Raw genomic sequence first — 144,179 nt, 5'->3', positions numbered from 1 at the left:
CCCTGCAGGCAGACCCGTCCAAAGAGAAGACAGAACCTTCGACCTGTCAGCCAGGTTATTCTGCCAACCTTGACCACAGGGAAGGAGCAAAGGGATAAGGCACACACACACACACACACACAAAATCTCCTTTTTAGGGAAATCAGAGTTGAGAAGACTCTTTCTCCTAGTGCAACACGATATCAAAGACTATTGATTTTATGTCCAAAATATCTCCAACAACATTGCCTTCTCTCCTTTCTATTACCACCTCCCGGACCCAGGCTCCACTCTCACCATCCTTTGGCAATCACCTTCTCACCATTTTAACTACTGGAAAAATCTATTTCCGCCTCCTCCCAGTCTCCCTCTAGGTATCTCCTCCTAAGTGGTATTTCCACAGTTAAATCAGATCCTATCTTTTCTCCCACCTCTTGCTCTTCTCTGCTTGGCTTTTAGCATTAAAGAGCTTTGCAGACCTCTCAAAGCCTTACCTACTGCTGTAGCCTTACTCCATAGGTGTCCTCCTCCTCCTCCTCAGCTCCCTTTACATCTGCCCTGTTCTTTTTATCTTTCTTTTTTTGGCTTTTCAAGGTAGCATCTCACTCGAGCTCAGACTGACTATGTAGTTTCAAGGTGACCTTGAATTTATGGCAATCCTCCTACCTCTGCCTCCCAAGTGCTGGGATTGAAGGAGTGCACCACCACGCCCAGCTTCCTTTTTATTTTTTTCTGGGGAGAGGGGAGAATTCAAGGTAGGGTCTCACTCTAGCCCAGGCTGGCCTTGAACTCACAGTGATCCTCCTACCTCCCAGCCCTCGAGTTCTCTTTGAAGGGTTTAAGCAAGGCATTAATTGACATGGTCAGACTGTTTTTTTCTGGTTACTAGGAGAGGGGGCTAAATATGGGGGGGTGTTGCAGTCCGGTTCGCATTGCTGGTAGAAATCACCCAACCAAGAGCAGCTTCTGGGAAAAAGAGGTTTATTTTGATTTACAGGCTTGAGGGGAAGCTCCACGATGGCAGGGGAAAACGATGGCATGAGCAGAGGGTGAACATCACCCCCTGGCCAACAGAAGATGGATCATAGCAACAGGAGAGTGTGCCAAACACTGGCATGGGGAAACTGGCTATAAAGCCCATAAGCCCGCCCCCAACAATACACTCCCTCCAGGAGGCATTAATTCCCAAATCTCCATCAGCTGGGGAGCTAGCATTCAGAACACCTAAGTTTATGGGGGACACCTGAATCAAACCACCACAGGGGGCATTTAGATAGTTGGGAAGGAGCTGAAGAGATGGCTCAGTGGATAAAGCTCTTGCTATACAAGCGTAAAAACCCACATAAAGCCAGATAGAGCAGGTGTCTAATCCCAGCTGTCCTATGGCAAAACAGGAAGCAGAGGCAGGAGAATCCCTTGCACGCTCACGGACTCACTAGCCGGGCCCACGCAGCCGTGAACAACAACAAACCCTGCTTCAAAGCAAGGCGGAAGGTGAAGACCAATGCCCAGTGTTGTCCTCTGATGTCACACATGTTCTGTGATTTGTGTGCACTTGCTCTCGCTTGTGTGAATGCACACACACATGTCCTCTGACTTCACACATGTTCTGTGATTTGTGTGCACTTGCTCTCGCTTGTGTGAATGCACACACACATGCCCTCTGACTTCACACATGTTCTTGATTTGTGTGCACTTGCTCTTGCATGTATGAATGCACACACATCTCCTCTGACTTCACACATGGTCTGTGATTTGTGTCCACTTGCTCTTACATGCATGAAGGCACACACATATGCCCTCTGACTTCACACATGTTCTTGATTTGTGTGTTCTTGCTCTCACATGCATGAATACACACATGTCCTCTGACTTCACACATGTTCTTGATTTGTGTGCACTTACTCTCACATGCATGAATGCACACCCATGTCCTTTGACTTCACACATGTTCTGTGATTTGTGTGCACTTTCTCTCACACGTATGAATGCACACCCATGTCCTTTGACTTCACACATGTTCTTGGTTTGTGTGCACTTGATCTCACATGCATGAAAGCACACACATACACACACATGTCCTCTGACCTCACACATGTTCTGTGATTTGTGTGCACTTGCTCTCACATGCATGAATACACACCCACACCCACTCAGTTTGAGTAGAGTATGTTGGCAACTTCAAGGATAGAGAAATAAACAGACTTGTGTCACAAGGACCCTTCCTTGCAGGGGAATTTCTCTTCTCTTTCCACAAAATCCTCCTCCTCTGCTTCACCTGCTCTCTCTTTTGCTTTCTTGTTTTGGGTATGTGCCCCCTCCCCCTTTACTCTCTCATCTCTATCCCTCCTTTGTGTGGTACATGCACCCCCTTTCTCTCTCTCCCCCTCCTTTCTCTTTTCTCCCCCTTCTCCTCCATTACGATAAAGTCTTTAATCCAAGAAATTGTCTGAGTACTGTCTAACCCTCCCTTTTGTTCAGACCTTAACTAAGACCCTGAATCCAAGAAACTATCTCAGTCTCTTATTGAGAACTCCAAACCTAACAGTGATAACAGTTTGTGATATATCATGGAAATGGTGGCTAGCACCCTTAGAAAACTATTAATCATGGGTGAGATGCTGAAGGGGAGCGTATGGAAGAAGGAAAGCCCCTCAAGATGGTCCTGAGGGATCCCAGGGTACACTGACAGACAAGAGGAGCTGCTGAAGGAGACTAAGAAGAATTTACTAGAGTGTGTTTAGGAAGGAGGATCTTCTCATACTGGCAGTCCAATCTCTACCACTTCAGTTTAAGGAAGAGACCGACATAAAACATTTTTTCATACATTGAGGTCTTTGTTCCAACATTCTGACATGTCCTCCCTTTTTTCTTTGCTTTAGGAAAAAATAAATAAATAAATATCTTTCACCTCTTTTAGCACCTTTCATCTTTTACTAGAGTATTTGCTTCCATACCCATTTTCCTTGTGACATCCTGACATCCTAGTATGGTATCTGTCACATGGTGGGAATCCAAAGAATATTAGTCAACACATTCACTATTAAGATATTAAGACTTTCGGGCTGGAGAGATGGCTTAGCAGTTAAGCACTTGCCTGTGAAGCCTAAGGACCCCGGTTCGAGGCTCAATTCCCCAGGACCCACGTTAGCCAGATGCACAAGGGGGCGCACGCGTCTGGAGTTCGTTTGCAGTGGCTGGAGGCCCTGGCGCACCCATTCTCAATCTCTCTCTATCTGTCTCTTTCTCTCTCTGTCATTCTCATATAAATAAATAAAAATGAACCAAAAAAATTTTAAGATATTAAGACTTTCATATATTGGGGGCTGGGGAGATGGCTTAGTGGTCCAAGGTGCTTGCTTGCAAAGCTTGTGGTCCCAGGTTCAATTCCCTAGTCACCTACATAAAGCTGGACAAGCAAGTGGCAAGTGACCCTGGTGCATGCACACACACACACACACACACACACACACACACACTGAGAGAGAGACCTAACAATTAATTATTAATTTAAATAAAAACTTGGGAAGGACACGAATATTCCTATCTTATACATGAGGAAACTGAGGCCCACAGAGCAAAATAACCTCTTCAGTCACATAGTAAATTGCAGGGAAGCAATTCACAAACAAGTCTGCCTAATTCCAAAGTCCACGTTTTCAACTACCACCTTTCCCAAAGAAGCAAACGTTCACATTTTTCCAGGCATCTGTGGAGGAGAATTTTTTGAACTGGCAGCTTTCCCAACTCATCTCAAATTATAGTACATAAGTAAGAGCCTCCTCTCATTCCACAAATGCTTTGCAAGGGGTCTGACCCCAGCTCCCGTGGATGGAGTTGCCTTCCTTCTCTGCAAGACAATAACTTTTCCCTTTAAACTCTCACCTCAGCTGGCTTGCCTCAGCCAATTTTGGCTCCTTAATCAAGATGCCTTTCTTGATATCAACACCCCAATACCAATTTGCCCATCCTAACATTGCGTTTATTTTTTGCCTCCCTTGATTCTGAGAATTTACTCAAGTTTTCTTTGCTGAAAGTGCTGGTAATGGGTTAACACCACCAAGCGTGGAGTGACAACCCCAGACTGGGATGTAAGTTTCAAGGGTAAGGACTTGCTTGTCTTCATTCAAGCCTAGGTTGCTGAACTGAAGGGCCTATAGGACACCAAACAAAGAGAGGGACACTGAGTAAAAGTGGGGCATGTCCCCAAATGTGGCTGACCACACAACCATGCTGTACACTGAGCAAAATCCTAACATATGGATACCAGGTCCATACCAAAACCGAACACAGAAATCCCTTTTCCTTGAAGGTTTGCCTGAAGTCTTTGCAGGCTCAGTCCTAAGAGATCAACCAGCCAAGGAGTGGGGAGAGGCAGCACGTGTACCTTTGGGAGAAGGGGAAATTCTTCACAAGTTAACAGAGGCAATTCACAAAACAAATGGTCTTAAGGGATTTAGATCTTCATGTAAGTATTCTCTGCTTATCTGAACAAAAGGCATTGAAAGCACACTTAGAATACAGGCATGCATTTCCTATCTGACTAGTTAAGGTCCCAGCTGGGTGTGGGGTGGCCTGCCTCCCTTCTGAAAATGAAATGGGGAGTTGGAGGCCAGCCTGAGCTGACAAAGTAAGACTTTGCCTTTTGTTTGCTTTGTTTTTTTTGTGTGTGCTGGAAACTGAATCCAGTGCTCTGACTGCACACTACGTCTCCAGCCATAACTCATCCCTTAAATTAAAAACAAAACAAAGCCAAGGTTCCAAAAATCTGAGGAAAAAGTATGAATTTCACTACCAACCTTATTTTTAAAGAGCTGACTCATGGGTCCTCTCTGTTTCCTGTCACTGTTTCAGCTATTTCTCCCGGCAAGTCTCCTTCGAGCAAATCACTGACACTTGGCTTGGCAACACTTGAAGAGTTACTTACACTGACTGAGTTATGGATGGCGAGTATCCTGGAATTTGTAGCTAGATTACTGAGCTCTGGAATCTGCACGCTCACCTGCTTTAGGGAGTTATCTGGCTTGTCCTATGAAAAGAAACCATCACTGGGGCTGAAGAGATGGTTCATTGGTTAAAGGCACAGACCAATCTCCCTCGTGAACATAGATGCAAAAAGTCTCAGCAAAATATTGCCAAACAGAATACAAGAATATATCAGAAAGATCATCCACCCTGACCAAGTAGGCTTTATCCCAGAGATGCAGGGATGTCTCAACATATGAAAATCGAAAAGTGTAATATACTATATAAATGGACTGAAGGATAAAAATCACATGATCATCTCCATAGATACCAAAAAGGCATTTGACAAAGCCCAACATCCCTTCATAATAAAAGTCATACAGAAACTGAGAATAGAAGGGACATATCTCAACATAATAGTGGTTCTGGAAGCTTTTCCACCAAAATCAGGAACAAGACAAGGGTGTCCACTGTCCCCACTTTTATTTAATATAGTACTGGAAGTCTTAGCAATAGCAATTAGGCAAGAGACACACACAAAAGGGATATAAATTGGAAAGGAAGAGATAAAATTATCATTATTTGCATATGATATGATTCTATACATAAAGGACCTTAAAGACCCTACCAGCAAGCTGTTAGAGCTGATAAACACTTTAGCAACATAACAGGATACAAAGTAAACACACAGAAATCAGTAGCCTTCCTATATACTAACAACAAACATGCTGAGGATGAAGTCAGGGAATCACTCCCATTCACAATTTCCTCAAAAAACTAAATAAGTAAAGTGCCTTGGAATAACTGAACCAAGAAAGTGAAGGAAATCAACATGAAAACTTCAAAACACTCAAGAGAGATATTGCAGAAGACATTAGGAGATGGAAAGACATCCCATGTTCGTGGATTGGAAGAGCCAATATTGGAAAAATGTCAATTTTACCAAAAGCAATCTACACTTTTAATACAATCCTCATCAAAATTCCAATGGCATTCTTCACAGAAGTAGAAAAAAGCAATCCTAAAATTCATTTGGAAGCACAACAAACTTCAAATATTCAAAACAATTTTGAGCAACAAAAATAAGGTTGGTGGTATCACCGTACATGATTTTAGCCTATATTACAGAGCCATAGTAATAAAACCATCATGGTACAGGCACAAAGATCAACAGAACAGAATAGAGGACCCAGATGTAGGTCCAGGCAACTATAGCCAGCTGATCTTGGACAAAAATGCTAAAATACTCATTCAAAAAAAAAAAAAAAAACAAACAGGGCTGGAGGGATGGCTTAGCGGTTAAGGCATTTGGGTGCAAAGCCAAAGGACCCAGGTTCAATTTCCCAGGACCCACATTAGCCAGACGCATAAGGGGGCGCACGTGTCTGGACTTCGTTTTCAGTGGCTGGAGGCCCTGGTGCACCCATTTTCTCTCCCTCTCTCTCTCTCTCTCCCTCTTTCTCTGTCAAACAAATAAATAAATAAATAAAAGAAAACCAAAACAAAAAGAAAAAAAAAAACGACCTCTTGAACAAATGGTGCGGGGGTGAGGGGACTGGATATCTATACATAGAAGGATGAAAATAAATCCTCATCTCTCTCCATGCACAAGAATTAAGTCCAAATGGACCAATAGGCCCAAAGCTCTGAAACTGCTAGAGGAAAAAGTAGGGGAAACCCTTCAACATATTGGTTGGTATAGGCAATGACTTTCTGAATATTATACCAGTTGTTCAGAAAACAAAACCACTAATCAACCAGTGGGACCTCATGAGATTACAAGGTTTTTGTACAGCAAAGGACACTGTGAATAGAGCAAAGAGACAACATAGAGAATGGGAGAAAATCTTTGCCAACTATACACCTAACAGAGGATTAATAACCAGGATATATAAAGAACTCAAAAAATAAATAAGAGATCAAACAATACAATTAAAAATGGGCTATGGAATTAAATAGAGAGTTCTCAGTAGAAGAAATACAGATAGCATATAAACATCTAAAAAATGTTCTACATCCTTAGCCAACAGAGAAATGCAAAGTAAAACTACTTTGAGATTCTATCTCACTCCTTTAAGAATGGCTATCATCAAGAAAACAAATGACAATAAATGTTGGTGAGGATGCAGAAAAATAGGAACTCTTGGACACTGTTAGTAGAAGTGTAATCTGGTCCAGCCATTGTGGAAATCAATGTGGAGGTTCCTGAGACAGCTAAAAATAGATTTACCATATGACCCATATATACCACTCCTAGGCATATATCCTAAGGACTTCTTTTACTACCTTAGAGATATTTGCACAACCATGTTTTTTGCTGCTCTATTCACACTAGGTAGGAAATGGAACCAGCCTAGATGCCCCTCAACTGATGAATGTATAATGAAGATAAGGCACATGTATAAAATGGAGTTCTAGGGGGCTGGAGAGATGGCTTAGCAGTTAAGCGCTTGCCTGTGAAGCCTAAGGACCCCGGTTCGAGGCTCGGTTCCCCAGGTCCCACGTTAGCCAGATGCACAAGGGGGCGCACGCGTCTGGAGTTCGTTTGCAGAGGCTGGAAGCCCTGGCGTGCCCATTCTCTCTCTCTCTCCCTCTATCTGTCTTTCTGTGTCTGTCGCTCTCAAATAAATAAACAAAGAAAAAAAATATTTAAAATGGAGTTCTATTCAGTGGTAAATAAAAATTAAATTATGAAATTTGCAGGGAAATACATAGCCCTGGAAAGGATTATACTTAGTGAGGTAACTCAGGCCCAGAAAACTAAGCACCACATGTTCTCTCTTATATGTGTATTTTAGCTACAAATGCTTGGATTTGTATGTAAGTTGGGATAAAACTCAGTATCAGAGGCCAGTAAGCTAGAAAGAAGCTATAAAGGAGGGAGGCAAGAGGAGGACCTAAGGGGATGGTATTGTATAATTGTAAGTATAAGAACAGATTACTGGGGGTAAAACAGCCTAAGTGAGGTTAGGGGAAGAGATTGAGTAAAAGAAAGGTGGGAGAGGGTTAATCACAGTCTAAGAGGATATGAATAGGTCATATGGAAACCTACTTTTTTGGACAGTGGTGCATCCAGAAACCATAGATTATTACTAAAAAATTTTTAGTACCAGGGATGGGATACCTCCCAGTGAGTTGTTGGCCAGGGAGGTCCCTGATGCCTCCAAAACATTACAGGCCATTACTGAGGCTCTTGGTTTCCCACCAGGAATAGTCAGACCCTACTGCTAAAGACTCCACATACTTAGGTTGCAAGGTCACTGAGAAATTGAGCTGGAGCTGAGCTGAAAACCTCCTCTGTGTAGGCCAGCATACAGAAAGCTAGAAAAGCAATGTTGCATGCAGCTCCAAGGAAGAGAGAGAAATCATCAGTGGATATAAACAACAGTGGGCACTGCAAGCCTTAAATTGGGCCAGCCAGGTCAAATGAGCCAATAGTGGCATGTCTTTTATGTGGGAAACCAACCACTCTCTAATTGGACTGGAGGCCCTCTCCATAGGAGGGAATACATGCCTGATACTGAAAACTTATGACAGAGGAAGTCATGAACCCTAGGGGTGTAATGCCTGCTGGCGTCTGGCTAAATACATATATTATGCTCATCAAACTGCGACGTATGCAAGATCGAGGAGCTTTAATTCGGGCTTAAGCTCGGTATCTGGACTTTAGGTAGGGTTTTATAGGGATTTGAACACAGAAGAAGGGGATGGTACATGATTGGTTGATTTAAACAGTAACTGCACGTGTATTCTTCTGGTTGGCTTAGGATTTTGGCGGGCAAAGTTGGTGGGTGGGAGCTAGGTAACTAAGCAACCTCTGTGGTGATTGGCTCAACAAGCAGCAATAACATTTGTATGTATTTCTATTGGCCGAGACAGGGAGGTAGGCGGGATAAATCTCTTAATTGGCCGGGGCAGGGAGGTAGGAAGGACAAGTCTCAGGTGTCCTGGACAGGAGTTGGGGCAGGTAACCCGTTGTTTTTTTGTTTAAACTGAAACTTGTAAATTAGGCCTAAGCAGGGCAGCACTCTACTAAAGACTGTCGTGGCATCATTCAGTTTCTGGGTCCTTCAGTGAGCACTTTTTAAAAATTATTCGTACCCATAATATTAATATTCCTCTCACTTTTGGCTAGAGAACCTGCTCTTTTCAGAATGCAATGACCTCTATGATGACTCAGAAGTCACCATGGTGCTGAGGAGAAGTGACAGAGGAGTGCTCAGCACTGAAACATCTCTACCACACCCTCCAAGGCTCAGGGCCCATTGTGGAAGAGGTGGTGGGAAGAATGTAAGAGCCCAAGGAAGGATAGAACTCCTTACAATGAACTCTTCCAGACATAAAATGGCCTGGATATCCCATGACCTTGTGGTGTCTGGAACTACCTAGACAAGATCAGTATAATAGGAGGAAAAAATGATGACATCAAAATAAAAGAGACTGATTAAGAGAGGGAGGGGGTATGATGGAAGGTGGAGTTGTGAAGGGGAAAGTGGAGGAGTGAGGGAATTATCATGCTTCATTTTCTATAATTATGGAACTTGTCAATAATTAAAAAAAAATTAAAAGAAAGCAGAGCCATCAGGATTTCCCTATGGGTAGCATAAATATCACCCACCCACCCCCAAAATCACTATTATCCAGAGGCATAGAGAGACTGATGTTTTGTCTCCTTGGGGATATTGCAGGCAAAAGTTCTCTTTTCCTATTTTGTTCCTTCATAGCAACATCTCATTGTCAACAGAATTTATACCAGGAGCTATTACAAGACCATTTCATTTTTATGTGAAATTCAAAAATATGTTGCTTTTTTGGTTCTAGTGTATCAACAAGAATTTTTTCCTATTAGTCAGATTGGCTATCACAGCTCCTTTCCAGAGCTAACTGCCAAACTCATCAATTCTGTTCTCAACCCATAGGGATATGTTGTTTTATTATTTAAATTTTTTCTTTAGTAAAAGAAACATCTTTTTTTTTGCATCTGTGCATAAATTATTTTGGGGGAAAACAACAGAAAAGGAAGGAATAGGGTCCAAGTGCCTATGTACCTGAGGAAGACCATGAACTTCTGATCTTACTTTCTCCTAGGATTACAGGTATAAACCACCATTCCTGACCAAACCTAGGACTTGCTGCACTCTACCAACGGAGGCATATCCCCTGTCTTATTTAACTCTTTTTTTCTTTTTTTTTTTTAATATTTTTGTTCATTTTTTATTTATTTATTTGAGAGTGACAGACAGAGAGAAAGACAGATAGAGGGAGAGAGAGAGAATGGGCGAGCCAGGGCTTCCAGCCACTCAACGAACTCCAGATGCGTGCGCCCCCTTGTGCATCTGGCTAACGTGGGACCTGGGGAACCGAGCCTCGAACCGGGGTCCTTAGGCTTCACAGGCAAGCGCTTAACCGCTAAGCCATCTCTCCAGCCCAACTCTTTTTTTTTCTTTGAGGCAGGGTCTCACATTAGCTTCAGGCTGGCCGCAAACTCACAGTGATCCTCCTACTTCTGCCTCCCAAAGGCTAGCATTAAAGGCTCATGTCACCATGCCCAACCTCTATTTAACTTAAAATTTCTTTTAATTTCTTTATTTATAAGCAGAGAGAAAGAGAGAGAATGAGAGGGAGGAAAATGGACATGCCAGGGCCTCTAGCCACTGCAAACAAACTTCAGATATATGTGCCTCTTGGTGCATCTGGCTTTACATGGGTACTGGGGAATGAAACCTGGGCCACTAGGCTTTGCAAGCAAGTGCCTTTAACTGCTCAGCCATCTTCCCAGGCTGCAAAAAGTTATTAATTTGATGTAGTTCATTTTATCAATGCCTCTGTGATGAACTTTACTTTATAAAACTATCATACCTTTTCTTTTTTGTGAGGTTTTTGTTTTTTCCTGTGCTTCACACATACCAGGCAAATGCTTCACTATCTTGCACCCAAGCCCTTGGCATCACATCTTAAAAACCTTTGTCTAGGGCTGGAGAGGTGGCTTAGCGGTTAAACGCTTGCCTGTGAAGCCTAAGGACCCCGGTTCGAGGCTCGGTTCCCCAGGTCCCACGTTAGCCAGATGCACAAGGGGGCGCACGCGTCTGGAGTTTGTTTGCAGAGGCTGGAAGCCCTGGCGCGCCCATTCTGTCTCTCTCCCTCTATCTGTCCTTCTCTCTGTGTCTGTCACTCTCAAATAAATAAATAAAGTTAAAAAAAAAAAAAAAAACCTTTGTCTAACCTGAGTTCAAAAGTACTTTCTCCTGCAGGCGTGGTGGCGCACGCCTTTAATCCCAGCATTCAGGAGGCAGAGGTAGGAGGATCACTGTGAGTTCGAGGCCACCCTGAGAGTACATAGTGAATTCCAGGTCAGCCTGGGCTAATGTGAAACTCTACCTCAAAAAAACAAAAACAGGGAAAAACAAACAAACAAACAAACTTTCTCCTAAAACTTTTTCAGTTTAGATCTTAGGTTAGACTTGTGATTCCTTTCAAGGCAATTTATACACCTGAATCAAGTATTCTTATAGCTGGAGAGATGGCTTAGCAGTTAAGGTGCTTGCCTGCAAAGCCTAAGGACCCAGGTTCAAGTCCTTACTATCCAAGTAAGCCAGATGTACAAGGTGGTGTATGTGTCTGGAGTTTGTTTGCAGTGGCTGGAGGCCCTGGCACTCCCATTTTCTCCCTCTCTCTCTGTTATAAATAAATAAAAAGTATTCTTTTCTGCATAGAGTTATTCACTTTCTCTGGTGTCATTTGTGGATAGGACCCTGATTCCATCACTGGGTTTTCCTTGCAGCCTTCCTGAAAATTAATAGCACATATATTTGTGCATCTATTTCTCAGCCTCTACTCTTTTGCATTGATCTATTTGTCACGTATGCGTGTTGCTAAGGACTGAAACCAGGGCCTCATGCATGCTAGTGACCATGACATTCAGCTCACTCACCACATTGTCCAACCTAGCCTAAAGTTTGTGATCCTCCTGCCTCAGCACTGGAATTACAGATGTTTACCACCATTCTCAGCCTCTTTGTCTATCTTCATGCTGGATTGCATTGCTGTTTTCCATGCCAGACCGCTGCCAGTCTGTACTTCTGTTTTGTTTATATCAGGTTTATATCAGATGGATATCCACTGTCCATTCAGCTGCAGCTGAAGATTGGAAGAAGCAGCCTCGCAGAGGACAACTCAGGCTACCAAGGTCTACCTCTCTATGGGCAGAAGGCAGGTGTGTGTGCACGTGCTTGCGTGTGTGTGTGTGTGTGTGTGTGTGTGTGTTTAAGCCATGAGGTCCATGGGGTATCAGTCCTCTCCTTCCACCTTCTTTTGAGACAGGCTCTCTTTTGTCACTAGATAGGCCAAAGAGACTGTGAGATTCTGGGTTCTCCTATTGCAATATGTGAGTGCTCAGGAATTGTACTCTGGTCAGCAGGTCTTTAACCACCAAGTGGAGATCTTCCCAGCCCCCAAGGAAGTTTCTTTTAACAGATTATGAACACACTGCCTCTTTGTGTTTTGTTTTAAGCTCCTTCAATAAACTATCTTTCTAAAATGCAAACATGATTGTATAATTTCTTTTTTAAATCCGTCAATGTGTCCTTAGGATAAAGTCCACGTTTCTTGTTGTTTGAAGTATGCTTTCTATTCCTCCTTCCAGTTTCATTTCTTACCACTCTCCAGGCATCTGGTAAAGGCTTTACTCTGAGTTACTTGCTGTTCCCCAAACATACCACACACTTCTATTTCTTTCTTGCCTCGCCCTCTGCAAAGAATAGTCCTCTCCCTTGCTAACTTCTGAAAGACTTTTAGGTCTTGGTTTAGATATAATCTCAGCTCAGTTCAACAAATATTTTTTTTAATTTTTTTTTTGTTATTTTTATTTATTTATTTGAGAGCGACAAAGAGGCAGAGAGAGGGAGAGAGAGAGAGAGAGAGAGAGAGAGAGAGAGAAATAGAGAGAGAGAGAGAGAGAGAGAGAGAGAATGGGCGCACCAGGGCCTCCAGCCACTGCAAACGAACTCCAGACGCGTGCGCCCCCTTGTGCATCTGGCTAACGTGGGTCCTGGGGAGTCGAGCCTCGAACCGGGGTGCTTAGGCTTCACAGGCAAGCGCTTAACCACTAAGCCATCTCTCTAGCCCCATCAACAAATATTTTTAAAAATACTTTTTTCTTAAGCACAAACTATTTTATTTCCTATCCAAAGCATGATCCTACTTCAACCAACACTTTGAAATGATTGCGTGTAAAATGTTTGTGATACCTACACAAGACCATCATACTAGGAAGAAAAGATCATGACATCAAAATAAAAGAGAGACTGAGAGGGGGAGGGGATACAACGGAGAGTGGAGTTTCAAAGGGGAAAGTGGGGGGAGAGAGGGAATTACCATGGGATATTGTTTACAATTATGGAAGTTGTCAATAAAAAAAAAAATGTTTGGGGCTGGAGAGATGGCTTAGCGGTTAAGCGCTTGCCTGAGAAGCCTAAGAACCCCGGTTCGAGGCTCGGTTCCCCAGGTCCCACGTTAGCCAGATGCACAAGGGGGCGCACGCGTCTGGAGTTCGTTTGCAGAGGCTGGAAGCCCTGGCGCGCCCATTCTCTCTCTCTCTCCCTCTGTCTTTCTCTCTGTGTCTGTCGCTCTCAAATAAATAAATAAATAATTTAAAAAAAAAAAATGTTTGTAGCCGGGCCTGGTGGCACACGCCTTTAATCCCAGCACTCGGGAGGCAGAGGTAGGAGGATCGCCAAGAGTTTGAAGCCACCCTGAGAATACATAGTGAATAACAGGTCAGCCTGAGCCAGAGTGAGACCCTACCTTAGGAAAAAAAAAAAAAAAAAAGTTTGTGATAAAGATTACTGGCTGGGCGTGGTGGCGCACGCCTTTAATCCCAGCATTTGGGAGGCAGAGGAAGGTGATCACCGTGAGTTCGAGGCCATCCTGAGATTACATATAGTGAATTCCAGGTCAGTCTGGGTTAGAGTGAGACTCTACCTGGGGAAAAAAAAAAAAAAATGACCGAACACAGAGATGAAAAACAAAATGGAAGCAAAGCAGCAACGTGGAGATCTGCTCTCTCCGCTTGTTGACCTGAGCTCATTCATTCTCAGATGCTAACTCCTGTCCAGGGTGGTGATGGCATCCTTATTCGACTTCTTCATAGACTGGAGGGCAGGAGGGCAGGTGACACAGTTCCCGACCCACTCTTGGTGCAGACTGTCCCAGCCTTCCTGCCATCAGCTGTAGTGGCTTCAGATTTCTCCTCGGGGTGCAATTCAACTGCGTGGTGTTCAGAGGGCCCTTAGTCTTGAAGGAGAGGTTGTTGCCTTCACAGGTTATGATGCAGTCTGATGTGACCATCGCACACATTTTCCGCAGAGCTGGGCCCACCTGCAGCTCCTTCATGTGCTTTTCAAAGCCTTCCTCGCCTCCAGCCACGGTGGGAGTGCAGGCGAGCAGTGAAGACGCGGCAGCGGGGCGCGTTGAACGGCTCAAAACTATTATTTATTTATTTGAGAAAGAGAGAGAAAAAGAGGCAGATTAGAGAGTAGTATGGGTGCATCAGGTCTAGACGAATGCGCCACTTTGTGCATCTGGCTTTAGTGGGTACTGGAGAATCGAACCCAGGCCATCAGACTTTGTAAGCAAGTGATTTTTATTTTATTTTATTTTATTTATTTATTTATTTATTTATTTATTTATTTATTTATTTTGTTAATTAGTTTTGTACTCAGTGAATACAGTCAAGTTGGTACAATTGCTGGGCTCCTCCATGTCCTACCCACTCGCCCTGGCCCCTCCTTGTTGAGGTATGTGAGTCATGCATTGTGAAGTTAGTCCACAGTTATGGCTAGAAATGTCTCTGCCTATCATGACCCAACTGTGGCTCTGACATTCTTTCCACCCCCTCTTCTGCAAAATTTCCCTGAGCTATGTTGGGTACATTTTTGGTCTGCTTCAGTGATGAGGTGATGGGAGCCTCTGGATCTCTAGATATCTGATTTGGTAGGAGTTGATTGTTCTCTGTGTCAATCTCCTTCACCCTTGTGCTGGTACCCGGTTCACCAAGAAAACAAGCACCCTTGCTTGTTTTGCCAATTATTCTTAGTTTCAACTGGGGTCCTTTTGAGGTATGATGGGGTAGTTCTCTTCTTAGAATCTGCATCTATCTGAAAAAGAGAAGCAGTTTCCCCAATGAAGAGTAAAGTCAGCACAGAATGGGAAAAAGCAAGTGCTTTTAAATGCTTAGCCATCTCTCTAGCCCTTGCTTGTTTTTCGAGATAGGGTCTCGCTCTAGTTCAGGCTGACCTAAAATTCACTATGTAGTCTCAGAATGGCCTGAAAATCACAGAAGTCCTCCTACCTCTGCCTCTCGAGTGCTGGGATCAAAGGTGTACAACCACCATGCCTGGCTAACAAATATTTTTAAAGCAACTCCTAATAGGACTGGGGAGATGGCTCTGTGGTTAAAGAGGCTTGGTCTCCTTCTTCTTTCCCGCCCGTTCTTTCAGGTTGCAGCCCTCCTCGACCATCCCGCGTAACATTGGCCCCGCAGGTCAGGGGCAAGTGGCGCCCAATGTGGGGCTCGACTGGATGACTAACCGCGCTGGAGATCTCCTCGGGACGCCGAGAGAAATTTTGAAGAGTGCCCCGCCATTTCGTCGCTCGCAATTTCAGCTACGGGACACGGTAAGTCAGGGCCCTTATTTTTCATACTCGTCCGATTTTCAGAATGGGCCAAAAGCTTAGTAAAGAGGCTCTTTTTCTTAAGGATTTAAAGAGCTCACTCAGGGAAAGAGGAATTAGAGTTAAGAAAAAGGACCTCGTTAATTTTTTTTGTTTTCATTGACAAAGTGTGTCCCTGGTTCATTATTTCTGGTCCTGATAGTCATCCTGAAAAATGGCAAAAGGTTGGTAAAGACCTAAATCGCCATATTCTAGAGGAGGGACCTGATTCCGTTCCCTCCACGATTTTCTCCTACTGGGGACTCATAAGAGACATAGTGGAGGAAGCGCATTCAGATCCAGATAAACAACAACTCCTTTCTGACGCTGAATACTGCCTCTGCCCTTTCTCGCGTGGCATTTCTTTAGTTTCGCTTTCTTCTCCTCCTGAGAAATCCCCTTGCCCGTCAGTCATTATCAATATGGGTTGTAGCTCCAATAACTCTGGTGCCCCCCGAACAATAGAAAAGTTATATCCGCCCTTACACGAGCCTATTCCCCCTGAAACTGCTTCTCGATGTACGCCCTTCATTAACCCAGTTTTTTCAAAAAACTGCGATCTGGAGCCACTCGATCCGGGTGATGCTGCTTCTCTTGAAGATGAGGCTGCTAAATACCATAATCCCGACTGGCCTCCCGCTGCATCGGCCCCCCCCCTTTCAGACCGCCCCCTTACCCCTCCCAGCTTTGTGCACCCACTTTATTACCCACTCTGCTACCTCCAGGGGTTCACCCCTCTACCCTTACTGGTGCCAAAGAACATCTCACTAAACAGATAGTTGAGTTACGGGATGTGCTTAAGCTTCAAAAAGAGTTTGCTCAATTATCTACAGATTTAAGCTCTTTACAGGCTTCAATTAACGAGACCATACTTAACCCCCCCCCCCCCAAAGTCTTATACTGTCTCTGATCCAAAACTGCTAAATTTGGAATGCGGACATGATTCTTCTAGAAAAGGGTGGTGTAATCCACTCAATATCAGCTTCACGCCAGAAGGCAAAGGACAGGATTGGACCAACAGAGGCTTTGAGTGGGGCCTTAGGTTATATGCCTACGGGACAGACCCAGGCCTCACTTTTAAAATTAAACTTCTTAAAAAACCCCCTCAATTCTCTAAAGTTGCTATAGGACCAAATCCCATTCTTCATCAGCCCCCTCCCAGCCAGGCTAAAAACATACACCCCTCCCCGTCTCAACACCACAAGCTGTTACTGATGTCACTCTATTTTGACCTACCCTACTGGTAGGATTGCCTTCATCGGCAGACCTTATTCTGACCATGGTTAATGCCTCTATAGAGGCCATACATCAGACCAATGTATCTGAATTTCAGGAATGCTGGGTATGTTATTCACCTCGACCCCCTTTTTATGAAGGGATAGCCTTATATGCAGAATTAACGGTGACCAATGACACCATGGCTTTACGGTGGCAATGGCAAGATGGGGTTGGCCTCACGGTCGCCCAGGTATCTGGGTGCGGGATGTGCCTCCTGGCTCCGTCCATGCTTCCCCCTATAGAGCTTCAAACAACCTGCAATCTCACTCATGTTGTTAACTCTAGCTTTCTCTATATTGTTGCCCCTGCTGGCACTTACTTCACATGCTCTACTGGTCTCACTCCTTACGTTGTAACTTCCACCTTCTTAGCTCACAAAGATTATTGTGTCCTTGTACAACTCTTCCCCAAGCTAACAATACATTCCAAAGCTGAGTTCCTCCATTTTTGGGAGGGAGGAACATCTCCGTGACGTGCCAAACGGGAGCCTATCACTGCCATCACTCTTGCTGTTATCCTGGGGTTGGGTGCCGCCGGAGCGGGCACAGGCATCGCTTCATTAGTCACCTCCCAACAACAATTTAATCAACTCTCTTTGGCAGTAGATAAGGACTTACAGGAATTACGAAAGGGTCTTCAAGGCTTAAAGGACTCTGTGGTATCTTTGTCTGAAGTAGTCCTCCAAAACAGACATGGGCTAGACCTAGTCTTTCTACAAGAGGGGGGACTCTGTGCTGCACTTAAGGAAGAATGTTGTTTTTATACGGACAAAACTGGCCTAGTTCAAAATAGTATTGACAAGGTCCGTTCCAGCTTGGAGGAATGAAAGCGTAACCAGGAAAAGCAGGAGTCATGGTACCAAAACTGGTTCTCCTCTTCTCCTCTGTTTTCCACATTACTCCCCTCTATTCTTGGTCCCTTCCTAGGACTCCTCCTTCTTCCTTCTTTTGGACCTTGGGCATTTAAACGACTAGCTTCTTTTGTCAAAGAACAGGTTGATTCTGCCACCAGAAATTCGGTGTCTGTCCATTACCACAGATTGCAGCTATGAGAAGAAGAGGGCCAAACACATGAGGCACCCCTTGGCTCTCCTTTGGCCCGACTTGATTTTTCTCCCTTGGCTAACAATAGGTCATGTTTCGATTCCCTAAATGGCTGCAAGGCTCCCAATGACGGGATTATTATATTACCAAGCCCAGGGGCACACCGCTAAGCTATGGCCACAGCCAGAGATGAGAATATTGTAGGGCCCATTCCCTGGAGGCCATCCACATAGCCTAAGACAGGCGGATCACCTTCCATGATCTGTGATCGTGGCCAATGACGGGATTATTGTGGATCCAGGGGTGGAGGCAATCCCTCATAGCTTAAGACAGGTGGGCCATCTTCAGTAACTGGTGCTGGGACTGGAAGCATACCATATAGCCTAAGACAGGGTACCTTGCCCATTTCAATTATATAAAGAGGGAGGAAATGTCAGAGACCATGACCTGACCTCCCTAGGACAAAAGAAGAACTAACAGCCTTCATATGGCCCCTCACCGCCCTGAGGACAAAAGAGAGCTAGCAGCCCTCATGCAGCCCCTCCCCCGAGAACAAACAGCTGCTCTGGGAGACATCACAAGAGAGATTCCGAGAAGATGTTCCACAAGATTATGGCCAGGTGGCCCTACTTCCTCCTTCCTTGTACCCCCTCCCCCTTTTCCCCCTCCTTATTGCCCTACCTGCTGGTTGATTATAAAAGAGCTAAAAAATCCAACATTAAAGGAGACCTTGACAAAACCTCCGCTTGGTCTCCTTCTTCTTTCCTGCCCGTTCTTTCAGGTGGCAGCCCTCCTCGACCACCCCGCGTAACATTGGCCCCGCAGGTCGGGGGCAATCTCTCAAATAAATAAAAAAGAAATAAGAAAGAATAACTTATAAATAAGACTAACACAGCCTTTGTTCTCATGTGGTATATAATTTAGAGGAGGAGATGAACATTAAGCAAACGATTATAATAAATTAACATGTACAATCATGTACAGTATGAAAATGTAGTGTAACTACTTTCCTTAATAATGAATATCTGTTCTAACGTAGTGAACTGAAGTTCATCTTTGGGAGGGAGGCGGGCAAGGAGGAAGTAGGACTTTGTAGTCTTCTCCCAACACAATTTTCCTGGATGAGGCAGATGGAATGGGTACCAAGAAGCCTAGAGATTCCTGGAACCAGTGCTATGACCCTGGAATTTCCAGGTAGCCAAAGGCCACGAAATTATGCCCAGCATATTAGGTTGGAGAAGTCAAGTACCAACAGACTGCTACAAGCTCTGGATTTTGATCACACAGATGCCTAAAACGCTCATTAGCCAACCAGGCAGGCTACTGCAATCACTACATTAATCTCATATTAATATGACTTTGTGATTTCTAAAATTGGAGTTTGGGAGTTCATTTGCTCAGGTGTAATGGGATTGAATGTCACATGAAATGAGCATGGAAGAGGAAGCATGGGGGTTATGGTAATGTGAAGCTGGGGCTAAGGAAAACCTCACGAGAGAGATATTTAGTTGAATCCTGAAGAGTGAGTAGAAGTGGGCTCTGGGTAGAGGGTCTGCCTCCAGGGCCTTCTCTGCTCCCTTTCACTGGGTTAGCTCCTTCTCCTGGGTGCTCTGAAAGTCCTCTTGGGGACTCAGTTCTGCTTGATACTTATCACATGGATCACAATGGTCTTTTTCTTTGCTTATCTCTCTCCATTAGACTGTTAAGCTCCTTGAGGGTAGAAATGGAGTATCTAGGGCTCAGTACCCATCAAGTCCCTCTGCATGAAATAGGGAAGAGGAATCAGAGAAAGAACCTCAGTGAGTAGAGGGTTTGACAGGGGCATCCACTGTGAAAAATTAGAAGTAGACTTATGCCTTACAGTGGCTGATATGCCTCACAAAGGAGGGGAAATGATGACCTCAAAAATTGAAGAGAGTAGTTGGAAAGAAGAAGGAATTCAGTGGAGGAGGATTAGGAAAAGGGGAAAAGCGTGGGTGGTGGGAGGGGATTATGATCATGGCATAGTGTCTATATTTATGGAGATGTCAATACACAGATAAAAAATATGACTAATGCAAACTCATGAGTACAAGGATTGCTTTACAAACTGGGCGTGGTGGCACATTCCTGTAATCCTAGCACTTGGGAAGTTCAGGCAAGAGAATAAGAAGTTCAAGATCATTCTCACATGGAGGACAGTCTGAGGTACATGAGATCCTGTCTGAAAAACAAACAAAATAAGGGCTGGAGCGATCCCTCAGTGGTTAAAGACACTTGCTTGCAAAGCCTGACAGCCTGGCTTCGATTCCCCAGTACCTATGTAAAGCCAGATGCACAGAGTGGTAGCACACACCTTTAATCCCAGCACTTGCGAGGCAGAGGTAGGAGGATTGCTGTGAATTTGAGGCCACCCTGAGACTACACAGTAGGGAATTTCAGATCAGCCCAAGCTAGAGTGAGACCCTACCTCAAACAAAAAGGAATGAAAGGTAACTCTATCAGCACTTGCGTGACATGAATGAGGCCCTGAGCTAATCCCCAGCACTCCTCAAAAAATTAAGGAAGGAAGGGAGGAAGGGCACACCAAGACTACAACAAAGTTCGGGCACGGGCACCTTTCTGTGTGAGTCTCTCAGTGGGTAATTAAGCTGCTTTTCCCTTTAGTTCCAAGAATTTCAAAACCTGTTATTTGAGAAGCAGACAGGCTGTCCTTAGCACATTTCACCAATCATACTTGAGATGGCAGAGCTGGCTGGTAAAATCATTGGTGCTGATACCAACAGACAGCAACCAACAAGTACCTGAGAGGAGGTGAGGCATGTTTTAAAATGTACAAAGCAAAGAAAAAAAAAAATATATATATATATACACATGTATGTATGTATGTATGTATGTATGTATGTATGTATGTATGTATATATATTGCAAGAGTTGATCCTGATAGCCCTTTCTTCCTCCCAAATTGAGATATCTGGCCACTTTTGTCTATTGTTGGGACATTGGTTTAGAACTAATCCTATGTAGCCTTTTTTAAAATTTTATTTATTTGCAAGCAGAGAGAGAGAAGAGAAGAAGGAAAAGAGAGAATATGGGTGTACTAGAACTTCTTGCCACTGCAAATGAACTGCAGAAGTGTGAGCCATTTTGTACATTTGGCTTGATATGGGTATTGGGGATTTGAGCCCTGGCCATTAAGCTTTGCTAGCAAGTACCTTTTAACAATCGAGCCATCTCTCCAGCTCTTCTTCTAGGCAGTTTTTACAGGACAAGTAACTTGTCTCTTCCTCACATTCCTCCCCACTCCATGTTCGGTACCCATCTTCCTTTTCCTCTGCAGTCATGCTTAGGCTCCCTAAGCCCGAGTGACTTTCAGGTCTTAGAGACCCTGATGGTTCTCGACTACTCACCTGGATTTCCTACTCTGATTCTCCTTTGCCCCATCGAAAAAGATCTGAGCAGGGCATGGTGGTGCACACCTTTCATCCCAGCATTTGGGAGGCAGAGGTAGGAGGATCCATGTGAATTTGAGCCAGCCTGAGATTATGGAGTGACTTTCAGGTCAGTTTGAGCTAAAGCAAAAGTCCTTAACTCCAAAAAAGAAAAAAAAAAAAGGATCTGAAATGAATCATATCCCGTTCCTCTAGTCTTCTTTTTCTTCTTCTTTTTTGCTTTTGTGTGTTTTATTTTTAAGTTAGGGTCTCGCACTAGCCCAGACTAACCTGAAAGTCACTCTGTAGTCTCAGGCTGGCCTCAAACTCACAGGGATCCTCCTACTTCTGCCTCCCGAGTGCTGGGATTAAAGCCATGCACCACCACACCCAGATTGTTTTCACTTCACTCTAGAAGGAAACACCTTCACCCCAAATTGTCAGTTCTCACCACTTCAAGTTGCCTTCATGAATATTTATAGAAAAGTCTTAAGACTAAATGTCTTAAGAGAAATGAGCTTTCACTACAGGAATCCCCATTTGGAGTTTATATCATCTGTGAAACTATGGGGAGATGTTCTCAATTAATATGAATCTTAATTTATTAGTTTGACAAGCAGAAGAATGACTCATTTATTTCACAGGGTAAAGATTAAAATGCCAATATAGCTACATTAAAATCCACTCATAAACTATTCAGCGTTGAAAACACACCCAGGGAAGTCTGTAGGTCACTATAGAAACAGAATACACTTGCGGATGAATTACACTTCAATATCTTATTATCCCTTGGATACTCAGTTCAGTTAGGACAGCCTGGTCGCTGTATGCACTGAGGAGAGTGAAGCGTGACATAATTCTTGGTTTAGATGGTCTAAGTAATAATAGAGTGGGGCAGCTACAAAGTTGATGAAAGTCAATTTACCAAAAATGACAGGGGATTTTCTAAAAATATCAAGTAGTTATTGTATTTGATGGATTCTAAGATATCACTGATTGAAAGGTATATCATTATTTTCTAAACCCTTAGGCAAAGAAAAAGAATGCCAATGACAAGCTATTATCTTTAAGGCAATTTTTAAGGAGATGTCACAACATTTTTAAGTGTTACAGAACTGATGAAATATGGATTATAAAATACATCATGTTGGCATCTATATTGTTATGTACCTTCTTTTTCAAAAGTAGCTGATAGGAGGAAGTTTTATTTTATTTATTTGAGTGAGAGAGAGGCAGAGAAAGAGATGGAGAGAGAGAAAGAGAGAGTATGAGAAAGAATGGGCACATCAAAGCCTCCAGCTACTACAAACAAACTCCAAATGTATGTGCCACCTTGGTATCTGACTTATGTGGGTTCTGGAGAATTGAACCTGGGTCCTTTGGCAGCAAATGCCATAACTGCCAAGCCATTTCTTCAGACTGAGACAAAAATATTTTATTTATGTATTTTATTTTATTTATTAGAGTCAGAGATGGAGGGAGAGAGAGTAAGAATGGGCACACCAGGGCCTCTAGCCACTGCAAACGAACTCCAGATGCATGCGCCACCATGTGCATCTGGCTTACATGGGACCTTAACCATTAAGCCATCTCTCCAGCCCTTGAGACCAGTTTTTTGGAGGCAACAAATTGAAAGATCCTGCTTTTTACTCACACTGAAGACCATTCATTTGTAGCTGGGGTCCACATGAGAGAGAGAACATGTGACATTTGGCTTTCTGGGTCTTGGTTATCTCACTTAGCATAATCCTTTCCAGATCCATCCATTTTACTGCACAAATTTCATAACTTCATTTTTCTTTACCGCTGAGTAGAATTCCATTGTATAAATGTGCCACATCTTCATTATCCACTCATCAGTTGAGGGACATCCAGGGTGGTTCCATTTCCTAGCTATTGTGAATTGAGGGGCAAAAAACATGGTTGAGCAAGTGTCTCTAAGGTACTGAGATGAGTCCTTAGGATATATGCTTAGGAATGGTATAGCTGGGTCATATGGTAGATCTACTTTTATTTTATTTATTTATTTTATTTTTCAAGGTAGGGTCTCACTCTAGCCCAGGCTGACCTGGAATTCACTATGGAGTCTCAGGGTAGCCTCGAACTCATGGCAATCCTCCTACCTCTGCCTCCCGAGTGCTGGGATTGAAGGCATGTGCCACCACACCCGGCTTCTTCTTCTTCTTCTTTTTTTTTTTTTTAAGAGCAGTAGCTTTATTAGGAAAATAAATGACCATTGTATCTTAGTTTCAGGATCTCAAAATTCCTACTTTTGTTTGCTAGGATGATTTGACTCCTTATTTTGGTTGATCATCAAGTAGCAGTATGGGACCATCTACATGCATATTGTTCTTGCCTCAGATCTTTCAGCTGCAATGGTATAGCTGGGTATATGGTAGATTTATTTTTAGCTGCCTCAGGAATCTCCACACTGATTTCCACAATGGCTGGACCAGATTGTATTCCCACCATCAATGTAGAAGGGTTCATCTTTTTCTGCATTCTCACCAGCATTTATGATCATTTGTTTTCATGATGGTGGCCAATCTGACAGGAATGAGATGGGATCTCAACATAGTTTTAATCCACATTTCCCTGATGACTAGGGATGTAGAAGATTTTTTTTTTTTTTTAGATGTTTATATGCCATCTGTGTTTCTTCTTTTGAGAACTCTCTATTTAGATCCATAGCCCATTTTTTAAATTGGGTTGTTTGATTTCTTATTATTTAATTTTTTGAGTTCTTTGTATATCCTAGAGATTAATCCTCTATCAGATGCATAGCTGGCAAAGATTTTCTCCCATTCTGTAGGTTGCCTCTTTGCTCTACTCACAGTGTCCTTTGCTGGACAAATGTTTTGTAATTTCATAAGGTCCCAGAGGTTAATCTGTGGTTTTATCTCCTGAGTAATTGAGATTATATTCAGAAAATCCTTGCCAAGATCAATATGTTGAAGGGTTTCCCTACTTTTTCCTTTAGCAGTTTCTGAGTTTCAGGTCTGATATTAAGATCTTTGATCCATTTGGACTTAATTCTTGTGCATGGAGAGAGAGAAGAATCTATTTTCATCCTTCTGCAGATACATATCCAATTTTCCCAACACCATTTGCTGAAGAAGCTGTCATTTCTCCAATAAGTACTTTCGGCATTTTTGTCGAAGATCAGGTGGCTATAGCCACCTGGACTTCCTTCTGGGCCCTCTGTTCTGTTCCACTGATTTACATATGTGCTTTTGTGCCAGTACCATGCTGTTTTTGTTACTATGGCTCTGTAGTATAGGTTAAAATCAGGTACGGTGATACCACCAGCCTTATTTTTGTTGCTCATAATTATTTTAGATATTTGAGGGTTTTTTGTGCTTCCAAATGAATTTTTGGATTTTTTTTTCTATTTTCATAAAGAATGTTGTTGGAATTTTGATGGTGATTGTGTTAAATGTGTACATTGCTTTTGGTGACATTGTGATTTTCACAAAATTGATTCCTCCAATCCAAGAACAAGGGATGGCTTTCCATTTCCTCCTGTCTTCTGCAATTTGTCCCTTGAGTGTTTTAAAGTTTTCATTGAAGAGATCCTTCATTTCCCTGGTTAGGCTTATTCTGTAGTACTTTATTTTATTTTATTTTTGAGGCAATTGTGAATGGTAATGTTTGTCTGATTTCATCTTCTGGTGTTTGTTGTTAGCCTATAGGAAGGCTACTGATTTCTGTGTGTTTATTTTGTACCCTGCTACATGGCTATAAGTGTTTATCAGCTCTAACAGTTTGCTGGTAGAGTCTTTAGGGTCCTTTATGTATAGAATCATGTCATCTGCAAATAATGATAACTTGATCTCTTTCTTTACAATTTGTATCCATTTTATGTGTGCCTTTTGCCTTATTGCTATGGCTAAGACTTCCAGTACTATATTAAATAAAAGTGGGGACAGTGGACAACCTTGTCTTGTTCCTAATTTTAGTGGAAAAGCTTCAAGTTTTTCTGCATTTAGTACTATGTTGGTTGTAGGCTTGTCATAAACAGCCTTTATTATGTTGAGATATGTTCCTTCTATTCCAAGTCTCTGTATGACTTTTATTATGAAGAGATGTTGGATTTTGTCAAATGTTTTTCTGCATCTAATGAGATGATCATGTGGCTTTTGTCCTTCAGTCCATTTATATAATATAAATTTATCGATTTGTATATGTTGAACCATCCCTGCATCTCTGGGATAAAGCCTACTTGGTCAGGGTGAATGATCTTTCTGATATATTCTTGTATTCTGTTTGCCAATATTTCGTTCAGAATTTTTGCATCTATGTTCATGAGGGAGATCGGTCTATAAGTTTCTTCTTCTTTTTTGTTTTTACTATGTTTGCTTGGTTTTGGCATAAGAGTGATGCTGGCTTTGTAGAAGGAGTTTGGTAGGATTCCTTCTTTTTCTATTTCCTGGAAAAGCTTACAAAGCATTGGTGTTCTTCCCTGAAGGTCTGGTAAAATTCACCAGTGAATCCATCTGGGGCCTGGACTTGTTTTAGTTGGGAAATTTTTGATGACCACTTGGATCTCCATACTTGTTATAGGTCTATTTAGGTGGTTACTCTCATCTTGATTGAATTTAGGTAGGTCATACAAATCAAGGAAATCATCCATTTCTTTCAGATTTTCAAATTTAGTGGAGTATATGTTCTTATAGTAAGTCCCTATGATTTTTTTAATTTCTTTGGTATCTGTTGTGATAGTGCCTTTTTCACTTCTAATTTTATTAATTTGTGTCTCTTCTCTCTTTCTTTTGGTCAGATTTGCTAAAGGTTTATCAATCTTGTTTATCCTTTCAAAGAACCCACTCTTTGTTTCATTGATTCTTTGGACTGATTTCTGGTTTCTATTTCATTAATTTCTGCCTTAATCTTTATTATTTCTTCCTGTCTACTGATTTTTGGTTTGCCTTTTTCTTCTTTTTCCAAAGCTTTAAGGTGAAGCATTAGGTCATTTACTTGTGACCCTTATAATTTCTTCTTCTTTTATTTTTTTTAAATAAGTATTTTATTTATTTATTTATTTGAGAGCGATAGACACAGAGAGAAAGAGGCAGATAGAGAGAGAGAGAATGGGCACGCCAGGGCTTCCAGCCACAGCAAATGAACTCCAGACACGTGCACCCCCTTGTGCTTCTGGCTAACGTGGGACCTGGGGAACCAAGCCTCGAACCGGGGTCCTTAGGCTTCACTGGCAAGCGCTTAACCACTAAACCATCTCTCCAGCCCTATAATTTCTTAATATAGACACTTAACGCCATAAATTTCCCTCATAGGACTGCCTTCATTGTGTCCTAAAGGTTTTGGTATGTTGTGTTTTCATTATCATTTGACTCTATGAATTTTTTGATCTCCTTCTTGATTTCTTCATTGACCCATTCATCATTTAGTAGTGTGTTGTTTAATTTCCATGATTTTATGTCTGCTCTATAGCTTTTCTTGCTATTGATTTATAGTTTGATCCCATTGTTATCAGATAGAGTGCAAAGAATTATTTCAATCTTCCTGTATTTGTTAAGATTTGTTTTATGTCCTAATATTTGGTCTATTTTAGAGAATGTTCCATGTGCTGCTGAAAAGAAAGAGTATTCTGCAGCATTTGGATGAAATATCCTGTATATATCTGCTAGGTCCATTTGTTCTATGATCTCATTTAATCCAGATGAATCTCTGTTTATTTTTTTGCAGGGATGACCTGTCAAATGATGAGAGTGGGGTATTGAATTCACCCACTAGAACTGTGTTTGGTGTTATCTGTGACCTTAGTTCTAATAGCATTTATTTGATAAAGTTGGCAAGCCCCATGTTAGGTACATATATGTTTAGGATTGTAATGTCCTTCTGTTGGAGTGTGCCTTTAATCAATATAAAGTGACCTTCGTTATCTTTCCTAACTAATGTTGGACTGCAGTCTACCTTGTCAGATATTAGGATAGCAACCCCTGCTTGTTTTCTAGACACATTTGATTGAAATACCATTTTCCAACCTTTCACCCTACAATAGTGTCCATCCTTTTTAGAAAGGTGAGTTTCTTGGAGGCAACAAATTGAAGGATCCTGCTTCTTACTCACATAGAAGTCCAGTCATTTGTAGCTAGGATCCACATATGAGAGAGAACATGCTGAAAGCATTTTTTTTTGAAATGGGAACTCCTTTGGCCCATGCTGGCTTTGAACTTGCTATATAGCTGAGGCTGGCCATGAACACATTGATCCTCTTGCCTCTGCTTCCTATGTGCCAGGATTATAGGCAGCTACCACCATACCCAACTAAGACTGTGATTTTTATTTTTGTTTTGTTTTGATTTTTGAGGTAGGTGGTTTTGAACTCACAGTAATCCTCCTACCTTTGCCTCCCAAGTGCTGGGATTAAAGGCGTGTGCCACTACACCTGGCTAGGATGTTACATTTTTTTTTGTTGTTGTTGTTAGTTTTTTTTTTGTTGTTGTTATTTTTCTTTCTTTTTTTGGATGTTACATTTTTAGACCTAATGTTTGTATATCATGTTTCCTAAATCCATTTTCAAGGGTTATAACTACCATTGTTTCTCTTCTTTTGAAATAGTTACAAAAGCTAGGTAACTAATACTTGATAGCAACTTAAGGTTTCTTGTTTTCTTTTTTCTTTATCCCCTGAGGTAGGGTTTTATTCTAGCCCAGGATGACCTGTAACTCACTCTGTAGTCCCAGGCTAGCCTTGAGCTCACAGTGATGATCTTCCTAGCCTCCCAAGGGCTGGGATTACAGGTGTGCGCCACCACACCTGGCCTTAATGTTCTTTTTTGAAGAGAATTTCATGTACAATTAAACTACAAAGATCTTTACTAACTATTCCCATGTAGTCAAAGGAACACATTTGTACAATTTAACTGTCTTCTTCCTTTTTTTTTTTTTTTTTTTGGTGGAAGTTTGATGAAGTAGTGAGTAGGTTTTTGCCAGGAGAAGGCTGGCAGGTGTGTCATCAGGGATTCCTGGGCAATGATATTTACCTATATCTTTGTGTTAATCTCTCAGTCATGTGAGTCCAATTGCTTGATCTTAACATCTTTCCATAATTGAGTACACACAGGTCACTTCCTTTTTATTTATTATTGAAACTGTTGCACTCCAATGAGCCAATCCATTGACCTTGCCCTCTGCAGTCTCCATTGATCATACATCTTATATGCCCAATGTACATCCCTGTCATTCACGATCTCTTAGCTACATTTACTTGGGGACTCTGTGCTCATAGCCCCATTCCATCCTCAGGGTATAAAGTACTTTTCCTAGCCTAATGTTGCAGTAGGCAAAGTCACATGACTAATGAAAAATCAGAAATGTCTTGCCAATGTACGATGGAAAGGCTTTAGTTCTCCAAGGCCTCCCTCCCCTTCCAAACTGACTGCAGTGGAGCATAAGGTGAATGAGAAATGGAGCTCACTGTGTTACTCTATTATTTGTGGCTGTTATAGCAGTAAGCTATTACCAGTACTTCCTTGGCTCCCGTGTTACTCTTGCCTGAATGTCTGCCTTATCCCTCTTTACTTGTTTTCTTTGTTATCATCTGAAATGTTTCCTAGTGTTTTAAAGGCTTGGTTGCCAGCTAATGGGCTTTGGGGATGTGGTTGGATCAGTAGGACCTTAAGCTCAACTATGGATCCACCCACTGTTGGAATCATATTTGATGGCATTATTGGGAGGAGGTGGAAGCCAGATGGCGGGGTCCCCTGGCGGAAGTAGTCCTGGACGTGTACATCTTGTTTCTGACCTCTTCTCTTTGGCGCTTCCCGGCTGTCTGCTTCCTGTGTGAGTATCTGGTTTCTCTCATGTTCTTCCATCAGGATGTTTTTGCCTTTCCTCCAAGCCGGCAAAACAACCATGGGCTGAAGCTTTTGAAATTTTGAGCCAAAATAAATATTTTATTTATTTATTTTCAAGCAGAGAATGACATGGAGAGAGACATACAGAGAGAAAGATTGGACATACTATGGCCTTTAACTGCTGCAATGAATTCCAGATACATGTGCCACTTTGTGCATCTGGATTTAATGTGGGTACTGGGGAATCAATCAAACTTGGGTTGTTAGGCTTTGCAGGCAAGTGCCTTAACTGCTGAACCATCTTCCCAGCCCCGGTCTTGATTTATTTATTGGTTTTTGGTGGTTTGATATTTTGAGGTAGAGTCTCTAGCTCAGGCTAACCTGGAATTGACTGTGTAGTCTCAGGGTAACCTTGAACTCATGGTGATCCTCTTACCTCTGCTTCCCAAGTGCTGGAATTAAAGGCATGTGCCAACATGCCTGGCTTATTTATTTTTAAATTTTTATTGACAACTTCCATAATTAAATACACCATATTTTCATGCCCTGTCCTCCCCCCTCCCGCTTTCCCATTCACAACTCACTCTCCATCATATCCCCTCTGCTTTTCAATCAGTTTTTTAATTTTATCTTCTATTTTTTTTTTTTTCCCAAGGTAGTGGCTTACTCTTGCTCAAGCTGACTTGGAACTCACTCTATAGTCCCAGGCTGGCTTCAAACTCACAGGGATCCTCCTACCTCTGCCTCCTGAGTGCTGGGATTAAAGGTTTGTACTGCCATGTCTGCCTTATAAAATCTTTCTTTTATATTATTTCTCAGAAATGTTGTCACAGTGATAAAAAACAAAACAAAACAACCACAACAAAAACTAATACAGGCCAGACATGGTACCATGTTTTATGAGGTTTTGTTTAATGGTGATTTTTATTTTTTTCTATCCCATTTCCTGTAAAACCTTTGAATAAGTTTTTTTGGTTTTTGTTTTTGTTTTTAATGAGTGAGAGTGAGAGAGAATTGGCATGCCTGGGTCTCCAGTCACTGATTTTGAACTCCAGATACTTGGGCCACCTTGTGCGCATACATGGCTTTGCATTTGTGTCACCTTGTGCATCTGGCTTGTGTGGGATCTGGGGAGTTGAACGTGGGTCCTTAGGCTTCATAGGCAAGTGCCTTAACCACTAAGCCATCTCTCCAGCCTGAATAAAGTCTTTTAAAAAATATTTTAGCAGCATATGGTGGCACGTGCGTATAATCTCGGTACTTGGGAGGCAGAGATAGGAGGTTTGCCTTGAGGCCACCCTGAGACTACATAGTGAATTCCAGGTCAGCCTGAGCTAGACTGAGAACCTACCAGGAAAAACAAAATCAAAAAACAAACAAACAAACAAAATTTATTTATTTATTTCTATGCAAGGGGGGGGGGTAGGGAGAGAATGGGAACAACAGGGCAAATACACTCCAGATGCATGCAGCACTGTGCATAAGCTTTATGTGAGAGTTGGAGGAACCAATTTTTCCAGTTCTTGAAACCCCTCCCCATTTTGTATTTTTAATACCATTTACTTTTTTGGTAAGTGCTTTTGTAGTGATTTAACTTGAGACTTTCCATTGTATATATTTTTATTTGTTCTAAGACCAACAGTAAACACTGTTCACTTTTAATGGATTCTGAACATGTAAACTTCATCTCTGCCAATCAGCTCGCTGAAAATACATATACATTTATATTGTGTTGTTTGTCCATTCTATGTTTTGCATTTGAAACATCCTAGTTCCGAACCTGTCTTTGCCACACCAGGTTGAATGAAATTGAACAAGTTAGGATGTCTGCTGCAGGGCAGTGCTGGGGTGACAGCTATCAGTAACTAGTGAGGCAATTAGTGCATTTAGTAAAACATCTGTTATACAGAATTGACGTTTGTTGATGAAGGCTCCATCCTATTGGACAGACACTCTCATTCTTATCAAATATATGCAGTTATGGTGTCTTTTGAATGTCAATAGCATTGTAGGCTCAGGGTAGCACTGTTCTTGATAGCTGCTCAACTAATAAAAAACACAATTTTTTTAAACGAGGTTAAGAGAAGCTACCGGCTTTTAATAAGGCAGGATTCCAATAGATTCCTCAAGAGCATTTACTTTATCTTCAACAGGTTAGGGATTTGTTTGACCAGTTCAAATGCAAAGAGAATGCCTCTCTAATCAGTGTTCCAACTTCCCTCGGAATTCTGCGGTGAATGCTTAAAACGGGAAGAATCAGAGGACCCTCTGGGGATTCTATTGTTTGAAGAGCTGATCAGCATCTTAGTTGTTTACGTAAAGCTAAATTGGACAACTCAGGCAATAATCTTTAACAGCAAAACATCCTTAGGGCAAGTAGCCCTAAGCCTGGGGCATTTTAGGGTAGGCTGTGGTGGAAGTGGAGACACCACGCAAGCCTGGTGGCCTGGCATCTGCCCATCAGGCTCCTTAACATCTTAAACCCTTCTTTCGCCATGACTGCACAGCTATCACCTGCGTTGTGTCGCGCTCCTTTTGCCATTGCCAAAGAAAAGGGATTTTTTTTTTGTCAAGTTAGTTGACCGCAGGAACCCAACGTGGGCCTGCTCCACCTTAAAGGGCCTAGCTAAGGCATGCCTGGTGCTTGGGTCTCCCAGAGTTTGGTCACCACCATATTTGGAGCGTGCCTACTTTGGGGCGGGAACCTCCTTGGGATTGATTAGGTCACCGCTGGGGGGAGGTGACCTTGTTTGGTTTCTGGCACCCGAGAACAGTGGTGCAGTGTTTCCGCTGCCCCCGTTTGTCTTAATTGGGCCCCCAGACTCCGTCTCCCTCGCCCTCTCCGCGGGAGCGCAGCGGCCCCGGGGCCCGGGGAGCTCCTCGCTCGGGCCACCCCCGCGGCCCGCGGCCAGGCAGAGGCGGGAAAGCCGCGCGCGTGCGCCGTGGGAACCGGGGCCGGAGGCGAAAAGCGGGGAGCGGAGGGGGGCCGTTGGAGCCGAGTAGCGTACAGAGCGGCGTGTGACGCGGGGACGCCGCCGCGCGCTCCCAACGTCGCCCCGGTTTGACGCACACGGCACCAAACTGTGAGTTTCGAGGGTGTGTGGTGTGTGTGTGTGTGTGCGTGTGTGTGTGCGTGCGTGTGTGTGTGTGTGGGTTTTTTTTTTTTTTCTCCCCTTTTTTGGAATCCGATCGGAATTCACCGCAGGCCGAGTGGGTTTCGGGGCGTCTGGGCTGTAGCGGCGGCGGCGGCGGCGGCGGCGGCGGCGGCGGGCCGGAGGGTGGCGGAAGGAGTTGCACGGGGGGAAGCCCGGGCCGCGGACGCTCGGGGCCCCGGAGAGCGACGCCCTAGGCTGGGTCCCCAGCGCATCCGAAAGGACGCATTTTGCCGCACAGGCTAAGATGGCGGCGGCGGCGGCCGAGGAGGCGGAGTTGGTGCTGCACAAGGAGCCCGGGCGGGCCCCGGGTTCGGGGAGGCGGCGGCCGCGGGGGGCTGCGGAACCTTAGGTGAGCGGCCGCGGCCGCCGCGGGGCGGGACTCGGCGGGGGGCGGACGGCGGGGGAGGGCGAGGGCCTTTCCGCCCGGGGGCGGCCGGGGCGGGGGGGGGGGGGGAGGAGGGGGGGGGAGGCGTCGCAGGAGCCGGCGACGGACGGACACAAAGGGGCCGAGCTGGGCTGCAGACCTGGGGGGTTTTGTTTAGTCACATGCAGCGGAGCAGCCAGTGAGCGGTAGGGGGAAGGGGCCCGAGCTCAGGCGTCTCGGGGAGCCCGGGCGGTCGCCATTGTAAAGCACGGAGTTAACGGGGCGGTCCGAGCGAGCGGGCGAGAGCGCGCAGCGCCTCCCTGGAAGCCCCCGTCCTCCGCAGGCTGCTAGGTCCCGGGCCCCGAAGCGCCGGCCGGCCGGCCGGGGCTTTAACTGTACACACCCCTCCCCTGGCTCGGGACAGCTCCGCATAAGCCTCCCCTCCCCCTGTTCTGCAACATCTTGTGCCGCTAGGTGCCTGGGAAGTAACTGCAAGAGGTAAAAAAAAAGAGAGAGAGAGAGAGAGAGAGAAAGAGAGAACGAACAAAAAGAAGAATCGTTCGAGGTGTTTGGGTTGCCAGGGGCATGGTGGGTGTCCAGCTAAAGCTTTTTGCCTCTCCAGGTCTGATTCCCTGGCCTTTGTGTCCCTGGGACCTTAATCTCTGCCAGAGGAAAGCAGGTGTGCTACTTCTCCCGAGAACCTGAAGATGAGTTGTCCCAGACCCTTCCCCGTGATTGGAAACTTAGGTGGTGGAGCTAAAGGTTTCTTGTTGCGAGACTTCCACAGACGACCCTCGTGTTGGGATCCAGCCATGGTTTAGCACCATTAGTTGGAAAAAAAAAAAAAAAAGTTTTCTTCGACTGTTTCAGTAATACTGACTTAAATAGAGTTGGTGTAAAACTTTCTGTGTTTAGACTTCAGAGTTGGTGTGATCATTAAAAGTCAACGAGGGGATAACACACAATTGGGGGCCTGGAATGATGGTCCTGTTTTGTGTACGAGTTGATAATTTCCACCGAAATATCCAACACCATCATCTGTTCTGGCCAGTCCTGACTGATGCCAAGCTTCCTGCAGCAGGGTGATGTGTTTAGATTTGCCTTAATCGGGTCCACCCTCTCTGCAGTAGTTTATCATTGTTTGGCTCTACAATGAAGGAAAACATTTCAAAAAATAGACATCTAAAGTTCCTCAAAAAAAAGGAAACCTGCTTTTTGCCTTCAGTGCCATGTGTAAGTATCTAAGGAACTTGGTGTCAGCAATTTTTGTATTTTGGTAGCTTTGAAAGTACTAGTTTTCAATAATGAGATTATACTTTGACATGACATTTAAATTAGTGAAACATGAATGCCTGGTTGATGTTAATGCGGTATGTGTATTGCTCTTACTGGCCATAAGTTTTAAGAATTTTTGACATTAAAGTTATTTTTTTATTTCTGAATTTTATTTTACTTTATTTCTTTATCTCTTTTGGTTTTTTGAAGTAGGGTTTCACTCTATCCCAGGCTGACCTGGAATTCACTATGGAGTCTCAGGGTGGCCTTGAACTCATGGTGATCCTCCTACCTCTGTCTCCCAGAGTGCTGGGATTAAAGGCCTGTGCTACCACACCTGGCTGACATTAAAGTTACATTGCACTCACATCATACTTTTATGTTGGAAGTTACTAATATCAAAGGAATTCCAAAACAGGTGTCATTAAGATAATTATTTGAAGGGATACACATATTTAGACCACTAACATTTGATTTTCTTTGTTAAGATTGAAACTTGTACCTTTCAACATTATTTAAAACTTTGATTTTCCTTGTTTCTTTTCAGGTTTATATTTTCTCTTTTATAGCTTTCCTTCTAGTAGAGAACAATTTTGTATTAGCGAGTAGGAGATACAGTAACAGCAAAATGTATTCCTGCACCATACAGTTTTACAGTGGAAGAATTCTCAACCAGCCACTTCTTTCTCTGTGCGTTGAGTGTGATAGGTTAGTGTTGTAATGGAAGACTTGTCTTTCAACTTCTACCCCTCATTCCTGCTTCCCATTGTCATTGCTGGGATGAGAAAGTGAATATCAGCAACTAATAATGGTTAACAAAGGGAGAGTTAGTGAGAGCACTTGTTAATTAGTGTTATTAATGAGAAACTTGTGTGACAATGAATTTACTGTTGTGTGGTTACTTTTCAAAGTGAAACATTTGGATACAAAAATACAGAAAACTTGAGAGCAGTGTTGCTTGTGTATGAATTTTGAGGTTTTCCAAAAGCAGACTTGACTCAGAAAGATAAAAATTAAAAAAAAAAAAAAAAGCCACCACCACCATGTGCTTGATAATCTTTTTGGAAAGTTTGAGCAACTGCCATTTTTGTTGGTTACTGTCAAAGACATGAAATGGATGCTGAAAAGGGTGATGCTGGAGCCTTTCATTTTGTAGTGATGCTTTGGTTAGGTAGACAGTTGTGCCACTTGGACAACTTTTTAAGACCAACTTATAATATTGCAGGTCTTTAGGAAGTTCAACAAGTAGTAAGTCATCTATGGTGGGATCCCACAGTTAGACTTAACTGTTTTGGATGTTAAATAGCTGTAGTTTAAATAGTATTTAAGGTTCCTGTGGGTCATTTAAGGTGCTTTTAAATTACTAAGAAGGTTGGTAGGTTGTTTTCATAATTTTCAACACTAGTAAGTGAGTGGACTTAATTACAAGCAGTCTTGTGATAATTAGGGTTACTTTGAGGTTATTTGTAATTATAAAGTGCATCTGTCACCTGTAAACTTAAATGCTTTCCACGTTTAGTTTGCCATTCAACTTATAGGAGGTAGAATTCTGGTGAAAGTGAGTCTGTGATGGGTAGCAGAAGGGGAAAAGAAGAACTCATGGGAAGTCACAAAACAAAATGGTGGAGAATGTGTGTCATCTTGAAAACATATAAGGTTATTTAGGGTTAATTATTTGGACTCTTAGGATGTGATTTCTATAGAGAAAATGTGGATCTTATGTGTGTGGGAGCATTTATTTAGGTCTGCTTTTCCATCAGATAGTTAGGTTATTATGGCTTTTAGCAAATACAAAAATTGCCTTGTTGAATTGTCTGGTCTAAATTTGTAGCACACAAGTTTTTAGCAACCCCTTTAAAATAATTAAAAAGAAAACTTTAAAATTGGTAGCTCAGGAAAATAAAACATGAGAATGAATGGTGGGTGCTGTAATTTGGATAGATATTCAAATGAGGTCTTAATGCTTCTCATTTTTCCATTTACTCTGGTGTAGAGATATGTGTATTGTACATGGAGCATCAATAGAGAACTGGTTTATGAGGTGTCGTTTCTGGCTGAAGTAGTCCTAAAAGTAGTGTTTGTGATTAAAGCTTCTTAGAGGGACATCTCTGCTTTTAATATGCAGGCCATCTGATTCATGACTTTTGAAGGGTTTGGAAATAATCAAATGGACTCTAGCACTAGCTCACCCTGCTGGTTGGCTCAAGTATTTCTCCTCTTTCCTCCCTTAAAAAAGAGACAAATGCCACATGAGATCTAGTGGTAATGGAGCACGGATTCAGTTCAGTCTTTCTTCAGGGACACGGAAACCACATAAGACATGGCATTTTCTCGTTTCTTAAGGCCTCAGCCTCTTTCTCAGGTCTGTCAAAGTTGTATTGTGGAGTTACTTTTTGAATTTAACTGGGAACTTAATGATTTTGGGATTAGTGTGCTTTGTATTTTTATGTTAGGAATGGTGATCCACACTTGGAAATCCATCACCTTGGCTGTGGCAAGAGGGTTGTGTTTGAAATCAGCTTGGATTACATAGTTAGAACCTGTCTCATCCCACTGTCCCTTTCCCCCCAAAATTCTTTGACAGTTGAGAGGTATTAGCAAGAAAAACAATTATGTCTTGTGAGGTAACTTTCTGGTTTTCCAGGAGAAAAAAAGCAGTGTGCGGCTCCCTTTGATGCCACCACATTAGCTTTAGAGATTTCTTGGCTGGGCATGGTTTTGTGTCCCTTTAATTCCAGCAGTAGTGGGACGGTTGCTGTGAGACCAGCCTGGAGCTACAGTGAGTTTCAGGTCAGCCTTGGCTAACGTGAGACCCCACCTCCTGCGGGGAGGGGATTTCATTTCCGTTCTCCTCTGGTACCCACTCTTCTGTCTGTACCTACTGCTGTTTCCGTTCACGCAGGATTCTTAGGTCTATGATTTTGTAAGTGAAAGTTCAGATAAGTGATTTGTTCCCATGAAATTTAATTCTTTTTGCTGTGGTAGAGTGAGGTTGGTCAGAGTGATGACACAAATCTAATGTATTAAAGTACTTCTACTGTTTATATCATTTGTTTAAGTTGAAAATGAAAGTTGAGCCCAGAGCTGGGAATATGCTAAGCACCATTGTAACGAACTGCTTAGCTCCATCCCAGCCCTTGGACTTTGTGATAGCTGAGAGCTATCAGATAAATAAAAAGCTAATGAAGTACTGGGATTAAAATATATTAAAAAGTAGATTCTAGCAATCATTTATTTAACTTTTAAAAATGATTAATATTTTGTTATATCAAAATATTTTTATTTATTTGGGAGAGCACCAAAATATATTTTTATTTATTTGAGAGAGAGAGTTTTGTGTCTAGCTTTATGTGGGACTGGGGAATCAAACCCAGACTGACGGGGTTTGCAAGCAAGCAACTTTAACTGCTGAGCCGTCTCTCCAGCCCAAGATTAATATTTTAATCCTCTCTTCCATGGGTGTTTATTTACAAGCATAATGGGCATAGCCATACACATTTTATCAGTTTCTTGAGGAAGATGTTAAGATACACTTAGTACTTTCAGAGTACCCTTTATTGGAGCGGGCGATGAATCACCTGTGAAGGTAAGACAACCTTACCAGAGCTGGAGCCCGTTGCCTTTGCTTTTTTTTTTTTTGGCTCACCAAGTGTTTTAACTGCAGATACTAATAGTGCATATGTAAGCATACCTGTGGAACTCAGCTGCATTTGTACGAAGAAGCAGGAAGGAATAAGGTTTAAAAGTGTAAGCCTGGAAATAAAATTGTCAGGTGTTCAAATTTAGAAGTGTAAGACTAGGAAAGTAGATTTACTGGTAATACCATCTTCTTAGAAGTCCAGGGTTCACATTACAGTTTATGTAAAGTCAGTTTTCTGACCCACAGTGCTGAGTCAATGTTAACTGTTAAAGTTATTGTTAATAATTATGTTCTTGTCTATTTCTGCAATAACTTGGAATTTTCACCTGTGGTGATTTGGAATGGTGTGATGCTGCGAATGCCCCACTTGAGAGGCCATGCCTACATAGAGGAGGTTGCTAATGGGAAGTCAGGCAAGCATGAAAGTCCCTCCTACGATTGTGGAAGACCTGTAACCAGGCTAACATTTTCAGGAATGCATTCTATTCCTGATTGTGGTTCATGAGTAGATACACTTGGGAGTGTTTCAGTCATCAGGGGCTGATTTATCTTTGACATTCTGAATTTCTTTTTTAAAAAATTTTTTATTGACAACTATACTTACAGACAGTAAACAATATTTCCCTCCCCTTCCCCACTTTCCCCTTCACAACTTGCTCTCCATTATATCCCCTCCCTCTCTGTTAGTCTCTCTTATTTTGATGCCATCATCTTTTTCTCCTGTTATGAGGGTCTTGTGAAGGTATTGCTAGGCACTGCGAGGTCATGGATAGCGAGGCCCATTTTTTTCCCTCAATTTTTTTTTTTTTTTTTTTTTCGAGGTAGGGTCTCACTCTAGCCCAGATTGACCTGGAATTCACTATGGAGTCTCAGGGTGGCCTTGAACTCACAGCAATCCTCCTACCTCTGCCTCCCGAGTGCTGGGATTAAAGGCGTGCGCCACCACGCCCGGCTCTTTTTCCCTCAATTTTTATTAACATTTTCCACAATTATAAAAAATATCCTATGGCTTCTTCCCCCCACTTTCCCCTTTGAAATCCTATTCTCCGTCATATCCCTTCCCCATCTCAGTCAGTGTCATGGTCTTTTCCTCCTCTCATGATGGTCTTGTGTAGGTGGTGTCAGTGCTGTGAGGTCAGGGATGTCCAGGCCATTTTGTGTCGGGAGGGAGCACGTTGTAAGGAGTCCTACCCTTCCTTTGGCTCTTACATTCTTTCTGCCACCTCTTCCGCATTAGACCCTGAGCCTTGGAAGGTGTGATTGAGATGTTACTCAGTACTCCAGTCACTTCTTTCCAGCATTATGATACCTTCTGAGTCGTCTCAAGGTCATTGCCACCTGAAAAGAGAAGATTCTCTACCCAAAGTGAGAGTAGCATTAATATAAGGGTATGAATATTAAGAGAAGTGCTTACTGGGCAGTTTGATAAACATAATATATACATTTATCCAGACATCAGCAGATGTTACATGCCTAGGGCTCATGACTACCCCTGTTTTAAGTTTTTAGTATCAGGGATGTATTCCCTTCCATGGAGTGGGCCTCCAGTCCAATTAGAGAGCAGTTGGTTTCCACCCTAATAACGAGGCCCATTTTTAAGACATTCTGAATTTTTTTGGCTGTTAAAGTTTTGACCCTGAGGGTGGTGTGATTATTAGTGAGAAAAGGGTGAGTTGGCTTTCTGTATTTGAATGTAATACACAGTGTAAACCCCTAGATGAGAGTGAGGAGGGGAAGGCAGTCTTTTCATTGGACAGTCTTGAATGAATTTTCAAATTACCCCAAATAAAGCCTTTCCTTTTTCTGCTTTCGTGTGTGTGTGTGTGTGTGTCTCGTGTATTCGTGCTGGTGGAGTGTTATCTGTTCTATTTTAGTTTTCTACCATGCCCCTACCACAAGCACAAGTCAGCTTGTAAAACTAATTTCATTAAAGGTGAGGAGTATGAAATATTTCATTTATGATTAAAAAGTATTTTCAGCAAGTTGAAAAATAAGAAAGCCATCCGCAGGTTAATCTTTTTACCTTTTTGAGCTCCTGTAACCCAGGTCGGCCTCCAGCTCTTTATGTGGTAGAGGATAGCATGGAACTCCTGATCATGCATGGAATTACAGGTGTACACCACCACACCTGGCTTGAAGTCACCCATAATCTTATCACTGTTATCTAATCTTGAGCATTAAAGGGAGGGTGATAAAACTAAACATTACTATAGAAATTGAAAAGGGGTTCAAGAGATGGCTAAATGGTTAAAGGCACTTGCTTTCAAAACTTGGTGGTTTGGGTTCAGTTCCCCAGTATCAGAATAAGGTCAGATGTGCAAAGTGGCACATTCATCTAGAGATCATTTGCAGCTGCAGGAGGTACTGCTTTGCCCATTTTCTTTTCTGTTTCAAATGTTAAAAAAATTAAAATGTCTGTTCCTGTTATAATGTTGTGAAGCATGTTTCTATTTTACATACAAGGAAATAACTTCAGATTCATGTCATCTACATAGTTAATAGGAGATTAGTCAAGTTTGAGCCTATGTATATCATAAATATATGTGTGTGTGTACATACATATGTATATATTTATATGTATGTATTTTGGTGTTTCCAGGTAGAGTCTCACTGTAGCCCAGGCTGATAGGGTATTCAGTATGTACACTCAGGATGGCCTCTGACTCATGGTGATCCTCCTTCCTCTGCCTCCCAAGTGCTAGGGTTAAAGGCATGCACCACCACACCTGGCTAAAAATATTTTTATGTATTTGTAAGCATCAAGAAAGGAGAGAATGAATGAATGAATGGGTTCATCAGGGCTTTTAGCCACTACAAACAAACTCCAGATAAGTGAATCACTTTGTGCATCTAGCTTTTTTATGTGGAGGGTACTGGGGAATCAAATCTGGGTCATTAGGCTTTGCAAGCAGGCATCCGTTGCGACATCTCTCTAGCCTCTGCCTTTTTTTTTTTTTTTTTGGTGTGTGTATGTTCATGTGGGAATGGGGTTACCCACATGCCATGGAGGTCAAAGGACAACTTCAGACTTCACCTTTCACCTTCTTTTGAGGCAGAATTTCTCATTGTTCACTATGTTGCATTTGCCAGGCAAACTGGCCTGCTAACTTTGGGATCAGTTCTCTTGTCCTGCCTTCCTGCTTGCCTGTGGCACATGCTGAGATCACACGTGCTGGCATTACAGTGTCTGCTTCTTTACTTGCCAGATACTCAACCACTAAGCCTTTACTGTAGAGATGAGACCTTTTTCTTGGCCTTGTGTGCATATCATTTTACTTGATTGCTAAACAGTTTTTAAGGTTTTATCTCCTGGATTTAAAACTTGCCACTATGAAATCATTTTTCTGCCTATCCTTTCTTCAAGTACTATCTTATTGCCCACATTGTTAATTGATAGCACATTATAAAGGCTCTTTGTCTTAGCTGCTGGACATTGGTGCAGAGATACTAGCCAAAATAGAAGCTTGAGTTATTTTTTTAAATTTGTGTGACTAAAATGAAAGAAAAACAACAACAACAACAAATGAGTTAGAATGAGAACAAAATCCCAATGGACAAGAATTGGTTTTAGTTATGAGGCCTATGCTTTCTGACAGGACATTTTAACTCAAGATTAGACATTAGTAAAACTAGTAAGAGCAGTAAAATGTGGATGATTTATAGCCATCTGAAAATAATCTTTTTATTTTTAAAAAATATTTCTGTCTTATTTGCAAGCAGAGACAGCAAGTGTACATGTGGTACATGTGTATGTGTAGGGCCTCCTGCAACTGTAAATGAACTTGAGACACATGCATGATTTTGTGCAGCTGCTTTATGGGGTACTTGCTTGCAAAGCCTAATGACTTGGGTTTGATTCCCCAGTACCCAGGCTGTCTGGCTTTGCAAGCAATTGCTTTTATCTACTAAGCCACCTCTCTTGCCCCAATTTTTCTCATATTTTAATACTTTGAAATACCTTACATTTGTTAAAAGTCATAAGTTTACATAAAAATAAGGTAAGTGGGACACATAACCTGTACCCCAGCACTCTGTAGTTTTAAGGAAGATAGCAAGTCCAAGGCAAAAGTGTTCCAGGGTAGCCTGAGTTATATAGTGAAACATTACCTCAAAAACAAAATCCATACAAAATAAATGTATTTGGGGCTGGAGAGAGATGGCTTAGCAGTTAAGGCACTTGCCTGCAAAGCCTAATGACCCAGTTCAATTCCCCAGTACCCATGTAAAACCAGATTCACAGAGTGGCACATGTATTGGATTCATTTGCAGTGGCTAGATACCTTAGCATGCCCATTCTGTCTCCTCTGTCTCTCTCTGCTTGCAGTTAATTAAATAAACATATTTATAGGTTTTAAGAATAAATGGGCATTTAAATCTTACTGACTTATTGCTACTCCTCAAATATATTTACTTGATAAAAGAACAGCTTTATGTTGACTTCTTACTCTCTCATTGGGAGAGATGACATTTATATATTCAAAGATAATTTGGGGCTGGAAAGATTGCTAAGTGGTTAAGTCACTTGCCTGCAAACCCTAATGATCAGGGCTAGATTCCCCAGTACCCATGTAAAGCCAGACACACAAAGGCACATGTGTCTGGATTTCATTTGTAGGCCTAGAGGCCCTGGCATGCCCATTTGGCCTGCCCCACTCTTCTTCCAAATAAAAAATAGATATACTTTAATAAAGATGATCTGGGGGCTGGAGAGATGGCTTAGCAGTTAATGTGCTTGTCTGCGAGGCCCAAGGACCCAGGCTCGATTCTTAGGTTCCACATAGCCCATTGTACAAGGTGGTGCATGTGTCTGGAGTTCCTTTGTAGTAGCTAGAGGCCCTGGTGCACCCATTCTCTCTTTCTCACAATCTTTCCCTCAATATCTCTCTCCCTCTCTCTGTCTCTAATAAAAAAAAAATAATTAAAAAGATTATCTGGGCTGAAGAGATGTGTTAGTGGTTAAGGCGCTTGCCTGCAAAGCCAAAGAATTAAAGTTCAATTCCCCAGGAGCCATAATCCAAATGCACAGACTGGTGCATGCATCTGGAGTTTGATTGCAGAAATGGATGTCCTGGTGTGCCCATTCTCTTATCTGCTTCTCTCTCTCTCAAATAAATACAAATAAAAAAATAATTTGTGTGGTATAGTGATTATAGTTCATATTACATACTTGAAAATGATGGAGTATATTTTAAATATTCTTACCAAAGTAAAAATGTGAAGTAGTGCTATCTCCCCCACCTTCCCTGAGGTAGGGTCTCACTCTGGCTTAAGCTGACCTGTAATTAACTATGTAGTCTCAGGGTGACTTCCAACTCGGGGCAATCCTCCTACCTCTGCCTCCCGAGTGCTGGGATTAAAGGTATACACCACCATGCCCAGCTGAGTAGTACTATCTTAATTGGCTGAATTTAGTTTTGCCCTGTATCTATATTTCAAAACTTGTTCCAGGAGTGTACACAAATGTGTTAATTCAAAAACAGAACTAAGAAAATAAAAGGGCTGGGGAGATGGCTCAGTGGTTTAAAGTGCTTGCTATGGAATTGTGAGGACCCAAGCTCCGATCCCCAGCACCTCATGTAAAGCCAGATGTGGTAGTGTGCCACAAACTGAGCACTCAGGGCGAAATGGGAGGCAGGGACGAGAGTGTCCGTGGAAACCTGTGTGCTGCTGGCCTGGCCGTATAGCAGAGCAACAGAGAAGACCCTGTCCCCAGGTGGAAGGTAAGGCCTGGTAGCAGAAGTTGTTCTCTGCCCTCCGCACATGCCATTGCATGAGAGTACCCACACTCGCTTGACTCACATGTGTGGACACACAGAGTGTATGAGAAAAAGATAATTTGTGAGTCACGGTGAGGTCAGCCCTGTCCAATAGAAGTTTCAATTGAATCACAATTTAAAATTTCTATAGCCATATTAAAGAAGAAACATGAAATTTTATTATTAATGTATTTCAACCCAGCATATCCAAAATTGTTTTAACATACAAACATAGTTGCAATGTTTTATTCTTTTGAAAAGTATACCAAGTCTTCAAAATCCGACTCCAGTCTAAGCACATTTCAGTTCAGACTGGACATATTACTCTTGGAGAGCACCAGGTGTAGAAGGTCTTTTAGGCATTTGGAGAAAATTTTTTTTTTCCAAGTTTTAAAAAATATTTTATCGGTGGGGGGAAGAGGCAGATAGAGAATGGGCATGTCAGGGCCTCTAGCTGCTGCAAACAAACCCCAGATGCATGTGCTACCTTGTGCATCTGGCTTCCGTGGGTCCTAAGGAGTTGAATCTTTGGCTTTGCAGGCAAGCACCTTTTAAGTAGAATTCTTTTAAGTAGAATTTCTTAAAGGACAACTGTAGAAAGGGCATACTTGAGAAGAGTGTTACTTTAAAGAGCTGATGGAAATTCGGGGTTGGTGTGATGGTTCAGTGGTTACAGTCTTGCCACCACAAGCCAAGAGGTCTTGAGTTCAGATGTCATCCCAGTGCTGGGGAGGCAGAGATGGGGAAATTGCTAGGGTGTGCTGGCTAACTAGCCAAATCATGAGTTCTAGGTTCAGCGGGAGTCCTTGACTAAACTCGTTTTAGTTGGAGAACACCTTAGGAAAACATTTGACATCCTCCTATCTGCATACTTGAATACTCACGTACATACATGTGTCCACATACAAATACCTATACATACAAGAATCTTTATGGAAATTAAAGTAGGGATTCATACACTAGAACCAGGCTTGAATTCATTTTAGGGAGTTTTGCTTTGGCTTGTGAGACATAAATAGATGGATATTATATATTGGAATGTACCTAATCCTTGAGCATTTTATGAATATTGAATATTTTGGAAAATGAGTGTGCAGAGTAAGAAAAATGTTGGAAAAAGTACCAAAGCTTTGTGGATCTCCAGAGTTTTGTCCTGTGATTAGCAATTTGAGATTGGACAAAAAGGATGAAACTTGAGGAAAGGATTTTAGATTTGGCTATTACTGGTGATGGTTTTTGTAAGATTTGTATACTTTCATAAATAGACGTAACTTATTCACATGGAAGTATATGAATCTTTTTTCGAGGACAACTCTGAATTTTTACATATAAATACACATAGGTAACTTACCCAGAACATTTTTTGCACTGAAAAAGATGCCTTGTGCTTCCTCCTAGTAATTTCCCTCATTCTTGTAACCTGTTCAGTGTGTGTGTACACACCAGGGCTTCTTGCTGCTGAAAACCAGTGCCACTTTTTGTGTTCAGCGTACAAGAGTGGCTTGGGAATTGAGCCCTGGGCCATTAGGTTTTGCAAGCAAGCATCTTCAACCACGGGACCATCTTCCCAGCTCCCTAAGCCATCGTTTTGACCTTATCACCTTGTATTAGTTTTACTTGTTTTTAAACTTGGGTGTGATGTCCTTTCCAAGGGTAGGGAAGAGTTGGTGCTGGATTCTATTTTCTGTCCTTGTTTGGCATTGTGCAAATTTGGAGGTAAATCAGATGATAGTTGTACTATGGCTTTTCTGACTCTCCCCTTCCCCCACCCCAGTATTGTTTATGCCAAGATTGGAGAGGTGTCCTCAATTTTCATTAATGGTAATCCTGTAGAGGTTAGTTTTATGATGTGAGCATTTGTTTAGAATGCAGGGATTTGAATTACTCCACAGATAAAATAGTTGTCTGGCTGGCCTTCATTACATTATTCTCTAGGCACACAGCCAAGAAGAATGTGGAGGAGGTCTTGGATTGACTCCTTATATAGATGCTTCTTGGATTCTTTCTAATAGTTTCTAGGCATTATGTGAATTAGCTTTCAGGTTGCTTAACAAGGTATTTGAGCATTTCTTACTCTGATTTTACAGTTAGGATCTGCCTCTCAAGTAGAAAGATTTTGATTTTTTTTTTCTTTTTACATGTAAATAACTAGAATTCTACTGTAAAGGCCTTTGCTTGAATTTTCAGTCTTGTTCTTAATTGAAGCAAATAGTTGCATTAGTGTTGGTAAATATATGTGGAGGCCTTATTTTGGTGTAGCATTGGTGGTTTTAAGTGAAAGATTTTTTTTTTTTTCGTGAACTATGAATGATTTAAAGTTGTGAGAAGTACATAATTAAGTATTTGTCTTCACATTCCATTTGGTTTATTTTTAAAAATAATTTTAAAAAATTTGTCTTGTTTGAGAAAGAAAAAGAAGCAGAGAGAGAATGGGCATGCCAGGGCCTTCAGCTGCTACAGACAAACTGGCTTACATGGGTCCTAGGGAATTGAACCTAGGTCCTTTGGCTTTGCAGGCAAGTGCCTTAACTGCTAAACCCTCTCTCCAGCCTGGATAATGATTTTTTTTTAAATTTTTTAATTTTATTTATTTATTTATTTGAGAGCGACAGACACAGAGAGAAAGACAGATAGAGGGAGAGAGAGAGAATGGGCGTGCCAGGGCTTCCAGCCTCTGCAAACGAACTCCAGACGCGTGCGCCCCCTTGTGCATCTGGCTAACGTGGGACCTGGGGAACCGAGCCTCGAACCGGGATCCTTAGGCTTCACAGGCAAGCGCTTAACCGCTAAGCCATCTCTCCAGCCCTCTATTTGGTTTTAACAGTAGACATGTTTTGTGCATTCTGTAGAAATTGCCTTGGAAAAACTTTTTAATACTTAGATTATAAATGCTTTTGAGCTTATGACTGAAAATTTGTACCTTGTATAAGAATTCTTTTCTTTTGGATTCAGTTTATTTAATATACTGATGCTTTAAGAATTTTACTAGGGGCTGGGGAGGAGGCTCAGAGGTTAAAGGTATTTGCTTTTGAAGTCTGACAGCCTGGGTTCATTTTCCCAGTATCCACTTCAAGGCAGATGCACAAAGTGGTACATGCATCTAGAATTAGTTTGCAGTGGCAAGAGGCCCTAGTGTTTGCTCTTGCTCCCTTTCTCTCCCCATACTTGCAAATAATAACAAGCAACACAACATCATCAGCTAATCTTTCTTACTGTACGTCTTGTCTTAAAGGCATGGGAAAGCTGTTAGCTTATTTGTACATTTTACAATTGCTTTATAGGAGGAAGATTAGACACTGGGAAAGTATATATTTTATCTGTAAATGTTAAGATTTTACACATAGCTTTTTGAGGTTGAATTCACCAAAATCAAGAAATAACTAGAATGCTATTAATGTTAGCTTTAAGAACTGATTTCTATGTGTGGAAATTTCATTCAAGAAAAATATTTAAAAATTTTATTAGAAAAGAGAGAGGCAGAGTCAGATAGAATGGGCGTGCCAGGGCCTTGAGTTGCTGCACATGGACTCTAGATACATGTGCCACCTTGTGTATCTGGCTTAGGTGGGTCTTGGGCAATCTAACCTGGATCCTTGGCTTTGCAGGCAAGTGCCTTAACTGCCAAGCCATCTCTCCAGCCCAAGAGTTCGGGTTTGTGAGTTCTGGGAAATTCGACTCTCTAGTCAGAAGCGTTTTGTTTGTGTAAGTACACTACTAGTCGTGCTTTGTTGTGGCTGGGTTCGTTACACACACTTGAGTTGCTACCTGTTAATGCACAACCAGAAGAGGTGTGGCGCCTGTTCCAAAGAGCTGATGGCACATGAGATATCCTGGAGAATACTTAATTTTAGTGCTTTTGAGTTATTGAGCCGTCATAAAATATGATGTTAATGGTGAGAGTAGATTAAGTAATAAAGCTGGGCAAAAATAATTTTTTTACCTAAAGTCGTTTAGATTGGTGGAAAGGGAATTGACTATCAGTTACAGAGAAAGGGTTGCTCAAATCATGGATTGGAATTATGGAATGTAAGTCAGCATTATCCTCCAGTATAGTCTATTTAAATGAATATAATAAAAATAAATTTAAAAAGAAAATAAAAAAACACAGTAGTAGCCAGGTGTGGTGACACACTTGGGAGGCTGAGGAAGGAGCATTGCTGTGAGTTCAAGACTACATAGTGAATTCCAGGTCAGCCTTGTCTAGAGGGAGACTGTTGAAAATCCACCCCCCCAAAAAAAAAAATTGACAAGATTGTGGTATGAGCAGGAGGAATTAAGAAAGATTAACAGTCAGATAAAATGTGATTAGTAAGAAAGGCCAATTACATTTATTTATTATATTGGAGGTTGGAGGGAGGGTATATTAAGAGTAAGAATGAGTTCATTTCAGTTTTTTTATTGACAACTTCCATAATTGTAAACAATATCCCATGGTAATTCCCTCCCTTCCCCCACTTGCCCCTTTGAAACTCCATTCTCCCCCTCTCAATCAGTCTCTTATTTTGATGTCATCATCTTTTCTTCTATTGTGATGGTCTTGTGTAGGTAGTGTCAGGCACTGTGAGGTCATGGATACCCAGACCATTTTGTGTCTGGAGGAGCATGTTGTAAGGAGTCCTACCCTTCCTTTGGCTCTTAGATTCTTTCCACCACCTCTTCCGCAATGGACCCTGAGCCTTGGAACGTGTGATAGAGACATTTCAGTGCTGAGCACTCCTCTGTCACTTCTCAGCACCATGGTGCCTTCTCAGTCATCCCAAGGTTACTGCCATCTGAAAAGAAGGTTCTCTAGCCAAAGGGAGAATAACATTAATATATGGGTATGAACGTTAAGAGAAGTGCTTAGTGGGGCAGTTTAGTGAGCATAGTATATACATTTAGCCAGACACCAGCAGACATTACACCCCTAGGGCTCATGACTACCCCTTTTGTAGGTTTTTACTATCAAGGATGTATTCCCTCCCTCGGAGTGGGCTTCTAGTCTAATTAGAAGGTAGTTGGTTTCTCCCATAACGGACCTGCCACTGTTGTATCCTTTGGCTCATTTGGTCTGGCTGGTCAAATTGAAGGCTTGCAGTGTCCACTGTAGAGTATCTCCATTGGTGATTTCTCTTTCCTCCATTGAACTGCATGGAGCATAGCCTTTTCCAGCTTTCTGTCAGCTGATCTACATGGATGGGGTTTTCAGCTCAGTTCCAGCAGGATTTCTCAGTGGCCTTGCAGCCCAAGTATGTGGAATCTTAAGCAATAGGGTCTTACCATCTCTTCCTGGTGAGAAACCAAGGGCCTTGGCAATGGCCTGTAATGTTTTGGGGGTATCAGTGACCTTCCTGGCCAACAATTCACTGGATGGTATCCCATCTCTGGTACTGAAAATTATCTAGTAAAAATCTATGGCTTCTGATTGTTCCATTGTCCAAAAAAGTAAGTTTCCATATGACCATTTATATTCTCTTAGATTTTGACTAGCCCTCCCTCCACCTTTCCTTTGTTCAATCTCTTCCCTTGATCTCACTTAGGCCTTTTAACCCCCATTAATCTGTTCTTCTACTTACATATATACAATACCAAACGATGAGTATTTCTTTCAAATTTTATTTGAGAAAAGAGCTAGAAAGTAGTGGAGAGAGAGAGAGAATGAGAATGGTGGTGCCTGGGCCTCTAGCCACTGTATAGTAACTCCAGAGGTATATGCTGCTTATGCATCTGGCTTACGTGGGTCCTGGGGAATCAAACCTGGATTCTTTGGCTTTGCAGGCATGTCTGGAGTTTTAGTACAGTGGTTGGGGGCCCTGGTGCACCGATCCTCTCTCCCTCCCTCTTTATCTCTCACTTTCTGGCATTAACCAAAAAAAAAAAAAAAAAAAGCCAGTCTTTTGGGTTTGCCTCAAAAATACACACACACACACACACACGTATATGGTCTAGAGTTCATTTGTAGTGGTGGAAGGCCCTGTTGCACCCATACTCACTCTCTCTCTCTCTCAAAATATTTTAAAATAAAAAAAAATATTTGCATGTGTGTGCATTGTTAAACTCCGCTGTGATTCTACAGATCCCTAATGTGGGGCTTGCAAATTTATGTATGTATATGTGTGTGTGTGTGTGTGTGTGTGTGTGTGTGTGTGTGTGTGTGTGTGGCTGGAGATGACTCAACAGTTAAAGGCACTTGTTTACAAAGCCTAACAGCTTGGGTTTGATTCCCCAGTACCCACGTAAAGCCAGGTACAAAAAGTGGTGCATGCATCTGAATTTGTTTTCAGTGGCAGGAGGTCCTGGTGCACCCATTCTTTCTCCCCGTCTGCCCCCTCTCTCCCTTTAATAAAATCTAAGCCGGGCATGGTGGCTCACGCCTTTAATCCCAGCACTCAGGAGGCAAAGGTAGGAGGATCACTGTGAGTATGAGGTTACCCTGAGACTACATAGTGAATTCCAGGTCAGCCTGAAGACTACCTGGAAAAACAAACAAAACAAAACAAAACAAACAAAAAAAGCCACACCAAAAAAGCCATAGTACTTTAAAAAATTTATTTCTTTATTTGCATGTGTGTGTCTTTTATTGGATGTTTATGCCACTTTTTGTTTGTGGACTTATGTGGGTGCTGGGGAATTGAACCCAGGATGACATGCTTTGCAAGCAAATACCTTTAACTGCTGAGCGATCTCCCTATCCCCTCAGTACTATTTTTGGGGTACTAAAATAAAAGATACTTGTCTTTACTAGAGTTTTTGAGCTTAATTTTTTGCTCATTTGCTGTTTAAATCATTGTTCACTGTTCAAATGTTAATGTACATTTGAAATATATAATATAAAAATAAAGAGTTCTTTTGAAATAGAGTCAGGAAAATGTGAAAATTACAGCATTAATATAGTTTAAATCTTTTCTGCTTTTTTAACCATTAAGAGAAAGGGCAGTTAATGGAGTCTTAGTTTTTTAAAATATCTTATTTATTAGAGAGTGAGGGGGTGGGGGTTGTGCCAGGACCCCCAGCTACTGAAAACGAACTCCACGCACATGTACCACCTTGTGCATCTGGCTTTACGTGAATACTGGGCAATTGAACCTGGGTCCTTCGGCTTCACAGGCATGTGCCTTATTACCTACTTCCCGTTTCTCCAGCCCCAAGTCTTCGTGTTTTAAGATAGTATGTTAGTTTAATGTTGCAAATGTACATTTTATCCATTCTGTTGATGTAACGATACTGAAGATTTTAATAGCTTGTGGGAACATGGTAAAATAGGTGTTTATATGTGTAGCCATCCAGGTTGTCTACAGAAGGAAATCAGTTAAAGCAAAAAAGAGTAGGTTGCCCCTGCTACCACTAGGAACAAGAGATCTCTTCCTGTGTAAAATTGGGAGCTTGCGTGCAGATTGTTAGGGTGAGAAAGAGAAACAGAAGAAATCTATTGTCTCTGTTCATCCTGCTGAGCCAGTGGTGTGGGCCTCGGAAGGTTTTCCTGACACCTTTGTGTGGGTGCTGAGGTTCTACCCTTGCTTCCTCTGCTTTGGGTAATTGTGAGCTGAAGAGAAATGACAAATGACTACAAGCAAGAGGAGATAGAGTAATTCGAAAAGGCTGGGACTAGGAAAGTAAGCTGATCGTTTAGAATACCCGTCTTTGTATGAAGCCCTTGTTGGGATGAGGAGGGTGTGGGGATATTCAGATCAGCTGTAACTCCAGCAGTGCTGTGGGGAGCAGTACCCATTGCTGCTGCTGCCTGAGTAGCAGGCAGTGGTGAATTGTTCGCTAGCCATCTCCTAGTTCTTCTTGTTTCCGAGTCTGATTCAGAAATTTTCCTTTCAGTCTGAGACTTTGCAGTAATGTTTTAATTTAACGAGAATTGATTTATTTTATAAAAATATTTTAATTTATTTGAGAGAGAGAGAGAGAGAGACTGGGCGCATCCAAGGCCTCTAGCTACTGCAAACAAGCTCCAGATGTATGTACCACCTATTGTATTTGGCTTTATGAAGGTACTGGGGAGTTGAACCTGGGCTCTTAGGCTTTGCAGGCAAGTGCCTTAACTGCTAAGCCATCTCTCCAGCCCCAGAACTAATTTCTGTCATTCTTTTTCTCATTAAAGACTGGATTAAGAATTCTTGCTGTGTTTGTAGGTAGGTATTTTGCATTACTTATAACTAACACACACATCCAGCCTTTTTAACCTATATTTATAAGCCAAAACAAGTGAATGAAAAAAGAGGAATTGATTCATTAATAAAAATGCAAAATGAAAGCTGGGCATAGCCTTTAATCCCAGCATTCGAGAGGCAGAGGTAGGAGGATTACCATGAGTTTGAGGCCACATGGAGACTACATAGTGAATTCTAGGTCAGCCTGGACTAGAGTGAAACCTTACCTGAAACCCCCCCCCAAAAAAAAAAAGTTAAGTGAGGCTGAAGAGATGGTTCAGCAGTAAAGACACTTGCCTGCAAAACCTAATGACTCAGACTTGATTGCCCATTACCCACATAAAGCCAGATGCACAAAGTGGCGCATATATCTGGAGTTTGTATTAATAAGGCATGTCAGACATTGATTGTAAAAAAGTTATTTATTAGATTGTCATGAGAATTTTATACGACTGAAGTTGTATATGTCATGGTTGTTTTGCTCTAATGTGGTAAAATGATACTGAATAGCAGTTACCACAGAGCTACTTACTAAACTGTTAAACCCTGTGTACTAGTAGAGTTTAGTCTGTTTCATACTATTAGAAAGCAGAGTAATAAGACAAAAACAGATAACACCTGCCTGGGGCTATTTGTTAGAGTAATAAGCTGTTACCAATACTAACTTGGCTCCTGTAGTGTTACTCTTTCCTGAATGTCTGTCTTATCTCTAAGTCCTTTTACTTGTTTTCTTGTACTTTGTTAAGGTTTGAGTCTGAAATGTCCCCTCGTGTTTTAAGTCTTGGATGGGCTTTTGGGATGTGATTGGATTAACCCATTGATGGGATCATGATTTGATGGCATTATTTTCTTTTTATTTATTTATTTATTTTGAGAGAGAGATATAGAAATAGGCAGAGAAAGAGAGAATGGGTGCACCAGGGCCTCCAGCCACTGTAAATGAACTCCAGATGGATGTGCCCCCTTGTGCATCTGGTTTACGTGGGTTCTGGGGAATCAAACCTGGGTCCTTTGGCTCTGCAGGCAAGTGCTGGAACCGTGAAGCCATCTCTGCAGCCCGTTTTCTCATTGTTGCTCGTAGTATTTGTGTGTAATCCTTTTTATTATAAAGTTGATGGTAATGACCCTTTTCTTATTCCTGATCATAGTTATATATGCCTTTTTAAAAAGTATATCTGAAGGTTTAATTTTTTTTTTTTTTTTGAGACAGTTTCACGTAGTCCTTGCTGGTGTTGAACTCACTGTGTAGATGAGGATGACCTTGACCTTTTGCTCCTCCTCCTTCTATCTAGAGTATTGGGATTTCAGGTGTATGCCACTGTACTACCTTAGAAACTTTGTCAATTTCATTGATCTTTTCAAAGAACCAGCCTTTGGTTTCATTGATTGTCTTTTGTTTCTCTAGTCTCCTTTTCATGTATTTCTGTTGTAATCTGTATTTCTTTGTCTCCTTTGGGTGATAGTTACCTTTTTCTGATTTCTTAATGTGGAAGGTTAGACTGAATAAGCTGTAAGTTTCCCCTAAGACTAAACTAACTGCATTTGCTGTATGGACTTTGGTATGTTGTGGTTTTGTTTCCATTTATTGAACATATTTTCTTTTTTTTTGGTGGTGGTTGTTTTTATGAGCTAGGGTCTCATTCTAACCCAGGCTGACCTGGAGCTACTATGGAGTTTCAAGCTGTCCTCAAACTCACAGTGATCCTTTCTACCTCAGCTTCCCAAATGTTGGGATTAAAGGTGTGTGCCACCACGCCAGGCAGAGCGAGCAAATGGGTGCACCAAGCCACTGCAGACAAACTCCAGACATATGTGCCACTTGTGCATCTGGCTTACATGGATACTGGGGAATCAAAATCAAATTGTTAGGCTTTATGAGCAAGCATCTTAATTGCTGAGTTACCTCTCTAGCTCCTGAACATATTTTCTTTTTTTAGTTTTGGTTTTTCGAGGTAGGGTCTCCCTCTGGTCCAGGCTGATTTGGAATTAACTATGTAGTCTCAGGGTGGCCTTGAACTCATGGAGATCCTCCTACCTCTGCCTTAAAGGTGTACACTACCACACCTGGCCCTGGACATACTTTCTAATGGCCCATGTGATACTTTCTTTGGTTTATTGATTATTTAGGAATTATCTGCTTGATTTCTACATTTATTAATTTTATAATTTTCCTTCTGCTGCTGATTTCTGACTTCGTTCCATTGTGGTGAGAAAATGTGCTTGGTTTGCTTTCATTCCTTTCCAGTTCTTGTTTTATTGCCTAACATGTGGTGTACACTGGAGGGGGTTATACTCTTTATTCATTTGAGAAGAATATGCACTCTGTTATTTGTGGGTGTTATCTAGTATATGTGTTCACGTCTTCTATCTCCTTGTTGATCATTTGTCGTGATCCGTTATTGAAAGCGGTATTGAAGTTTTTATTACTACTCTTGAATTAGCTTTGCCCTTTCCATTGCATTATACTTAAAATGCTGATTACATTAGAGGCCTTTGGTCTATATATTTATAATGGGCATGTTTTTTTTTTTTTCCAGCCCTGAATTATACATCTAAAAAAAATTTTCAAAACAAATTTTTTTTAAATATTTTATTTATTTGAGAGGGAGAATGGGCATACCAGGGCCTCTAGCTACTGCCAACAAACTCCAGACTGTACCTTGTGCATCTGTCTTATATGGGTGCTGGGGAATTGAATGAAGGTTCTTGGGATTTCTGGGCAAGCTCCTTAACTGCTGGGCATAGCTTTGATGAAGCAATTGTCTTGTAGTCATAAGTTATTTTCTTTGGGGGAGGGTTTCAAGTTAGAGTCTTGGTCTAGCCCAGGCTGACCTGAAATTTACCATGTAGTCTCAGGCTGGCCTCAAACTCACAGTGATCCTCCTACCTCTGCCTCCCAAGCATAATTTTTCAAAATTTTATTTTATAAAGGGTTATACTCTCTTTTGCCCCTGCTCCCTTTTTCCTTGGGCCCCTCCTCAGTGGAGTTACTTCATGAAGGCCTCAATCAATCTTTATAGGGGAAGAAGGGACCTGCATTGGTATTCCTACCCACCCTGTGGCTCTTAAAAAGTCAGTTCTAGAATTTCTCTTTGTGCCCTTTTCATAATTTCTCTCTTACTGATATTCTCTGTGAGTCATCTGGGTTTTTGAGGTAGGGTCTTGCTATAGTGGACCAAGTATGACCTGAAATTTACTACGTAGTCTCAGGCTAGCCTGGAACTCACAGTATTACTCCTACCTTGGTTTCCTGAGTGCTGGGATTACAGACATAAGCCACCATGCCTGGCACTTTTTTGTTTTTTTGAGGTTGGGTCTCTAGCCTAGGCTGACCTGGACTTCACTTCATACTTTCAGGGTGGCCTTGAACTCATGGTGATCCTCCTATTCCTGCCTCCCGATTGTTGGCCTTTCAGTTTTTGAATATATGTTTGCACACTGATTTTTAAAACATGTCTAGTTAATGGCAGCTCTTTGGTGTCCAGACATTTTCTGTGTTGACCTGTTTCCCCCCTCTCTTGCATGTTTCATGCATTATTATTTTTTTGCTTGTTTCTCACTGTGTCTCAGGCTGACCTGAAACTCACTGTGTAGTCCAGGCCGACTTTCATACTTTTAGCAGTCCTCTTACTTTATCCTCCCAGATGCTGGGATTATAGGCATGAGCACTGTGCCTGGCTTCTTATTATTTCAAAATATTTTATTGTTACCTATTTGAGAGACAAAAAGAGAGGCACATAGAGAAAGAGTGTGCGAGAATGGGCAAGCAAGGGTCTCCAGCCACTGCAAACAAATTTTAGACACATGTACTACCTTGTGCATCTGCTTATGTGGGTATTGGGGAATCAAACCTGGATCCTTTGACTTTGCAGGCAAGCTCCTTAACCATTTAGCCATTACTCCAGCCCTTATTTTTTAAAGTGATTTTTTAAAATTTTTATTAGTATTTTCCATGATTATAAAAAATCCCATGTTAATTCCCCCCCACTTTCTCCTTTGATAAAGTGATTTTTTTGACTGAAATATATATGTTGTAAATAATGTGGCAACCTTGATAACCATCCTCCTTTGTCTCCACATTAGTTGTGTTATTTTTTCTTTTTTTTAATTGACAGCTTTCATAATTGTAGACAATAACCCATGGTAATTTCCTTCCTCCCCCCCACTTTCCCCTTTGAAGCGCCATTCTCTGTCATACCCCTTCCCCTTCTTGATCAGTGTCTCTTTTATTTTGATGTCATCATCTTCTATTATGATGGTCTTGTGTAGGTAGTGTCAGGCACTGTGAGGTCATGGATACCCAGACCATTTTGTGTCTGGAGGAGCATGTTGTAAGGAGTCCTACCCTTCCTTTGGCTGTTAAACATTCTTTCTGCCACCTCTTCTGGAATGGACCCTGAGCCTTGGAAGGTGTGATAGAGACATTTCAGTGCTGAGCACTCCTCTGTCACTTTTCAGCACCATAGTGCCTTCTGAGTCATCCTAAGGTCACTGCCATCTGAAAAGAGAAGCTTCTCTAACCAAAAGTGATGTAGCATTAATACATGATTATTAATTAAGAGAAGTGCTTACTGGGTAGTTTGGTGAGCATAATATATACATTTAGCAAGACAACAGCAGATGTTACACCCCTAGGGTTCATGACTACCCCTGTTGTAAGTTTTCACTATTAGGGATGTATTCCCTCCTATGGAGTGGGCCTCCAGTCCAATTAGAGGGCTGTTGGTTTCCTCCATAACTGGCATGCCACTATTGTACCTTTTGGCTCGTTTGTCCTGACTGGCCAAATTGAAGGCTTACAGTGTCCACTGTATCTCCACTGGTGTTTTTTCTCTCTCCCAGTGAACTGTATGCAGCATAGCCTTTTCCAGCTTTCTGTCAGCTGGTCTACATGGAGGAGGTTTTCAGCTCAGCTCCAGCAGGATTTCTGATTTACCTTGCACCCCATGTATGTGTATCTGTTCCTGGTGGGAAACCAAGGGCCTCGGCAATGGTGTGTAATGTTTTAGGGGTATCGGACCTCCCTGGCCAACAGCTCACTGAAAGGTATCCCATCCTTGGCACTGAAAATTATCTAGTAACAATCTATGGCTTCTGAATGTTCCATTGTCCAAACAATTAGGTTTCCATATGACCATTTATTTTCTCTCAGATTTTGATTCCTCCTTCCACCTCTCCTTTACTCAATCTCTTCCCCTGACCTCACTTAGGCTCCTTCACCCCCATTAATCTGTTCTTCTACTTATATATGTACAATACCATCCTATTAAGTCCCCCCTCCCTCCCTCCCTTTCTTTTCCATTTATATCCCCTTTCTAGCCTCTGCTACTGAGTTTTATTCCTACTCACATGGAATAGAAGTCCAATCATTTGTAGCTAGAATCCACATATGAGAAAGAGCATGTGACATTTGGCCTTCTGTGCCTGGGTTATCTCACTAAGTGCAATCCATTCCAGATCCATCCTTTTACTGCAACTTTCATAAATTCATTTTTTCTTTACCTCTGAGTAGAATTCCATTGTATACATGTGCCACATCTACATTATTTACTCACCAATTGAGGGACATTTAGGCTGGTTCCATTTCCTAGCTATTGTGAGTAGAGTGGCAAAAAAAAAAAAAAAAAAAACAAAAAAACAAAAAAAAAAACCCATGGTTGAGCAAGTATCTCTAAGGTAATAAGACAAGTCCTTAGGATATATGCCTAGGAGTGCTACAGCTGGGTCATGGTAAATCTGTTTTTAGCTGTCTCAAGAACCTCCACAATGGCTTGACTGTATTGCATTCCCACCAACAGTGTAGAAGGTTTCCTCATTTTCTGCATCGTTACCAGCATTTATGGTCATTTGTTTTCATGATGGTAGCCATTCTGATAGGAATGAGATGGAATCTCAATGTAGTTTTAATCTGCATTTCCCTGATGGCATTAAATGTATAGATTGCTTTTGGTAAGATTACCATTTTCACAATATTGATTCTTCCAATCCAAGAACAAGAGATGTCTTTACATTTCCTAGATATTCCTGCAATTTCTTGCTTGAATGTTTTAAAGTTTTCATTGTAAAGATCCTTCATTTCCTTGGTTAGGTTTATTCCAAGGTATTTTATTTTTATTTTGATATAAATTGTGAATGGGAGTGATTCTCTGGTTTTATCCTTTGTGTATTTGTTCTTACCATATAGAAAGGGTACTGATTTCTGTGTGTTTATTTTGTATCCTGCTACATGGCTATAAGTGTTTCTTAGCTCTAACAGTTTATTGGTAGATTCTTTAGGATCCTTTATGTAGAGAATCATTTCATCTGCAAATGATAACTTGATTTTTTCCAATTTGTATCCCCTTTTTTTGTGTCTCTCTCTTTATTGCTATGGCTAAGACTTCCAATACGATATTAAATAAAAGTGGGGACAGTGGATACCCTTGTCTTGTTCCTGATTTTAGTAGAAAAGATTCAAATTTTTCTTTGTTTAGTATTATGTTGGTTGTAGGCTTGTCGTAAATAGCTTTTATTATGTTGCGATATGTTCCTTCTATTCCCAGTTTCTCTAGGACTTTCATCATGAAGGGGTGTTTGATTTTGTCAAATTTGTTTTCTGCATCTAATGAGATGATATGTGATTTTTGTCCTTCAGTCCATTTATATAATGTATTACATATAATGAATTGCATGTGTTGAACCATCCCTATATCTCTGGGATAAAGTCTACTTCGTCAGGGTGAATGATCTTTCTGACATATTCTTGTATTCTGTTTGCTAATATTTTGTTGAGAATTTTTGCATAAATGTTCATGAGGGAGATTGGTCTGTAATTTCCTTTTTGTTCTATCTTTGTCTGGTTTTGGTATCGGGGTGATACTGGCTTCATATGAGTTTGTTAGGATTCTTTCCTTTTCTGTTTTATGGAAAAGTTTGAGAAGCATTGGTTTTATTTCTTCTATGAAGGTCTGGTAAAATTCACCAGTGAATCTGGTGCCTGGACTACTTTTTAGTTTGGAGATTTTTTTATAACTGTTTGGATCACCATACTAGTTATAGGTCTATTTAAGAGGTTAATCTCATCTTGATTTAATTTGGTAGGTCATACAAATCAAGGAAATCATCTGTTTCTTTCAGATTTTCAAACTTAGTGGAGTTTATGTTTTTATAGTATGTCCCTATAATCTTTAAAATTTCTCTGGTATCTGTTGTGTTGGTGCCTTTTTCATCTCTAATTTTATTCATTTGTGTCTCTTCTCTCTTTCTTTTGGTCGATTTGCTAAGGGTTTATCAGTCTTGTTTATCCTTTCAAAGAAGTAACTCTTTGTTTCATTGATTCTTTGGATTTTTTTTGGTTTCTATTTATTAATTTCTGCCCTAATTTTTATTATTTCTTCCCGTCTACTAATTTTCGGTTTGCCTTGTTCTTCTTTTTCCAGGGCCTTAAGGCGAAGCATTAAGTTGTTTACTTGAGTCTTTTCTAATTTCTTTTTTTTTTTAAAGCTGGAACCTCTGTTCCACCTTTTTTTTTTTAAAATTTTTATTTATTTATTTATTTGAGAGCGACACAGAGAGAAAGACAGACAGAGGGAGAGAGAGAATGGGCGCGCCAGGGCTTCCAGCCTCTGCAAAAGAACTCCAGATGCGTGCGCCCCCTTGTGCATCTGGCTAACGTGGGACCTGGGGAACCGAGCCTCGAACCGGGGTCCTTAGGCTTCACAGGCAAGTGCTTAACCGCTAAGCCATCTCTCCAGCCCTCTAATTTCTTAATATAGGCACTTAAAGGTATAAATTTCCCTGTTAGGACTGTCTTCATGTGTTCAAAAGGTTTTGGTATACTGTGCTTTCATTATCATTTGATTCTAAGAATATTTTGACTTCCTCCTTGATTTTTTTTTTTTTTTTTTTTTTTTTTTTAGGTAGGGTCTCGCTGTAGCCCAAGCTGACCTGGAATTCACTTTGCATTCTCAGGGTACCCTCGAACTCATGGCGATCCTCCTACCTCTGCCTCCTGAGTGCTGGGATTGAAAACATGAGCCACTATGCCCAGCTCGTCCTTGATTTTTTTTTTAATTGACCCATTTATCATTTAGTTGTAAATTGTTTAGTTTCCATGATTTTGTTTATGCTCTATAGTTTTTCTTGCTATTAATTTGTAGTTTGATCCCCTTATAATCAGATACAGTGCAAGGAATTCATTCATTTTTCCTGTATTTGTTAAGATTTGCTTCGTGTCCTAATATATGGTCTGTTTTAGAGAACGTTCCATGTGCTGCTGACAAGAATGTGTATTCTGCAGCATTTCGATGAAATGTCCTGTATATATCTGTTAGGTTCATTTGTTCTATGACCTCATTTAACCCAGATGCATCTCTGTTTATTTTTTGCCAGGATTACCTGTCAATTGATGAGAGTGGGGTGTTGAAGTTACGCACTACAATTGTGTTTGGTGTTACCTGTGACCTTGTTTCTAATAGCATTTGTTTGATGAAATTGGAAACCCGCATGTTAGGTGCATATATGTTTAGGGTTGTAATGTCCTCCTGTTGGAGTGTTCCTTTAATTAATATAAAGTAATCTTCCTTATCTTTCCTAACTAATGTTGGTCTGAAGTGTATCCTGTCATATATTAGGATAGCGACCCTTGCTTGTTTTTAGGCCCTTTTGCTTAAAACACCATTTTCCAACCTTTCACCTTAACATAGTGTTCATCCTTTGTAGTAAGGTGAGTTTCTTGGAGGCAACAATTTGTAGGTTCCTGATTTTTAAATTATTTATTTGAGAGACAGACAGACAGAATGGGCCTCCTGCTGTTACAGATGAACTCCAGATGCACGTGCCACTTTGTGCATCTGGGTTATGTGGGTCCTGGGCAATCAAACTGTGGTCCTTTGGCTTTGCAGACAAGCGCCTTAACTGCTGAGCCATTTCTCCAGCCCAGGATCCTGCTTTTTAACCCAGTCTGCAAACCTGTGTCTTTTGGTTTGGGGATTGAGACCATTAATTAAGAGTTATTAATGAAACAAAAAAGAGTTATTAATGAAAGGTGTGTATTTATTTTTGCCATTTTTCTTGTTTTTCCAGTTTTACCTTTGCTTTCTTATATGAAGTAGTATTTGAGTCTAGTTGTTTTTTATTTTTTTCCAGGTTCCTTATATGTGTGCTTTTCTTTCTCTTCAGCGTGGAGTATTCTTTCAAGTATTTTCTGTAGAGCTGGTTTTGTCTTCAAATATTTGTTTAGCCTGCTTTTGTTGTGGAATGACCTTATTTCTCCATCTGTTTGAATGGATAGCTTTGCAGGATAAAGTAACCTTGGTTGATAGTTGTTATCTCCAAGCCCTTCTGGCTTTTAAAGTTTGTGTTGAGTAATCTGCCGTGATCCTGATGGGCTTGTATGTAACTTGATTTTTCTCTCTAATTGCTTTCAATATATTTTCTTTGGTTTATATGTTTGTAGTTTAATTATAATATGGCGAGGAGAGGTTCTTTCCAGGTTTTGTCTGTCTGGTGTTCTAAAGGCTTCCTGTATCTGCTTTGTCATCTCTTTCCCAACTTGGGGGGGGTGGTGTTCTGTTCTATGGTTTTATTGAAAATGCCTACTGTTCCTTTCTAGTGAAATTCTACTTCTTAGTACCCTGAATTCTTACATTTGATCATTTTATAGTGTCTCAAATATCTTGAAATTCCCATTCATCCTTACCTATTAGTTTGTCTTTCTCTTTGTTGGACTGTATTAGCTCTGCCACCTGGTCTTCTAATTTTAGATATTCTGTCCTCTCCTTTATCAATTCTACTGGTGGGATTTTCTATAGAGTTTTTTATTTGACTGATTGTGTTTTTCATTGCTAATATTTCTGACTGGTTTTTCTTTTTTCCTTTTCCTTTTTCTTTTTCTTCCCCTTCCTTCCTTCCTCCCTCCCTCCCTCTCTCCCTCCCTCCCTCCTTCCTTCCTTCCTTCCTTTCTTTTTTTTGGTTTTTCAAGGTAGGGTTTCACTGCAGTCAAGGAGGACCTGCCATTCCCTGTGTAGTCTCAGGGTTGCCTTGAACTCACAGTGACCCTCCCACCTGTCCCGCCCAAGTGCTGGGATTAAAGGTGTGTGCCACCATGCCTGGCACTGGTTTTTCTTTCTCTATTATTTTTATTTCCTTATTCATGTCTTGTATTGACCTCCTTATTTTATTAAATTTGTTTCCTGTGTCCTCTTTGACTCCTTTGAATTCCTCTTTGATTTCTCAGGAAGTACCACTAACTTACTCAAACTGGAGGTCATTTCTGATGGTTTTATAATTTTTGGTGGATTTATACTTTCTTGATTTTTTTTTGTGTGTGTTTCTTGTATTACAATGTAGAGATTTTTGCATCTTGGTTTAAACTTGGTTTAATTTCTAATTATCTTCAGTATGATTAGATGTATCAATCAACCTGACATTGTATATCTTCAGGGTAGGAATTTACGGTGCTAGGTGTGGCTCTTAAGACTCTCAAGAGTAACCACAAAAGTGACCCTAGGTGTTGAGTTTGCTGGCTATGAGAGTATTCTAGTAAGCTGGGCGGAACAAAATACAGGCATATTCTAAAATTTAACTAAACGATATATGCTGAAAACCAGCATAGAGTATTTATGCAAGAGTAGGTATTATTAAAAACAGATCCTCTAACAAAGTCATAGTCCTTAAGATGTGTGTTGCCCCATACCCTTAATCCTATCAACTGGGAGGCCTAGATTTCTGGTCTGTAGAGGATTCCAAGGTCATCTTGTGATCGAGTGAGACCCTGCCCAAGGAATGGTGTAATTAGCAGTTCGGCGTAAGCCTATATATACCAGGCTTTTGGGGCAGGTACTGACTTCGTGTACTCCCGGTTCCCTTTTGGGATGGCTTCGGTCTCAGTTACGCTGCACGCCCGCTTGGGTCCCTCTTTGCTGTGCTGTGCACTCAGGTAGCATGGCGGGGTCGGTGCGTCGCTGCTCTGATTGACTGTGCCAGGTGCTGTGTAGGTGACGCCTTTCCCCAGATGCTTGTGCTACTGCTGGAGCGTCTTAGCTATCTATGTCCCTGGTCTCTAGGCCTCTGGATCTCTCCTCCTCCTTTGCTGTGGTTGGTAATTACTTACGCACCTTCACTTTTTAGCAGAAGAGTGTGTTTTGCTGTTGTTGTTTTTTCTTTCTCTCACCTAGGATGCTTTGTTCTGGTTCCTATGCTGCCATCTTAACTGGAAGCCAGTTTTTTTTTTAATGCATTAATTTTATAAAATTATTTTCTTTTCAGCCATATAGAGCCACTGACAAGTTTCTGTCTCATTAATTTACTGGTCAGGTAATGATTGGACAGTGATTTTCTGAAATGCCTGGGAGCAGGTGTTTACATTTACCTTCTACATTCATCCAGAAAGTTTAAAAATCCTTACTCTTCACTTCCACTTCCTGCTCATGCTTACCCTGTGGTAGGTGGAAGCTGAGCCCTTTTTGCCTTCTCAGATTTTTCCTGAGCACATGCCTAGCTAGCCCTGCATATAATACAGTTGTGTACATTTATCTGTGTTGGTAACAGAATACTCCAATGTAAAAGCATTCTTATGCTAGAATCACGTCTGTATTTGGGAGCTTGGCTTTGTCAGTCTTAATTGTTTTATTAGCTTTCTGTTGCCTTCAAATTGATGGTAAACTTTTTTTTTTTTAGCATCTTTAGTAGGTCTCAGAGGGTTGAGAAAGATTATCTATTTCAGAGTGGTCATTGGCTACTCTGACCTACATTGTTAATCATATTTGTTTTGGCTGAAGAAAGTAATAACCCTTTTACAGTAGTTTTTGCAAAGTTCCTGTGTAGGATTCCAAGTCTTCTTGTTTGGTCTATAGTTCAACTTACAAAACTGTGGCAAAGAGGGCAGAGAACTCGACCAGCCTAGTCTTCATTTGTTCCTATATCCAGGGGCCTAGGACTGGTGCCCAGAACATTTCACTGCAGGAAAATCAGCTTACTGTTAACAAAAACAGGCTATGATTGGCAAGATACAAGATTGCTAAACAGTTTACATGGATTTTGGGGTATCTTAAAGGTTTTACAATTGGTTCTGTAAGGCTTTTTATAAAATGTTATAAAGTCTAATTGGTTAAGGTGTTTACCTGCAAACCTAAGGACCCAGTTCGATTCCCTAGGGTCCATGTAAGTCAGATATACAGGGTGGCACATGTGTCTGAAGTTTGTTTGCAGTGGCTGGAGGCCCCGGCGTGCACATTGTCATTCTTTTTCTCTCTGCCCCATTCTCTCCCTCTCTCTCAGAAAAATAAAACTTTTAAAAAAGTATAATCATCTGATGATATTGCTTGCAAAAATTATTTTATTCAATTTACATATCTTCATATTTGAAGATCTTATAACAATCTTCTGTAATTGCTGCTAAAGAATAATAGGGATTTTTTGTATTTGTCTTTAAAAATAAAAGCTAAAACAACTTTTATTTTAAAGTTAATTCAGGAAAAGGCAATGAATTACGGTATTATTTAGTTAGACAATATTGTTTCTTTAGTTAGTTAGTAATGTGTGACAACTGAAACAACTAAGACGTCATTAGAACAGGTCTATGAGTCAGCCAGACAGTCTTTCTGACCTTGGCTAGGCTTGTTTCAATCTGCGTTGAGCAGCAGGTCAGGAAGCTGGTTCTTATGTGCCTGTCTGGCCTTTTGCTTGTGGTTAAGAGTTGGTTGGCTGTAAGTGGTCTAGGATGGGTTGAGATATCTGCGATCTTCTCCCATCCTCCATCAGATTAGTTTGTTCTGATGGCCCATGGTAGGATTTAGAAAGCAGACATATAAACATTTCTGTGACATTCTGCTGGTGGTGTTCATTATAAGGTCCATCCCAGGGCTAAGGCTTCATTGACAAATGGATGAATAATAGTGTGATGTAGGGTACGTGTTATTTTTGCAGCCATGTGTTTTGATTCAGTCTGTAAAAATATGTTTTCAGTGTGTGTTTATTTCTAGTCTCATACATTAGTAGAGATTTTTCTTGAGTATAGAAATCTGTGATATGTAAATACATATATACACACATGTAAATAATCTAAAAGTCCAGATGACTTTTTGCTGTTTGTTTTGTGAAGCATTTCATGAGATTTTTGTTAGCACATTGCTTATGCATTGAATTACCAACTGTGGATAGATTATTTAAAATACCAATCCCTGATTCCTAATTCATTTGTACCTTCATTCTTTTGGCTATGTGAATGTATTATTTTTTGTGGTAATTTATTAGCATTTAACTTGGTTAATTTGAGATTTGATTTTTTAAAATGTATTACTTTGTGTGCCATGAATTTTTAATTTATGAAAGAATAATTGCCAAATATCATGCTTGTAGTTTTCTAGTGATAGGTGATGTTGAACACCTTTTTATATACTTTCATATACTTATTTGTCCATTCATATGTGTTGTCCATTTTTAAAAATAGCTCATTTATTTTTTGTTAAGTATGTAAGTCCCTAATGTTTTAGATATTAACTCCTGTAAGATAAATGATTTGTAGATATTTTCTGCCTTTTCATAAATTGTTATACTTTTTAAAATTAAGAATGTAATTCTATGAACATATTTCATATTGGCCATATTCCCATTGGGTTATACATTTATGTTCCCTCTCCCTCATCCACTTCTACTGAGGGCCCTCATTAGTGGAGGCATCTGTAGTCACTGTGGCGTCATGGTTGTACCAGTAGTGCCTCAGAGTACACCTTCTCACCCTGTGGTTCTCACATTTTCATATCCCTCTTCCACAATGTTCCCCAATCCTTGGAGGGCTTATTATAAGTCTCCTTTAGTGTTGAGCTCTCAAAAGCCTCTTGATTTTCTTTTGAGAGTTTTGAGTCACCTCAGTGTCCACCTCCATCTCCCTGGCAGAGATATTCTGGTTAATAATGAAAGCAGCACTCATATTTAAGCGGCTGCTTCCTCTGTAATCTTTCTTGGGCCTGGCAGATAGATATTTGATAGAAATGTGCTAGGGAGTTGGCTTTCTTTCTTTTATGTTTGTACTCATGAGTCTTGGGTCTCCCTAGTATTTGCTTCCATTTGTAAAAAGCAGATTCTGTAGCCAAAAGTGAGAAAAGGGAATAAACAGATATTTAGAGGGTTTTTTGTTTGTTTGTTTTGTTTTGTTTTTGCCTTTTCGAGGAAGGGTCTCACTCTGGCCCAGGCTTACCTGGAATTAACTATGTAGTCTTGGGGTGGCCTCGAACTCATGGCAGTCCTCCTAACTCTTCCTCCCAAGTTCTGGGAGTAAAGGTGTGTGCCCCAATGCCAGCTTAGAACATTTTATGATAGATACAATCTATCCTTTTAGCCAAAGAACAGTGGAAGTGTCCCTGTAGAGTATATGACAAGCCATAGGCTTCTGATTTCTCAGTATGAGGTATGAATTCCCTCCCACTGAGCATACCTCATATTCAATCAGAGAGCAGTTAATTGCCCCCATAGCCTATGTGCCATTATTGCACTGGGTGTGTACATCTTGTCTGTTGATTTTGTAGCTCGCAGGTTCCCTGGCTTGTTCATTGTGTTGGTGATTGTTACCCCTAGTAGCTTGCATGGCACTTTCCAGCACTATGAGGACTAGCCAGCTGTGAGCTGCTGCTTCTCAGTTAGCATGATCTCTTGATTTCCTATGACTGCAGCTTGTGGTGTCTTCAACAATAGGGTTTTACCATTTAGACTTGGTATATAACTAAAGTACTTTGGCAATATCCTGAATTGTTTTGGGGGCTTCTTAGGCTTCCCTGACCAATAAATCACTGTGATAGGTAACCCAGTTTTGGCACTGACATTTACCAGCAATAGCCTTAGTTTGGATTTAGAGTAAAACTTTCTTTACCCCTTCAGGGTGTTTCTATCCAAACACCAGCCCCCCCCCCCACCCCAGTTAAGATAGTTATATCTTTTAATTACCTAACCCAAGAGGAAGTTTTCTATAACACTGATTCATGTCATCATTAGTTTGGTGTTCTCCACCCCTCTTTTGCTTATCCCAGCCCAGAACCCCCACCCCCATTCACTTCAGCCGCCCGTATTGTGGCCCCTACTCGTCCGTCATATATTTGCTCCTCTTGTCCCTTATTGATTCTCCTGCCTCATCTTTATTCTAGCTCCTTTACCCATACTACTGACAGCAACTGCAACTTATAACTGAACCAAACTATTCTGTTAGGCTCCACATGAGAGAGAGAGAGAGAGAGAGAGAGAGCAAGAGCGAGCGAGCATGCGTGAGAGCACGTGCGCGTGCAAGAGAGAGCAAGTGAGCATGCAGCATGTGAACTTTTTAGCCTGTGTAACCTTGCTAGTATGATCCCCCCCGTCCTTCTATTTTCCTGCAAATTTCATGAATTTTTATTATTCCTGAGTAAAATTCCATTGTGTATATGTACCACACATCTTCATTATCCATTCATCAGTTAATGGGCATCTAGGCTGATTTCATTTTGTATTTATTGTGAATAGAGCAGCAACAAACATGGCTGTGCAAGCACCTCTGTAGTGAAGAGGAGTCTTCAGGGTATACGCCAAAGAGGAGTGTTGGGGGTGGAGGTATGGGCGTTATAGCCAGTTTCCCCATGTCAGTGTCTGGCACACTCTTCTGTTGCTATGATCCACCTTATGTTGGCCAGGGGGTGATGTCCACCATCTGCTTATGTCATCATTTTCCCCGGCCATCATGAAGCTTCCCCTCCAGCCTACAAGCCAAAATAAACCTCTTTTTCCCAGAAGATGCTCTAGGTTGGGTGATTTCTACCAGCAATGCAAACTGGACTGCAACAGTAAAGTGGTACCGAGGAGTGGGATTGCTGCTAGACACCTGACAGTGTGGCTTTGGCCTTTTGGAGCTGATTTTCAAGAGGAATGTGGAAGGATTTGAAACCTCAAACTAAGAGACGCCTTGCAGTGCTGTAAGTACAGCTTGATGGACTATTCTGGTCAGAGTTGAAAGACCTGAATGCAGTAAGAACTGTGGATTGTGAGGTTTGGCTTATGAGGGTAAGAAAGAGCTTTGCTTGGACTGGGCTAGCAGTTTGTGTGAAAAGTTTGCTGTTATGACCGTGTCCTGATAAGTTGTGCAGGGTTGCTTTGTGTAGAAATGAATTGATGTGAGCAGTGGGATATGGCACAGAAAGAAAAATATTTGGATAAACTGCTGCCGGTTCAGCTGCAATTGAGAGATTACAACCTTTAAAATTGGGCCAGCTGACCTGCACTGGGGCAACAGGAAGAATGTAGAGTCTTTTGAAAGGACCTGAGTGCTCAAGGAGTGTCCTGTTCTTCAAAGTGTGCTTTATTCCTCCCTGGATTAACAAATTGGCACCCTACCTGCCATTGTGGAATATTAAGAAATGCTGGAAAGAGGGTCATTGAGTTTGCAACATGGTCTTGTGTTTTGGAAATGGCCATGGGCAGTATGAAGCAGGTTTGCTGGATGCCTGCATGGAGACCCCATGGGGCCATGAGGATGAACTGTGGGTTGCAGCAGAGACCTAGTGGAGATGCTGGGACCATGAGATGGCTGCTAAAGAAAGCTGCTGTCCCAGGATGAAGTTTCTTAGGACTGTGAATAGCCTAGCTGGAGGTTTGGAATAGGAATGCCACAGACTTGCTGCTGGTTAGAATTGTCGGACTTGGAGATTTGTCACTTGCTAGAGTTGTTGGATTTGAAGTTACAGAGTTTGATGTTTGCCCTGGTTGTTTTAAATCTTGTATTGGTTGAATATTTCTTTGTTATGTCCAATGCCATCTTTTGCCGTGTGAATATTTATTCTGTGCCATTATAGTTTTGGGGGGGATTTGGGGGGTATTATGGGTCAGTTGAAAGATCTTGGACTATGGGGATATATCAACATCATTGGAATTGATAAAAACTATGGGGACTTTTAAAGTTAGACTGAATGCATTGTATTTTACATCATGTATGGATATCAGTTTATGAGGGCCAGGGGCGGAATGTGGTGGTTTGAGTCAGGTGTCTTCCATAAACTTAGGTGTTCTGAATGCTAAGTTCCCCAGCTGATGGCAATTGGAAATTAAAGCCTCCTGGAGGGAGTGTATTTTGGGGGTGGGCTTATGGGTGTATATTGTTGGGGGCTGGCTTATGGGTGTTATAGCCTATTTCCCCTTGCCAGTGTTTGGCACACTCTCCTGTTACTGTTGTCCATATGATGTTGATGAGGAGGTGATACCCATTTTCTGCTTATGCCATCATTTTCCCTTGCCATCATAGAGCTTCCTCTCAAGTCTGTAAGCCAAAATAAACCTTTTCTTCACCACAAGCTGCTCTTAGTTGGGTGTTTCTTGCCAGCAATGTGAACCTGACTGCAACAGTAGAGTTAGTAATGAGTGGAGTCATTGCTACTAGACACCTGAGCATGTGGCTTTTGGCCTTTTAGAACTGATTTTTGAGAATAGTGTGGAAGAATTTGAAATCTTGGCCTAAGAGACGCCTTGCAATGTAAGTACAGTTTGATGGACTATGCTGGTCAGAGTTGAAAGACCTGAATGCAGTAAGAACTGTGGACTGTGAGGTTTGGCTTATTAGGGCAAGAAAGAGCTCTGGGGTAAGCACTTTGAATGTGAGAGGCTTGCAATTATGCCCATGTCCTCAGAATTTATGCAGGGTTGCATTGCATAGAAATGGACTGGTATGAGCAGAGGTATATTGCACAGGAAAAAAATGAAATCTTTGGGCGAAACTTCTGCCCATTTGGCTGCAATTGAGAGATTACAATCATTAAGAATGGGCCAGTTGACCTGCATTGACACGACCAGAAGAATGTAGACTTTTTTTGTGTGTGTGTGAGGAATAAAAACATTTTATCTGTGTATTCAGAATCACACACAAGTTACCTTTACAGTTCAATTTACTATATATAGAAATCATTTGGGTTTTATATTTTCACTTAAATTTTGAACTGAGATTACACTATTATATAAAAAAGATTTTACATTAATTATTGTTGAACATACCAAATTGAAATACATAGGTTTAAATTTTAAATTTATGGCAAACAAGTCTTCAAATACAATACAGGCATTTTTTTTTTTTTTTGTGGTTTTTTGAGGTAGGGTCTCACTCTGGTCCAGGCTGACCTGGAATTAACTCTGTAGTCTCAGGGTGGCCTTGAACTCATGGCAATCCTCCTACCTCTGCCTCCCAAGTGCTGGGATTAAAGGCATGCACCACCATGCCCGGCAATACAGGCATTTTTTAAAAGTTACCATATCATCCACATGTGACATTTGCAATTCTGGGCTGTTTTACATACAATAGCTCTCCTATATAAATGGCGAAATTAAAATGGCCATGAAACTCAAGCCTGCATAGTCACCAAGCTTAGGACTCAACGTTCTACCACTGTTAAAAAGGTTTGGCATTTCTGGACCACAATGGACAATACTGAAAAGGACTTTTTGAAGGGGCCTGAATGCTGAAGGAGTGTTCTGTTCTTCAAAATCTGCTTTAATCCCCACTGGATTAACAAATTGGCACCCCACCTGTTACTATGGAGTATAAGATATGCAGGAAAGAGAGGGTCATTGAGTTTGCAACATGGTCTTGTGTTTTGGAAATGGCCATGGGCAGTGTGTAGCATTTTGCTGAGTTGCCTGAATGGAGACCCGATGGAGCCATGAGGATGAACTGTGGGTTGCAGTGGAGACCCAATGGAGATGCCTCGGCCATGAGGTGGCTGATAAGGAAAGCAGAATTACTGGACTTGGAGATTTGTCACTGACTAGAGTTGTTGGACTTGGAGCTACAGAGTTTGATGTTTGCCCTGGTTGTTTTAAATCTTGTATTGGTTGTACATTTCTTTGCTATGCCCAATGCCATCTTTTGCAGTGTTGAGTGTTTATTCTGTGCCATTATGATTTTTTTTTTTGGAGAGTTTTTGGTATTATGGCTCAGTTAAAAGATTTCAGACTATGGGAATGGTTGAACATCATTAGGATTGATTAAAAACTATGGGGATGTTTAAAGTTGGACTGAATGCATTGCATTTTATATCAGGATCGTTATCAGTTTATGGGGGCAAGGGGCGGAATGTAGTTGTTTGATTGATTAAATTTAGGTGTTCTGAATGCTAGGTTCCCAGCTGATGCAGATTTGGGAATTGAATACCCCTAGAAGTAGTGTATTGTGTGGGCAGGCTTATGGGTATTATAGCCAGTGTCCCCTTGATCGTGTTTGGTACACTCTCCTGTTGCTACTGTCCACCTGACATTGGCAAGGAGGTGATGTCCACCCTCTGCTCCTGTTTTCCCTGCCATCATGGAGCTTCCCCTCATGTCTATAAGCCAAAATAAACATTTTTTCCCCACAGGCTCCTCTTAGTCAGGTGTTTCCTGCCAGCAATGTGAACCTGACCGCAACAGTAAGGTAGCCATTTTTATGATATTAGTTCTTCTAATTTATGAGCATGAGAAATATTTCCATCTCCTCATGTTTTTCTCAATTTCTTTCTTTAGTATTTTAATGTTTTTATGTGGAGGTCTTTTACTTTTTGGCTAGGGATATTCCAAGATATACATATATATTTGTATTTTTTTTTCAAGGTAGGATCTCACTGTAGCTCAGGCTGACCTTGAGTTCACTTTGTAGTCCCAGGCTGACCTTGAATTCATGGTGATCCTTCTACCTCTGCCTCCTGAGTGCGGGAATTAAAGGTTTATGCCACCACACTGGGCAAGATATTTAATTTTTTGTTCTGTTACACATGGACTATTTGCCTAATTTCTTTCTCTTTGTCATTGGCATATGTAAAGGCTACTGATTTTTTTCTTTATTTTTTGAGGAATTCCCTAGGTAGTTTCAGCGTGGTCTTGAACTCTTGGTGATCCTTCTGCCTCTGCCTCCCAAGTGCTAGGATTAAAGGCATACACCACCATATCCGACTAAGGCTACTGATTTTGGGGTGTTGATTTTATATCCTGCCACTTTGCTGAGTTTTGTCAGCCCTGGTTTTATAGTGGAGGGTTTCTGGTCACTTATATATAGAATCATGCTATCTGTCAATAAGGCTACTTTGACTTTTGCTTTCCAACTTGTAACCCTTTTACTTCTCTTATTGTTGGAGCTATGACTTGAAGTGGAGAAAATAGACACCCGTGTGTTATTCTAGTTTTTTTGGAATAATATGGGCTTAGGTCTATTACTTACAGCCCTTATTTTGTTGTGATATAATCTCTCCATCCTTAGCATTTACAGTGTTTTAAAAATTACTTTTTAATATTTTATTTATTTGAGAGAGAGAGAAAGAAAGAAAGAGGCAGAAAGAACAAGAGAAAGAATGGGTATGCCAGGGCCTCTAGCCACTGCAAATAAATTCCAGATGCATGTGCCACCTTGTGTATCTGGTTTACGTGGGTCCTAAAGAATCAAACCTGGGTCCTCAGTCTTCACAGTCCAGCTCCTTAACCACTAAGCCATTTCTCCAGCCTTTTTATCAGTATGTGTGTGTATACCCAAATATACATACATCTATGCATACATTCATATACATGCATACATACACACAATTTTTTTTTTTAATTTTCTGGTTTTTCAAGGTAGAGTCTCACTGTAGCCCAGGCTGACCTGGAACTATGTAATCTCAGGCTGGGCTTGTATCCACAGCATTCCTCCTACTTCTGCTTCCCAAGTGCTGTGGTTAAAAGTGTGTACCACCACACTCAGCGTCAAATATATTTTTTAATATTTTGTTTATTTATTTAGAGAGAGGCAGATAGAATTTCAAGTGTTTTAATCACGAAGGAATGTTGTATTTTGCAAAAGGTCTTTTTCTGCATCTATTGAAATGATGATGTGATTCCTGTCCTTAAGTCTATTTATGTGATGTATTACATTTATTGATTTCTGTATTACATTTATTGATTTCTGTATATTGAGCAATCCTTGCATCCTGGGATAAAACCTACTTGATCAAGGTGGATGATACTTTTTTTTTTCTAGGTAGTATCTCTCTCTAGCCCAAGCTGACCTGGAATTCACTATTTAGTCTCAGGGTGGCCTCAAAGTCAAGGTGATCCTCCTACCTCAGCTTCCCGAGTGCTGGGATTCAAAACATGCTCCATCTTGTCCAATTGGATGATACTTTTGGTGTGTTCATTGATTGGTCTGCAAGAATTTATTGAGAATTTTTGTACCTAAGTTTATCAGAAATAATTGATATATAATTTTCTTACTGTGTCTTTCTCTGTCTGGTTTTGGTGTTTGTGTAATTCTGGCTTCCTGGAAAAAGTGAGCATTCCCTTCTTTTCAGTTGTGTGAAATAACTTGAGAAGAAGTGTTTTCTTGATAAAAATTGGCTTTGGACCTAGACTTTTTGAGTTTAGGTCTGGTTGGTCACTAGAGTCAAGAAATTGGTCCATTTCTTCCAGATTTCCCAATTTTGTGGAATGTACATTTCTGAAATATGTCCTAATGATTCAATTTCATTGGTATGTGTTGTAACACCTCCTTTTTCATCCCTATTCTTTTTTTTTTTTTTTTTTTTTTTTTTTTTTTGTTTTTTGAGGTGGAATCTCTCTTGAGCCCAGGCTGACCTAGAACTCACTATGTCATCTCCGGCTTGCCTTGAACGCACAGCAGTCCTCCAACCCCTCCCTGCAAGTATTGGGATTAAAGGCATGCTCCATTTCACCCGGCTCTCATCTCTTTTCTTTTTTCCCCTGCTTTTGCAAATGCCTTAACCACTAAGGCATCTTCTTAGTTTTAGATATATAATTTTTTTTTAAAGAGAAGTAGGGAGCCAGGTGTGGTGGCACATGCCTTTAATCCCAACACTGAGGAGACATTTTGTGTCTGGAAGAGACCATTGCAAGCAGTCCTACTTTTCCTTTGGCTCTTAGATTCTTCCTACTGCCTGTTCCACAGTGGAACCTAAGCCTTGCATGATGTGATAGAGATGTTTCAGTTCTGAATACTCCACTGTCACGTCTCAGTACTATGGTGACTTTTTTTTTTCTCTTTTGAAGTAGGGTCTCACTCTAGCTTGTGCTGACCTGGAGTTCAGTATGCAGTTTCAGGCTGGCCTCAAACTTGTAGTAATCCTTCTGTTTCTGCCTCTGGAGTGCTGGGATTAAAGGCTCACACCACATGGTGACTTTTGAGTCACTGCAGTGGTCACTGCCAGTTGAAAAGAGAAGCTTCTCTAACCGAAATTGAGAGTACCATTATTGTATGGGCTTTGTAGGCAAACGTCTTAACTGCTAAGCCATCCCTTCAGCCCTCTGTCTGTTATTTTTGAGTCTGGATTGTTCTTGGTTTTCCATCTTCAGATGGATTGTTAATGTAGACTTTTAGAGGTATAAACTTTGCTCTTAAAAATTTGTCAGGTTGGAGAGATGGCTCAGCAGTTAAGGCACTTGCCTGCAGAGCCTAATGACCCAGGTTCGATTCCCTAGTACCCATATAATGCCAGATGCACACAGTAGTGCATGTTTCTGGAGTTCATTTACAGTGGCTAGAGGTCCTGGTGCACCCATTCTCTCTGTCTCTGCTTGCAAATAAATTAAAAAAAAATAGAAATTTGTGTCCTATAAGTTTTGGAATTTTTTAAAGATTTATTTATTTCTTTATAAGAGAGAGAGAGAGGGAGGGAGGGAAGGAGACACACACAGAGAGAATGGACGTGCCAGGGCCTCCAGTCACTGTATACGAACTCCAGACGCGTGCACCACCATGTGCATCTGGAATCAAACCTGGGTTTTTAGGCTTTGCAGGTATGCACCTTAACCAGCAAACCATCTCTTCAGCCCTGTACGTTGTGTTTTTATTATCACTCAGTTCTGGAAAGGTTTTTATTTCTACCGTGACCCAGTCATTTTTCAGTACTGTATTGTTCAGTCTCCAGGAATTAATGTATTTTTCCATTGTTTCTCTTGCTGATTTCTAGTTTTATTGTATTGTAGTCACATATAATGTGTCATTTTTCTGGTATTTATGGAATCTTGCTTTATGTCTTAATCTATCAATTGATCTATTTTAGAGAAAGTTCAATGAACTGCTAATATAAATGTGTATTCTGTAGAGTTTGGTTGGTATGTTCTCTAGATGTTGCCTGTTTGATCTATGTTCTCTGGTTTAGTTTCATTATTTCTCTTTTTTCTGTTTAGATGATCTGTGTATTGACTCATTGTTGTGTTGATTTATTTCTGATTTAATATCGAACATATTTTGCTTTGTAAAGTTTGGTGCATTTGCTTTTGGTGCATCTAAGTTTATAATTATAATATTCTCATGTTGGATTGTCCCTTTAATGAGCATAAAGTGGCCTTTATCTCTTTCAATTTCTTTTGGTTTAAAGTCTTACTTTGTCTGATATTAATATAGCCAAACCTGCTTTTTCTATTTCCATTTCTTTGGGATATCTTTTTCAATCTTTTCACACAAAAGTAGTTTTCATAGTAAGGTAGGTATCTTAAAGACAGAGAATGGAAGGAACCAGATTTCTGATGTAGCCTGTTAACTTGTGTGTTTTTTTTTTTTTTTAATTGGAGAGTTGAGTTCATTGATGTTCAGAGTTTTAATTGAGAGGTATGAGTTAATCCCTCTCAAGTTGAAGACTGTGGAGTTTCATGTTTTCTTGATCTTTATTTGCTTTCATGTCTGTTTTAGTTGTTTTTCCTAGATTAGTGCTTTTTTCCCCCCAGAGCCTCTTGAGTTTGTTCCTTCTTTGGTGTGAAGTAGTCCATCTGGTATTCTTCATAGGGCTGGCTTCATGCTCATATTTCCGTTAAGCCATCTTTTGGCATCTAAAGCTTTTCCCCTCCTATGAAGGATAATGTTTGCTAGGTATGGTAGTTTGGGTTGGCAACTTTGATGTTTCAAAATTTGAAATACTCCATTCTAAGCCTTTCTGACTTTCAGGGTTTTCATTAAAAAGTTAGATTAAGTCTCATGGGCTTACCTTTGTAAATGATGAGCTCTTTTTCTCTTGCAGTTTTAGTATTTGGTCTTTGTTTTCTTTGTCTGGTGTTTTAACTATAACATGGTGTAGGGAATTTCTTCTCTTTTCTTGTGTATTTCATATTCCATGTGCCTCCTGTACCCGTTGTCCAACTGATGTTGGCCAGGAGGTGGTTTCCACCCTCTGCTCATGCCATCATTTTCCCTTGCCATCTTGTAGCTTCTCCTTGAGTCTGTAAACCAAAATTAACCTTTCCCCACAAGCTCCTCTCAGTCTTGTGTTTTCTGTTAGTAATATGAACCTGACTGCAACATTTATGTTCCGTTATACTTAAAACAAACAAACAAAAACTTGTCATTAATTTTGGACTCCTGATCTCCTTTTTCTGTCTTGTCATCCAGCTCTGATAGTTTGTCCTCCACATGGTCTATTTTGTGCTGAGGCCTTTTAGATGAGTTAATTCGTTTTTGTTATCCATTAGGGTTTTTGTTTTGTTTTATTTATTTATTTATTTATTTGGTTTTTCAAGATCGGGTCTTACTCTAGTCCAGGCTGACCTGGAATTCATGATATAGTCTCAGGGTGGCCTTGAACTTATGGTGACCCTCCTACATCCCCCTCCTGAAAGCTGGGATTAAAGGTGTGCACCACCATGCCCCATTCATTAGTTTTTTTAAAAAATATTATTTATTTATTTATTAGAACGGCGGGAGGGGGGGGTGGGTGTGCCAGGAACTCCAGCTACTGCAGCTGAATTCCAGATGCATGCACCCTCTTATGCATCTGGCTTACGTGGGTCCTGGAGAGTCGAAATGGGATCCTTTTGGCTTTGTAGGCAAATGCCTTAACTGCTAAGCCATTTCTCCAGCCCCATCATTAGGTTTTTTTTTTTTCTTTCTAGCATTTCTATCTCCTAATTTCATTTCTTGATTTGACTTTCTTACTGTTTTTTAGATTTCATTCCAGTATTTGATAATGTCCTCACTGAGTTCTTTCCACTGTCTGTTGAATTCTCTTATTTTTTGATTATATTCTATTTTATTCAGCAATTTATAGTGGACTTTAAAAAATTTATTTTGAGAGAGAGGGAAAGTAAGAATGGCGCACCAGGGCCTTCCGCCTCTGCGAACTCCAGACACATGTGCCCCCATCTGCACATGTGCGACATCACGGGCTTATGTCACCGTGTATCTGGGTTATGTGGGACCTGGAGATTCGAACATGAGTTCTTAGGCTTTGAAGGCAAGTGCCTTAACTGGTATGCCCTGTAGTACATTTAAAAAATTTGAGAGAGAGTGAGAGAGAAAGAAGCAGATAGAGAGAGAATAGGCACACTGTGTCCTCTAGCTATTGCAAATGGACTCCAGATACATGCACCACCTTGTGCATCTGGCTTATGTGGGTACTAGGGAACTGAACCTACGTACTTAGGCTTCACAGGCAAGCTCCTTACTGCTAAGCCATTTCTCCAGCCCCTATAGTGGACTTGCAGTGTTGTTACTTTGATTCAGTTTGCAACAAATTTTCAGTGTGAAGTTCTGGGCAAGTAGAAGTTGATTGACATTGTCTAGACACTTCAGGAAAATTGAAGTCTGTAGTTATTCAGTATGGTCCCCCAAATCACATCAACACCCTTGAAGAAATGTATCACCTTCTCAGAAGTACAAATTTGCAGTGTAACCCTCCAGAGTCACAGCGGGGTGGGGGTGGGGTGGCACCACCTGTGCTCTGAACTCTCACCGTCACAGTCTCACCTGCTGACATCACTTGTCACCTTCCCCAACCCTCTTCTGCTTAAAACTTAAAAAATAAAAAATATTTTAAAGCCGGGCGTGGTGGCTCATGCCTTTAATCCCAGCACTCGGGAGGCAGAGGTAGGAGGGAGGATCACTGAGTTTGAGGCCACCCTGAGACTCCATAGTGAATTCCAGGTCAGCCTGGGCCAGAGTGAGACCCTACCTTGAAAAACCAAAAAATAAAAAATAAAATAAAAAATGAATACATAGGTTATATGCAAAGATTATGGTCTTGACTGTGTTTAAAATTTTTGCAGGGTTTTAGAACAAATTCCCCACAAATACTGAGGACTTACTACTTAATTTAAATAGTGCCATTGCTGTACTATTTAAATCAGTGAAAAAATATATAAAGATATTAAAGAGAATCAGAATTTTTTGTTTTTTCATATATATATATATATGTATATATATACACATACATATATACATACATATATATATATATATATATATTTATTTATTTATTTATTTATATCAGGGAGATAAAGAGAGAAAGAAAGAGACAATGGGTTTGCCAGGGCCTCCAGTCACTGCAAACCAACTCCAGATGTCTGCGCCCCCTTGTGCAGCTGGCTTATGTGGGTTCTGGCGATTTGAACTGAGATCCTTTGGCTTTGCAGGCAAATGCCTTAAACGCTAAGCCATCTCTCCAGACCCACAGAATTTTTTTTTTATCGAATAAATTATTGTTGCTCATAAGAAAGCACATAGCAGTAGTTTCCTAACTGTTAAACTGGTGTTGCATTAGTTGAACACTTTTTCAGGTATTTTATCAAGAAGATGAATTGATTTATAGTTTTTAATTTAAAAAAATAATATATTGTAGAGGTTGTTTGCCTACTGAAACAAGGACTTAATGATGGTGTTTATATGTATTCTACAGGTTTGACTTAATTTCGGATGAGATTGTTCTTGAAGCGAGATGTTAATAAGACAAAATTTAGGTAAGTAGACACTCTTTGTTAAATGTTACATATTATGAAAAGTTTGTTTTAGAAATATGACTGCAAGTCTGGAATAAAAAAAATTTTATTTTTTATTTTTTGGTTTTGGTTTTGCAAGGTAGGGTCTCACTCTGGCCCAGGCTGACCTGAAATTAACTATCAAGTCTCAGGGTGGCCTTGAACTCACAGCAATCCTCCTACCTCTGCCTTATGAGTGCTGGGATTAAAGGCATGTGCCACCATACCTAGCAAGAATCAAAGAATCTTAATAAAATTTTTTTAAAAAATGTTTTGGGAGAGAGAATGGCCATGTTAGGGCCTTTCAGCCTCTGTGAATGAACTCCAGACATGTGCACACCCTTGTGCATGTGCAACATTGCACACTTGCATCACTGTGTGCCTGGCTATGTGGGAACTGGGGATTCACACATGTGTTCTTTGGCTTTGCAGGCAAGTGCCTTAACCACTAAGCCACCTCTCTAGCTCGTTATAAAAAATTTAACATAAAGAATTAACTTTTTTATAAACTTGGATCAGTGCTTTAATAGAGAAAAATAACAACCATCAAATTGTGTGGCTTAATTCTCACTTTTCCACCCGTTTTTGAAGTTATTTAAAGCAAGTAAGTGACTAATGAATATTGTAGTATGTTAGAAAATCAGCTTGATGTTGTTTTATCACTTAACTGAATTCTCCAAGTTTAGTACAAGATGTGATGGGTTGCTTTGTTGTCCTTTTTTTTTGAGCACTGAATAAATATCCTTTTAATAGTTACATACATACTACATACATACAACTTTTGGCTTTAATTAGCAGTCCTTTTTTACTGGATTTTACTTGGTGCTTTTTCTGGTTTTGCACTGGTAGTCTGAGTTCTTATTTTCTTTGGACTCTTATGTGGTTCCAAAATAATCATTTCTTCTTCTTCACTGAGTGTTTTCCTTATTTGGTGCTCTATGAGTAGTCTTTGCTTTCAGGCATTATTATTATTCTTATGATTATTACTTTAAAAGTTTTAACTTTTTTATTTATTTCATAGAGAGTGAGGGAGGTAGAGAAAGAAGGAAAGAGGCAGGTAGCAATTGGGCATCCCAAAGCCTTCAGCTGCTGCAAATGAAATCCAGATGCATGTGCCATCTTGTGCATCTGGCTTATGTGGGTACTAGGGAATTGAACCTGGGTCCTTGGCTTTGCAGACAAGTGCCTTAGTGCTAAGCCAACTCTTCCACCCTTTTTTTTTTAAATTTTAATTTTTCCTTTTATTTATTTATTTTTTGGTTTTTTGAGGTAGGGTCTCACTCTGGTCCAGGTTGACCTGGAATTAAATATGTAGCCTCAGGGTGGCCTCGAACTCATTGTGATTCTCCTACTTTTGCATCCTGAGTGCTGGGATTAAAGGCATGCGCCACCACGCCCGGCTACTTTTTCTTTTGATGTAGGGTCTCATTCTGGAGAACTGGAGAACTGGAAAACTGAAACTCACTGTGTAGCTCCAGGCTGGCCTGAAACTCATGCTGTTCATCCTACCTCAGCTCCCAGTGCTGAGATGAATGGCATGTGCCACCATGCCTGGCTCATGCATTTTATTTTGTTATTTGCTAACAAAATTTTCCAAGTTGTAGCTTTTTTTTGTTAGTACAGTGTTTATAACTGGAAAATTTTTTTTTTAGTGTTTGGGGATAGGGCTAATAGTGAGCTACTTGATTTTTTTGTATGAATATTTTGCTTTTATGACATTTGTTATAAAGATCCCTTGCGTGCTTATCTTCTGAAGTGCAGAATAAGCTTACGCGTACATTGAGGCCATAGGGAGTTTGGCTATTAGTTGACTATTTTGTCCTGATCACTTACAGGCTTGATGTGGCTTCTGCGTGGCACTGGTTTGGGTTTTTTGAAATTACTCTACAGTAGTTGTAGGTGCATCTTTCTTTGTGTTGTACGATGATTTACATTTGTTAATGTGCAATATTTAAAATATAGAACTTGGTGACTGTATATTCATGTGAACCACCACCTATCTAGATCAAGGTATAGAAAATTTAATTATTTCATAAACTTGGATATGCTTTTCAAACTTTATTTCCACTGAGGTAAGCATCTTTAAAGGTGAAGTTAAGCTGTCTTGGACTCTGTATGCCTATGTCAGAATCTGTACTAGCTGAGTTTCATCCATGCTGTGAGTGTACCAATAGTTCTTATATTTTTTTTTATCACTGGATAAAATTTTCTTATGTGAATATGTCATTTATAATTTATATTTTCAGCCTTTATTTGTTTTTTTTTTTTGTTTGTTTGTTTTTTTGAGGGAGGGTCTTGCTCTAGCTCCAGCCTACCTGGTATTCACTTTGTAGTCCCAGGGTGGCCCTGAACTCCCAGTGATCCTCCTTCAGCCTCCCAAGTGCTAGGATTAAAGGTGTGCACCAACATGCCCAGCAGAGGGATGGGTGGAGAAAATATGGACATACCTGGTCCTCTAGCTGCTACAAAACCACTACAGACTCATGGGCCACTTCGTTGATTACTATAGCTCAAAGTGTAATGTTATTATTACATATGTGTGACATAAACAACATGCTTTCTTACAGATTGAAATAGTTTAAAAATTTAAAGCATTTTGGGCTGGAGAGATGGGTCAACCATTAAAGGCACTTGTAATGCCTGATAGCCTCGGTTCGATTCTCCAGTACCTGCATAAAGCCAGATGCACAAAGTGGCGTGTGAGCCTGGAGTTCAGTTGCAGTGGTAAGAGGCCCTGGTATATCCATTCTCTTACTCTCTGTCTGTCTTTCTGCCTATCTTTCCCTTTCTCACATAAATAAATAAATAAAATTTAAATAATCAAAAGCATTTTGACAAGTTTTTGTTGGAATACTGGCTGGCTCCAGTAGTCATGTTAGATTTTATGCCTGATGGTCGACTGCCTTCCAGCAGGTCCTGAGCAGAAGAGCACTTTCTCAGGGGGTCGGTTGGCTGCTTCCTCCCTGTACGTCCTTCCAGAGAGGCAGAGGTGCCCCATTTTACACTGTTGCTTCTTTCTTCCTACAAGGATTTTTGTTTGGTGTTTAGATTGTTGCTAAACATCGAAACTTGATTATCTTGTTTCATTCTAGATGCAGACTGTTTTTCTAAAGTTATTGAAGTATTCAGAAATTTAACTTTGAGACATCCACTTCATTTATTTTAATCTCTACAAGATTTTAGAGTAGCTACATCTCAGTTTCAAATTTGTGTTCTTCATTTGAGTTAGGCCCTGAAGTAAGAATACTATTTTGATGGACTTAGAAAAAAAATGGGCAGAGTATAAACTAAAGTTTTAAGTTTAATTTTTAGAAGTTGTTTTATTTGTGTGTGTGTATTCCTGTATGCATGACATGTGCAGCTCAGTGGACAGCTTGTAGGTGTCTTTGCTCTTTGATTCAGGGATTCTGGGTGCAGCAAATGAACTTGACTCTCCTTTCTGACTCCTTTACAGTCTGGTAGATCTGCGAGCTTTGGTTCTCCTGGCTCCTTATCCCATTGTTGTAGGTGGGTTATGATCACAGATGCATGCGCCAATTTGGTTATGTTAGGTTATTATGTTAGGTGCTGGGGAATTGAGCCCTGGCTGGCAGACTTTGCAAGGAAGTGTATTTAGCTGTTGAGTCATCCCTCTATCCTTTCAAGAATTATTTATCAAGCTGTTGAATTTAATTGTATTCATGTTGCCAAACATGCTGATATTTTTTAATTTGCTTTTTGTGTTTTTAAAAAAATGTTTACTTATTGGGGGGCCGGGGCACAGATAGATAGCAAATGGGTGCACCAGGGCCTTAGGCGATTGCATATGAGCTTCAGACACATGCACCATTTTGTGCATCTGCCTTATGTGGGTATTAGGGAATTGAATCTGACCCTTTGACTTTTCAGGTAAGTGTCTTAACTGCTAAGCCACATCTCCAGCCCTAAAAAAAAATACATGTATTTATTTATTTGCAAGCAAAGAGGGGCCATGGAGAGAGGGAGGGAGAAGGAGAGATAGGGCATGCCAGGGCCTCCTGTTGCTGCAGATGAACTCCATGTAGTTAAGTGTGGGAAATGAACCAAGCCTGGCAGGTTCTGCAGGCACATATCTTAACTGCTGAGCCATCTCTCTAGCCCTCTCTGTGCTTTTGGATGAAATGTCCTGTAGATATCTGTTAGTTCCATTCCTTTTATGACCTTATTTAGTCCTGTTACCTCTCTGTTTATTTTTTCCCGGGATGACCTGTCAATTGATGAGAGTGGGGTGTTGAAGTCACCCACTACCATTGTGTTTGGTGTTATCTGTGACCTTAGTTCTAATAGCGTTTGTTTGATGATTTTGGGGGCCCCCATGTTAGGTGCATATATGTTTAGGATTGTAATGTCCTCCTGTTGGAGTGTGCCCTTAATCAATATAAAGTGACCTTCCTTATCTTTCTTGACTAACATTTGACTGAAGTCTACCTTGTCAGATATTAGGATAGCAACCCCTGCTTGTTTTCTAGGTCCATTTGCTTGAAAGACCATTTTCCAACCTTTCACCCTAAGATAGTCCATCCTTTGTAGAAAGGTGGGTTTCTTGGAGGCAGCAAATTGAAGGATCCCGCGAATTTATGCCTTTTGGTTGGGGCATTGAGGCCATTGATATTAAGAGATAATATTGAAAGGTGTGTATTCATTTTTGCCATTTTTTTTGGTAGTTCTTCCAGTTTTACCTTTGCTCTCTTGTGTTAACTAGTATTTGAGTATTGTTTGTTTTTTCCCAGTTCCTTAAATGTGTGCTTTTCTTTCTCTTCAGCATGGAGGATTCTTTCAAGTATTTTCTGTAGAGATGGTTTTGTCTTCAAATACTCCTTTAGCTTGCTTTTGTCGTGGAATGTCCATGTTTCTTCATCTATTTGAATGGATAGCTTTGCAGGATAAAGTAACCTTGGTTGACAGTTTAAAGTTTGTGTTGAGTAATCTGCTGTAATCCTGATAGGCTTGCCTTTGTAGGTAACTTGATTTTTCTCTCTGACTGCTTTCAATATTTTTTCTTTGGTTTGTATGTTTGGTAGTTTGATTATAATATGGCGAGGAGAGGTTCTTTCCAGGTTTTGTCTGGCTGGTGTTCTAAAGGATTCCTGTATCTGCATTGGCACCTCTTTCCCAATTTGGGGGAAGTTTTATTCTGTGATTTTGTTGAAGATGCCTACTATGCCTCTGGAGTGAAATTCTTCTCCTTCTACTATGCCCTGAATTGTTATGTTTGATCTTTTCATGGTGTCCCGAATATCTTGAAATTCCCACTCATACTTTTCTATTAGTTTGTCTTTCTCTCTGTTGGACTGTATTAGATCTGCCACCTGGTCTTCTAGCTTAGATATTCTGTCCTCTCCTTCATCCATTCTACTGGTGAGATTTTCTGCAGAGTTTTTTATTTCATTAACTGTGTTCTTCATTGCTAGTAATTCTGACTTATTTTTCTTTATTATTTCTATTTCCTTATTTATGACTAGTATTGACCTCTTTATTTTGTTAAATTGGTATCCTATGTTTTCTTTGATTCCTTTGATTTCCTCTTTGACTTCTTTGAACATATTTATAATCATTCTTTTGAAATCTTTCTCAGGCATTTCCTCTAACTCGTTCTCACTGGAGGTCATTTCTGATATATTAATACTTTTTGGTGGGTTTATATTGTCTTGATTTTGGTGTTTCTTGTGTTATAATGTATATATTTTTGAATCCTGGATTATTTAATGATTGGATTTTCTAGTTAGCTGGGTATTATTAGATGTATCAGACAATCTGATGTTACATAACTTCAGGGTAGAAGCTTAAGGCGTTAGGTGTGGCTCTCAAGACTCAGAGTATTTATCCACGAGTAGGTATTATGACAACTCTGTCCCTTAGGGTGTGTGGTGCCCCACCCACACCCTTAATCCTGACAATAAGGAGGTTAAGATTTCTGATCTGTTGAGGGTTCCAAGTCAGCTTGTGACCAGGTGAGACCCTTCTCTTGTGTAATCCCAGTTACCTCCGCTCCTGCTTGGGTCCTGCTGTCGGTTCAAGTTGGCATGGCCAGGTCCCAGGACCGCTGCTCTGTTCACTGGAGCTGGGCACTGGCAGTGGGGGAGGGGAGGCTGCCGATGCTGCTCTAGTTCTGTTGCCGTTCCTGTGTTCTTCTACCTTGTGATCTGCTCCTCCGTTGTTCACTGCTGCTCTCCCTTCACGTTTCTTGAGTTTGTTGAGAGCTCCGGTGTGAGGGGAAGCGCCCCTCACCTGGCTTTTCCTGCTGCTCAAGCCGAGCCTGGTAGCTCTCTGGTGTGCTGCTGCTGCTGCCACTGCCACGATCAGCGGACCTGCTGGAGCTGCTTCTGCCGGCCTGTGTGGGCTCCGGATGCTCTGGATCTCTCCTACTTCTCCACTGCCATTTCAGTTTCCTGTACATCTATCTCACTTTTCGTAAAAGTATGTATTTTGCTGAGATTTCTTTTTGCTTCCCCCGCCCCCAGGCTGCTTTGGCGTGGTACCTACACCACCATCTTAATGGGAAGTCCCTCTCTGTGCTTTGAGACAGTCTTACTACAGAGCCCAGGCTGGCCTGAGGCTTGCGATAATCTTCCTGTGTACTGATTACAGGCATGCGCTACCACAGCCAGCTTACTGGAATTTTCTAACATGTACTTCAATTTGTGTTTTTCTACATCATAAGAATTTATTGTTAGAGCTGTTTCCATAGGCTGGGGAGATGTCTCAGTGGATAAAGTATTTGCCAAACAAGCATCAGTACCAGTGTTCTGACCTTTAGACCCCCTGTAAAATCTGGAAACTGTGTTGGGCTTTGGTAATCTCAGCGTGCCTGCAACAAGATTGGAGCTGGGCACAGAAGAATTTCCTGGGTGCTCATGGACCAACTAGGTTGGAGAATGGAGCTGTGAACAATGAGATAGATGGTGAAAACTGACACCTAATAGTTGTCTTAAGACTCCAAATACTATGGAACATGCACACCTGTTCTTACACGCCATATATACACAAACCCCCCAAAATCATGTTTTTTAAAACTTTGTTTACTTTCAAACTTTATTGAGATTCATTCATGTTCATAATATATTTTAATCATCATCAGTTGGTTTGATCATAATCACTTCCCATTACTTTCTTTTGCTGCCCTTCCTCTGATCCCCTTCTAAAGTCTTTCCCCCTTCTTCTCTCATTTATGATGAAATGCTCATGTCCCCAACTTAGTGCAGGTTTTTGTGTGTATGTATGTGTGGTTACCTAAACCTAAGATCATATCATCTGTGAGCAGACATTTTACTTCTAACTTTCCTAATTGGTTGCCTTTCATAGCACCCTTCCTCCCTTTCTGGTAGGAATTCTAGTGCTCAATTACAATAGAAATGTCATACATGACATGCTTGCCCTGTTCCTAATATTTGAAGAAAAGACTTTACTCTTTAACCATTGAGTATGAAGTTAGCTGTTGTCTCTTCATAAATTGTTTTTATCTTTTATTCCTGGATTATTGAGTGTGTTTATTGTGGAAAAGGGTTGTATTGAATTTTGTCATGTACTTTTTTACATCAATTAAGATGACTCTGTGTTTTTTCCTTCATTAATGTACTAGTGTATTATTAATTTATATATTAAACTATCCTTATATTTCTGTAGTAGATTCCACTTGGTCTAAGCCTTTTAATCTGCTGTTAAATTCTTTTGGTATTAATTTATTTTAGATTCTCAATCTCTTCTGTATATGAATAACTGAAGGTCACAAATGGCTTTTACAATCAAACTGTACTTAACATATACTTTCTTTAACCTTATTACATGAGTAAATGTGTTTGGAATGTGATAGCTTTTGAAAAATATTCACAGACCCCTATATTTGGTTGCACATACTTGTTAATCATAACACATAATTAATGTGATACCTAGATTTTAAACTGTCATCATTTATTACAGTGCCATAGGACATTAAAGTCACATACACTTATTCCCATACCACACTGTAACAATGACTTAGATTGGAATTTTCACAGTTGACTAAATATCAGTTATTTTTTCAAAAAGTCTTCAAGTACAGGCATATTTGAGAATGCTGAATTAGGTGGTTCTGGCACATAAAAGGCTTACATGAAGCACTTAAAAAAACTTGAGCTGGGTGTGGTAGTGCTTGTCTGTAATCATAGTTACTTGGGAGGTGGAGGCAGTAGGATCAAGAGTTTGAGTCCGGCTTGGGCTATAGGAGACTGTTCTCTCCCACCCCCCAAAAAGTAATGCATGTCTTTAATCCCAGCACTTGGGAGGGAGAGGTAGGAGGATCACTGTGAGTTCAAGGCCAGCCTGAGATTACATAGTGAATTCCAGGCCAGCCTGGGCTAGAGCAAGACCCTACCTTGAAAAACAAAAACAACCAAACTCCCATCCTCCCCACCCCTCAACAACAGGCCATAATGGAATCAAATCAAATTTCATTGTAGCCGGGGCGGTGTAGCCTTAGTGGAGCACGCCTTTAATCTCAGGATTTGGGCGGCAGAGGTAGGAAGATCACCATGAGTTCAAGGCTACCCTGAGACTACATAGTGAATTCCAGGTCAGCCTGGGATAGAGTGAAACTCTACCTCAAAGGGAAAAATTTTTTTTTTCAGTGTAAATAGTTGTGCGATGTATTGAAAAAGTTTCTTGTTTTTCTGAAGCACATTTGGGATTTTAACACAAATAAAGAATTTTCCCAGCCACTTGAAAGGATATTTACTAAGGGATCTTAATCTCAGTTCTGCTGTATGGTCAGCAGAGGTTCTGGATCAGGTATTTAGATATCAAGCTGTCCTCTGACCATTAAGGAAACTACCCAGGTAAAGATCCATCTCTCTGCTACATGGGTTATATGTGTACGCTGGACCGCACTGTTTTATACTCACTTTTATGTATGTACATGTATGTATGAGTGTGTGCTTGTGTGTGTAATGTGTGTTGAGGCTAGAGGGCAACCTTGAGAACCATGCTTACATTTAATTTTTTTTGTTGTTGTTTGTTTTTTCGAGGTAGGGTTTCACTCTAGCCCAGGCTGACCTGGAATTCACTATGGAGTCTCAGGGTGGCCTTGAACTCACGGCGATCCTCCTACCTCTGCCTCCCGAGTGCTGGGATTAAAGGCATGCACCTCCACGCCCGGCTTACATTTAATTTTTAAAATAGTTTATTTATTAGAGAGAGAACAAGAATAAGAATGAATGAGAATGAGAGAGAATGGCCATGCCAGGGGCTCTTGCCACTGCAAACAAAATTCAGAAACATGTGTCTCTTTGAGCATATGGCTTTACATGGATACTGGGAGTTGAACCCAGGCCAGCAGGTTTTGCAAGCAAGCACCTTAAGCCTCTGAATCATGTCTCTAGCCCCTATTTATTATGTATTTGTGTGTGTGTTATGTATATGTAAGTCTTCTCCTTCTACCTTCTTTGATTCAGTGTCCCTTTTTGAAATGTTTTTTAGTTATTTATTTCAGAGAGATAGGGAAAAAGAAAGAGGCAGAGAGAGAGAGAGAGAGAGAGAGGGAGGGAGGGAGGGAGGGAGGGAGGGAGGAGGGAGGAGGGAGAGGGAGAGGGAGAGGGAGAGGGAGAATGGCTCATTTGCAGGGCCTTTAGCCACTGCAAATGAACTTAAGATGCATGTGCCACCTTGCACATCTGGCTTATGTGGGTCCTGGGGAATTGAACCTGGGTCCTTTGGCTTTGCAGGCAAGCACCTTAGCCACTAGGCCATCTCTTCAGCCTGTCTCTGTTGTTTCTGCTGCTGACAAGGCTTATGTGGGTACTATGGGTTTGAATTCCAGTCAGCAGGTTTATGGAGAAAGTGCCTTTAATCATGAGTCAATTCTTCAGCCCTATCTTTTTTGGGGGGGGGAGGGGCTCAAGTTATGGTCTCGCTCTGTTTGACCTGGAATTCACTGTGCAAATCTCAGGCTGCCCTTGAACTCATGGCAATCCTCTTACCTCTGCCTCCCAACTGTTGGGATTAGAGGCATGCACAACCATACCCGGTCAAGCCCTATCACTTACTTTTAAGGCAGGGTCTTTCATTGTCCTGGAATTTACCAATTAGGCCATATTGGCTAGCCAGCAAGCCTCAGGCATCCTCTTGTTTCTGTCTCTCCAGTGCTGGGATTATAGCCTGTGCTCCCTTTGCAAGCCTGGCAGTTTTACTGGGTTCTGGAGATCAAACTCAGGTCCTTAAACTTGTAAGGCAAGCACTTGACCACCTGTGCTATTTTCCCAGCCCAGGACCAGTTGTATTCTTGAGCAGACCTGTTAACATACTCAAATGTTGTATGTCTGCCTCTGCTTTTAGCATAGTAGAGGTGACCTTAGTTTGGTGCATTTATAGGGCAGAAATCACTAGTCCTACTTTTATATCACTGAAGAACCTTCAAATGCAGTTTAATGGGAAAAAAAAATCTCCTTGTTTCTGCCAAAATTAAGTAGATTTGTTTGCTAAGATTACTGAGAGAAAATGCCACAAGCTTGGTAGCCTCAAGAGAAATTTATTTTCTCATATTTTTGGAGACTAGAAGTTCAGGTACAAGAGTGGCAGGTTTGGTTCTTCCTGAGGCCTGTCTGCTTGACTTGCAGATCTGTTTTCTTGCTTTGTTATGGCCTCTGTCTGTTCCTCTACTCTTGAGGTCCTTTTATGTGGCACGTTCTTCTTGTCAAGACAGCAGGAAAGTTCAGTCAGGGTCTTCCCAACAGCATTACTTTGTCATTACTCTTGAAAGGCTGCCGTGATGGAGGTCAGGACTTGAACTTGGGAATTTGGGGTGGACACATATTTGTAAAACTGGCAGTTCAAAATGATCTCTTGTGTATGTACCTGAACAATTTTGTGGGTTGAAGTAAGCGACTGGAGATTGCTTATAAGATGCTGTTCTCTGAAGATTGTCTTTCAAAGATGATAATTTTTTTTTGTTTTTCACTTTATTTTTTAAACTTTTTTTATTGAAAACTTCCATAATTATAGACAATAAACCATGATTATTCCCTCCCCTCTCCCACTTCCCCCTACCGCAAGCGATTCTTCATCATATCCCCTCCCTTTTTCAATTGGTTTCTCTTTTATTTTGATATCACAAAGATGATAACTTTGATTTTTTTAAATGACTATGTTTAAATACACCTTTAGAATGTAATAAGAAGATGTAATACTTGGACTACACTTGTGATTTTTGGTTTGCTGTGGCCAATAAGATGTGTATGTACTTATCAGTATATCTGAGAGATGCATAAAGTGGTTAGGACAAAAGTCATCAGTCTGGGGGAGAGAGGGAGAGAGTCTGTCCTTAGAAATCTGAGATGCTGTTCAAGATTCTTCTGTTAAATATACAAAAAGTAGTTACTACTTGTTTATCATACTAGGAACTATTTTAGATACCAAGGACAGTCATATCAGTGAATAACACATGTCTCTGTCCTCCAGAGGAAAAAAACAACTAATCTGATACTGTATCATCTGTCAGGTATTAGTAAACATGTGTGTACTGTGAAGGAAGTATTAGCAGAAGGGAGCAGTGAGTTAGCAAGAAGGCTACCTGACTTAGGATGGTCTAGGAAGAATAAGGGTAAAGAAACTGAACCTTGGGCTGGAGGGATGACTTTAGCAGTTAAGCGCTTGCCTGTGAAGCTTAAGGACCCCCATTCGAGGCTCGATTCCCCAGGATCCATGTAAGCCAGATGCATCAGGTGGCACATGCATATGGAGTTCGTTTGCAAGTGGCTGGAAGCCCTGGTGCACTCATTCTGTCTCTGTTGCTGTCAAATAAATAAAAATAAACAAAAAATTAAAAAAAAAAAAAACCTGAACCTTACATGTGTTTGGAGGTAGAAGCTAAGACAGAAGACATGAATGATAAATTACAAATGATAGCTACAGGCTAGCAATAAGGCCACTGGCAGTACGGTGAGAAAAGTGTTAGGAACTCAAGTTTAGGACTGTGTACAGTATAACTGGATCCAACATGAATTTTATAGTACTTAAAAGCTTTTCTCAAACTCTTACCACAAGGCACTATGTGCTTCCCCCTGCCAAAGAAAAAAATTGACTTCTTTTGCTTCTGAACTTTCATAGTTACAATTGATTTTTCCATTTTGACATTATATTACAGTATAACTTAAAATTACTTAGAGTATTTTGGAAAAAAAAAGTTCTACCACTTGGTGGCACTGCATGGCTTAAAATGAATTAGATTGCTATTAACTGTATACTATTATGCATAAATGATTAAATTCAGAGAACTGTTTGATATGGGCAACTTGGTAGACAATTATTGATTTCTTGTTTTGTAAGTAAAATACTCTCTGGTATTGTAAAATAGGGTTTTGTTAGAGTGTCATGAAATATAAAAGTATAATCCAAGGTTTAATTTGGTGGATAGAGTAGTATATAATTTTTTTTTCTAGGAATCTCATTATCATTTGTCACTCAGTCTTAATCCTCTTCTTAGTATAAATGTGAAAATACTTTTAATATTAAAAGCAAATGTCTTCAACTTTTCTTTAATATTATCTATTTCCAAGATACGAATTTTATTTCTCTTATATGATGGTAAGAAACTATTTTTCTTTAGTTGATCAAGATAAACATATTAGGAACATAAGTATTAAGTATACTTTAGTCTTCCTACAGTTTGCTGAAGGCACATGGAGCTTTTTGTTGTTGTTGTTGTTCAGTTTTATTTATTTATTTGAGTGTGACAGAGAGAGAAAGAGACACAGAGAAAGAGAGAAAATGGGCGCTCCAGGGCTTCCAGCCACTGCTAACGAACTCCAGACACATGTGCCCCCTTGTGCATCTGGCTAACCTGGGTCCTGAGGAATCGAGCCTCGAACTGGAGTCGTTAGACTTCACAGGCAAGTGCTTAACCACTACGCCATCTCTCCAGCCCACATGGAGCTTTTAAAAGAACTTTTCTGCATCTTAATTTGACAAAGTATAATTGTGTCATAAGCTGTTATATTTGTTAGAAAAATCTTGCTCACTTTGGTTTGACCTTGACCACTCCTTACATGTCCTTTGGCAAACTAAAGAACTTTTAGTTGCATGTGGTCCAGTGAGCCATCATTTTGCTATTTAGTCAATTCTTGTTGCCGTCAGATTTGCATTGCTGGCAGAAATCACCCAATGAAGAGTAGCTTATGGGGAAAAGAGGTTTAGTTTGGTTTACAGACACAAGGGGAAGCTCCACAATGGCATGGGAAAATGATGGCATGAGCAGAGAGTGGACATCACTCCTGGCCAACATCAGGTGGACAATAGCAACAGGAGAGTGTGCCAAACACTAACTAGCAAAGGGAAACTGGCTGTAATACCCATAAGTCCACCCCCCAAAAGACACTTCGTGCAGGAGGCGTTAATTCCCAAATCTTCATCAGTTGGGAACTAGCATTCAGAACACCTAAGTTGATGGGGACACCTGAATGAAACCACCACAATGCTTCATTTGATGAAAGGATGTAAAAATATTATCATATGCTAGAACACTGGTTCTCAGCCAGAGGCATGTCCCTCATAATTCATACCACACTCCCCATCTCCTGAGTGGAGCATTTGGCAAAGCTTTGTTTTTTGTTTTCGTAACTGAGTTGATGGCGCACTCCTGCCACCCAGAGCATTGGACTGGAGATGCCACTGCGTGTCCTGTCGTCCAAAGCATTCCACAGCTCGCAAAGTCGTTATCTAGCCAGCATCAGAGGAGAGGTCGGGAGACGCTACTCTAAGCTTTTTTATTTTCCTAGGACTAGTTTTTACATATTGTGTGGTGTTTTCTTAACAACTTTTATACATATAGACAATATATCGTGATCATAGTCCCCCTTTCACATCACCCTTCCTTTTCCCCCTCTCACATCTTCCCTCCACTGAATCCCTCTTTTTTGAAACAAGTCTCTGAGGCTACCTTCGCTTTCAGATCCATTTATTTATACTACATTTATCAAAAAGACTGTCTCTACTGCTCTGCAGTGTCACTTTAAGTCAAGTAATCATACATACACATATGTTTTCTTTCTGGTTCTTCAATCACAATCTACTTTATCCTTGCATCAGTACCATAGTGTGTGTTGTTATCAGGGGGTGGGTTGGGGAGGGAGAGAGAATTGGCATGCCAGGACTTTCAGTCACTGCAATTGAACTCCAGATGCATATGCCACGTTGGGCTCATGTGCGACCTTGTGTGCTTGCATCACTTATGTGTCTGGCTTACGTGGGTTCTGGAGAGTCAAACATGAGTCCTTGGGCTTTGCAGGTAAGCACCTTATCTCCTAATCCATCTCCTTAGCCCAGTACCACAGTGTTTTAAATCATGTGGCACGTAAATCTTTCTGTCTAAGAAAGCCAATCCTTTGGTTTGTTCTTTTTTGTTTTTGTTTTTTTTATTTCCATAAATGTTAGTGTCATTGCCAATTAAAAAAAATTGTGTATTCATTACTTTGAGAGAGTGAATAGTTTCATGGCATGGTATTAAATATTTCAGTTCATGAATTCCATGCTTGTTGATTTAATTTAGTGTGTCGTAAAGTATTTGTTCTCACTTTCAAGAAATCCTGCTGCCGGGTGTGGTGGCGCACACCTTTAATCCCAGCACTTGGGAGGCAGAGGTAGGAGGATTGCCATGAGTTTGAGGCCACCCTGAGACTCCATAGTGAATTCCAGGTCAGCCTGGGCTGGAGTGAGACCCTACCTCGGGAAAAATAAACAAAAAAATGCATTAAGAAATCCTTATATTTATATGGTTGTATCAGTGTTTGTCAAGTTGGCACAATTCACATTTCTGGGTGGGCATTGTGAAGACTGTGTATTATCATTCAATATTCAGTAGTTTACCTGCTGTCTACTCCCATAGATTCCAGTAGTACTCAAAAACAGTGTGACAATCTAGAATGTCTCCAGATATTTACAAAGGACTTGATGCCAGCTGAGAATCATAATTATTGTATTTAAACTTGAATAAATAAATATCAGTTCATTTAAAGATAATATCTTAAAACTTAAGTGCTCTAATTTTGTGAGTGATTGAGAGGGAATAAACAAGGTTTTAGCATGAAAATTTTTTTGATATATATATATTTTTGAGGATCCCTCCCTAAACTCTCGTTGTCCTCAGACAATACTTTTGAGACATACACTAGGGATTATAACCTTCTTTAAGAACTTTTGAAAATTTGATTTGCATGTTAGTATATATTTTTTAATTTATTTGAGAGAGAGAAAGCAGGAGAGAGAGAGAGAGAGAGAGAGAGAGAGAGAGAGAGCGCACATGCGAATGGCTGTGTCAGAGCCTCTACCCACTACAGATGAACTCCAAATGCATGCCACCACCATGTGCATCTGGCTTACATGGATACTGGGAACTTGAACCTGGGTCGTTAGGCTTCACAGGCAAGTGCCTTAACTGCTAAGCCATCTCTCTAGTCCCCCCCACCTTTTTTTAAAGTAAGGTCTTGTTCTAGCCCAGGCTGACATGGAATTCACTATGTAGTCTCCGGGTAGCCTTGAACTTGTGGTGATCCACCTACTTCTGCCTCCCAAATGCTGGTATTGAAGACATGACCCATCACACCTGGCTTTAAAAAAACATTTTTTTATTGAGAATGGTTTTGGGAGTGGGAAGTTGATTCAGGGTCTCCCTGTATTTCAGATTGACCTGGAATTCACTCTGAAGCCCGGCCTGGCCTTGAACTCAATGATGATCCTCCTACCTCATGAGGCCTTCCAAGTGCTGGGATTACATGCATCACCATGCCAAGTGAATGTTGAGAACCTTAATGCACTATTATTCGATCACAGTTATATCTCATTACCTTCCCCTTTTCCCACATCCCCATTTCACTGAGTACCAAGTAGATTTGTTTTGATGTCTCATTCCTTTTGTCCTGCATCTTTGATGTCAACTTGTAGAGGGGCTCAAGAAACTATGCAGGTCTTGTAGGGTTATTAACAGTAGACACCGTGAAGTCATGAACACACCAGTCAGCTTATGTCCACAGGACAGTGCCTTTTGAAGTACTGCTTCCCACCCTGTGGCTCTTAGGTACTTTCTGCATCTCCCCCCTTACCTTCCATCCCATAATGTTTCCTGAGCTTTGGAGGGTGTGATAGTACAACACACATTCTTGACTTACAAGATCCAGTTTAATAATTTAATCTTTCTGGACAACTGGAGGTGTGAAGCACTTTAGTTCCATTTATCTCTTCCGTTACTCATGTTATTTTCATTATAGACATATTTTAACTCCATGTGTATTTTAATCACTACTGAAACTTCCTCATTGTTACATGTCATTATTTTAGATTTTTCCATTGTCTTTTCCCATTGTTCTGTTAACAGTTGGCCCCACACTGGGTCAATTTACAATGAACAGAAATTTATTAGGCATGGAACCTGGGATAGTGAAGAGTCCAATTGCTGGCTTTTGATGAGGCCCAGAGATAGTACATGGGCAACTTACCTTCCTCTTATTGTGCATCCGCTCCTGAGGTCATGTCAGTTACTCCTCTTTATGCCATGCTACCTCCTGCGCTCCTACATCAAGGATGAGTCTCCAACACACGACCTTGGGAGAAACATACTCAAACCACATATTTGGTGCTTTTAAAGTCATTTTTATTCATCCATATGTCTTTAGTTCTCTATCTGCAGTCATTTCCTATTTTAAGGACAGCTGTTAATGTAGAACTGAGAAATTCACATGTTTTTTCTGCTTGCTTTTATATTCTTTCTTTTCTTTAAAATTTTCTCTTTTTTTTCCTTCATGTTGTAGCGTTTGAACCCTGGGGTGTCTTGCATGCTAGGCAGCCCAGTCCTCACTTTCCATCTCAAAAAAAAAAATTCTTTTAACTGCTATAGTAGCTATTTTAACCATGGTATTATTTAAGCAGGATGCTGATGCTTATCTTGGTTTCTGTTGTTTCTGTGAAGAGTTCTGCAATCAGGAAGACTACCAGAACAAATACCTTTTTTCTAATGAGAAAGACCACACACTATAAGGAACCTTGGGGTGTCTTATTAATTAGATTTGTTATATGACTTGGGCTTTAGCTGGATAATTATGGAGCAAGTATGGAAGTAAACATTTATCCTATATTGGATATTGACAAAAATGTTGGCATTTTATGTGTGATCATTTTTTAAAAATTAAGGTTGTTTAGTGTGTAGTTGAATGGTGTTTAATGTTATTTACAGTGATGTAGTTTCTAGATTGTTAATTCACCACCCAAAACATGTACTTATAAAATGATCACTTTCTATTCCTCCCATCTGCCCTCATCTGATAATCTTTACATTCTATCTCTGCATTTATTTGTTATTATGTTGAATATATTTATTTGCAAGCAGAGAGTAGTGGAGAGTGAAAAAGAGAAAGAATGCATGGGGGCTGGAGAGATGGCTCAGCACTTTAGGCGCTCACCTGTGAAGCCTAAGGACCCATGTTCGACTCTCCAGATCCCACATAAGCCAGATGTACAAAGGTGATGCAAGCACAAGGTTGCACATGTACGCTGGGTGGCAGAAGCTTCTGGAGTTCAGTTACAGTAGCCGAGGCCCTGACATGCCAATTCTCTCCCTCCTCCTCCTTTTCTCTCTCTCTCTCAAAAAAAAAAAAAAAAAAAAAAAGGGCATACCCTAGCCTCTTGCTACTGCAAACAAACTCTAGACACATGTACCACTTTGTGTACTTGGCTCTGCATGGATCTCTTGGGCTTTACAAGCAATTGCTACTGAGCCATCTCTCTCGCCCTTTATCCATTAATTTGAAAAAATACTTATTGGAGAGAAAGAAAGATGCACATAGAGAAAGAATGGGCATGCCAGGGCCTCCAGCTACTGTAAAACCCCTGAATGCATCTGCCACCTTGTACATCTGGCTTACTTGAATCCTGGGGAATCAAACCTGGGTCCTTAGGCTTCACAGGCAAGTGCCTTAACCGTGAAGGCATTTCTCCAACCCCATATTTCTTGATGGACATCTGGGTTATTTCCACCTTTGGCTTTTATGAGTACAGGTTGTAAATATTTTGATACATGTTTCTCTTGAGCTGAACCTGGCAGCATAGTCCTGTAATACTAATTACTTAGGACACTAAAACAAGAGGATTGCAAGCTCAGGGTGTTTCAGATTGACTTGAGGGTCAGCTTGGGCAAGTTAGTGGGAAGAGAAGAAAAAAATGGTAGGCATTCAGTGGTATACTCTTGCCTAGCATGCATAGAGCTCAAGATTCAGTCACTAGTACTGAAAAAACTATTTCTCTGTGAACTTTTCAATTTTTTTTTGCTGAATACATATTTAGGAACAAAATAGCTGAATCATAAGGTAATTCAGTTTAGCTCTTTTAGGAATTATCAAATTTATTTTCTATTATAAATTTGCCATTTTGCATTCTCATTAGCATTGTATGAGAATTTCTGTACACTTATCTCAATACTTGTTATCCTTTTTGGTGTTTTTGTTTATTAATTTTTTATTAAAGCTAAGGAATTTGCAGTATCTCATTGGTTTACATTTCCTAAAGACCATGATGTTTAAGTCTTTTTGTGTGTTGGCCATTTGTAGGTCTCTGTTAAAGAAATACCTGTTCATATCTGTTGGTTAGCTTTTTGTTGACATATATACATATTCTGAATATTAAACACCAAGGCTCAGGGTCTAATGTGGGAGAGGTGGCAGAAAGAATGTAAGAGCCAAAGGAAGGGTAGGACTCCTTCTTACAATGTGCTCCTTCAGACATAAAATGGCCTGGATATCCATGACCTCACAGTGCCTGACACTACCTACACAAGACCATCATAAGAGGAGGGAAAGATCATGACATCAAAATAAAAGAGAGACTGATTGAGATGGGGAGGGGTGTGTGATGGAGAACGTAATTTCAAAGGGGAAAGTGGGGGGGGGTATTACTCATGGAAGATGTTAATAAAAATTGAGAAAAAAATAATGCCCTTTGGTACACATAAGGTCCTTTATTTGATGAAGTCCAGTTTATTTGTTCTTTAGATGCTTGTGTTTTGGCAACAAAGAATCCATGTTTCCTGATGTTCCGCCCCCCCTCCCGCCCCCCGTGTGGCCCCAGAGCACCTTCTGAGAGCTTTTCATACTTGACTTTTACTGTACTTTCATACTGTCAATTCGTTTTGAATTAATTTCCGTCCTGGAAACGAGGCTGAGTTCTTTTGCATGTGGTTATTCATCTGTTCTGAAACATTGGTTCTTTCCTTTGGTCTTTCCTCATTGAATGATCTTGTCATCCTGATTGAAGATCAGTTTTCTATAGATGATTTATTTCTGGGCTCTGAAAGTTATTCCATCAATCTATATGTCTACATTTCTGCCAGGATCACATGTTATTAGAGATCTATAGTAACTTTATGAATCAGGAAGTATGATTCCTCCTCTGTTTTGCTTGTTTTTTAAGTGCTATTTTTAATACTCAGGACTTTCTTGACATGTCACATAAATCAAGAATTGGCTTTGTTACAAAAAAGCCATTAAGGCCGGTTGTGGTGACGCACACCTTTAATCCCAGCACTGGGGCAGAGGTAGGAGGATCACCATGAGTTTGAGGCCACCCTGAGACTATATAGTGAATTCCAGGTTAGCCTAAGCTAGAGTGAGACCCTACCTGGAACCCCCCCCACATACACACACAAAAAAAAAAGCCATTTAGGATTTAGAGAGGGATTGCATTGGACCTGTAGGTCACTTTTGGGAGTGAGCCATTTCAACAATATAGTCTTTGAATACATGAACATGAGCTGTCATGTCTTTTACTTCATGTGTTTCAGCGGTGTTGTATGTGGATCATGAATTTTGTCAATTGCATTTTCTGTATTTACTAATGATCATGTATTCTTCCATGTACAAGTGTTTGACCTGCTTGGATGTATTTTTTGGTTGTTATTATATGTTTGGATACTATTTTTAAAAATTATTAATTTGTGAGGACAGATGGAGGGAGAGAAAAAAAAGAGGCACATGCGCCACTTTGCACGTCTGGCTTTAGGTGGCCACTGGGGAATTGAACCCAGGTCAGCAGACCTGCAAGTCCCTTTAACCACTAATCCATCTCCCTAGCCCCTGGATGCTGTTTTAAATGGAATTTCCTCCATTCCCTTTTCAAACCATTCTCTGTAGTTGTATAGAATTACAACTGCATTTTTGTGTGCTGATCTTCTACTTGAAGGTTTACTCATTTCTTTGTCTTACTTAACAGGGCTTGTTTTTTTGTTTAGTAGTTTTTTGTGGCTAGTATGTGTTTATTTAATCCCATGTGTATATTGTATATAAAATCGTGCCATCTGCAAAGCTTTCACATTGAAGACTTTGCTAGTTTGCTGAGCGCTTTTGCTATGAGCCATGAATTTCAGTTGCTCTTTCAGTGTGTTCGTCCAGGTTATATTAATGTGGTACACCACAGTGACTTCCCTTCTTATATTGAACTGTCCTTCTATTTCTTTTTTATTTGTTTATTTATTTTATTTATTTGACAGAGAAGGGGGGAGGAGAGAATGGGCCCAACAGGGACTCCAGCTACCGCAAATGAACTCCAGACGTGCATGCCCCCTTGTGCACCTGGCTAACATAGGTCCTGGGGAATCGAACCTGGGTCCTTTTTTGACTTTGCAAGCAAACACCTTAACCACCAATCCATTCTCCCATCCCTGTTCTTCTATTTCTAAGATGAATTTTTTCTTTCTTTTTCAGACAGGGTCCAACTTTAGCTCAAGCTGGCCTAGAACTGACTTTGTAGCTGGAGGGCCGGCTTTAAGTCCATGTTGCTCCTCCTATTTTAGCCTCCCAAGTCCTGGGAGTAAAAGCATGCACCACTACACCCTGCTTCCTAGCGTACATTCTATCTACTTGATTGGATTATACTTTTAAAAAAAATTTATTTATTTATTTATTTGGCTTTTCAAGGTTGGGTCTCTAGCCCAGGCTGGCCTGGAATTCACTATGTAGTCTCTCAGGCTGGCCTTGAACTCATGGCAATCCTCCTACTTCTGCCTCCCAAATCCTGGGATTAAAGGTGTGAGCTACCACACCCATTTAGGTTACATTTTTTAAAAACATTTTTCTGCTTCACTATATGGTAATAATACTACTTTAAAAAATTCCTTACTTGGTCATATGTGTATGGGTGTGCCCCACTGCAAATGAACAGCAGACACTTGGGCTACTTTTTGTGAGTGGCTTATGTGAGTAGTTTGGGGATTGAATCCTGAGCTAGTATTCTTGGCAAGCAAGCCCCTTTAACCACATAGTTATTCCCAGCCTCCTTTTTGTATGTGCATGAGTAGTTTGTCTTGTGGTATGGTGTGTGCACCTGCGCATACACACATACTGAGGCCAGAGAAGACCATTTAGTGTCTTTGTTATTACTTCTCCATGTATTGCCTTGAGATGGGACTGTCTGTGAATCTGGAGCTACAGTTATTTGAGAGCTCTAATGAATGTGGTCTCTGCTCCCCATACCACTGGGCTTATAGCATGCATGGCCATGCTCAGCTGTTAGCGTGAGTGCTGTTAGAGAATCAAATTCAAAAAGAATCAGGCTCTCCTAGCAAGAAGCACTCTTATGTGTTGAGTCATCTCCCCACACCTGGTTGTGTTACACTTCTAATGTGCTATTGGCTTCAGTTTGCTAACCTTTGTTGAGGATTTTTGTACTTATACTCGTACTTATACTCGTGAGGGCTATTTGTCTGTATTTTTTTTCCCCACTGTCTTTGGCTTTAGTGAAGGGTAGTGTTCTCATAGTATATATTAGGAAATGTTTCCCTTCTCTTAAAGTTTGCCAGTGAAAATGTCTGGTCCTAGACACTTCCTTTTACAGATTTTTTTTAGTACTGCTTAATCTCTATTTGTTAAGTCTGTTTAGATTTTCTGTGTCTTCTTGAGTTAGTAGTATATGTGTTTCTAGGAATTCTTTGATTTCCTCTGGATTATCTAAATTGTTGGTATCCAGTTGTTTGTAGTATTGTCTTACAATTTTTTTTTCTATCCTTGTCAGTTTTGTTGATGTCTTCAGTGAACCAAAATTTAAATTCATTGATTCTACCTGTTTAAAAAATTGTTTTTCTTTTTTTTTCTAAATATTTTATTTACTTATGAGAGAGAAAAGAAGAGAGAGAGAAAGGCAGATAGAAATGGGCGTACCTGGACCTCTAGCCACTGCAGAGAAACTCCAGTCACATGTGCCACCTTGTGCATTTGGCTTTGCAGGCAAGTGCCTTAACTGGTAAGCTATCTCTCCAGCCCCGATTCTACCTTTTAATAAAGGAATTTTAAATGGATTTAATAAAAACATAAGCATTGTATATATAATGGGGGTACCATGTAATGTCTTAATACAAGTACACAGTTTATAATATTGAAATCAGTTAAACTAAACATGTCTCCTCAAAAAAATCATTTATGGTAGAAGCCTTCCTTTCTTCTAGCTTTCTGAAATATGTACATTAGGCTGGGGGTGGTGGCACACACCTTTGATCCCAGCACTCAGGAGGCAGAGGTAGGAGGATCACTGTGAGATTGAGGCCACCCTGGGACTGCAGAGTGAATTCCAGGTCAGCCTGGGCTAGAGGGAGACCCTACCTTGGAAAGAAAGAATGAAGTATGTACATTACTGTTCTCTGTAATCACCCTGCTGTGCAATAGCTTACTGGAATTTCTTTTATTATTATTAAGGATATAATTTTTATGGATACATCTGTGTTGGTACCAGCTTTTCCCTCTTCCTGTCCTCATTCCACTGGGTGCTCTCCTCAGTGGGGTTTCTGGCATTCTCCATGGGGTTGTGGATATGCATTGTGAGAGCAGCAGTCAGTTATTGGGGCGGGGGTGGGGGGCAATGCCTGTAGGTCCTCTTCTGCAAAATTCCCTGTGATGTGGTGGGTGTGTTTTAAGTCTACTTCAGTGGTGAGCTCTTGGGTGCCTCTTGTACCAGAACTTCTTAATGCTGTTGAACTATAACTTGATACTCCTATTGAGCAGCATTTTCCCAGCCTTCTTTCCTCTCTTTTCTCCCCACCTTATAGAAAATTTCATACTATTCCCAACCTCTTTTTAAAAAATAATTTTACTATTTTTATTTATTTGTTTGCAAGCAAAGAGATACAGGGAGGGGGGAGAGAATGAATATGGGCATACCAGGACCTCCACCATTGCAAATGAACTCTAGATGCTTGCGCCTCTTTGTGCATCTGGCTTTACATGGGTACTGGGGATTTGAACCCAGGTTATTAGTCTTTGCAGGCAAGTATCTTATCTGCTGAGCTATCTTCCCAGCCTAAAACTTCTTTTGTTCATGAGTGAGATCCTGTGGTGCTTGTCTCCCTGTGCTTCCTTATTTCCCTCAACATAGTGATTCTCATTCCACTCATGTTGCAGGTGACAGGCTCTTACTCGTTTTGTGACTGAATACTATTTGATTTTCCATACTGCACTCATCAGTGGATAGACATGTGGGTTGCCTCCATTTCACAACTGTCTTGAATAGGGTTGTAATAAACCTGGGAATTCAGATGTCTCTGCGGCATGCTGATTGCATTTCCTTTGGATCTGTTCCTAGTAGTGGGATTCCTGGATCATATGGTAGTTTTCATTTTAATTTTTTGAGGAATCTCCACTAAATTCCATAATGGCTATACTAGTTTTCACCAAAAGTGTTCAGCGGTACTCTTTTCTCCAAATTTTTACCAACATATGTCATCTTTTCTTTTCTTTTTAAAATACAAATATCTTACTGGAGAGATTGGTGTCTAATTAGGGTTGTGATTTGAATTTTCCTAATAGTTAGTGATGTTGAAGATTTTTCATACATCCTTGACCGTTTACATTTCTCTTCTGAGAAATATTTATATTTGTGCCTTTCCATTTTTTTAATAATTGCCCCATCTTATAAGTTTTTAAAATTTTTAAATGTTTTTATTGACAACGTCTATAAACATAGAAAATAAACCAAGATAATTCCTTCCCCTCACCCACTTGTGTTTTTTTGTCACTGAGTTTGTAGACTGGTTTATAGCCCATGAGGTATATAGTTTGCACATCTCCTTTATGATTATCTAGTTAGCTTTTTCTGTTAATTGCTTTCTTTATTGTATGACAGATTTTTTTTTTTTGTTTGATATAATCTGTCTACCTTTCCTTTTGTTTCTTGTGTTTTTAGGGTCTTATCCAAAAAGCCAATGTCCATTTCAGTTTGCTGTAGTAGCTTTCCTATTTGATAGTTTCAGACTTCACATTTAATTTTTGTTGTTGTTGCTGTGTGTTTGCTTTTTGTTTTTGTTTTTTGAGGTAGGGTTTCACTCTAGCCCAGGGTGGCCTTGAAGTCACAGTGGTCCTACCTCTGCCTCCCAAGTTCTGGGACTAAAGATGTATACTACCATGCTGAGCACATTTAAAGTTCCATTTTGAGTTGATTTTTGTAGTTTTTTTTTTTTAAATATAATTTATTTTTATTTATTTATTTGAAAGCGACAGGCAGAGAGAGGAAGAGGCAGAGAAACAGAGAGAATGGGTGCGCCAGGGCCTCCAGCCACTGCAAACGAACTCCAGACGCGTGCGCCCCCTTGTGCATCTGGCTAACGTGGGTCCTGGGGAATCGAGCCTCGAACCGGGGTCCTTAGGCTTCACAGGCAAGCACTTAACCGCTAAGCCATCTCCAGCCCGATTTTTGTAGTTTTTGACAAACTTTTTTTGCATTTACTTAACACTGTCTTTTGGCTTTAGGTTTGGTCTGCTGTTTATGTAATTCCTTATGGCATAATGTTAAATTGTTTATTTGAGGTCTTTTTTATATATAATTTTAGAGCTATAAATTTTCTTCTGCATACTGCTTTTGCCACATCTTCTAAGTTTTGTTATGTTGTGTTTTCGTTTGTTAATCTTAGAATTGGCTATCTTGTTAAGTCTGAACTGAGAAAGACTGACACTTGGATAAACTTAAAATTAGAGTCAGTCACTCATTTAATGACACCTGGAATTGTCTTCATAAGTATTTGTTACTCTTTGGTTGTTTAAAAGAAATTCTGACAGCTTCAATTTTTTTTTAACTTATCAGTTCCTTAGTGACATACCTCTATGTCTATATTTATCTATAGTTTTTCTCCTTGTTTATCCATCTTAACAGTTTCTGGGGCTCTCAGAAGCAGTGGCTTTTGTCAGCTTTAGAAAATTCTCAGTCATTATTTCCTGAAGAATGCTTCTGTCCTATTCTCTTTCTGCTTTCCTTCTTGGACCCAAGTAGGTAAATGGTCTTTTTAGCTTCCCTTTATCTCTTTCATTTCTAATGCAGCCACTTTCATTTCGTTGAGACTTTATGGGAAAGGGATTTTGAATTTCTTATGCTTACAAATTGTTAAATCTTGGGCTGGAGAGATAGCTTAGCCGTTAAGACACTTGCCTGCAAACCCAGGTTCAATTCCCCAGTTTGCATTAGTCAGGGTTCTTCATAGGAACAGAACTGCTAAAATGAATTATTTTAAAAGGGGATTTATTGGATAAGCTTACAGTAGTCTAATAGCAGTTGCAGGCTCAAGAATCACTGAACCTGGTAGCTGCTCAGTCCTCATGTCCAGAGCCTCAGTAGTCCCAACCTGGCACTGCAGATGGTGCCAGAAAGCCTGGAGGCTTCCTGAGGAGCTGCTGGGTTTCGATCCATGCGGGTCTTTAGTTGATGCTGGTCTTGCAGCTTTCAGTCCACGCTGGAAGGTAGCGAGCAGCTCCGGCAGCCAGGTGGAAGGGAGGGAGGAAGAAACTCTTTTTACCCAGAGCTTCCTTATATCAAGTCCCCCTCTGAGCGGGGCCACCCACTGTGGGGGAAGGGCTCACCCTGGGGGAAAGACTTCTTCCTTTAGTTGAGCCTTCCTAGAAGCAACCTATGGATTACTCAACAGATCAAGTTGACAACACCTTAACTATCACAGCATGTAAGCCAGATGCACAAGGTGGCACATGCATGTGGAGTTCAGTTGCAGTGGCTGGAGGCTCCGGTGTGCCCATTCTTTCTCTTTCTCTCTCTCTGTCTCAGTCTCTCTCTGTTAAATAAATAAATGTTTTAAAAATGTGTTAAAACTTGAGTGGCTGCTTTATGTGTTTTTCCCATGGAACACAAAGATCCTTTTACTTGATTGCTTCCTGAACTTTATTTGCCAAGGCCCTCCTGCCTGCACAGCGTGTTGCTGCCCACCTGCCCTGGTTATTGTACACCCTGCCAGTGGCAAAGGTCACCAGCCTTTTTCATGTAGGGGTGTCATTTCAGCATATTTCTAAGGAGCAAGGTTAATCTTCTCCAAAAGATTTTGTGCTAGGAACAGTGCACAAATGCAGTGCAATTTTGTAAGGGGAACAAGCAAATGGATCAAGGGCTAAGGAGAAATAACATTTAATAAAAAAACCTGTCACCCTCTGTGGTCCATGTCCTATGTACATTTTCTTACTTAATCCTCACAGTTTCGTAAATAGGTTTCATTCCTCTTTACTGTTTGAAACAACTAAAGTTAATGGAAAATGCAGTAACTTCACTTCCAATTAGGAGTTGTAGAGTCAGTTTTCAAACTCAGCCCTGAATTTGCCTCCAGAGTCTTCTCTAAAGAGCTGTTCTTTTGGCACTGCACTATAAAATTCAGTCTCCTCTCGTCTGTTGAGGCTTTGTGTGACCATATATTTTTAACCATCTCTCTCTGTCTGTCTGTCTCTCTAACTATCTGACAGAAAGAGAGAGAAAATGAGCATGCCAGGGCCTCCAGTTGCTGCAGACGAACTCTAGAAGCATGCGCCACCTTGTGCATCTGGCTTACATGGGTCCTGGGGAATCAAACCTGGGTCCTTTGGCTTTGCAGGCAAACATCTTAACCACTATGCCATCCCTCCAGCCCTATTTTAACTTTCTATTGTCAACGTCCATATATATACACAACATACCATAATCATAATCTGCTTTTTACCCTCCCCATTTGTCCCCTTTATTGAATCTCTGCTTGTGTGAATAGTGAGGTATCGAGTATCAAGGCCACTTTGTATCTTAGTGACAGCATTGTAAGCACTCTTCCCCTTCCTTTGACTCTTCCATTATTTCTGTCACCTCTTCCACAATGGTCCCTGAACCTTGGAGGATGTGTTAGAGATTTCTCAGTGCAGAACATTCCACTGTCACTTCTTGTCAACACTTTGGTGAGTTTTGAGTTACCCCAGTGGTCACCACCATCTGAAAAGAGAAGCTTCTGTAACTAGAAGTGAGATTAGCATTAATCTATAGGAAAGATAAGTGTTTAGTGTTTAGAGGACAGTTTGGTGGGTACAACATACCCATTTTTCCAGGTAACAGTCATAGCGCCCCCCCCATACACAGAGCTCCCAAGCCGTAAGCTTTTATTATGTTTTCAGTACCAGCCTTGAATTCCCTCCTTTGGAGTGGGCCTCAAGCCAATCAGAGAGCAGTAGGTTTCCCCCATAGCAGACATGCCACCATTGCATTAGTTGGTACATGTGGCCTGGCTGGCCAGCTATGGGGCTTGTAGGGTCCCGGTCCAATGCTGGGTAAGACAGGTGATGACATCTCCCCAGCAGGTTGAGTATTGTAGAGGAGTTTCTGCTTCCCTGGAGTAGAAAGTATGCTCCATATTTCTTTCTGGTACCTAAAGAATTCTTTTTGTTGATAGAAATGTTTATGTCTGTGTGCTTTATGTGCTTCTCTATTTAGACAAGACTGCCTTAAAACAAACAAAACTGGTAATGACCTGATTAGCTTGTCAGTGTTCAAAATAATTTAAATTTTCCTGGAAAATAGTTTTTATACATGTGTGAATCACTGTTTCCAAATTATATCACATAGCTTATGTAAATTGGAAAATATGTATTAACTTTTTATGAATTGCCACTAGAATTGCCACTCTTGACCATGCCTTGATTTACCCTTCATGTAGGCAATTCTTTTTTTTAATTTTTGTTTATTTTTATTTATTTATTTGAGAGTGACAGAGAGAGAAAGAGGCAGAGAGAAAGAGAGGAAAGTAGGCATGCCAGGGCCTCCAGCCACTGCTAACAAACTCTAGACGCGTGCGCCCCCTTGTGCATCTGGCTAACGTGGGTCCTGGGGAATCGAGCCTCGAACTGGGGTTCTTAGGCTTCATAGGCAAGCGTTTAACCACTAGGCCATCTCCCGCCTGGCAACTCTTTTTAAAAACTTACTTATTTTTCTTTGTGATGGAATGTTTGTGAGACATGTGTGCTCTGTGTGCACATGCCTGCAGAAGCCAGAAGACTACAGAGGGTGCTTTTATCACTCATCTGAGGTTTGCTTTTTTTTTTTTTTTCCTTTTTTTAGTTTTCGAGGTAGGGATTCACCCTAGCTCAGGCTGACCTGGAATTTACTATGTAGTTGTCTCAGGGTGGCCTCGAGCACACAGTAATCCTACTACCTCTGCCTCCCGAGTGCTGGGATAAAAGGTGTGTGCTACCACGCCTGACCTCACCTGTAGTTTTAAAAAAATATTTTCTTTATTTATTTGAGAAAGAGAGGGAGACAGAGAGAATGGGCACACCAGGGCCTCTAGCTACTGCAACCGAAATCCAGATGCATGTGCTACCTTGTGCATCTGGCTTACATGGGTCCTGGAATTGAACCTGGTCCTTAGGCTTTGCAGGCAAGTTCCTTTAAGTGCTAAGCCACGTCTCCAGTCCCTCATCTGGGATTTTTATTGAGGTGGAGTCTCTCATTGAACCTCAGGCAGCCATTTTTTTAGATCGAATGGCTAACCAGTATGCCCCATCAAGTTTCTAGTCTCCACTTCCCACAGGAATGGAGTTATGGGCATGTGAGGCCATGCTTACCTGATTCTATGGGTTTTATCAAATCAAAGTCAGGCTTTCACAGGCCATCATGCTGGTGTGGCAAGTGAGCCAGCTCCCTAGTGCCTGTAGGTCGATCTGAAGGAAATTACTTTAAATCATCATTGTTTGAATAGAGCTGTATGTTTAGTTATTAATAAGTACTTGTGTTTTCTAAATATTATGTAGTTTTCTATGATTTGTTTTAAGACAAGGCCATACTGTTCAGCCCAGACTTACTCTTTAGATCAGGTTGTCCTTGAGCTTATGGCAATTTACCTGCCTCAGCTGGGAGTTTAGATGTGAGCTACCATGCTCAGCTTATCTTAAACATTTTCATGAAATTTTGTAGCAACTGGGATTTATAATAGACAAATAACTCCTCATGTTGGAAAGGAGCTCTAAAACTGAACATGCAGAAAGTGAACACTGACTAGCAAATTAACAGTGGCTTGTGACTTGCTATTTAAGAAAAAAACATAGATTCCTTCTTCCTCTTAAGATAGGAGACAGAGCCAGGCATGATGGCCTTTAATCCCAGAAATCAGGGAGGTAGAGGTAGGAGGATTGCTGTGAGTTGGAGGCCACCTTGAGACTACAGAGTGAATTCCAGGTCAGCCTGAGCTAAAGTGAGACCCTACCTCGAAAACCAAAAAAAAAAAAAAGACAAGCCATAGAAGCATGCTGCTATACTTTATTTTGAGGAAAGCAGGTTTCTTGCACTTTAATTTTACCATCCTAAATTGAGATAATTCTAGTGCAGTGTTTACCTTGGAATATTTTTCTTAGAAGATAGTTGGATTTTTAAAAATTTCATTGATTTCAAAAAATGATAAAAAGGGGCTGGAGGGATGGCTTAGTGGTTAAGGCATTTGCCTGCAAAGCCAAAGGACTCAGGTTCAATTCCACAGGACCCACATTAGCCAAGATGCACAAAGGGGTGCACACATTTGGTGTTTGTTTGCAGTGGCTGGAGACCCTAGCGTGCCCATTCTCTCTCTCTCTCTCTCTCTCTCTCTCTCTCTCTGTCAAATAAATAAATAATAAAATATTTTAAAAAATGATAAAAAGGTAAGTAAATTTTTTTTTGTTCATTTTTTATTTATTTATTTGAGAGTGACAGACATAGAGAGAAAGACAGATAGAGGGAGAGAGAGAATGGGCACGCCAGGGCTTCCAGCCTCTGCAAACGAACTCCAGATGCGTGCGCCCCCTTGTGCATCTGGATAATGTGGGACCTGGGGAATTGAGCCTCGAACCGGGGTCCTTAGGCTTCACAGGCAAGCGCTTAACCGCTAAGCCATCTCTCCAGCCTGTAAGTAAATTATTACATTAAACATTGATGTTTGATTAAAAACATTTTATGAAACATAAAGCTTGCCTTTTCTGATTCTCAAAGAGAATGGCACATTACTAGGTTAGTATGTAAATGTGAGTTTACATAGTGGGATTTGAATATATTTAATACAGTTGAAGGTTTTGAGTATTCATTACAGATTATCATAGGATTACAGAGTTGCTTTTTATAATCCATACCTTATTTCAATAAATTGTAACAAAACCATTCTATAGATTTTATTGCTCAAGAATGAACATTAAATAAAAAAGCTTTGTATTGTCTAAATATAATTGTGTGATTAAGCAAATAGATTGATACTATTGGGCAAAAATTGAAACAGTGAACATTTCTGAAATTCTGAAATTTTGAATTTGAAAGTTTGATAGATTGTTAGATTGCTAAGAAAATCAACATATATTTGCTATATGGGTTCTAGACATCATGCTAGGCATAATCTTCTTGCCAATAAGTGATCTATTGATTAGCTTTTCCAAAAAATGAAACAGTTTTTTCTACACTGACAGTGTGTGAGGGCGCAAATCATTCCTTTAACTCTTGCAAAGTGTCTTCAGAGCCATGGTGTCTTTGTAGTTACTCCAGGGTTCCTTGTCCCTGTGGGAACTCTTCATGATGGGGACAAATTTCATTAGAAGCATTCATTAGAATAATATACTTAACATTCAAGTTCTTTTTGTTTGTTTGTTTGTTTATTTATTTGAGAGTGACAGACAGAGAGAAAGAGACAGAGAGAGAGAGAATGGGTATGTCAGGGCATCCAGCCACTGCAAACAAACTCCAGATGTGTGCACCCCCTGGTGCATCTGGCTAACTTGGGTCCTGGGGAATTGAGCCTCGAACCAGGGTCCTTAGGCTTTACATGCAAGAGCTTAACCACTAAGCCATCTCTCCAGCTCAATATTCAAGTTTTTAAAACAGGTTTTTTTTTTTTTGTTTGTTTTTTGTTTTTCGAGGTAGGGTCTCACTCTAGCCTAGGCCGACCTGGAATTCACTATGGAGTCTCAGGGTGGCCTCAAACTCACGGCAATCCTCCTACCTCTGCCTCCCAAGTGCTGGGATTAAAGTCGTGAGCCACCAAGCCAAGCTTCCTTTGTCTTTATTAACATGTTCTTTGTCTTCCTTTTTGTTGTCTTTTGAGGTAGGGTCTTGTTATAGCCCATGCTGACCTGGAATTCACTAAGTAGTCTCAGGGTGACTTCAAATTCACAGTGATTCTCTCCTACCTCTGCCTCTCAGTGCTGGGATTAAAGGCATGCACCACCAGTTCCCAGCTGTCTTCCTAAGCTTTTTTTTTTCCTAAATAGTTTTGTTTTTACTTATTTATTTGACAGAAAGAAAGGAAAAGACAGAGAGAGAATGGGCACACCAGGGCTCCAGCCACTGCAAACAAACTCCAGATGCATGCAGCCCTTTTTGCATCTGGCTTATGTGAGTCCTGGGGAATTGAACCTGGGTCCTTTGGTTTTGCAGGCAAACCCCTTAACTGCTAAGCCATCCCTCCAGCTTGTCTTCCTAAACTTTTAACACCCACTTCTTTTGTACTTATGAGGCATGGTATCTATAAAATATCACAAAACTGAACGCAGGCAGCAAGCATACCTTTGTCTGAAGAATACCAAAAGAAGCAAAGAACACTGGCAATTGATGACAGTTTCTTCTCTTTGTTGGTGGAAGATGCTGTTGACACATTACCCATGGAATGTGGGATTAGTCAGTTCTAGCCAGATTAGTGCCTTTTTTCAAGGTTTTAATGGTTTGGATAGTTATAAACAGTGAACCGACCTGTGTTAATTGCAGAAATCTGATCATACATTTGTTGAGTTTAAAAACATAGAAGAGGGCTGGAGAAATGGCTTAGCAGTTAAGCATTTGCCTGTGAAGCCTGAGGACTCTGGTTCAAGGCTCGATTCCCCAGGACCCACATTAGCCAGATACACAAGTGGTCACACACATCTGGAGTTCATTTGCAGTGGTTGGAGGCCCTGGCGCCCCCATTCTCTCTCTCGCTCGCTTTATCTGTCTCTTTCTCTGTCTGTTGCTCTCAAATAAATAAAAGTAACAAAAAAAATTTAAAAAAACATAGAAAAAATTACCAGATTTTAAGTATGGATTGTTCTTGTTGAATGTGCATATACCATTTACTCTACCAAAGCCATCACTTACCTATATGAAAGCATAACAGAGTAAACAGTCATTACTGCTGAATCTGATTATTTTCCTCTAGTCACCTCTGTCTTTATTGCCTTGCTGTTCTTGCATTTGCAAAGTTATTCACTGGGAATAATGAACATCCATTTGTCTTTTTACTACTGATGATTCTTACTGCTAGGAAATTTTGCCAAGTTGTTAAAGTTGCACCTTTTTAGCAGATCTGCCCCCATCCCACCCTACCCCATCCTGTTACTTGGAGTTACCTGCATTTGCCAGTAGGATTCTCAAGTTTTCACAATACTGACAGCTCTATGGCCTCAATGTGTTATTCATTTAATGCTGTATTTTTATTTCTCAAGTCCATGTGTAACATACTACAAGTTAAGTAAAGAATTGTTTCTGGCAATGTGATATTAGAGATTATGCTTAATGTCCAGCAATCTCATTTTTATCTCATCTTGAGCAGCGCTGGTTATTAGAATAGTGCGGAAACACCTGCAGGATGTTAGAAAGGACGGCAGCAATCAGCTGACATGCGCCCCTGTGCTCCCTTGGGCAGGGCTTTTGACCGTAGTTTACGACTGAACAGCAGTTGGCTGTTGTGTAAAGGTAACTGGCTTTCAATTTCAGTGGGTTTCTATTTCTAGTTTTTCTTAGTTTTGAATGAAATCTACAGCTTTATGATTTGAACACATTGACTATATATTCTGCTCATTTGTGGATTGTTAACTGTGAAGTGTGTTTGTGTGCCCGTGCGCGCATGTGTGTGTTTTCCAGGTAGTATTTCCTTTCACTGTGATACCCATGATAGGCTACTACCTGGATGGTGTGACTATATAACATACTCTGGCCTCTGGCAGATTGTGTACTGGATGAAATCAGGTATATATATTGTATATAGTGCTTATTGGCTTAAATACTGTAGTAATTTAAAGGTAGTTAATTAAGATTTGTTTTGTAATTAGAATGACAGCTTTGAATGGTTTTCTCATCTTGACCCAGTCACATATATTACTAACTGAAGAATAATTTAAATGAATATAGTTTGTGAAATCCTGATACATACTAAGCATAACTCAGCTAGTGAGCAACATTATAATTTATTTATGGCTATGTAATATAGTTACTAATGAACGAACTTAGAATGAGGGCAAATTATAATGTATTTTGTGGGAAAATATACTATGGAACAAAGGTTGGCATTATGTAATAAGTTCCCACAAAATGTTAACCTACTTGGCAATAAATACAATTAATAATGTACATAAAAGAATGAGATTAAACTAATTTTGTATCAAGGAATTATTCATGAACAGAAAGTGGACAGCATAGATTTGATGACAGGAAGGTTATATCTAATCTGAATTACTGAGTGACCTCGGAAGCTTGCTCAGAGGGATTACAGAATAATTATGTTAATATGCAATTATCACCTCATTTCTTCTGTAGTAACCTCAAGATGTAGTATAGTAAGGGTGTTATAGCAAGTGCTGATAGTTTGTGAAAATACTGATGTTTGAGATTTCTGAGACAATAAGACTAGCTTGAGGCGTATAAGTGATGATCTGTCATCTTGAAGACAGATCTGACCTTTGTACTTTTTTTATGCTCACAGTATATGACTAGAGGCTGTAGAACTCATTATGCTTTTCTAGAAACTGAAATATATTTTATGTAGATTTAAAATCCCCATTTGCAGTTTTTAAAAAAGTGTATGAATTTTTTAAAGAACATCTTTGAATTCAGTTAAGAGACAAATTTTATAATTATATGATGATGTGGAGAACGATTTTAGTAGTGATATCTAACCATTGTCTTAAAAGATCCTAATTGATACACTGAATTCATTGAGTTTAAATCCAGGGAAACTTAAACAATATAACATAGTTTACTTTAAATTTATTAGCTTCCCTTTGTAAAATTTGATGAATTTCTTGTCTTCAAGTATGTTCCTAAATAGCCTAAATGGCTACTGATGGTTCTACTTTATATATTTGGCCATATAAAGATAGTTGAAAAACTGTTAGAAACAGTGTAAAATTAGTTTGTAGGTCAAGTGTTTTCTTACTTGGATGCATAATCCTCCTAAATGCTGGGAAATGAATGTCAAAATTCAGGATCCATTTATTGAATGAACAGTCTAATGACCTACTTTTTCTTATCATGTCTACAGCAACTGTGCATCTGAATGCAGGGAAGTTTGGAGCATTTAATTGCTAGATTTACTCGGGAAATTAAGCAGGAGAAGTTTTTAGGCATTTCTTACAGTATATTTCTCACTGTGGTGGCTTGTCAGTATTAATGTGCTGAGAAAGTCTTGCCATTTACCTAAGAAAGTAATTTCTTTTGAGGAGAGAGAAGTTTACATTTGTGAGCAGCTAAGGCACATTTGATCATGTATTTTTTCTCTGTTTTTGAGTAAATGGTGTGTATGTGCAGAATGTGAACTTAGGAAAAGCTCTTATAAAGCCACTGTGGTGATGAGAATGTAGTCTCCAACTTGACATGATGGTCTCATAGTTTGTCACCCTGCTGTTCAGGGAGTACTGATGGAGTTGCTTTAAATGGGAAGCGTCTGTTCCATCGCTCAACCTCTAACACCAGAACAGATGGGTGGAACATCGAACACGGAAGGTTTTACCTCTGAGGGGGTAACAGTGAAGCCTCTCATTAACACTGAATTTACCACTTCGTTAGCAATGTTGCTTCCTGTTGAGAAAAGCATTAATACAGGCTTTCAAATTGACTGAGCATATATTTGTCTACCTCTGTGATTATAATAAGTAGGAACAGAAAGTGTTTTTCAGACTGGTTTTTTTAAAAACTAACATTTCAAATTTATTAAATTGTTAAGATTAAGTCATTTTTACTTTTTATACCTAGTTCAGTGAGAAATACCAGGAATGGGCAGCATCAAAACACTCTTTTCACTGACATTTGTACACTTCTTTTAACACATGTTTATGTGCTGCCCATTTTTAACTTCTGTGTTTGTGATGCAGAGATTCCTGCTGAGTGCTGCATTAGCACCATTTTGGGGTGATATCATTGAATATGATCTTATTGGAAGTCTATTTTTATTACCATGGAAGTTTGCCAGTCTCCAAAGCAGAACTCTAAGAATGTGTGATGGGTGGAATAATGATTGTTGGTATAAATGATGCCAAAGAAAAATATTTATAATATTTGTTTGTAATCTTCATTGTATTAAGCATTTTATTGAAAGAATAATATGTATGTGAAATAACAAAAATGTTACTAGAAATAATTCTTTCATTCTTAAACCAGATTTGATATTTTACAATGCATAAAAGATAACAGAAATATTGAAAGCTATTTTAAAAGTCTTACTGTCTGAATGTTGAATTTTAACAGTCTGTTATCTTTGTTTTTATGTGAGGGGCAGAAATTCAGTCTATCTCCTTACATGTATCTCCTGCTAGAGCCTTTTGGGCACATAAAAAGTGCTCAGCACATGTGTGAAGCATGAATGAATTATACTTACTTGTAAGTGCAAGAGAAAACTCAATATAATTTAGGCTTTTATCCACCTGGAGTTGGTTGTTTTTTAAGGCATTGCTGCAGTTGCTGAGCCAAGAAGACCAAACCACAATGAAAGTTATACTAGAATGGAGTTTCATAGGAGGAAAGCTACTTTTTTTTTACAGTGATGGTGTACTTATATTTTTATTCATTCAACATTTAGTCATTTATTCAACGCATACTGCCTAGTGCCTTTGCCACGTTCTGTCCTCCATTCTTAGAAGTATTGTGACTAGGTTGTAGTTCTTATACTTAAGAAGCTTACTTTTTTCCAAGAAGACAGGCAATTCCAGTATAATGTGGCCATTTTCCCAGTATAAGATAACAGTGTGCAAGGGAACTCTTCATAGTAGAGAAATAATTAAAACCATAGTATTAACATCACTCAATGTTGACAAGTTTCTTTTTCTTTTAAATTACTCTTTTGTCTTATAGTAGTTCAATAAATTATCAAAAATGCTTTGAGGACTAGGGAGATGGCTTAGTGGTTAAAGGTACTCGCTAGCAAAGCCTGCCAGCCTGGGTTCAATTCCTCAACAAACACATTAAGCTGGATGCAAAATGGTACATGCACCTGTGTTATTTCATTGTGCCTGTGACAGTGGGCAGCAAAGCGGGAGAAGCCAAAGCTAGAGAGCCAGTTAGTATGATGTTTGCTTGCAGTAGCAAAAAAAGGTGGAGGGCACATACCGTGAAATTGTCCCCTGACCTACACACACACACACACACACACACACATTTTGGTGTCTGCATTATATTTATGATACCTCATTTTATAAAAAGGCTTAGTTTACTGAACTATACTGTCAGGTCATAAAGGGTATAATTGCTTTAAGAGAATGTTGGGATTCGACAGTAGGAAATTTTAACATAAAACTTAAAAAAAGGTGGAGCCCTTTAACCCCAGCACTGGAGTGGCAGAGGTAGGAAGTTCACTGTGAGTTTGAGACCACCCTGAGAGTACATAGTGAATTCCAGGTAGCCTGGGCTAGAGTGAGACCCTACTTCAAAAAACAAACAAAAGAAAAAGAAAGAAAGAAATCTCCCTGGCCCCATCAACCCACAATTTCCCAAATTCAAAACAAAACAGATAAATAAATACATTAGAACTAAGGATACATTGAGTAGGAAATTTTTCAAACCCTGTAAAAATGAAAAAGCTTTATTGTTAGTAAAAACGTAGGATAATACTGGCAAAGCAGCTTTAAACATTTTAGAAATTATTTTATACATGAGTGAACAGTCCATGTTAACTGCAAATAAATATATTGATTTAAATAAAGTTCTTTACACTATAATATTTTGTCACCTTCCTTTTAGCAATGAACTTGTATTTTAGGTGACAAAACTTTCCTTCTCTGAACATTAGGTAACTCAAATTACTCAAATAGAGTGTCCCTAATAAGTCTATATTCAAGCCAAATGACTTTATTTTTATTTTTATTTTTATTTTTGTGAGGTAGGGTCTCTAGCCCAGGCTGACCTGGCATTCACTATGTAGTCTCAGGGTGGCCTGAAACTCACAGCAATCCTTCTACCTGCCTCCCAAGTGCTGGGATTAAAGGCGTGTGCTACCACACCCAGCTGTAGACATTTTTTATATATGCAATATTTAATTGTTTCATAGCAATTTTGACCTTTGTGGTATTCTTTTAACTTTATTTTTATTTATTTGACAGAAAGAAGGGAGAGAGAGAGAAAAATGGGTGTTTCAGGGCCTCTAGCCACTGCAAATGAACTCTAGACACATGTGCCCCCTTGAGCATCTAGCTAATGTGGGTCCTAGGGAATCAAACCTGGATCCTTTGGCTTTGCAGGAAAATGCCTTAACTGCTAAGCTGTCCCACCAGCCCCCCTTTTGGTATTTTTAAAATGCTTCAATATTTTAATGCTTCTTCATTTCTGGAAAATTATTAGGTTCTCAGTATAAAGAGAGAAAATTGAGCTAACATAAATGTATACTTTTAACTCTCCATACATTCTGATAGTATTTTTTTCATGCAAACCTAAATTTTTGTTTTCCATTTTCTAGACTAAATGTGTTAAATGGTCTTGCCAAGAATATGGATCATCTGAAGATAAACACCGATATCACTGGTGCTAATGAAGAACTCCTAGATGATAGCAACTTTATCTCGGAGAAAGACGGTGGAGCTCATAAACCAAAAGATTGTCCAGCGTCATTTCAGAAAAACAGTGCTTTGATCCAGTCGGAAGAATTGTCAGAAAACAAATCTGAAAAAGCCTTAAGTGGAGGCCAGTCTGCTCTGTGTATACTTGGTGCTCCTACTGTTTCTAGTGAAAACTTCACCTTGCCTAAAGGAACTATTGCTAATGGACCAGTTTCGCACTCCTCCGTAACTAAGACTTCCAGTATGAATAAAGGCAGTGTTTCACTAACCACTGGGAAGCCTGTGGATCAGCCAACCACGGAATCATGTTCAACTCTGAAAGCGGCAGCTGATCTTCAGCTGTCTGCATCACAAAAATCAAGTCAACACCAAGTTTTATTTTTGTTAACAGATGTAGCACATACTAAGAATCCGACCCATTCCATTAAAAAACTACCTACCTCTGTTTCAGTTGGTTGCGATGTCCAGAATTCAGTAGTGAGTAGTGGCAAGTCAGAGAGCACTTTAAGAAATAAAGTGGAGGTGGGTGAGAAGAGTGATGATATATTGGTAAAAAATGATCGTGTCAATACATTAGCAGGAATTTCCTCAGGTACAGATGAATTTAGGTCAGAAAGTGATAGAAACTGGGATCCCCAAAAAGAGTTTATTCAGTTTCTTATGACTAATGAAGAAACAGTGGATAAACCTCCAGTTCATTCTAAAGTAGGTATAGAAAAAAGGAGAAAGCGAAAAATGGATGTAAGCAAAATAACTCGTTATACAGAGGATTGTTATAGTGATTCTAATCATGTGCCCAGTAAAGCAAAAATGCTGCAAGCCAACTTTCTGGAGCAGAGTGAAGAGGTACAAGCAGTAGACTCACAGAAATACGCATTATCGAAAGTAAAGCCTGAGTCAGCCGAGGAAGATCTGGAATCTGGGGATGCTTTTCAGCATCTGGTCTATAACCCAGATAAATGTAGAGAAGATGGCTCACCTGTTCCTCCTAGCACTTTCATTTCAAATACCTTAAAAAAGAAATGTGAAGAGAGTGATTCTGAGTCACCTGTTACTTTCAGTCCTGAAGAGCCGTCATTCTACCCCTGTACCAAGTGCAATGTGAATTTTAGAGAGAAAAAGCACCTCCATAGGCATATGATGTATCATTTAGATGGAAACAGTCACTTTCGCCATCTTAATGTCCCAAGGCCATATGCTTGTAGAGAATGTGGGCGGACATTTCGAGATCGCAATTCACTTCTAAAACATATGATTATTCACCAAGAAAGAAGACAGAAGTTGATGGAGGAAATTCGTGAATTGAAAGAATTGCAAGATGAAGGACGAAGTGCACGGTTACAATGCCCTCAGTGTGTGTTTGGTACCAATTGCCCTAAAACATTTGTGCAGCATGCTAAAACTCATGAAAAAGATAAAAGGTACTATTGCTGTGAGGAGTGTAACTTCATGGCAGTGACTGAAAACGAATTGGAATGCCATCGAGGCATTGCCCATGGAGCAGCCGTGAAATGTCCCGTGGCCAATTCTGAGGTAACCCAGAGAAAAACACAAAAAAAGACTGTAATGAAAGACTCTGTTATAGGATCATCCAAAAAACCAGCTACATACCCATGTAAAATGTGTCCTTTTACCACTTCTACTAGAAGTGTTCTAAAGAAGCACATGGAATACTTGCATTCCTCATCTTGTGTTGATTCATTTGGTAGTCCTCTTAGACTTGATAAGAGAAAAAGTGACACCCTCAAGGAACCTATAGATAGTGATAGTACTAAGCCATTGGCTAAACAGCAGTCATCCACATTTCCAAAGAACTCTGCTTTAAAACAAGACGTCAAGCGAACATTTGGATCAAGCTCACAACCAAGCAATCTATCCAAAGTCCACAAGCGGCCACAGAGAATACAAAAAGCTCGGAAAAGTATCGCCCAGTCAGGTGTAAATATGTGCAATCAAAGCACCTCTCCTCATGAGACTGTTCCAGTTAAAGGCAGCACGGACCAAAAACCAAAGTATTTCCATCAAGCAGCAAAAGAAAAATCTAATGCCAAGGCAAATAGCAACTATCTTTACAGACACAAAGATGAAAACTACAGGGGGATCAAAAAATCGGGTAACTCCTATCCTCTGCACTTCAAAAAGGAAGTTAATTCATTGAACTCTTTACAGCTGTTTTCATCATCAAGTAATGCTCATGATACTTTCATTTCAGACCCTCATAACCCGGACACCAAAAGGCCAGAAAACTTCAAAGACCACAGGCGTGTAGCTGTCAAAAGAGTAGTTAAGGGATCTAAGAAGGAAAGTTCTGTTGAAGGAGAAGACTTGGATAGCTATCCTGATTTTTTGCATAAAATGACCGTTGTTGTTTTGCAGAAACTTAATTCTGAAAAAAAAGATAGTTATGAAACAGAAGATGATAGTTCCTGGGACAATGTTGAGCTGGGTGACTACACTACACAGGCCATAGAGGAGGAAGCCTACAGCAGTCTTAACCAAGAGCATGTTGACTTATTTCCGCTATTTAAAAGGAAGGTGGAAAGCCAAGATCCGGGAGAAAATGCTTCTCTTAGTTATGATCAAAATGATGGCTTTTACTTTGAGTATTACGAAGATGCTGGCACTAACAACTTCTTGCACGAGATACACGATGCTGAGCAACTAGAGAACACAGACTCGTCGTTGTCCAAGCACGACTCTGTGTTCCACTGGGCTGATCTGTCTCTTGAGAAGAAGTCCTGTCCTTATTGCCCGGCAACATTTGAAACAGGTGTCGGGCTGTCAAATCATGTCCGAGGACATCTTCATCGTGCAGGGTTAAGCTACGAAGCCCGTCATGTTGTGTCACCAGAACAAATAGCCACAAGTGACAAAATGCAACATTTCAAAAGAACTGGCCCAGGGACCCCTGTGAAGCGAGTTAGAAAAGGTAAGTTCTTATGTGGAAATAGGTTAGGCTAAACAGCTGTTCAGACTCAAAGGAATTAAAAGTTTTGTTTGAATTTGGTCTTCGTTAGAGTCATAACTTCATATTTCAGAGTTAACTCACTTGTGGTGACTTGTAAAAATGAATCTGATATTACTCTTAATTTTTTGTAGCCATTGAGAAATCTGAAACTACTTCTGAACATACTTGTCAGCTCTGTGGTGGTTGGTTTGATACAAAAATTGGGTTATCGAATCATGTCAGAGGCCACCTGAAAAGACTTGGGAAAACAAAGTGGGATGCCCACAAGTCTCCCATCTGTGTTCTGAATGAGATGATGCAGAATGAGGAAAAGTACGAAAAAATCTTAAAGGCACTGAACAGTCGTCGTATTATCCCCAGACCCTTTGTAGCTCAGAAACTCTCATCGAGTGACGACTTCCTATCTCAAAGTGTTATACCTCTTGAAACGTACCGTAATGGCCTAAAAACGGAAACCCTGCCTGGGTCTGCGTCAGAGGAAGATGGGGTGAACTTCCTAAATGAATATGATGAGACAAAGCCTGAACTGTCCAGTGGAAGAAAGAACCAGTCTCTTACTCTGATAGAACTGCTTAAAAATAAGAGGATGGGCGAGGAAAAGGGCTCTGCTGTCTCTTCTCACAAGATCCATAATCAGACAGCAAGAAAGAGATTTGTTCAGAAATGTGTTCTTCCATTAAGTGAAGACAGTCCACTTATTTATCAACCACAAAAAATGGACTTGACTATGCACTCAGGTAAGAGGACATTGATGACTCATGTCAGGTGAAACAGTTCATTTCTGTGTTCTAAAACGGAATATTTGTGCAGTGTGCTTTCTCAGAATCTTATTAAAGCTACTTCTTTTGCAGAACAGATTGGTTATTCTATTGTTATTTCTATGTAACTCATCAATTGATGACCATCAGCACTGAGTCTTTGTGCCTCATGTCGTGGTCTGAATGTAAGGGGAGAACAAAAGCAAGAGAAAATCACATACACCCACACCAAATAAAAAACTGAATTCAAAAATCAACTTGTTGAAGGGAGTTCTGCATGGGATGAGGATGTTTAGAAGCCTAGTAAGACTGCACACTTCTTATTTTTGCCAGTGCTCCAAGGTGATGTTTTCGAGCTTCAGCTGTTAGTTTTCCCACAGGCTAGGCAAAACAAACCAGAACAGCTCCTCTACCTTGAAAGGATCGGTGCTTGTTTTATGTTGCAGTTAACTCAAAGCGTCTCCCTATCTGAGTCATCACTGAATTGTGGAATGGTTTGATTTTGGTGAACTGTTGTGAGCATAGAAAATCCTTGTCTGCACTTTTGGATCTGGTAGTTGTGTTCTACTGGAACAGGTGATTTGGCTGAGTGTTAGCACATCAAAAGTTTTTTCAGTTTTTAAGGAATATTTTGTATGTTTTAGGAAATGATGTAACAGGTAAAGTGGCCAAACTTTATTTGGTATTCCTTGGTCTAGTTTATACTTCCAGACTAGGTTTTTTAGTTCTTCGTATGATTCTTTGGGGGCTTAGGAATGCTGGAGGATGACATACATGGTCTCATTATGGAGCCCTATGTTAAGTGTGTCTGAGGTAATAGGAATTGGCTAGGGGGTTTGTAAAGAACTAAAATGACTGTATTGCTGATCTGCTTATTTTTATTAGGCATTGGAACATACCAAATACTTCTATTGCAATTTTGATTTAGGAAAGATGATCTTATATTCTAAGTGGTCTGAAAAATGATTGATCTAATAAAGGCGTCGGGTTAGTAGGATGCTAAGAGGATCTGCCAAAGTTCGTAGCTTTCAGCATTTTCTAGAAGGATGGAATGCAGTGAAGGGGTTTGAGTGTGTGATAAACCTGTAGTATTAGTGTGGAGGAGCGGGAAGGCAGACTGTGGCTGTCCAGTGGTTTGGAAGAAAGCCCTGGGCACCCTGCGGGGTAATGCTGGTGTGAGGGTTAGGGCTTTCCCACTGTTTCATCATGTTTGCTTTCCTGCGATGACTGAGATGTTAGCTTGCTGATCATTTATTTAGCACAAAGGTTTTAGCAAAGAACTTCAAATCATTAACTTTCATTATTGATTGCGCATTCAGAGTAATGAACATAAGTGTCCTAAATAAAAACGGTGTGTCTAACAGCTGCTCAGTGGTGTGCCTTACCACCTTTTCTCCCAGCCTTCATCAGAAGCCCAATTTAGTATCGAGCCTTTTACGGTTTTGTGGGCAAAACACTTTAATTACCACTTTGTTAGCTAGACTTTTAAATTCTTTTTATTGGTAATGTTGTAAGCTTTGAAACTTCTCAACAGAACTGTGCGATTCAAATCACTAGACTGAGTTTGGTAGGTTTAAGAAATGATCTGCGTAACACAGAAATCTGCAAGAAGTGTTAGTAGCTGTTAAACCCAGAGGAGCTTAGAGGTCCGAGTCACTCCTCCTCCACCTCTCCAAGAGCATGGCTGGCTCTCAGCACTAATTCCAACTCCTAACAGTTACCTAACTCCCCTTCCTTCATTTAAGTTAAGCTAACTCAGTGAACGTTTTCTAAGCCATCTTTATTGTGGTACTTTTCTACACACGTTAAGCTAAGAAATGTTCACTTTTTGAAGCGAGAACTGGATGATAGTTTTCTTTTGAATGATAGGTATGCCCGTGAAGCTTAGGACATGTGTGCGTTGCAATGCGGCGTTTACAAGTGCTGTTAGCCTGTCCAACCACTTACGCGCTTGTGCACGGCAGAAGAGTGCTGGACTTTTGACTGGTACAGGTAGGTTTGAACAGATACCACAGCAAGTCTGCTTGATACAGTACTCTTTTTTTTTTTTTTTCCCTCACCAGACTGGTGCTAATTCAGATGATATTTATAGCTTCATTCGCTAAGCAGTAGTTGAGTCTGAATACCTAACCCATTTCAGCAACTTGTAAACTATTAGATAGCATTTCAAGCAAGTAATTTTCCCCCCACTTGGCTCATACTCACTTAATTTGTAGAACTTTTGAGTTTACATTAATTCCATTGATTTTTGAATTATACTATTTTTGATTTTTAAATTAATTTTTATTAGATTCTAGTAAAGATACCTTTTGGCTAAAAAAGAAAAGAACATGAAAAACATGGTAGTAATGCTATCTGGAAAAAAAATATTAGAAAAGGAAATTACAGTGAAATTTTAAATATATAGAATTGATTAAAACACTAAACAAACCCTGTAAGTTTTCATTAAGTTATAGATCAAGTCTTTGAAGGCCAAGCCTTAATAATGGCCCATTTTGGTAGCTACATAGATTTTTCTTTCCTTGCCCCTAAACTATATCTAGAACAAATAAGTCTCGCTGTACACATAAAAGTTAGCTGCATATTTCTGTGTTATTTCTGGTTGGCTAGCCCAGCCTTGCAGATACCTCCTCATGCTGCTTGCTTGAGAGGCGCTAGTTTACCAGACGCGGCCTGCTGCTTACTTTGCCAGACACTTGCTCTTTCCTTTGTACTCTTTCCAGCCACTTGCTTTAGCAACTCCCATTTCTCTCAAATCTTACAGTTTACCCTTTTTCTAGACAGATCTGCTTAAATCCATTTTTGCCTAAAATTCTCCTTCCCGTCTTTTTAGTTCTCTTGCTCTGCTTTAAGATCACTACCTTTGCTTTCTCTGGTTGTTGTTTTCCCAGCCGCTTCCTCATGTTCTTAACTTTCTTCCACTGTTCTTGCTGTCAAAGAAACACTTGTATTCATACCACTGTCTTACTTCTGCTTCTTTGCTTTATTCTTTGACTTGCTTTCAGTGACCAAGGTGACTATGGACCATTTATACTAAAAGGAGAGGAGAGGAGAGTGTGTTTGACTTGACTGGGTCAAAGCTCCTTCTGTGGGGTTGTAATTCTCATACACCGTGCATTGGTCAGGCTTGGAAGCAAGGTGTAGGCATTAACAGTGGGAGGCATTGATGACAATAGAAAGTTCTGTTACCACCACCATCATCTTTATTGAATATTTTCCATATGTTAGACACTTAGGCTGTGCAATTTCCATATATGATATTTATGAAACAGCCATATGAGTTGTAGGTGCTATGATGCTTTCCATTTTATGAGTCGTACTTGCAGAACTTCCATAATATGTCTGAACTTAGATACTTAATAAAAAATTTGAAATTCAAATCGCACTGTCTTTTCTTAGATTTTTTTTTTCTTTTTACTATATTGTATATAGGAGATCCTTTTCTTAGATCTCTTACTAGTTTAGAATGGCATCATTTGGTAGTCAAAAAATGAAGTTAGTTATAAAGTGAGAAGCAGACAGGCATGGTGGTGCATACTTTTAATCCTGCAGGAGGCAGAGGTAGGAGGAATGCCGTGAGTTCAAAGCCACTCAGAGTGAATTCCAGGTCAGCCTGGGCTAGAGTGAAACCCTACCTCAAAAAACAAAAAGTGAGCAGCATTCTGGTGAAGAACAAAGAAAATAATAGCCATGTTAGAAAGAGTAGGAGCCATGAAATGGTTGGGCCTGGTTGAAGACTTTACCAGCTTGTGAAGATGTTGCACTGTGGCTGTTTGGCAGATGGTTCAAATATGCAGGGAGGATGGTCTCTCCACTTCAGACTCAGCCATTTCTAAAAAGTGCTTTTACCTCCTCCAACAATCCATCAAACCATATGGTCAGTTGCTTAAGTAATTGACAGTGACATTACCCTTCATTATACATACATATATATGTATCTTTATTATTAGATATATTATTTTATATATGTGTATGCATGTATGTATCTTACAATTTACCCTTTTTCTAGACAGAAAAATAGGGTGAGTGGGGACATAGTCTAGGCTATTGTAGAAAAGAGACTATTGCAATTAAATACTAACCAAAATGTTGGACATGCCTAGAAAGCAATGCATGTCCTTGGCAGTCCTAACCATAACAAGGGAAATGAAAGCCTGAGGAAAGTCTAAGGTGGTAGTTTCCACAATGAAAACAAAGTTTATGTGCTTCCTTTCTTTAGAAACTATGAAATATTTTTTGTTTGTTTGTTTGGCTTTTCAAGGTAGGGTTTCACTCTAGTCCAGGCTGACCTGGAATTTACTATGTAGTCTCAAGGTGGCCTTGAACTCGCAGTGATCCTCCTACCTCTGCCTCCCGAGTGCTGGGATTAAAGGTGTGCGCCACCACGCCTGACTAGAAACTATGAAATAATATGAAATATTTTGTTCTGATTTTTAGTCATCTTGGTCAGTAAAGCTACACAGAACATGTCTTTCCTGGTTATTTATGACAACTAAGAAGTTATAATTTAGCTTTATTTATATTTTTGTTTCTTTGATGAAGAGTCCTGTTTGTATTTCTTCTGTTTTCCCCCAATGTAAATATAAAGCAGCGGTCTCAACTGATAACCCCAAGGTTTACCCAAGGTTATTACAAGGAATTCATCAATTCCTATGAGTAAAAAGCACCTTTTTTCAGTTATATTTATGTTTTTTTTTTTTTTTTTAAAGTAAGACCTCACTCTAGCCCAGGCTGACCTGGAATTCACTATGGAGTCTAAGGTTGGCCTCACACTCAGTCATCATCCTCTGGATTGCTGGGATGAAAGGTGTGTGCTACCACACCTGGCTGTAGATGCATTTTTTGATTACTAAAAAAATACAGTCACATACCTTAATGCAGTCATAGAATTGGAACATTGTAAAGGGAAATAGGAAGGCTATCTCTATAGAACGCCTATAATGTGTTGCTTCTAGTTGAAACAGTCTTTGTGGTTTCCTTTTGAATAAGCCTGATTGAAGGATAAAGGCTTGCTTGACTATCAGACAGAATAAACTTGGAAGTCTTCTAGAAGCCACTAGCTCCTGGACTCTTCTGTGGCCTTTTAGGGGAACAGAAATATTCCTTCTAATTTGGGTCTCTCCAACTGGCCTTGAAAAGACAGGAAAGGTTATTCCTCTAACTCCTCAAAATACCCATTTGCTGATGAACCAAATAGTAATAATGTGATAGTTCTCAGTCTTCTTTTTTTTTTTGGGGGGGGGGTTACTGACCTCTGAGAATTATATGGAATTTACCTATAAGATAAATTTGTATAGACATAGTGTACTTACCTATCCACAGATAAAATATTTTCTATATGTAGGCTTTGCATAGCTTACAAAGGCTGCCCCTGAAGGATCCTTCCTGTGGCAGAGAGTCAGAGAGAGAGGGAAAATGAAAACAAAGTAGAAAGAATCTAAGACTAGGATTTGGGAGTTCTAAGTAGGATTTTATTCTTTTACTTTTTAAAATTTTACTTATCTGTAATCAAAGACAGAGAGAATGGACACTCCAGGCCCCTCTAGCCACTGCAAACAAATTCCAAGCACATGTGCCCCTTGTGCATCTGATTTACACAGGTCCTGGGGAATCAAACCTGTGTCCTTTGGCTTTGCAGGCCAATGCTTTAACCACTAAGCCATCTTTTCAGCCCTTTTGTTTTTTAATGAGTTGAAGATGCTTAAGATGCATAGCGGTGTGTCATCAAAACTAATTACTTTGTCACAAGAATATAAATTAGAATTTATCTTCCCTAATACTAGTAAAAATGAGGAAGAAAGTAGAAAATATCAAAGAAACAGCCATATTTTAGGCAGCTGAATTACCAAAAAATAATTTCCACAGATTTTGTGTAATTTCATCTAGTATATCTTTGATTGGATAAATTGCTTATCATTTTTCCTATTTTCAGTTAATTTGTAAAGCTATTTTCATTTTTTAAAAAGGATCTTTGTGTAAAGACATCTCAAAGAGTTTACTATATATCTTAAATTCAAAACAGTCTTAAAAATTCAAGAATTAATTCCAATTAATATAAAGCATACTATTGGATAGTTTTTTATTTGAGACTTTCATCTCTTTAGATTAATGTTTTATATGTTCTCATTTTTTTATTCATTAATTCCTTATATAGTCTTATAAAATGACAGTTTCATTAAAATTTGGAGAAATCTTATCATGTAGTTCATATCAAAAGCTTTTAGACATTTTTATTTTCACTGTTTGCTTTTTTGTGCTTAAACATTTTAATTAAATGATATATGTTTATACTGTCAATAATAATAATGACATTATCTAATTGTTAATAACGTACGCCAAGCTCAGTAATAGCACCTCTTTGGGTCTCACGTGTCATGGATTAGTTGGCAAATTGTATGGTAATGCTCATTATTAATATTTCTGGAACATTAAAATTATTGAAAAGGTAGAGAATGCAGATCAGTGATGGAGCATATGTGAAGCCCTAGGCACCAAAAAACAAAAACAATTCTTTTTTTTTTTTGTTTTGAGAGACAGAAAGAGGTGGAGAAAAAGAGAGAATTGGTGTACCAGGGCCTCAGCTACTAATACTGAATTCCAGACACTTGTGCCACCTAGTGGGCATATGCAACCTTGCCCTTGCCTCACCTTTGTGCATCTGGCTAACGTGGCATCTGGAGAGTTGAACGTGGCTCCTGAGGCTTCGCAGGCAAGCACCTTAATTATTAAGCCATCTCTCTAGCCCAACAAAAATTATTATAAAGACTTAAGTGATTCAAAATAATATCATGTAAGGTAAAGTTTATTCTGCCAACTTAAAGTATAATCAAAAACAAAAGGATATTTTGAGATCAAAGTAGGTGAATTTGAACAAGTGAGGAAAGAATTAATTCACAACAGAGTAGAATGCGGCAGAAGGTATCTGGAGGCTGAATGTGTGTTCACACAGTGCTTTTCTGTGTCTCTTGAAAAGAAGGAATAAGGGCTGGAGAGATGGCTTAGCGGTTAAGCGCTTGCCTGTGAAGCCTAAGGACCCCAGTTCGAGGCTCGGTTCCCCAGGTCCCACGTTAGCCAGATGCACAAGGGGGCGCACGCATCTGGAGTTCGTTTGCAGAGGCTGGAAGCCCTGGCGCGCCCATTCTCTCTCTCTCCCTCTATCTGTCTCTCTCTCTGTGTCTGTCGCTCTCAAATAAAGAAATTAAAAAAAAAAAATTAAAAAAAAAAAAGAAGGAATAAGAGTGGCGTCATCCGTTTTAAGCTGGAACCTCACTTTACATCTTGGCCTTGTATTCATGTTTACACATGTGTATATTCCTTTTTACTCATTCACTCAACTGAATTGAGCACAATCTACTCTTTTTTGCTCATTAAAATTAATGCAAACCATGGGTGATGGTACACACTTTTTTTTTCTTTTTTTAAAAATTTTGTTGTTTATTTATTTGAAAGCTACAGATGGGGGGGTGGGGAGAAAGAGAGAGAGAGAGAATGGGCGCGCCAGGGCTTCCAGCCTCTGCAAACGAACTCCAGGTGCATGTGCCCCCTTGTGCATCTGGCTAACGTGGGACCTGGGGAACCGAGCCTCGAACCGGGGTCCTTAGGCTTCACAGGCAAGTGCTTAACCGCTAAGCCATCTCTCCAGCCCGATGGTGCACCCTTTTAATTGGATCTAGCACCCAGAAGGCTGAGGAAGGAGGATCACTGTGAGTTCCAGATCAGCCTGGGCTAGAGTGAGACCTTACCATGAAAACAGCAGCAGCAGCAATAAAATTAATGCAGTTTATAACCTGCAGAATTTGCTTACTGGCCAGTAAGAAGTCACTCCACACAGATGGGAAACCCCGCCCCTCTATGGGGGTCTCTAACTAGAACTAACAATAGTAGTGTCTTAAAATCTAACTCTTCTGTGGCAGCAGGGGAATTATTTCTCATTCTATTCACTTTTAATTGTAGATCTTATTTTTTTAAAACATTAAATGAATTTTGTGATGTAAATAGGAAATTTCTACTTAATTAAAATTGATGAAATAGAAATATTTGTCCCAAAAATATATTGGGGAAGGACTTCATCATCATTGGAACACTTTATAACAGTTTGGAAGTATGATTGTTTTCTATAACAAATGACTATCATAATTAAAGAACTGATTTTTCCAATGAGAATCAAAGTTTATTTATTTATATTTTAGGTAGGGTCTCATTCTAGCCCAGGCTGACCTGGAATTCCCTCTGCAGTCCCAGGCTGGCCTTGAACTTACAGTGATCTAGCACATCCTCCCAAGTGCTGGCAAGGATCTGCCCTCCCAGTAGGGTCTTGCTGTAGCCCAGACTAACCTTGAGCTCACTCAGTACTCCCAGGCTGGCCTTGAACTCACAGTGATCCTCCTACTTCTGCCTCCTGAGTGCTAGGAATAAAGGTGTGCGCCACCATGCCTGGCTTCCTGTCAATCATCTTTAAGTGTAATTGTAGGCTGCTTCTCAATAAATAAGTCCCTTTGGACTATTTTCAAGTTGAATCGTATAATCGTGAATAGATGCCTGCTAGTGCTAGTGAACTCAGCCAGGTGCTGCTTGGGGTTGAAGACCACGAAAGAAGTTGCTCTTAGGCTATAGATTGCTATGGGAACATGTGCTAATATAGAAAAAACTAGTCTGCAAGCTTCTTAGTGTGCAGTAAATGCTTTGTCCTCACATAGGGGTCTGAAGTGTCTCTTATTTTATGTCACTAAAATATTGAAATGGTATGTTCTATTTATTTTAAGAAATATTTTGTGAAGGGAGATAGATAGTACGTCTGGGTTCTCTAGGGCTGCTTGGCTCTACAAATGAACTCCAGATTCATGGGCCACTTTGTACATCTGGCTTTACTTGGGTAGTGGAGAATCAAACATAGGCCAGCAGATTTTGCAAGCTATCTCTCCAGTCCAGGAAATTATATGACTTACAGTGGTTCATTCAGCCTTGCAAAGTGTAAAGAGAAAATTTTGATTATAGTAAGATAAAATGGAATGATCAAACCAGCCTGTACTTAAAGTAGGTACTATGATAATCCTCCAGACTGGGCTGCCTGAGAAGTACCTACTGTCAGAGTATTTAGGAAAGATTATTGGCAAAAAAATAGTAATGATAGAGTACAATTTATCATTTTATTAGCTAAGTGCTAGGAGCAGTTGTGGTTGTTTATTTTGACTTAGTCCTTCTTTTTAATATTTTCACTTTTTATGTGATTAGGAACTGTTTCTTTTCTTTCTTTTTTTTTTTTTGTGGTTGTTGTGTTTTGTTTTTTGAGGTAGGGTCTTGCTCAAGCCCAGGCTGACCTGGAACATACTGTGTGCTCTCAGGCTGGCCTCAAATTCACAGCAATTCTCCTACCTCAGCCTCCCTAGTGCTGGGATTAAAGGCATATGCCACCATACCTTTAATATATAAGTATATAGTAATTTGATTGTGTTCTTGTTCCAAGTATTACCTAATCTAGCATTCCTATTGGTTTTATCATTTGCTAATTTTATGGGATTTGCTATTTGTATGTTTTTTATTTTTAAAAAATTTTATTTATTTATTTATTTATTTATTTGGGGCAGAGAGAGAATGGGCATGCCAGGGCCTCTTGCCACTGCAAATGAACTGCAGATGCATGTGTCACTTTGTGCATCTGGCTTTTATGTTGGTACTGGGGAAGTCAAACCCAGGCCTTTAGGCTTTTCAAGCAAATGCCTTTGACAGCGGAGCCATCTCTCCAACTTTGTGTTGAATTTTTTTTTCTTTTGGTTTTTCTTTTGTTTTTTCGAGGTAGGGTCTTACTCTATCCCAGTCTGACCTGGAATTCATTGTGGAGTCTCAGGGTAGCCTTGAACTCATGGTGATCCTCCTGCCTCTGCCTCCTGAGTGCTGGGATTAAAGGTGTACACCACCACACCCAGCTTGTTTTGAATTTTTTTTAATGTGTCCTATCTTTAAAAAAAAACTGTGGTTGTATTATGTGTGTACATTAAATTCCTCTTGTAGAGGTCAGGGCAAGAAGATGACTTGTTGGTCATCCTTCACTTATTCAGAAGTGCAAAAGTAGAATTTACTGCTTCTTTGTTGTGTGTAGAGTTTGAGGAGTAAGTTTGATTCTGGCTATTCGGTTGTAGTTTTGGACTTTGTTAGGAGTGTGAAGGTAGACAGAGTAGAAATGTGCATGGGCCAAATGAGAGATAAGATAAAGAAAACTTAATGGTAGGTGGTTTCCTTAGTGAAAATTACTTAATTAATTCCTATTACATCTGAGATGGTGTTTTAGAAACAGAGAAACTACTGGGTGTGGTGGTGCACGCTTTTAATCCCAGCACTTGGGAGCGCAGAGGTAGGAGTGAGTTCAAGGCCAGCCTGAGACTACATAGTAAATTCCAAGTCAGCCTGGGCTATAGCAAGACCCTACCTTGAAAAATCAAACAAAAAGAAAAAAAGAAATAAGAGAAACTTCCTCTGGCAGGAGTTTGATTAAAATATTCAGGTACTTTTAAGCACATGTGACTCAAAGCAGATGTGTCCTTTTACACACACTTTAATGTTTATTGTATGGTCATGTGTCAGTCTAAGAAAAGTGGTATTCATAGTAAGTACCTGTTTTTCTTAATAAAAACATAGAATTCCATCTTACTGGGTAAGAAAAATTGAAAACATTCTTTCCTGTAACCATACAGAAGGAATGCATTTGCTGGCAGTACCCACTCAAGTCCACCAGTGAGCTGTGCATAGGTGGGATGAGTGTCATGCTGTCTGGCGTTTCAGTTTTCACCTGCGTACTTGTTCCAAAGTCCAGTTTTCTAGTACTAATCATCCCTCCACTTTGAAGTAGCAGCAGCTTCTAAAAATTGTGCTTTTTCTTCTCCAGTGTAGAGTCCAGTATAAATATGTGCTTGAGCTCTTTATTTATGACCCAAGTTTATAAGGCTTTCACCATCCTTAATATAACCTTCTTCTTTGAGCTATATCACCTGTAGCTCCTAGACAATGCTATTTAAGTCCCAAAGCTACTTTTTAACACAAAGGAAAGGGAATCTTCCGCTTTTCATGCGGTCTTCCTATGCCTTCTAGGTGAAAAGCTAAAATACTTCTCAGTAACTTTGACACTGCTTGCTTGTGATTCTGGGTTAGTCACCAAAATTTTGTAGTCACTATACATGGAAACTCTTAAACTGATGAGAGTTAATTAAGATACTGAAAAAAATACCTATTATTAGGATGAAATGGGGAAATTATAGTGAAAAGTAAAACTTAAGAAGCTGCTGATTGTCTTTATGCTTAGTTCCAGATTAGCAGGGAATCAGTGCATTTTGAACTCTGATAAACAACTTGCTCACTTGGCAGTGATGACTGAATATACTAGTACACCAGTTGTAAGGAATTTGTGTTGATGGCAGTAGCGGAGTCTTTTCCAACCTTAGTGTGCCTGGGGGAGTCACATTTTTCTCTTAGTAACTGCCTTTGTTACGGGGGTAGCCGAGAGGGGCACTGCATCCTTTCTCATTACCGTCCCAGTTATGCAGATTGCAGGACTGACTGCATAATTTGCACGGTCCACTGCAGTTTTTGCCAGCTTTTTAATGGTGCTAGAATGATGGCTTATCATATTTTTTTTAGGGAAGGGACATGTGTATGGAAGTTTGTTGTGTGTGTGGGCATGTGCATGTGGAGGCCAGAGGTCAAGGTCTAGTGCCTCCCTCAGTTCTTAACTCCCCCCTTTGGTTTTCCAAGGTAGGGTTTCACTGTAGCTCAGTATGGCCTTGAACTCATGGCGGTCCTCCTACCGCTATCTCCCAAGTGCTGGGATTAAAGTTGTATGCCACCACACTTGGTTTATCTGCCACATTTTAAAATTAGTTTTTTGATATTCACTTATTTATTTATTTACTTATTAGAGACAGAGTGGAGAGATAGAGAGTGTGTGTGAGAATAGGTGCACCAGGGCCTCTAGCCATTGCAAACTGTCTTACATGGGACTTGGAGAAATGAGCCTGGGCCCTTAGGCTCCACAGGCAAGCGCCTTAACCGCTAAGCCATCTCTCCAGCCCTCTACTGTATTTTTTGAGACTTGGTCTCATACTAAATCCCTAGACTTGACTAATTTAGCTAGATAAGCCAGCCAGCAAGCAAGCCCTGGGGGATCCTCCTGCCTCTACCTACCCAGTGCTGAGATTACAGGCATGTGCATTTTATGTGGGTGCTGGGATCCAAACTCAGGTTTTCATGATTGCATAGCAAGCACTTTACCAACAGAACCATCTCCCCAGCCCCCCTGCTTAAGATACTTTCATTCCTACTGTCTTCCTGAATAAACTCAAAGCTACTATTGTTTACCCAATTTGTATATGTCAACCACATAGGAAAAAAAATTTCTTCCCTCCCATTAGTGTGGCTATTACATGGCTCTTATTTGGGATTTCTATAATGTGGCCATGTTAAGTTTCACTATAACCCAGTGCTGTGATTAGAAGGTCCCCTCTAAAATTCGAGTTGAAATAAATTAGCATATTGAAGAATTGAGGTCTTGCCAGGCATGGTGGCTCATGCCTTTAATCCCAGCCCTTGTGATTGAGACCAGCTTGGAACTACAGAATGAGTTCCAGGTCAGCTAGAGTGAGACCCTACCCCCCCCCCCAAAAAAGGGTAGGTGTTTAAGAAGTTATTAGATCGTCAGGACTATTTATTATGGAGGGATCCTCCTACTTCTGCCTCCCAAGTGCTGGGATTAAAGGCATGTACCAACACACCTGGCATGAGAAGAATTTAAAAATATACAGTTCATTAATTTATCTGAGACAGAGAAAGAGAGAAAGAATATGGGCATTACCAGGGCTTCCTTCCACTGCAAACTCCAGAAACATGTACCACTTTGTGAATCTGGCTTTACATGGGTACTGGGGAATAGAACCTGGGCCGTCAAGCTTTGCAAGCAAGTACCTTTAACAGCTGATCCATCATCTCTCCAGTACAAGAGGGATTCTGCTTATAGGGTTTTTCTTTTATATAGGTTTCTGATTAAAAACAGATGGATCTTCCCAGTTTAACCTGTTTATTTCCCACGTGCTCTGGTACCATGTTAGGACCCACCTGGCACAGGCTATCACCAGGCGCAATGCCTTGAGCTTGCTGTGTTCCTGCACTCTGTGTGTGCATGATTGGATGTGGTGATTAGAAAGTGGGCTACTGCTATTACAAATCCCTGGCAATGTGCAAGCAGCTTTGGAACTGAGTGATGGGTTGAGACTCAAGGTGTTTGGAGGAGCAGACTAAACAGAGCTTGAGTGGAGCATCAAAAGATGGCTAGGGAGCCCATAAGAGCTGTAGGAAAAGCCAGAATCTTAAAAATTTTTTAAGTGCTTGTGATGGAAGTATTGGTAGAATATGGGTAGTAAAGGCTGTTCTGTTGAGGTCTCAGATGAAAGTGAAGTCTTGTTATATTGTTAGGAAGAAGTTGGCAACACTGTATAGATCCTCAGGACTTTGTGGAACATTGAACTTAAGAGTTTTAGGTGGATGAAATTTCTAAACAGCAAAGGCATTCTGGGTGTTGTGTAGCTCCTTTTAACTTCTGTGAGTTATGAGAAAAAATTACTTGAAATCCAAAGTGGGGCAGGATGGTAAGACTTGAAAATGCACAGCCTGCCATGTGGCGTGAAGAAGGCGCTCATGGGGAAGAGTGAAGGGAGGTTGAGCTCCTTTGTAAAAGCCACTGCCACAGACCTAGGCAGCCTGATGCTGCGAAAGACCCTTGCAGACCTTTGAGTCCCATTCCGTTCCAGTGTGGCAGCTTCGGTTCTGGTAGCCCGTAGTCCCACTGCTCCTGGTGTGGGTGGGAGGGCAAGCCTTAGCTGCATCCATACAGCAGTGTGTTCCAGGCCCCAGAATGTAAGAAATCCGGGAATGTGGCTCTCACCACCTAGATGTCAAAGGACGTTATGGGCTACCTGCTTGCCCAGGCAGAGATATATGTCGGGTGCCAAATGTCAGAGAACCCCTTCTAGGGCACTGTCAAGTGGGAATGAAGGTCTTCAGCAGACTGCTGAAGAGAACCCGCACTAGGACACTGCCCACTAGAGCGGTCTGATTGCGCAGCGCAGACCGCAGAGCTGAAGAGCCAGCGGTGTGCCGCACCGTCCTGGGGACAACTACAGGCACGAGACTCTGGCCAAAACCGGAGATAGAGGGCTTTTCCAGCGCTCCAGATGTCCACGTGACCACATGGCCAAAGGTCATTCCCTGAGCTTTAAGGTTGTTTTCCTTGCTAGTTTTTGGACTTCTATAAGACTTTCCCCCTTTCTTCCTCCTTTTCTCCCTATTGGAATGAGAATGTCTGTACTATCTGTCTGTCCTGTGTGCTGCATTTTGGAAGTAGGTAACTTATTTGTCCTCACAGACTTAGTAGTGGAAGAAATTGCCTCCACTAGTCATAAATCATGAATTATAAGACGGGACTATATTCCTGAATTGGTGTTGGAACTTTGGGGATGGAATGAGTATATTCTGTGTATGAGAAAGAAAGGCAGATAGCCAATGACTGTATAGTTTGAGTATCCTCTCTCACACTCATGTATGCTTTATTACCATGATAATATAAAGATCAGGGTCTTAAGATATGAGTGTAGGCCCTGAGAGCTCTGCCCTCATGGATGGAATAATGCTCTTATTGTGGAAATGGACTAGTTAGCACCGGGTGGATTTGTGCTGAGTTTGCCTGGTTTCCTCTGTGCCTCCTAACCTTCTGCCATGTTATAACTTGGCAAGAAAGCCCACACCAGAGGCTGGCATCACACTCATGACCTTCTAAGCCTCAGAACTGTAAACCACATACACAGTGTTGTTTCTAATCTGTCCAATCTGTGGCACTCTGCTGTATGCAGCATTAGATACCATATTAGATGCCCAGAGAGACCCCTAATTGGTTAAGAAGGAAATATTGTGTATAGTGAGTGGAACAATTGCAAGCTGAAGGAGTATTTAGTAATGTCAGTGCCAAAAGTATCTTCCCTTTCTTTTCTTCTGTGTATAAAATTATACAGTAGTTCAGAAAGCTGGCTGGAACTTGCGCTGTCTTTTGACACAGTCTTTGGTGTTCTGGTGCTTTGGGTATGTCGTATTTCCTAGTGTAACAGCGCAGCCTGTCGTATTTCACTTTCATGTTAGCTTGACCAAAGCAGCTGTTTTTATTAAAGTTAGACTGTGAAACCTGTGTGTGCATGACCTTAAACTTCAGTTCATTCTTTTCACAAGTAGTACTTAGAGGAGCAGGTGAACTCATTCAGATTACCCGATGAACTCAACGACTTTTCAACAGTCTTTTGGATGTAGTTACTTACTTTTTACGGTTTCTGTCATTTTCAGTAGGCACTAGAGGGAAGGCTTGAGTAACTGAATTTATTCTTTTTCTAAAGAAGCAATATAGTCATGGATACAAATTTCCAAAATTAATGTCATGTTCATATGATAGACAACCTTGTGCATCATTTGTTCCACTTAGTGGAGCATTTTGAGGCTCTGGTATGTAGGGAACCATATAAATGTTCCCTTTGTGTCTGTATTAACATGTTCTCAGGGTTTGTGTTTATCTTTGTTTTTTATAGACTTTTCTGAATGCATAGGCAGCAATACAGTTACAGGGTTGAATATTGGTACTTAAAAAAAAAAAAAAAAGCCAGGTATGGTGGTGCACGCCTTTAATCCCAGCATTTGGGAGGTAGAGGTAGGAGGATTGCCAAGAGTTCAAGACTACCCTGAGACTACATAGTGAATTCCAGGTCAGCCTGAGCTGCTGTGAGACCCTACCTTGGAAAAATAGGAAGAAAAAAATAAGCTGCTGAAGTTAAATTGCTCACCACAGCAACTTGGGGGAAAAGCAGTTGATCACAACTGTGCAGGATACTTTAATACCTAAGTATGAAGAGCCTAGTTTCTATACCCAGGCTAAGCTTATCAGTGATCCAGATCATGCAGAATGTGGCCAGCCACATTGCACTCATGGAGCCAGGTACTATTACCTGGGTTCATAATGGCAGTCCAGATTTTCATTCATAAAACACCTGAGTGTCTGTAGTGAGGTGACTGGGCTTGCTGTGTTTTCACTCCAGAAGAGGTGGTTTGTGGAGTTCCTGCCGTTCCAGGTTCTTGACCAAGATAAGTGATAAGAACCATGTAAGAATTCTCTATTCCAGATTTTGGTAGTTTAGCTTTGAATTAACCATTCTTGAATACTTAACTTGACTTTCAGTCGTTCTTTACTTTAGAATCTTGCTCTGACAATAATCAGGAAAACATTATGGGCCTTAGATTTGGCTTTCAAGCAGGCCGTTGACAAGAAGCTGGAATTAGTAAATGCGATTCAGGCATCTTACGGTTTTTAATTTTCTGTGTGGCATTCCATTAGCCTTGCTACCTGACTCATTCAAGGAATCATGTTTGCTGGTTTTTAATGGCAGCATCTGTTCTTTGGAATCTGGACTTCAAACAACTCATTTCACAGATTCATTGAGATGCTGCTTCCTGTTCTCTCTTCCGAAAGCTCTCGGGGTCTCCCGGCAGCGCTGAGAGGAGAGCCGATCGGTGACTCTCCTGTGGTTACGTTGGATCTTACTTTCTCTTCTGCTGGTGGAAGAGCGGTGCCCCAGATCACCATGGTCCCCTTGTCCAGAAGAACGGTGCAGCTCATTCAAGGACCATAGTCTTTTTCAACATATAAAAATATCTTTTTTCTTTCATTGAATCATATTTTTAGAATAAATTAATTAAAGGAAAAGTCAAATAATGCAAAGATTCAAAAAATCACTAAAATTTTTGATCTACCCTAAATAATGCTTTCTTTTAAATCACATTTTAAAAACAAACTTAAGAGAAAATGTAAAATGAAAAACTGTAAGAGTAGTTAGCATCAGACATTGGATCCAGTTGTAAACTTACATGTTTGCATGATTGTACATGTAATACAGATTGAGTTTAAAAAATGAAATCCGAGCTTTTTTGCCCTTGAATTTCAATGAAAATTGATTTTTCATTATGTTGTTGATAACTTTCTTGCTCTGTTTTCAAAGCATGCTAGATATACTTCATACAGTAGTCAGATGTAAACTTAATTAAATAACCTTAAAGGTTGTATTTTTCCTGGAAACAAGGAAGATTTAACCAGATGTTTAAAATAATATATGATCAAAAAAATTATGTATGACCAACTTAGCTTCCAATTGTTTCGCCATATTTTCTCAGTTCTAGTGTGGTACAGAAAGCATTGTTTGAAAGAAAACAAAACATCTGTACACAGATACCATTAGTGCTGTGCGAATCAGCTGCAAGTTAGCGCATGCCTCCATGGACAGCGAAGTGAAATGCACATGCTTTTCTAATTGATTTACATGGTGTGACCTCTTTTTAAAAATGTTTTGTAAATAGGTTTTTTTAAATACACAGGAGTGCTAAGTCTTTCTCTTCCCTCTTTTAGCCTTAGATTGTAAGCAGAAGAAATCAAGGTCAAGATCTGGAAGCAAGAAGAAAATGCTATCATTACCTCATGGTGCTGACGAGGTTTACATTCTCCGATGCAGGTATCATCTTATATTGCCATATCTGATTAGTTTCTTCAGATTTCCTTTGAAAAATAGTAGTTGGACTTTTTATTTTATAGTAGCGTACATTTTCAACAAAAGAGTCATAAATTCTTTTTTTTTAAATTTATTATTTATTTATTTGAGAGAGACAGACAGAGAATGGGCACGCCAGGGCTTCCAGCCACTGCAAACGAAGTTGAGACATGTGCGCCCCCCCCTTGTGCATCTGGCTAACATGGGTCTTGGGGAATCGAGCCTCAAACTGGCTTCATAGGCAAGCGCTTAACCGCTAAGCCACCTTTCCAGCCCAAGTCATAAATTCTTCATACTGCACTTTAAGGAGTTGTGAATTAGAGAAGGATCTTTAGAATAACATTTTAGATTAATTGTTGTGATTACATTTAGATGAAAGTTAAGATTATTAGTTTAATCTTTATTTTATTTTTATTTATTTGAGAGAGGGAAAGAGGCAGAGTGAGACAGAGACAGAGGGAGGGAGGGAAAGAAAGAAAGAAAGAAAGAAAGAAAGAAAGAAAGAAAGAAAGAAAGAAAGAAAGAAAGAAAGAAAGAAAGAAAGAGAATGGGCATGCCAGGGCTTCCAGCCACTGCAAACAAACTCCAGATGCATGTGCCTCTTGTGCATCTGGCTTATATGGGTACTGAGGAATCAAAAGTAGGTCCTTTGGGGCTGGAGAGATGGCTTAGCAGTTAAGCGCTTGCCTGTGAAGCCTAAGGACCCTGGTTCGAGGCTCGGTTCCCCAGGTCCCACATTAGTCAGATGCACAAGGGGGCGCACGCGTCTGGAGTTTGTTTGCAGAGGCTGGAGGCCCTGGCACACCCATTCTCTCTCTCTCCCTCTATCTGTCTTTCTCTCTGTGTCTGTCGCTCTCAAATAAATAAATTTAAAAAAAAATTTTTTTTTTAAAGTAGGTCCTTTGGCTTTGCAGGCGAGCGCTTTAACTGCTAAGCCATCTCTCCAGCCCCAATTAATTTTATTCTTAATGTTCCCGTCTCCACAGAAATTATTGGTGTTTATAGTAATTGCTAATAAAGATGTGTACTGGGAGTTTCAGTATTACAAGTTTTCAATTTTATTTTGAAACTCTTAGACAAGTGTTGGATGTAGTATAAAGTTTATTTCCTACATTTTTAGCTATGCAAATTGTTTTTAAGTACAATTAGTTATATTAAGAGAACTGTTCCTTGCTTCTCCAGGTTTTGTGGCCTAGTCTTTCGGGGACCATTATCTGTTCAGGAAGACTGGATTAAGCACTTACAACGACACATTGTAAACGCTAATCTTCCACGGACTGGAGCTGGCATGGTGGAAGTCACGTCACTACTTAAAAAGCCTGCCTCTCTTACAGAAACTTCATTTTCTTTACTAATGGCAGAAGCAGCTTCATAGAACCAGGAGTCCTTCTAAAAAGCAAATTTAATTGGATGTAAATTTGAAATTGTCTTTTTTTTTGTAAGCCACATTAAATTATCCATTTATAAATACTAAAGCAGGAAAATGGGGGAAAGTGAATTACAGTGACATCAGAGCAAACTGAATACTTAAAACAGTAAGTAGTCTATCTATTTTATATAAAGTGGAAAATATGTTTTTAAGGTTTACTAAGTTTTGGTGGCTAACTGGGTTTGCTCAGTCGAAGATCTTACATCTAAGAGCCATTTTAAACTGTTGCACAGTTTAAGTATTTATTGACAGACTTATGGGAAGATTTATGTTTTCTGCAGTGTTACCAGAATTCAAGGCTCTGAAACTCCCCACAACACTTGCATAGAAAAAAACAAGATATTATATTTTGTTGGTATGTATTTAGTGTTTTGTATAATACCAGGAACTGCTCACTAAATTTACTCAATTGAGGGCATTAAACATCATGTACTTCATAGTTTGAGACTGCTCCCCCAAACGGGCAGAGTACTAGTCTACCTGGATGTGTAAGTGCTTTCTTAAAATCACATGGAACGGTTTTTTTTATACTAAAAAGTGGAGGGAGATTTGTTTAAACAAGTATTTCTAAAAGAAATATGTATATAGTCCTGGAATTATTTGTGGTAAGGAAATCTTCTTTACTCCAGTTGCATTTCTCAGACAATAAAGTGGTGCATCCATGCTACCTCCTACTTTGTCAACAAAGATGCTATTTACCCTTTCCATTTTTGTATCATAATAGAGTAAAAAAAATCTAATATTCTTTATTGCAAGACACACTTTTGTTAACAGATTTGTTTCTTTTTAATGTTATATGTAAAATTTGACATGCTTACAGGACAGGTTTGCCTCTTATTTAACATTGTAGAAATGTAATTAGTAAACAATGCTCACTACACAACTTAGAATAGGCTTTCTCATTTATATTATCTTCCAAAATTGATCAGTTAGCAAAACTTAATACACAAAATATTTCTACATATGATGAGAATGTTTACAATTTAAATTTTAGACCTTGTTTTGGATGTGATTATATGTACGAAAATTGTGTAACACTATGCTCATGCTAAGAACCGACATAATGGAATTACTGAAATAAATGTGCTGTGAGGAATGGAAAATATGGTGCAGGTGTCTTAGTCATGATAAATTGTGGTTCTTCTTAAACTCTTTACAGAAACAAGTTGTTTCTTTTAATCTGGTATTAGATTGCTTTACAAAAAACATTTTTTGCGTGCAAGCACCATTTCACTTAATTTGAAGCAAAGATATGCATTGATAATTTTCTTCACTTGTAAATAAAGCTAAAAACAGTCAAAATAAGGAGTATTTTGGTAGAGTATATACATCTCACTGCCAGTGAATTTTTTTTTCCTATGGGATAGCTACTTACCAGAAAAACTCTAAATAAAAAAAGATTTAAAGAAAATGTAGCACCTATAATGTGAAACTTTCTTACTGTTGTCACTGCTGGAAGTGGTCCCCTTGAGGTTGTATTTCATTGACTACATTGTTGTTATGTACCAGGTTTCTTTGTTTATAGCCATAGTTTTTCTAGACACATAACACTGGTCCTTTTATGATTAATTAAAGCTCCTAATCCAGGGCCATCTTATGTATGACATTTGGAGGTTGGGCTAGATGCGTAATTCCCAACCAAGGATCTCCTGAAAGTCCTGAAAGAAATTGTACATTTGTCTATAATGATCATATGTAACTAAGACATGATTTTTTTTTACTTTTGACTAAAATTATACCAAATCTGTATTGTTGGTTATGACTTATTGAAGAACTTTCATTGAAAATTACATATGTCTCTCACTATATGTCTGTGTGTGTTGTTCTGTCTGTTAGAGTCTCAGTAATTTCTCCAGTCTAGCCTTGAACTTGGATTCTTCCCCTCAGCCTCTGGAATACCTGGGCCTATAAGACACATACCACTGCACCTACCTCAGTACCTGTTTTGAAACTGAAAGATGTGCTACAAAATTCAGAAGTTAAAAAAAAAAAATCCCCACATAGGATTCCTGGTAAAAAGACCAACAACTTCTAGAGCTCCTTTCACTCTAATTCTTTTTACCTTTATGATTTTGTCTTGTCAAGGCAATTGTCTAATGTAGTAATATAAACAGAACAGTTAGTTTGACCTTAAGTTTTCAAATCAAAACCTAGGAGCTTTTGGATGGAGTCTTAAGTATAGAATCGTGTCATCTGTAAATAGATACAATTTGACTTCTTCCTTTCCTTTTTGGATCCCTTTTATGTCTTGTCTTCTGCTCTGGCTAATATTTTGAGCACTATATTTAATAATGGCATTGAGCATGGGCACCCTTGCCTCAATCTTGATTTAAGAGGAAATGCTTTCATCTTTTCCCTGTTTATTATGTGTGGATTTTTTTTAAAGCTATTTTGTTTATTTATTTGAGAGGGAGAAGGAGAGAATGGGAGCACCAGGGCCTCTACTGCAAATGAACTCCAGATGCACGTGCCACCCTGTGCATCTGGCTTTACGTGGGTTCTGAGAATTGAACCAGGATCTGTTGTTTGCTGGCAAGTGCCTTACCCGCTAAGCCATCTCTCCAGCCCGGATGTTTGGATTGTTTTTTTACGTGTGTGTGTGTGTGTGTGTGTGTGTGTGTGTATCAATCTATCTGGTTTTAGTATCAGGATAGGACTGCCTTCATGGAATGAGTCTGGTACTGGTTCTTCCCTTTTTGTTTTGTACAACAGTTTTGAGAAATATTTGTGTTAACTCTTCCTTAAAAGATTGCTAAAATTTGGGCTTACTGATTAAGATGGTTGCTTATGAAGCCTTAAGGACCCAGGCTTGATCCCCCAGAACTCATTTAAGCCATATGCACATGGTGGTAAATACATCTGGAGTTTGTTTGCAGTGCCTCAAGGCTGTGGCACACCCATTTTCTCTCTCTCTCTCATAAGTAAATAATTTTTTTAAAAAAGTTTGGTAAAATTTGGCGGTGCACCTGTCTCGTCTATCCTTTTCTTTGTGGGAGACTTTATAACTGCTTCAATCTCATTGCTTATGGATATATTTAAGTTGTTTATATCCTCTGCATTTAATTTTGCTAGATCTTATGTGTTTAGGAATTTACCCATTTTTTTTCTAAATTTTCCATATTTTTGAAATACATTGTAAGTATTTCTGAAGGATCCTCTGGATTTCACTAGATAGAACCTGTTGTAACCTTCCCCTTTACATCTCTCATTTGGAATTTTCTGTGTCTCTTTGTTGGTTTGGTTAGGGGTTTGTTAATATTTTCAGCAAACCAGCTTTTTGTTTAATTGGTTCTATGTATTGTTCTGTTAGTTTTAATTATTTTCTATTTCTATTTTATTTTTTGGTTTTTCAAGGTAGAGTCTCACTCTAGCCCAGGCTTACCTGGAATTTACTATGTAGTCTCAGGGTGGCCTCAAATTCATGGTGATCCTCCTACCTCTGCTTCCTGAGTGCTGGGATTAAAGGCGTATGCCACCACACCCAGAAAGTTTCAATTAATTTCTGTCCTGGTCTATATTACTGCCATCTTTGCTTTTGGATTTGACTTATTCTTTCTAAGATATTATTAGATGAATTTTTTGAGATCTCTCTGATTTTTTTTCTTTTTATGTAAGCATTCATAGCTATAAAAAGTTTCCTATTAGAACTGAGTAAAAGTTCTGGTAAGCTGTGTTTTGATTTTCATTTGATTTATTTTTACGTTTCCTCCCTTCTTTCTTTTTTAAAAAATATTTTGTTTTTATTTATTTATTTACTTGACAGAGAAAAAGGGAAAGAGAGAGAATGGGCATGCCAGGGCCTCCAGCCACTGCAAATGAACTCCAGAGGCGTGCGCCCCCTTGTGCATCTGGCTAACGTGGGTCCTGGGGAATGGAACCTGGTCCTTTGGCTTTGCAGGCAAATGCCTCATCCCCTAAGCCATTCTTCCAGCCCTCCTCCCTTATTTCTTCACTGATCATTCATGAAATTCAGTTTCTAAATGTTTGTATAGTTTCTGTAGAATCTCTTGTTATTGATTTCTAGTTTTATTCCACTATGATATTACCAGATACAAGAAATTATTTGAGTATTTGTTAAGACTTGCTTTATGACCTGAAATAGGATATCTAATTTTAGAGAAAATTCCTTAGGTTGCTGACACAAATGTATTTTTCATATCTGTTGATGGAATGCTCTGTAGATACTTGCTTGGTCCATTTGATTTTGTCTATAGTGTGCTTCAACTCTTGTTTCTTTGTTTATTTTTGTTAGTTTAGATCACCTATTTAAAGCTAATTCAGAGTGACAGAATGGGATTCCTCTCCACTACTGACCCTAATGCCCAGGGAATCACTGTCCCCCTAAAATGTGCAGTTGTTTTTTAGGCTTGTGAGGGCTTGTACTGAGGTTGTCTCCCAGTCTGTTGTCTGTCACGGGAGCTGCCTGCACTTCCTCGTTTCTGTTTTTGAGTCTTCCATCTTTTTTCCTCCATGCTTCAACTGTGAGATCTGCTGCTCTTCCTCTCTTTGGAATAGTCCTTTTTTCTTACTCTGACTCTTCATTAAGTCACACGGAGGCAACCTCTAGTCCACCATCTTACCTGGAAGCCTATTTTGTTTTTTAAAATATTTTATTTATTCATTTGATAGAGAAGAAAGAGAGAGAATGGGCATGCCAAGGCCACCAGCCACTGCAAATGTACTCCAGATGTGTGTGCCCCCTTGTGCATCTGGCTAATGTGGGTCCCGAGGAATTGAACCTGGGTCCTTGGGTTTGCAGGCAAATGCCTTAACTGCCAAGCCATCCCTCCAGCCCCCTATTTCTTGTTTGTTTGTTTTTAAAAATATTTTTACTTGCATGTATGCCACATGTGCCATGGTCTCTTGCCATTGCAAGTGAATGCCAAGCACATGCACTACTTTTTGTGCCTGGTTTTATGGGACTACTGGGGAATTACTGGCAGGCAGATTGTAAAAGAGAAAGGGGGACCCTTTAACCTCTGAGGCATGTTCCTTGTCCTCTTATTATTTCTTTATAGTGAAATGAAGTTTAAATTTTGACAAAGGGTTCCATTATACCTTATTGGTTACTCTTCCCCTGTTGAGATTTTATATTGTCTCTGAGATTTTAACATTGTAAAGAATGCTTTGGAACAGGTGTCATGGTGCACACCTTCAATCCCAGCACT

General features: G+C 40.3%; 1 protein-coding gene across 8 annotated transcripts; it reads left to right on the top strand.

The window, feature by feature from the left end:
- Positions 1-32,188: 32,188 nt before the first annotated feature.
- Znf644 (zinc finger protein 644) lies at positions 32,189-140,819 on the top strand. 8 transcript variants are annotated; one of them, XM_045138084.1, is made up of 8 exons: positions 32,189-32,287; positions 33,346-33,956; positions 78,133-78,193; positions 116,145-119,173; positions 119,344-119,949; positions 121,840-121,962; positions 137,444-137,546; positions 138,765-140,819. In XM_045138084.1, exons 3-8 carry the CDS (start codon positions 78,150-78,152, stop codon positions 138,955-138,957), a joined length of 4,098 nt encoding a protein of 1,365 aa, XP_044994019.1. In that variant the 5' UTR covers positions 32,189-32,287; positions 33,346-33,956; positions 78,133-78,149; the 3' UTR covers positions 138,958-140,819. The 8 variants fall into 8 exon arrangements, with proteins under 8 accessions (XP_044994019.1, XP_044994018.1, XP_044994024.1 ...); XM_045138082.1 differs by lacking the exon at positions 32,189-32,287 and adding an exon at positions 32,520-32,708; XM_045138083.1 differs by lacking the exon at positions 33,346-33,956 and having other exon boundaries at positions 32,214-32,287.
- Positions 140,820-144,179: the final 3,360 nt, after the last annotated feature.

This window comes from Jaculus jaculus, chromosome 19, assembly GCF_020740685.1.
Source record: "Jaculus jaculus isolate mJacJac1 chromosome 19, mJacJac1.mat.Y.cur, whole genome shotgun sequence".
NCBI lineage: Eukaryota > Metazoa > Chordata > Mammalia > Rodentia > Dipodidae > Jaculus > Jaculus jaculus.
Note: the sequence above shows the minus strand (reverse complement) of the source record. Positions and strands in the feature narration are given on the sequence as shown.

Bases quoted from the DNA above. Each gene is read 5' to 3' on its own strand.
- Znf644 (XM_045138084.1), top strand. From the start codon at position 78,150: ATGAGATTGTTCTTGAAGCGAGATGTTAATAAGACAAAATTTAG. The intron at 78,194-116,144 runs GTAAGTAGACAC...TCCATTTTCTAG, and splicing joins GTTAATAAGACAAAATTTAG to ACTAAATGTGTTAAATGGTC. The intron at 121,963-137,443 runs GTAGGTTTGAAC...TCCCTCTTTTAG, and splicing joins TGGACTTTTGACTGGTACAG to CCTTAGATTGTAAGCAGAAG.